Source organism: Myodes glareolus, chromosome 5 (genome assembly GCF_982192425.1).
Source record: "Myodes glareolus chromosome 5, mMyoGla1.1, whole genome shotgun sequence".
Taxonomy (NCBI): domain Eukaryota; kingdom Metazoa; phylum Chordata; class Mammalia; order Rodentia; family Cricetidae; genus Myodes; species Myodes glareolus.
Genome location: NC_142030.1, coordinates 116,512,795 through 116,656,973, shown reverse-complemented (window position 1 = coordinate 116,656,973; position 144,179 = coordinate 116,512,795). Strand labels below are relative to the sequence as shown.

The 144,179-nt window shown below is 36.8% G+C and overlaps 1 long non-coding RNA gene across 1 annotated transcript; it reads right to left on the bottom strand.

Moving 5' to 3' along the window:
- Positions 1–67,826: 67,826 nt before the first annotated feature.
- LOC146895017 (uncharacterized) lies at positions 67,827–126,659 on the bottom strand. Its single transcript, XR_015001177.2, has 3 exons — positions 126,538–126,659; positions 70,555–70,693; positions 67,827–69,390 (listed from the first exon to the last, which is right to left on the bottom strand). It is a non-coding gene; the product is annotated as an uncharacterized LOC146895017 (long non-coding RNA).
- Between the last annotated feature and the right edge of the window lie 17,520 nt (positions 126,660–144,179).

Sequence of the window (144,179 nt, the reverse complement as noted above, 5' to 3'; positions counted from 1 at the left end):
TACAATTATTGGGTACTTCTTGATTGATGATTGACATGGGAGGGCCCAGTTTACTGTGGGAAGTATCAAGCCTGCTCTGGTAGTCCTGAATTCTATAAGAATGCAGACTGAACAAGTTGTGAGAACAAATACAGTAAACAACAATACACTGTGACTTCTCCATCAGTTCCTGCTTTGAGATCCTGCCATTACTTCCTTTAGTGGTGGACTGTTATTGGAATGTGTAAGCTGAGATTAAATCTATCTTCTCAAGTTGCTTTTGGTGATGGTGCTTTACCACATCTAAGGACCAAAACTAAGGCAGTATAAAACACCATTGTGATAGTAGAATATTTGGTATTTTTGTTCATTGTATCTGATATCCTAGTTTTCTGTGATAAAGACAATAGTTCCTCATACATGTTAACAGTAGATCAGCTGAAAATATCTTCATTGTTTTACTAATGGTCTATTCTCTCTACAGTTCTTTATTATGTTCTTTCTAAAATGTTTTCTTATACCAGTTTCTCACACAGTCCAGTCTTCCTTTGAGTTCACTACGTCCTCAAGGATGACCTTGAACGTACTCTTCTCTTTCACCTCCTATGTGATGGGAGAATAACCATGCATCACGTTGCCCAGGATATTTGGCACTCAGGGCAGAAGCCCAAGGTTTATGCAATCTTCCTGGTAAGCTACATCCTCCAACCTGACCCTGAATTCTCAATTTTGTAGAATTTGTATAGTTAACATTGTGAATGAAATAGCTTGATTCAGCATAAACACACTCTATTAGTTGTCAGGGGGCAATGAGTAGGAGTTATGGCTTGGGATACTGAATCAGTTTCACATTGGTTTTGTTTATGGTGTTGGAGACACAGTGGTATTTCTTGGTTTGGGAGCTTCTTCACAAGAGACTTGTTGCTTTTATGATATAGCCTTTAACATTTGTGTGCTTTCTGCTGTTTTATTTATTTATTTATTAAAAATTTCCAACTCCTCCCAATTTTCTCACAATTCCCCTACTCCCCATCCCGCTCCCTCTCCAGTCCTAAAAGCAGTCAGGCTTCCCTGCCCTGTGGGAAGTCCAAGGTCCTCCCCACTCTATCCAGGTCTAGGAAGGTGAGCATCCAAACAGACTAGGCTTCAACAAAGCCAGCCCATGCAGTAGAATCAAAACCCAGTGTCATTGTCCTTGGCTTCTCAGTCAGCCCTTACTGTCAGCCACATTCAGAGAGTCCAGTTTGATCAGAAGCTCCATCAGTGCCAGTCCAGCTGGCCTTGGTGAGTTCCCATTAGATCAGCCCCACCATCTCAGTGGGTGGACACACCCCTCGAGGTTCTGACTTCCTTTCTCATGTTCTCCCTCGTTCTGCTCTTCATTTGGACCTTGGGAGCTCAGTCCAGTGCTCCGATGTGGGTCTCTGTCTCTATCTCCATCCATCGCCAGATGAAGGTTCTATGGTGGTATTCAAGATATTCATCAGTGTGGCTATGGGATAAGGGCAGTTCAGGTACTTCTCCTTTGCTGCCCAATGAACAAGCTGGGGACATCTCATTGGACACCTGGTAACCCCTCTAGATCCAAGTCTCTTGCCAACCCTAAAATATCTCCTTTAATTAAGATATCTACTTCTCTGCTCCCATATCCACCCTTCCTCAATCTCAATCATCCCATTCCCTCAAGCTCTCCCCAGTTCTCCCAATCTCCTTTCTCTCTCCCTTCTCCTCTTACTCCCACTCCACCCCCACCCCTGGAAACAAGCTAGGTACCCCTCAATATAAGAATGGACAAAGAAGGTATGACACATATACTCTTTAGAGTTTTACTCAGCAGTAAAAAACAATGACATCTTGAATTTTGCATGCAAATGGATGGAAATAGAAAACACTTTACTGAGTGAGATAACCCAGACTCAAAAAGATGAATATGGTATGTACTCATTTCTAAGTGGATTCTAGCCATAAATAAAGGACATCGAGCCTATAATTCGTGATCCTAGAGAAGCTAAATAAGAAGGTGAACCCAATGAAAAACATAGAGTTATCCTCCAGGATATTGGAAGTAAACAAGATTGCCAGGCAAAAGTTGTTTCTTTTTTTATAATGGCGCAAGCAATTTGAAAACCCCATCTCATCCAAACTGAAGTACATATGGAGTATTTGAAAATGTGGTTAAATATGAATTTGTTATGACTACTTATCTGATGCAATACCTTATCAATGCATTGAGCAGAGGTATGTATTTACACTTAGACGATCATCCTCTTCCTTAAGATCTTTTTGCCGAAAATGGTTAGCCTCTTGTATAAAAAAAGAGAAAACATTATAGTATATATACAGTATGTAATTCAGTACATAGAGAAAACATTCCATCAATTTTAAACATCTAGCTTTGTAGAATCATTTTACTTTCGTACATGTACACACATATCAGCCTCGAAATTCTAAGACAGTACTTTTCCATTAATTTGAATAAAAGTTTAAGAAAGCATTTGATAATTGTTTACAATATTTTTCTTTACAGGCTATATTTTATTTGATTGAAAAATCTTAGTAATTTTATTCTTTATTTGGTATTGAGTAATATATACAATATATATAAACAATTCTTTTCTAAAATAATTTTGTGGCAAAGAGAATATTAACAGCAATCTCAGACTATTACGTTTCTCTTGGTTACTTTCATTCTATTTTTTTAATTCTTTGATAACTTTTTGCATGTATATAATTAATTCAAGTTATTTTTCTCTCTACAACATCATTCTCTGCTGAAAACCTTTTTTCTTAAAATTCTCTCTTCTATTTTTCACATATTTTATGTACATGACATGTTTGCTTTAATTAGAGTGGATTGCATGAGCACAGGTAATAGATTATTCACTGGAGAATGGATATTTATCAATGACTACACTGCTGCATAAAAACTGACATCTTCTACCCCAGGCCATGCACATAGTCCCAGAGGAAAACGTGGAGCCTTATAAGCCATTCCCCATATATGCTTAAATGAGAAGGGAGTCAAACTTTTGTTCATGTTGTTATCTAACTATCATTGTAGTGAGATCATAAATGCAATGGCCTTATCAAATCACAAAGGTCATTCTTTACATCACTCTTCTTTATCCTCTTGCTTTTACGTTCATTCTGTTCTCTCTTCCACAATACTTCATGAGCTCCTTAGGAAGTGGTGTAGATACTATGCTTAAGGATGAATATTCTTCCATCACTTATCCTCAGAATTTTAACGACTTTCTGTCTCTAAATTAATCAAATCCCACAACTAGAAGTTTCTGTAATAGACATTTGACAAGTGGTAAGAAAGAGAGTAATATTCTTTCCAAAGGAAAAATACACAATTTGGTTATCCAATACCAAATGCACATCCCTAAATATGTACAGAAAATTAACAATGTGCAGTCACAGCAGATTGTATTTAGGGATGTGTGTGTGTGTGTGTGTGTGTGTGTGTGTGTGTCCCCATCTCCCTTCTCTCTCCCTTCTCCTCTTACTCCCACCCCACCCCTACCCCTGGACACAAGCTAGGTGCCCCTCAATATAAGAATGGACAAAGAAGGTATGACAATATACACTTTAGAACATATATGTAAATAATAATTAATTGAAGAAGAGACCATGAGTTGAATAAAAGTGTAAAGCAGTTTAAAAGTTTAGAAACTTTCCTGTATTGTTGAGGATAAGGCGTCCTTGGTCTACAATTCATGGAGATATTCCAAATTTAACATTGGGAATTTCATTTTAAAACCTGTGACTTATTTTCATCTTATTTTATTAATCTGATATATGTGTTAATTAGAATTTAAAAAATTAGTAAGCACTGTATTTCCATGTGTCTGGCTATTTTTAACAATTCAGGTTGGGAAAATTTTTAACCAAGATTTATTGATAGAATATAAGAGGTTGAAATGGTAAGTACTTCAATACATATTGAACTCAGAGTCATATACTATATTTTCTCAAGAACTTTCATGAGATTAATGTAAAGTTATTATAAAAATAGAAACCAAAGTTCTGGATGTAAAACACAGAAACACTGCAGCTGAGAAAAGGACAGCCATGTTATTTTGATTCTTATTGAATATGGGGTGTTGAAGTTAACCTGTGTGAGGCTTCTTCAAACTCTCCAGCAGACTTTCCTAAGATGATGACAAGTGATGTTTCTGATGAAGTGAATATAATTGAGATCTCAAGAGTGGTTTAATATTGTTATAGGACATATGAAGATACATGGTTGAAATTTAATATGCAAAACGTTTTATTAAAATGAATCATACAAATTTGTTTATATATGTAGAAGAGGAAACATACATGAGTGCATACATAAACACACAAATAACTTCACTTCTTCAAAAGATTAATCTAAATTTAACTTTCAGTAACTAAACTTTAAGCATTGTGTAGAGAAATCTTTTAGCAGCTACATAGCTTTCAAAGGTAAAGTTCAGTTTTGCAAGTATGTTAAATTTTTCTTTGTGTGGACAGTTATAATTAAAATATGGAGAAGCAGGAATTCAATATAATTGAGAAAGTATTATTGAACATGAAAATGTGTTTGAATACCTAAGATATGCTCATTGCAGAAATTGAGAAAATACTTCTATGGCCTATAATTTGATGTGAGGGTATTTTTAATATGTTGTACTAAAAACTTTAAATTTATTTTTGATACATTCTATATTTGAAACATATGCAGTAATATCACTGTATTCAGAATTAAATTTTATATTTTCTGAAGTGTGTTATTTATTTTGGCATTATTTTTCATGACTGTATTTTTTATAAGTTTGATATTACATACAATGAAATGTAACCATATTTGTAAATGGAGATTGCTCTTTCATTTTCTGGTCACTCATACAGAAATTAGTTACAACAATGTTTGACTGATGGCTCACATGTTTTTTTTCTAGCTAGCTCTTATATCTTAAATTAATCCATTTCTATTACTCTATGTAACATCATGAAACCACTAATGTTCTGACATCTATCTCTTTCAGCAGCTACATGGCATCTACATGATTCTGCCTTTTTTTTCCCCATGTTCAGTTTAGTTTTCCCCAGCTGCCTATATTCTGCCCTGCTATAGATCAAAGCAGTTTCTTTATTAACCAAAGATAATTAAACATATTTCTTGCATACAGAGGGGAATTCCACATGAATATTTATCCTCGTGACCTTTACTCATCTCCTGCTCTTCCCATTGACCTTGATTTTTTTTAAAGCAAGTCATCCTCCTACTTTGATGATTTTCTTTTCTGAAGAGTGGTAGTGGGACTGTGTCTTGTGTAGGTACTCAAAGTTTCTGTATGGCCATACCTGCAATAACCATGTCATATGCAAAACACCGTACTTCATGGCAATTCTCCTTGTACTCTGTCTCTTAAAGTCTTTTCACCCTTTCTTCTATTTTCTTCGTGACTCAACCCTGATGATATATATGTCTGTTTAAGGACTGTAGACTCAGTAGTCACATTTTTCAGCTGACTGTTAAGTTATGAGTCCCTTTTTATGAGTGTCATGAACTGGAAGGAGATTTTTCTGAATAATACCGAGAGTTAAAGCAATATATTCATAGATATAAACATATTTATTTATACAACTTTTTAAGTATTTATCCATTTATCAAAATATTAGGAACAAAATTACTCATTGTTTTAGCAACCTTACTAGCCAATGATTTCTTCTCAGATTTACCTTGATATGTACTATTTTAGATATAGAAGAAAAATAATATACGATGGTCTGGGCTATATGTTTCAGTGTGGTTAGTCTCTGATACAATCAAATGCTTTTTGTTGCTATAGTAACTATAGGCATAGCTTTTCTCAAAGGCCAGTATTATAGAATGAATAGTCTATAGCTATTAATGGATATAAAATGGATTAATTTTCTTCCTCAACAGCCTCTAGAGCAACTTCTGACACTGTTATTACATGCCCAAATGTTGGAAGCTTTCCTAAACATTGATTCCTGTTTGAGTTTTCTATTACTCGTATATGAAATATATGTTGTCTTCAGGTACAGATTCTATTATTTAGTTTTAGTGGGAAACAAGAAGCAGTGTCAACAATATTATTTTTAAGAAATTATCTTCATTTTAAATAAATAGACAATTTATGAATTTTAGAACTACTCAATTCATAAGTATTATCTTGTTCTCTAATTAAATGAAAAAGAAAAATGCTTTTTAACACAAACTCATTATTACTTGCATCTTTCCTGCTACCCTAATATTTCAGTGCATTACGCTATATAATTAATGGATAAATTCACAAATAAGAAAAAAAATTGTTGTGAAGAAGGTAGAATATGAAGAAACTGTGATGACTCCTATGTGTACAATGTGGTTCATGGGATTTTTTCTCATTTCATGACAATAAAAAAATCTGGCAGCACAGTAACTTTTGCTCAGACAAATGACTTACGTTGCAGCCCACCGAAGTATGGCTTTGCCAAACTCCAGTCACATATGCTGTTTAAATCCTCGATATTTTTGATGATATGAGGGTTTTGAGAATGACTACTTTTATTGTAAACATTATGTTTTAATATTGCAGGTTTTGAATAAGAACTGGATATAAAGATCCTTTTTATTTATTTAATGGGAAATATCAAAACTAATGCAATGAGTGACCCTCCATTCAACTGAAGTCCTGAAAGAAACAGTTGACAATGGGACTTCAAATAATCATAAGATCACATCAGGAAAATGAATTTCCTATTCAACCTTCTCTTACACCAGATTTTCAAAAAAACATGCAAACCTTTTAAGACTCCAATGTTATTTTGTTAAAGGCATAACAAAAGTGAAAAAGTATAAAAGCTGTATATATTTCTTTTCTTTTTATAAATGATAATATTCAGGTTTAAAAAGAAAAAAAGGATACTAGCAACTTCTTACAATGATAGTCTGAGTGTGCCTATACAAGTCCACACTTAATAAGAGAGAAATAAATCAATGGTCTACTTCTAAAGATTCACAATCGATGATGTGAGTCTGAATACCCAGATACTCAACCATGTTGGGTAAGCAACTAATCTTTTAGGATGGTCACATTTAAGACACAATTTAAAATTTGTCATCTGTATTTATAAGTAGTGGTTATTTTTAAGTGGTAAAATATACAACTGAAGAAAATGGAATGCTTAATTTGTAAGAAATATATTTTTTCTATAAAAAATTTCCTCTTCTATCAACATAATAAAATCAGGAAATTCCCTCTCTCTTCTTAATTGACCAATGAATACAGAAACCTAAATAGATCAATCAATACAGAAACCACACAAAACTTATACAAGAAATTTAGAAAAGAATACTTGGAATACCAATTAGGCATTATTTGAAGAAACTTAAGAGACCCATGGATATGTATAAACATCTGATTATAATGTAAGAGTCTCTCAAAATTCATGGAATTGCCAGATATATTACAAAAAATCTTTTAATTTGATAGTTGATGATCAAAAATCCTCAAATTTTATACAAGGAACTGGTCGTCAAATAAATAGCTAAAAATGCAATGTTGTCCCTTTCTGAAGTATCTTTTCTTGCCACATACTGAGAAAGGACTTTGTCTTTCCTGTGATAAGTAATATTTTATTGGACAATTTTAATATAATATTACCAAGAAAGAAAAATACATATATTTTATGTCTCCAACATTATTTATTTTTTCATTAGCAGGGCAAGTGTTAAAAATGACAACACCTGCACAGGGTATTTTCTTTTTAAGAAAGAAAACAATTTTAGGTTTATAAGAGAACAAAAAGATGTTATCAGTTCTACCACTTGTGAGCATACTGTATCTGAATATCTCCATACTTCTTCTACTCTTTAATTTGGGTGCAGAGAACTTTCACTCACTTGACATCAGATCCCTTTTACCTTAATGTGGTTCCTCTCAACTTATACAGCCTTGATCCAGACATTTATAAATTATCTTGGTGTAGAGCCTTCTTTAAAGTAGTCAGAATGTAGCAACACAAGAATAATTGAAATTTTTTTTGTAATTTTATTAAATTATAAAAGTTTCCATTTCCGCCCCTCCTCCCACCATCCTCCCACTCCCCCCACTCCCTCTCCTCCTCCCTCTCCATCCCTAAGAGCAGTCAGGGTTTCCTGCCCAGTAGGAAGTTCAAGTTTCTCTCCCCTCCCTCCAGATCCAGGAAGGTAAGTGTCCAGACAGACTGGATCCGCAAAATCCAGTATATGCAGAGGAAACAAGTCCCAGTGCCATTGTCAATGGCTTTTCAGAAAGACTCCGGCCAGTCACATTCAGAGAATCTGGCCACATTCAGAGAATCTGGTTGGATTGCATCCTCGTTCAATCCCAGTCCAACTGGCCTTGGTAAACTCTCATTAGATCCGTCCCATTGTATCAGTGGGTGATCACAACCCTCGCAGTCCTTATTTCCTTTTTCATTTTCTTCCTCCTTCTGCTCCTCATTTGGACATTGGGAGGCTCAGTCCGGTGCTCCAATGTGGGTCTCCATCTGTATCTTCATCCATCGTGGGATGAAGGTTCTCTCTGATCTTGCCTTTTTTGCTCATGTTCTCTTTCCTTCTGCTTCTCGTTTGGACCTAGGGAGTTAAGTTCAGTGTTACGATGTGGGTCTCTGTCTCTATCTCCATCCATCGCCAGATGAAGGTTCTATAGTGATAAGCAAAATATTCATCAGTATGATTATGGGCCTAGGCCGTTTCAGGCACCCTCTCTTCTGTCCAGAGAACAACCTGGGGATATCCTTGGACTTGTGATCCCATTTATAATCAAGTCTCCTGTAAACCCTAAGATGACTCCCTTAGTTGAAATATATTCTTCCCTGATCTCATATCCATCCTTCCTCCCTCCCACCATCCCAGTCCACCTAGCTTTCCCCATTCCTCCCCTACTCCCTTCTCTCTAACCCTCTCCCCTTCCAACAACCATTCCACCCACCCATGCACCTGAGGTTACCTGGGACTCTTGTCTCTTTCCAATCTCCAGGCAGATAGCTACATGATTTTCATCAGGTTCACCTTCTTATTTAGATTCTCTGGGATCACGAATAATAGGCTCAAAGACCTTTAATTATGGCTAGAATCCACTTATGAGTGAATACATACCATATTCCTCTTTTTGGGTCTGGCTTACCTCACTCAGTAAAGCATTTCTATTTCCATCCATTTGCATGCAAAATTCAAGATGTCATTGTTTTTTACCGCTGAGTAAAACTCTAATGTGTATATGTTCCACACCTTTATTAACCATTCTTTTATTGAGGGGCACCTAGGTTGTTTCCAGGTTCTGGCTATTACAAATAGTGCTGCTATTAACATAGTTGAACAAATGCTTTTGTGGTATGATAGGGCATCTCTTGGGTATATTCCCAAGAGTGGAATTTCTGTGTCCTGAGGGAGGTTGACTCCCAGTTTCCTGAGAAATCGCCACACTGATTTCCACAGTGGCTGCACAAGTTTGCATTCCCACCAACAATGGATGAGTGTTCCCCTCACCCCACATCCTCTCCAGCATAGGCTATCATTGGTGTTTTTGACTTTAGCTATTCTGACAGGTGTAAGATGATATCTCAAAGTTGTTTTGATTTGCATTTCCCTGATCGCTAAGGAGGTTGAGCATGACTTTAAGTGCCTTTTGGCCATTCGGAGTTCATCTGTTGTGAATTCTCTGTTCAGTTCAGTGCCCCATTTTTAAATTGGGTTAATTAGAGTTTTAGTGTCTAGTTTCTTGAGTTCTTTGTATATTTTGGAGATCAGACCTTTGTCTAATGAAGGATTTGTGAAGATCTTCTCCTAGTCGGAAGGTAGCCTTTTGGTCTTACTGACAGTGTCCTTTGCTTTACAGAAGCTTCTCAGTTTCAGGAGGTCCCATTTATTCATTGCTTCTCTTATTGTCTGAGCTCCTGGGGTTCTGCTTAGGAACTGGTCTCCTGTGCCTATATCTTGTAGACTACTTCCCACTTTCTCTTCTATCAGGTTCAAAGTGGTCAGATTAATGTTGATGTCTTTAATCCATTTGGACCTGAGTTTTGTGCATGGTGATAGATATGGATCTATTTTCATTCTTCTACAGGTTGACATCCAGTTATGCCAGCACCATTTGTTAAATATGCTTTCCTTCTTCCATTGTATGCCTTTAGCTCCCTTGTCAAATATCAGGTGTTCATACGTTTGTGGGTTAATACCCGGGTCTTCTATTTGATTCCATAGGTTGACTTCTCTGTTGTTATGCCAATACCAAGCTGTTTTCAATACTGTTGCTCTGTAATAGAGTTTGAAGTCAGGGATGGTAATGCCTCCTGACGTTCCTTTATTGTATAAGATTGTTTTGGCTATCCTGGGTTTTTTGTTTTTCCATATAAACTTGATTATTGTTCTCTCAAGGTCTGTGAAGAAGTTTGATGGAATTTTGATGGGAATTGCATTGAATCTATAGATTGCTTTTGGTAGAATTGCCATTTTTACTATGTTGATTCTCCCAATCCAAGAACAGGGGAGGTCTTTCCATCTTCTGGTATCTTCCTCAATTTCTTTCTTCAAGGACTTAAAGTTCTTGTCAAATAGGTCATTCACTTCCTTGGTTAGAGTTACCCCAAGATATTTTATGCTATTTGTGGCTATCATGAAAGGTGATGTTTCTCTGATTTCCCTCTCTGCTTCTTTATCCTTTGTGTATATGTGGGCAATCGATTTTTTTGGAGTTGATCTTGTATCCTGCCACATTATTAAAGGTGTTTATCAATTGTAGAAGTTCTTTGGTATAGTTTTTGGGGTCACTTATGTACACTATCATATCGTCTGCAAATAACGAAAGTTTAACTTCATCCTTTCCAATTTGAATCCCCTTGATCCCCTTATGTTTTCTTACTGCTATTACTGGGACTTCAAGCACTATGTTGAAGAGGTATGGAGAGAGTGGACAGCCTTGTCGTGTTCCTGATTTTAGTCGAATGTCTTTGAGTTTCTCTCCGTTCAATTTGATGTTAGCTGTTGGCTTACTATATATTGCTTTTGTTATATTTAGGTATGATCCTCGTATACCCAATCTCTAACACCTTTATCATAAAGGGGTGTTGAATTTTGTCAAATGTTTTTTCAGCATCCAATGAAATGATCATATGGTTGTTTTCTTTCAGTTTATTTATATGATGGATTACATTGATAGATTTGCGTATGTTGAACCAGCCCTGCATCTCTGGGATGAAGCCCACTTGATCATAATGGATAATTTTTCTAATGTATTCTTGGATTTGGTTTGCCAGTATTTTATTGAGTATTTTGGCGTCAATGTTCATGAGTGAGATTGGTCTGTAATTCTCTTTCTTGGTTGTGTCTTTGTGTGGTTTTGGTATCAGGGTAACTGTAGCTTCATAAAAAGAGTTTGGCAATGATTCTTCTGATTCTATATTGTGAAATACATTAAGGAGTATAGGTATTAGCTCTTCCTGGAAGTTCTGGTAGAATTCTGCATTGAATCCATCTGGTCCTGGGCTTTTTTTTTGTGGGTAGGTTTTTGATAACAGCTTCTAATTCTTCGTGACTAACAGGTCTATTTAGATTGTTCACTTGCTCTTGATGTAACTTTGGTAAATGGTATTTACCTAAAAACCAATCCATTTCTTGTACATTTTCCAACTTTGTGGCATCTAAACTCTCGTAGTAAGATCTAATGATTCTCTGAATTTCCACTGTGTCTGTTGTTATGTCCCCCCCCTTTTTTTTTTGATCTTATTAATTTGAGTGTTCTCTCTCTGCCGTTTGATTTGTTTGGCTAGGGGTTTGTCAATCTTGTTGATTTTCTCCAAGAACCAATTTTTTGTTTCGTTGATTTTTTGGATTGTTTTCTGTGTTTCTATTTTGTTGATTTCAGCCCTCAGTTTGATTATTTCCAATCTTCTACTCCTCCTGGGAGAGTCTGCTTCTTTTTTTTTCCAGAACTTTTAGGTGTGCTGTTAAGTCTCCAATATATGCTTTCTCCGTTTTCTTTAATTGGGCACTTAGCGCTTTGAACTTTCCTCTTAGAACTGCTTTCATTGTGTCCCATAGGTTTGAGTATGTTGTGTCTTTATTTTCATTAAATTCAAGGAAGACTTTAATTTCTTTCTTTATTTCTTCCTTGACCCAAGGATGATTCAGTAGTTGACTGTTCAACTTCCATGCTTTTGTTGGCTTTCTGGAATTCAAATTGTTATTGAATTCTAACTTTATTCCGTGGTGATCCGACAAGACACAGGTGATTACTAATATTTTTTGTATCTGTGTAAGTTTGATTTGTTACCGAGTATGTGGTCAATTTTCGAGAAGGTTCCAGGAGCTGCAGAGAAGAAGGTATATTCTTTCCTTTTTGGGTAGAATGTTCTATAGATATCTGTTAAGTCCATTTGATTCATTACCTCTAGCAATTCTCTTATTTCTCTGTTGAGTTTCTGTTTGATTGATCTGTTCATTGGTGAGAGAGGTTTGTTGAAGTCTCCTACTATTAGTGTGTGTGGTTTGATGACTGCCTTGAGTTCTAAAAGTTTTTCTTTTACATAAGTAGGTGCTTTTATATCAGGGGCGTAGATATTCAGAATTGAAACTTTCTCCTGATTAATTGTTCCTGTTATGTGTATGAAATATCCATCTCCATCTCTTCTGATTGATTTTAGTTTGAAGTCGATTTTGTTAGATATTAGAATGGCCACACAAGCTTGTTTCTTAGGTCCGTTTGCTTGGAAAACATTTTCCCAACCCTTTACTCTGAGTAGATGTCTATCTTTCTGGTTGAGGTGTGTTTCTTGTAGACAGCAGAATGTTGGATCCTGTTTTCGTATCCAGTCTCTAAGTCTGTGCCTTTTTATAGGTGAGTTGAGTCCATTAATATTAAGTGATATTAATGACCAGTGGTTGTTGATTCCATTTATTATTTGTGTGTGTGTGTGTGTGTGTGTGTGTGTGTAGTAGAGTTTGTGTGATTCTCTTCTTTGAGTTGTGGTTGTGAAGGGTCGCTGGATGTCTGGGTTATTGTAGGCAGTGATGGCAATGTTAGCTTCAGTTTCTTAATGGCTAGCCCTTACATTCTAAACTACTCTATCTGCATTAAGCTGTGTATCACCATGTGGCTGGGGCTTACCAGGTAATGTTTCATCCAGCAAATTTCTACAGTGGGGCTACATGGCTTTTCTGACTGGGATTTTGATGGGCATTGAATATGTAGATCATTTTTGGTAAGATTTTCATTATACTATGTTAATTTTACCAAGAGCCTAGAAGATCTTTCCATTTTTTAGTGTCTTTTTTAATTTCTTTTTTCAAATACTTAAAGTTCTTGTCTTACAGGTCTTCCATTTGTTTGGTTAGAGTTACTCCATGATATTTTGTGTAATTTGTAGCTATTGTGAAGGGTGATATTTCTGCTTTTTTCTCAGCCCATTGGTTATCTGTATCAAGGAGGGATACTATTTTTTTTAAGTTTATCTTGTATCCTGTTGATTTACTGAAGGTGTTTATGAACTCTAGAAGTTGTTTTTTAGAATTTTTGGAGTCACTTATATAAACTGTCATGTCTTGAGCTAATAGTAAGAGTTTGACTTCTTTTCTGATTTGTATTCCCTTGATTTACTTTTGTTTTCTTATTTATTAAACTAGAACATCAAGTACTATATTGAATATATATAGAAAGTGAAACCAATAGAAACAAAGTCAAGAGATTTTTTTTTCCAGGAAATAAATCTAATTCCTAATGAAGGATTTGTCTGCATGTTCTCATTATGTTTCTAGGATATTTTTGAGCCAATGATCTTTTAATATCACCATGGTTTTATGGCATCCACATTTTGTCCCTGACACTATTGTCTTTTGTTTCTATGTAAGTGAGACCCTTTAAACTAGCACATTGTTCTGCAAGTCCAAGAAGCATCATCAAAGAAGTTTCATCTGAATGTGAATTCTGTTTATCAGATCATAATTCTCATTCTTTCACTTAGGCCATGATAGCGTAGGTTGTTTTTGTTAGTGAAGACTGTTTGTTCTTTTTCTGATCTCACAGCCCTAAATAATCACACAGAAACTATATCAATAACAAGAATACTTGGCTGACAGATTAGGCCAATAAAATTAACCCCTTTTTATTAATCTATCTTCTCATGAAGATGTGGCCTACCAGGTAATGTTCCACCATTTCTTTCTCATTCAAGAGCTAAATGGTATCTTTCTTACTGTGACTACCTTTTTTCTTTGTCTCTGTTCTGACTTCCTGCTCAGATTTACTCTGCTAAGCAATTAGCTGAAAGAATATGATTTTTTTTAACCAATGGTATTAAAACATATTCTCAGTATACAGAGAAAAATTCCATTTCACTTCTGAGTGATTTTGTTTAATTTTTGCCCTTGATAATATTTGTAAATTAAGCCCAAAGATATCAGAACCTATTTATCTGCTTTTCTAATTATGAGAAATATCTGTATTTACCAACTGAATGTCATTACTATTTTTGACCAATGTTTTATTAAAGAAATACTAAATTGATCCTACTTTAATATAATTTCACTTATTTATTTACTGGAGGGTTGATACAAATAAAGATCAATGTATAAATTTTAAGAATTTTTTTTCTTTTAACATGTGAAACCAGGAATCAAACTCACATCATACAACTGGGCAGCAAATACATCTACTTATGAAACCAACATGTCAAATCCTTAATTAAATGATTAATGAAAACATAGGGAATAGAACACTTTAATCCAAGTTGTTTTGTTAAATATTGTTATATACCAGTAGGTAATTGAATCAGTGGGCATAGTGTTCATTTGTTGATTTACACTGATGGTATTTCTCTGCTTCCAAATGTTGTTTTACAATTTCCTTCTCTTTCATTTTTTCAATGTGTCTTTGATATTTTAATATGTTTTAGTCTTTGATATTTTAATTATTCCTCACAGAAAATAATATAATATGTTTTGTTCGTGTTTTTACACTTACTTAGCATACTCCATGTCTACCCAGGCTCCATTTCCATCCAACTTTATATTCTTTCTCTCTCTTTCTCTCTTTCTATTGACACACACATGCATACACACAGAAACACATAAACACACAAACAGACAGATACTCGTAAAAATGAAAATAAAAATAAACAACAGAGCAATGAGGCAAAAAAATGCAAAAACGAAGAAAAGAAAAAATAAAAACCCATCAATGGCTCAAGTTTGTTTTGTGTTGGCCATATACTTCTCTATACTGACTTGCCTTAAAGCATGATTAATACTTGACTCTGACACACCATTAAAAAAAATTTCCCTCCACCTGTGGCTACCAATTACAAATGACTTTTTATTTAGGAATAGAACCACATATCCACATCTCCCTCTCAGCCATAAAATACTTTCTGACCTATAACTGTGCAGATCTTTGATTTCTACTTGAGTCTCTGTGAGCTCAGTGTGCATCAATACTGTTGTGTGTATGTGTAAAGTACTGTATCCTTGTGCATATCCACAACAACTTGTTCTTAATATTTTTCTGCCTCTTCTGTTTATATCACTGAGCCTTGAGGTGAGGGGATTGACAGATATCTATACAGATATCAAATATTTTGAAAATTATATTGAAAAGATAACAATTTGTGTGAGTATATGTGCCTCTGGTGCATGTCTGCACATTCATGTGTGCAGGTGAATGTGGGCATTGTATATGTGTGTGTATGTATTCACGTGTTTGTGTGCTTGTGAGTATGGTTCATGTGTGTGTGTGTGTGTATCCATGTGCGTTTATGCTTGTATGTAAAGTGTATGTGTGTGTATGTATTCATATGTGTGTGAAGGTTGGATTTGGAGAAAAGATTTCTTGCTGAATTGGAATTCAGATATTCTGCTATTGGCAGACCTCAGTCCCTCATAGTTCTGCCTGTCTCCACCTCTCCAGTATAGAAATTGCTGTCTTGTTCTGCCATACTCAGTCAGAACCAAACTCTGTTCTCATACTTGTAAAATAAATAGTTTACTGGATAATGGTCTCCACAACCCATAAAAGAACAGTAATAAGCAGATACTGTTTTCATACATTTAGTCATCTGACGTAAGGCAACAATGTAAGAAAGTTAATCTCAATTATTTATGACACCAAGATATTATATACTATTTGTGGTTATTGTGAAAGATGTTGTTGCTCTTTTTTCCTTTTCAGATTCTTCACGATTTTTATATAGGAGGGCTACTGATTTTTTTGAGTTGATCTTAAATCTGGCCACATTATTGAAGATATTTATCAGGTGTAGGAGTTCCTTGGTAGAATTTGTGTGTGTGTGTGTGTGTGTGTGTGTGTGTGTGTGTGTACTATTATATCATCTGCAAATAATAAAAGTTTGATTTCTTCCTTTCCAATTTGCATCCCCTTGATCTCCTTTTGTTGTCTTATTGCTATAGCAAGAACTTCAAGATCTATGTGGAAGAGATGGGGAGAAAATGGCCAGCCTTGTTTTTTCTGATTTAGTGGAATCACTTTAAGTTTCTTTCCAAATGATTTGATGTTGCCTGTTTTCTTGTTTGTATTATATTTAGATATGTTTTTTTTTAATCCCTGACCCCTCCAAGACCTTTGTCATTGATCAGTGTTTGAAATGATCATATTTTTTTCTTTCAGTTTATTTATATTATGGATTACATTAATATATTTTTGTATGTTGAAACATACCTGCATTTCTGGAATTAAGTTGACTTGATCATAGTGGATGATTTTTTTTGATATGTTCTTGGATTCAGTTTGCCAGTATATTTTATTGAATATTTTGCATCCATGTTCACGAGTGAGACAGGTCTATAATTCTCTTTCTTGGTTGAGTCTTTGTGTGATTTTCATATTAGGGTAACTGTAGCCTCATAAAAAGAGTTTGTAATGTTCCTTCTATTTTATTTAGGAGGAACACTTTCAAGAGTTTAGGTATTAGCTTCTCTTGGATGTTCTGGTATAATTATGCACTAAAACCACTGAGCCCTGGGCTTTTTTTGGTTGGGAGGTTTTTGATGATAGATTCTATTACTTTGAATTTTATAGTTTTATTTAAATCGCTTGACTGTCCTTGATTTAATGCTCGTACATGGTACCTATCTAGAAAATTATCCATTTCCATTATATTTTGCAATTTTGTAGAGTACACATTTTAGTAGCATGACCTAATGATTCTCAGAATTTCTTCAGTATTTGTTGTTATGTCCCCCACTTTATTTCTGATTTTCTTAATTTGCATGTTTTCTCTCTGCCTTTGGATTAGTTTGGATAAGGTTTTGTCTATCTTGTTGATTTTCTCAAAGAACCAGCTCTTTGTTTCATTGATTCTTTGTATTTTTTTATTTTGTTTATTTCAGCACTCAATTTGATTATTTTCTATCTTCTACTCCTCTTGCATGAGTGCACTTCTTTTTATTCGAGAGTTTTCAGGTGTGCTGGTAATTCACTAATGTGAACTTTCTCCATTTTCTCTATATGGGCACTTAGTGCTATGAACTTTCATTTTAGCACTGATTTTTATTGTGTTCCACAGGTTTTGTTATTTTGTGCCTTCATTTCCACTGTGTTCTAGGACATCTTTAATTTCTTTCTTTCTTTTTTCCTTGACATAAGCGTGGTTCAGTATTTCATTGTACGATTTCCTTGAGTTTGTAGGCTTTCTTTGAGTAGTATTGTTGTAAATTCTGACTTTAATCCATGGTGATCTGATAAGGCAAAGGGGGTTAGTAAAAACCTTTTTTTGTATCTTTTTTGTTACTAAGTGTGTTATCAATTTTAGAGAAGGTTACCTAAGGTGCTGAGAAGAAGGTATATTCTTTCCTGTTCTGTTGTAATGTTCTATAGATGTCTGCTAAGCCCATTTGATTCATGACATCTGTTAGTTCTCTTTTTTCTCTGTTAACTTTCTGTCTGGTTGATCATTGACAAAAGTGGATAATTGAAGTCTACTACTATTAGTGTGTGGATTTTTATGTGCAATATAAGTTTTGGTAATGTTTCTTTTACATATGTGGGTGCTCTTTTACAAGGGAAAGAGATGTTTACAATTAAGACTATATCTTGAAGAATTGTTTCTGTTATGAATATAAATTTACTTTTTCTATATCTTCTGATTGATTTTAGTTTAAAATCTATTTTGTTAGATATTAAGATAATTAAACCCACTTGTTTCTTAGGTCCATTTGAATGGAATACCATTTCCTGACCCTTTACTTTTAGGTAGTATTTGTCTTTGAGTTTGAGGTGTATTTCTTATATAAAACAAAAGGATGGATCCTGCTTTCAGATCCATTCCTTTAGCATGCATCTTTTAATAGGTGAATTGAGTTCATTGATATCAAAAGAGACTAATGATCAGTGGTTGTTAATTACAGTTATTTTTCATTTGGAGTATTTGTGTGTTTCCCTTCTTTGGATTTTATTGCCAGGGGGGTTATCTGTTGCCTTTGTTTTTGTGCATGAAGTTAGCTTCCTTGGATTAGGGATTTTCTTCTAGTATTTTTTATAGGGCTGGGCTTGTGGACACATATTTTTTAAATCTGTTTTTTTTTTTTTCGTAGAATACCTTGCGTTCTCCATCAATGGAGATTGAAAGCTTTCCTGGGTGTAGTAGTCTCGGTTTGCATCCATTTTCTCTTAGTGTCTGCAGCATACCTGCCTAGGACCTTCTGAATTTCATGGTTTCCATTGAGAAGTCAGGTGTAATTCTGATAGGTCTGTCTTTGTATGTTACTTGTACATTTTCCTTTGTAGCTTTATATATTGTTTTTCATTCTCTATGTTTTGTGTTTTAATTATTATTTGATAATTGGACTTTTTTTTGACCCAGTCTAGTTGGTGCTCTGTAAGCTTCTTGTACCTACATAGGGATCTTCTTCTTTAGTTTGGGGAAGTTTTCTTCTATCTATGATTTTGATGACTATATTTACTTTGTCTTTGAGCTGGAGTTCTTCTCCTTCTTCTACCCCTACTATTCTTAGGTTTGGTCTTTTCATAGATGTTTTGTGTTAAGAGTTTGTTAAGTTTAATGTTTTCTTTGACCAATGGTCTATTTCTTCTATAGTATCTTCACCCCCTAAGATTATTTTGTAGTGAGGGGCTGTGGGCAGGCCTGCTTTTCATCCTGCCTGGCTCCCGCACAGCTAGCTTAGCCCCAGAAATAATAACACACAAGTTATATTCATTTAAACACTGCCTGGCCCATTATCTCTAGAGAGTTTGTTACTGACTAACTCTCATATCTTGATATTAACCCATTTCTAATAATCTCGTGGTAGCACCACGAGGTAATGGCTTACCGGAAAAGATTCAGCATGTCTGACCTGGTGGCTGGCTCCATGGTGTCTGGCTCATAGCCCTCTTCCCAGCATTTTGTTCTGTTTACTCCGCCTACCTAATTTTCTGTCCTATCAAGGGGCCAAGGCAGTCTCTTTATTGACCAATGAAAATAACACAATAGACAGATAACCCTCCTCCATCATTATTTATTCTAAGCCTTTTATTCTGTTTGTTATAGTTTCCTCTGTTTTCTGTTTGTTTACACAGATTTTCCATATCCAGAATTTCTTTGTTTTCTGTTTTCTTTATTACCTCTATTTTAATCTTCAAGTCTTGAACTGTTTGATTGTTTTTTGTTGTTGTTTTTTCTTTTTTGGTTTTCTTGATGGATTTACTAATTTTTTCCATTTGTTTATCTTTTCCTTCATTTCTATAAGGGATGTTATTATTTTCTATTTAAATGTCTCCATCATTTTTACAAACTTATGGTTAAAGTCATTTTTTTTTCTGTTTCTTTTGGGTTAGGATGGTCAAGTTTCCATGCTGTATGACCACTGGGTTCTGGTTTTAACGTGTTTCTTTTTAGGTTGTTGAATAAACGCTTTCATTGGCACCTACCCATCTCTTCCTTCAAATGAGTCTGGCAATGTTTTTGCACCTTTGTCTAATTCTTGCAGTGGCTGTCTGAGTGTTTTGGAATTTATCTTGGTCTGCCCTCTACTGCCAATGTCTGTGTCTCATGAAGACACGGAGGTCCCTCTAAGCCTTTTGATCTTTCAGGGTTCGCTTTCTTAATCTTCTCTCTTGGTCTCAACATGGTTGTAGCGAGCTCTTGGCTCCTCAGTACTTTAGCAAGCTCTTGATCCCCTCAGTATTGTACCAAGCTTGTAGTCCCCTCAGTAATGTTGCAAGCTCTTAAGTCACCTCAGAATTTGAACAAGCGGTGTTCCAGTGTTCCAATGTGATTTCTCTAAAGTCCAATCCCTATTGAAGCTAGATAAGTTTCAGAGATCCACTGAGGTTTGCAAAGAATAGGCAAATTTGGGGGCAGGGTGTTGCTAGTAGCTCAGAGGATCAGTAGGATAGGTTTGTGTTTTGGGGTAGCCTACCTACAGGAAAGTCTCCTGCTGGCTGGCTAGAAAAACTTAGGGAGTTGGGTGGTTAGGCTTTTTCACACTCTGGACGTCTTAGAGAATGGTATGCCCCAATGTGTGGTTGTTTTCTCACCTCTTAAGTCCCCTCAGGATTGGAGCAAGCTGTGTTTCAGAGATCTCCTCAGGTTGCAGAATGATAAACAAGTTTGGGTGCAAGGTGGGGCTTGAAGCTTGGAAAGTCAGGTGAATTGCTTTGGGCTTTGGGAATCCTACCTGTATAGAAAGGTCTCCTTCTTGCTGGCTAGAAAAGCCGACGGAGTTGGGGAAGGGACTGGGCTTTTGTCCCACTGTAGAGGTCTTAGAGTGTGGGTGTCCCACTGTGAAGTTGTTAATTCACCTCTTAAATACCCTTAGTATAGGAGCGAGCTGTGTAGGAGCTCTACCATGTTTCAGAATTCTAATGAGGATTCAGGAGGATAGATGAGTTTGGGGGCCATGGTGAGGCTCTTAAGTCCCCTCAGTATTCTTGAATGGATAATTTAATTAAAAAGTTTCTCTTCCCCTCTTTCCTCCCAACCCTTCATTATATACTTTTCCCTCTTTCACACTGATAGATTTACTTTTCATCAATTGTTATTTCACTCATCTCTGTATTTTACATTATATAGATATATGTATATATATATATATGTATATATATATATATCCCAAATTTAGTCTTTTGAGTTTATATGACATTGTTTGCATATAGTTTCTGTGTATGAAAGCTTTGTACTAGACAATCAATCATTATTCTCCTCTCCTGGGAAGACTACCTCTCTTGCTCCTAACTTTTCTCAGTTGTCCATAGGTCTTTGTATACAATTGAGATCTCTTGGACTTTTCCCTATCCAGTTTGATATGTTCACTAGCATTGTGATTGTTCAGCTCACATTTGTGTATTCATGTTACTGAGATTTTACAGGAATATCTTCTCATGTTACTAGAGACACAATCTCACAGTAAACTCCATTATCCCTTGACTATTCTAATCTTTCTTAACACTCATCTGTAGTGTTTCCCAAGCCATCCATACAGAAATATTTCAGAAATGCATACATTGAGACTGTACTACACAACTCTGCACTTACATTGGTTATGGCTCTTTGTAAAGTACTAAGTCTGTTGCAAAGAAAAGTTTCCTTTCTTGATCATTGACTAAAATTATACTTATAAGAAAAATGGTTACATATTATTTTGGAAGATTATGCTTGTTTAATAAATTGACTATTCTGGATTCTACTCCAATACCTTGAATTCATAAACACTATTAATTTAGGTAGCTTTCCAGGACCAGGAACAATATACCTCTTCTTGAGTGTGTCATAAGCAGATTTATAGATGCAAGGAAAACATGGCAGTACTCATCAGCAGGTTATTGTGCCATATTGTCTCTTGATGTGGTTCATAATCATCATAGCTCGGTAGGACTGCTGATTCTATTTCTCCATGTGAAGCCTCAGTGGTCCTGTCTGGTACCATGAAAGTTAGTCTTCAAGGAGTGGGCATTCATGGCAGTTCAAGGTCTGCTCAAGAAATTGATTTTAATGTTCATAATGTCTTCAGCAATAAAGATTTGGTTATTCCCAAAATTGGATATGTTAAAAAAATCACTGCAGTCTCCAATAAGTCCCTCATGTTATTATTTCGGATATATTCTTCATGAAACCAATATTGCCAGGCTAGTCATTAATAATACAGTAATAAAACTAAGTCAATTTATCAATAGTGATATTACTAGAGATACACTTTCAGGATTAGTTGAAAGAGAATTTGATCTTTGAAGGCAGAAAACTGCTAAGTGTCCATGGACTATATATCTCCTGAATGAAGATAATTCATTCTGCCCATCTCAGTCTAGCTATTGATATATTGGCTACATATTCTGGTGCTAAGGTTATTGTTTTTAAGATAATTTGATACATATGTCTTTGTTTATGTGTTACACACTTTAAATCGGAAACTATTAAGTCTAATGTTTCCCTTCATACTTTAATTAACATGACACTTTAGATATTTAGAGAAGGCACAGACTCATAGATAAGTCAGGCTTTTTCCTTCAAAAAAGTAAGTAACACCCAATTTCAATCCAGAATGATAGGAATGGTTGAGAGAAATTATGAGTCTAAGATTGCCATAAGTAAGATGGCATAAATTTTGAGGTGATGATGTGGGACTCCCCTGTGTATTCTGTGATAATACAGGAACTGATATGGACATATATCAGAGTTATAGGGGAACAGAGGTAGTTGGGGAAAACTAAGCAGAATGTGGGGATAAAGAAGGACAGTGTCAGAGAGAAGCCATGAAGGGCAATAAACAGCAGGAAAGAGTTTAGAAAGAGCTCTGCCCACATTCCCAAATATTGTCTATAAATATTTCTTTACATTCAAAGGAGAATATGCTTTAGAGATTTTCATGGGTATGGATCTTGATATATTGATGATAATTTAATGTCTATTTTGTTATATACTGTATATGTATATTTCTGCTCTTGATTAAGATATTTTGTTTATATAGCTCATTTAAAAATGTAATGTATAATTAAGAAATACAGGTTAATAAACAGTCATCTATAGTAGTTAAGCTAGTAGTCATGTTAGTTAGGTTTTCTAGATATACAGATATATTCCAGTTACATGGGTATTCTTCAAATCTTTCAGAGATCTTCAGAATATGGCATTTAGAATGTTTTAAGGACATATGACTTTTCATGACAGTGAGACACATCTTCTCCTGGGAGCACCAATTACTTCAAGAGGAAGATGGGCATCAAAAAGGCTCCGTATAGTAGTTGTAGATGGTTAGTAATTTGGGCAAGAAATTGTTCTTGCCTGAACTGCCTGATGAAGAGGACATGCAGGACCCACAGAAAAATGACTGTTGAACTTGCCTAAGGGTGGGACTATACTTCAGGGTTCCTGTTTCATGAAACAGTCTGCTAATCATTCTGCAGGACACAGAAAAAAAATGATACTGAAAACTACCAATGTAGGTAGAATGATCTTTGACATTTCCTACTTCATGAGAAAGTCTGCTGGATATTATGGGTCTGTAGGCTGAAGATGGATGATGGCCCAACAGTACAGAATAATTTTGTGTGACTGTGCAGGCAACAAGATGTCTCTGTCAGTTCTAGAGTTTTGAAAGTTGCTTGAAATAAGCTTATTGTTTACTTAGGCAATATTATATATTTTTGTCTTCTTTGATATAGTTGAAGAAGTTACAGTTATAGTTTTTCTTAGTTATTCTAAAAAATAAAATATATATAAATATTGTAACTGTAATTCTTGCTTGATAATTGTTTTGTTATATGCAATTTAGTATGTTAAATTAAAACCTTTCTTTATATTGTAACAGAAAAGTAGAAGTGATGTGGGATTCCCCTCTGTATGATGTGAATACCATTGGTTAACAAAGGAACTACTTCAGGCCTTTTGCAGAATTATAGGGGAACAGAACTAGGTTGAGATAACTAAACAAAATGCTGGGAAAAATAAGGGTCGAGTTAGAGAGTTGCCATGGAGCCACTGCCAAAGACAGATGCTGGGAATTTTACACAATAAGTTACTGCCACATGGCAATACACAGATTAATGTAAATGGGTTAAATTAAGATACAAGAGTTACCCAATAGGAAGTTAGAGCTAATGGGTCAATCAGTGATTTAAATAATATGATGTCTGTGTGATTATTTTGGGGCTAAGCCACTGGGAACCAACAAGCAGTCTCCTCATATTACAAGTTGAATAGTTCAAAGAATTTTGGAGATCAAGAGGTCTCCTGATGATTTCCACTGAGATATAAAACTTTTAGAAGTTTCATTATTAAATATTCAAATTGGATTGTCCAGCATGGATATGAAAGGGTAAATAATAACTAATAATGTTCGTTATTTTCTCCTTGTCTTGACAAAATACCTTGCCGTAGAACAATGATCTGTACCCTGTCAATTGTAGTTTAATAAAATGCTGGTTGGTCAGTAGCCAGGCAGGAATTATAGAAGTGACAAGGCAGGAAGTAGAGGTGGGACAATGAGAACAGGAGAATTCTGGGAAGAGGTAAAACTTAGTCTATAGTTGTCACCAAGATACAAAGGACACAAGATGTGACTGCCTCACCAAAAATGGTACCAAGCTACATGGCTGATACAGACAAGAATAATGGGTTCATGTAAGATGTAATAATTAATTAATAAGAAGTGTGAGGTACTAGGCCAACCAATTTATGATCAATTTAGATCTTTGTGTATTTATTTGGGACTAAACAGCTGTAGGAACTGGTGGGACAGAAACATCAGTCAACAATACCTGAGTAAACTGACTATAAGAAAAGATAATTTTTTACTTATATTTTATGAGGGCACGGTCAATTTATCATTTTAGAAAATATTTGAGAGAGTTAGTGGTGACAGAATACTTTAGCTGCATGTATAAATAGCAGAGAAAAAGAGGAAGCAGAGAACATTATGTTGCCCCCCCCACAATTTTTCACTGTGAAATTCAACTGGTTATGTAAACTCATGAGATGATGGCACCTAAATTTATAAGTCTTTTCTCCTCCCTGAAAACCTCTCTGTAATTTCTCTTCACCCAACCAGGTATACCTCCCCTGTGATTCAAACTTTATCACAGAGATTAGTGAAACCAATGAAAACCAAAATATAGCAATAGCAAGTTCATAAAGAAACATGACAGAGATGATTTAAGTTGTCTGTTTGTCATCCATTGTTGGTGATAAAAGGAGTGTGTGGAATTTTAAAATATAAAAATTTAAGTTATTAAAGTCAGGTGTTTGCTATGAAAGTTAACAGGTGTAACAGGTGTCATTTACATGTATATTTAATAATAGACTAAGATAATACTGGAAATAATGTTAAGGATGTAGAGTTCCCCTAATAAATGTCTTTCTTCTATTAATTTCCAACCCAAAGGGACAAAGATTTTATTTGATGTTTGCAAAGTGGTATTAAGTTCTCTTCTTAAATTACTTTGCAGAACAATAAGATCTTGTAGTTATAAAATTAATATCAATTTGTTATAATAAATTAGTACTCAAAAGAAAAAAAGCCCTCTTTGAACACTAAACAGTTAAATAATTCACACAAACACACACACATATATATATATATATATATGTGTGTGTGTGTATGTGTATATATATATATTACTCCTTGTTTCTGAGAGACAGTTTCACTCTATTGTACTGCTTGGCCTTGAATTCAAGAGTCCCCTATTTCTTGAATGTCATAATTACAGGAGTGGGTCAATAAAGCTTACTTGTCACACTACATCATCATCACCACCATTATCATGATCATCAAACCTGAATAAATAATACAAAATCCAGAAAACGATTTTGCATTTTTAGGATATGTGATTTCAATTAAATTTTTCTGAAATTTTGTGATACAGGAATTTGATCAATTAATCTCATAGGTTTTGCATTTTCTATTTATTTTAAAGCTGGGAAAGGAGAAATACAAAGAATTGGCAAATATTTTAGCAGCATCTCCCAAGCATCTCTCATCTGTTAAAGAAAAATTTGCCTCAGACATAGTAAAAGGTATTTCAGAATGAGAAAGATAGTTAGGATATTGTCCCTACATTACCATTTTACTTCTTCAGATTCAAAAACACTGGAACATACTTCTTTCCAATGGTTATGAAAGCAGGGCTTTATCAAATAGCCAGGGGCAGAACGTTGAAACTAGGGAAAGTAGCCTTGAGTGAAAAACCTTCTGCTAACAAGTTCACTTCCCTCAGGAGCAGTACTTTTAATTCATTTGTAGAATTGTAATTCCCTTGTAACAAAAAGTTCTGGTATAAAAAGATTTGATCTCAGTTCTTTATAGAATAGAATAAATATAAATCAATGCAACACTTCTCAAAGTACTTGTACTTTTAGCATCCAGTGATAAAGTGAAATAAAATACTGTCTGTAACTATTAACGGTTTTGATAGAATCATTTTTGCAGATGAAGAGATATTTTACACAAGTTGCCTTTAATATATGAAATGACGCCACACAGAAGAAATGTGACTTCTGCCATTGTGTTCTCAATACAACCCTTCAAGTGCCCACGAATAACATGTAAATTTTACCCTAATCATCAGAAAAAATCCATCTTTTATGAGAGGTGGCTCAGAGGCTAAGAGCGCTTCTCCAGAAGAGGTTAAGAAGTTTCACCAGAGGACCAAAGTTTGAGTCCTGTCTGGCACTCAAATAGCTAAGCGTTCAACAAATCGCTATCAAAAATAGGAAAATAAAATTCAACATACCTTTGTATTTAATATTATGTAATAAGAGATAATATAAAAGCCTGGGTTGTAGATGGTCTGGATCAATTGGGCCATAAATTTGTAAATAGAGTTCTATATATAGATATATCATAGTGGTGGTGCTGACTGTTATAATGCAGCTCCAAATAAAGAAGTTTCTTCCAAAGAGTTGTTGAGTTGATGTCACTAGTTGAAAAATGTACCTGGTAGTGATCACAGAGTGATGGATCTCTGAGTAAAAAACACTATCTATGTAAGCCTGATGACCCACTTTAGTTATACTTTTTACCTATTACTAAAAGACAATTGTGACAACAGTGTGCTTCAAATATCCCAATGTACCTATCTCAATGTAAGAAACAGAGGCAAGAAAATCACCCAGAATCTCAAGGTTCAGCTCACCTCAAGAATGTTTGGAAGGTGCAGAAATAAGGCAGATCTCAACAGGTTGGAAGCAAGAGCAGAATCCTGCAAGTTGTCCTGTAATATCTCCACAAGTTTTACGTAGTACACAATTATCAGCCAAATCCCTTGCTAAGTGAGTAAACAAATAAGTTAATATTCATGTATTTAACTGTTCATGTACTATATCACATACCCCTACATATATACATATATATTGTACAAATTTAAATAAATAAAATTATAAAAATTGAAACATGGTTCTTTCAGAAAATGCAAGTTCTGAGTACAGGAATCACAAGAAATCCATCTCAACTCCAGCTCCAGAACATGTGCTTCCCTATCCTGGCCTTGGTAGGCATTGACACAAATATGAGAATACCAACAAATATGCATGCACACATACTCCTAGTTAAAAGTAAATAATTAACTAAGTAAATAAATAAATGTCACTGTTAAGTGAAAGTAAGAATTGTTTGCTGATACCTATTGCATTACATTTAAGGTCAGAGAAATATTAAAAGAGAAAGTGGATGAGTGAAAAATTTGTAATTAATATTTAGCAATTTAACATTTCTTAATATAAAAACCAAAAATAATAAATTATATTAATAGTTACCTTTTAAAATTGTTAACTTTAACTTCCTTGAAGATACACAAATTGTTTTCTAAAAGCAGCCAGCCATTGAAACAGGACATTACTTCTTTACTGAATGTCTCAAGTACATATTTTCAAAAAAAAAGACAAAACAGTGTACTTAGTTAAAAGAAAGCTACAGAAGAAAAAAAACAAAAAGAAAGAATTGTTAAAACAGTTCTATATCTGTTTATTTTATATCTGTTTGTGTATGCCTGCATGTATTTAGTGCATCGTGTGTCACAGCACTAGGTCCTCTGGAACTGGGGTAATATATGACTGTGAGTCTCTATAGAGTTGCTAGGAACCTCTAGAAGAGGAATAGTCCCCTTACCCACTGAGTCAACTATTTTTCCAGTCACAAATTTATAGAGATTTAAAGTCAATATACATTTTAACAATTAGAAATACTCCAGATAGGATAAGGCAGTTTCCAAGCAAACTTGTATCCCTAATTAAATTTTGGTAGCTGCATTTATTCTGTCTTCTCTGTCAAAGACTCTATTTATGACTATATTTCCTTTATTCATATCAAACATCGATCCACATCCAGAATAAATATTAAGAAGGATATTCATATAAAAACTGAATACAATGTATATATAGTATAGAGCATGCACATGTGCAAACATGCCCTATATACATTCCATCAGAAAAAAAACTGTCAGGAGGTACACAGGCTGAAACAAGGCAGTTTTAGTGTCCTTTTCTTTCCTTTTGCTAGCATGTATGTGACCTACATTTAGTGGCAAAGAAATTCAACTTTCTATATAAAGAATATAATTTACAAGAAATCCCATAAAACTAGAAAATACTGAAAAAAGAAAAACAAACACAAATAAATTCATTAACAACTTTTAAGTAATTTATCGAAAGATTATCTATTTCATGAAACTTATAAAGGATCTCTTCCACAACATTGACATTTTTCTGTGCACAATAAACAATGAGAAAACTAAACGTTAGTTTTACTTACCTTTAATTTCCCTGTAAGTGATGAATTTTGTCATCGAAATAAACAGTACATTTTTAGAGGAATCAACAATGTACTTCAAAAAACAGGAAAATAAATATCAGTGATGGAATATCTATTAAAATTTAATAGATGTTGACATTGATGTCATAAAAAAGGATGACAAAGACAGAAAAAAAGAAAGAATAATGGGAAGCAAAGAAATTCTATGTAAAGTAAGTTACAAAGTAAAGATGTTTTAATGTCAAGCTTGTATCTCAGAGTTTTCTGATTCATTTTAGAAAAAATTGATAATGAACTAATATGCAATAAATTTATTTGTGTATAGTTCATGTAACATATAAATTATAAATGATATATATATGTACATTTAAAAAAGAATAAGATTTGTTCAATATTTGTATTTTGTGAATTTTTTTTTGGTCTTGAGATAGTATCAATAAGTTACTAGTAACTTGAAGTATTTATGTTTTAAAATGAATAAATGATCTGGGATGTACTTTTGTATATGTGCTGGTTTTATTCGCTGATAAATAAAGCAGTTTCATACAATGGCTTATCAAAATAAAGACAGATGGTAAATCTGAACAGAGATATAAAGAGAGAGTAGCCAGAGTCAAAGAGATGTGATATATCTGCAAAAGGAGGAAGATGCTGCAGGAACCTTACCAGTGGGCCACACACTCATGATAATACATAGATTAACATAAATGGGTTAATTAAGGATGTGATAGTTAATAGAAAGCCTGAATTAATAAGCCAAACAATGTTGTAATTAACATAGTTTTCTGCCTGATTATTTAGGACTGGGTAGCTGCGAAATGAATGAGCAATCTCTGGTTACAATTGAATGAATTCAAAAATATTTTTAATCAGTACACAAGATACCTTTTGAAGGTGAAAGTCATAAAACAATCCCACACCAGTTTGGAATTATGATTAATAAAAGGGTTTTTTTTTTAAGGGAAAAACTTACAGATTACAATCCTAGACAACAGCCCTATTCACGACCAGGAAAAGAGTCTATTAGCCAGAAGCAGAGCCTGAAGCAAGAGAGCGAGTGCATGGCCTCTGCAGCTTTTAAAAGCAAAAGAACCATGCCCAAGTGGGCTGTTACCTTAAAGGCTATTGGCTGAAGTGGCGGAAGGAGCTCCCGCAGCACCTCCCCCTTTTAAGTAAAAGAGTTCTAAATCCCAATACGAAATAATAGGAACAGATATTAAGTATAAGATTATAGCAACAATCACCATAAACAATATTAAGAAGGGAACATATGCTAAAGGTTTTAATAAACATTCTGTCCTAAGGAGTCTAAGTCTTGTATAGGAAATATTTTGGCTAGATCATAGGATGGTAACTAAGACTATCTAATCTTCTACCCTATAAGGCCTGAGAAGAGATATTACTTGAGCAGGCAGGAAGTACAATCAAGTAGCTTCCAAAGTAAGCAATATATGAGAGACAATTAGCTTCCTGAGCAATCACCAAAAGTTTCATTTTGCAAAGCTGAAGCAACCAACTTTGACTATGGCCTAGAGTAATTGACAGACCATTTTCAGAGGCAGAATATTTTTCAAAACCATCTTATTCTGTCTTGGCAAGATTTGACAGTTCTGCTTACCCATTTACAGATATCACATAACTTGTCAGTGTTTGAGGCTTTGCCAGTTCCTTGTACAAAGACCAGTTTTGCCAAAAAGAAAAGAAGCTCCAAGTGGAGTGTCTTGGTTCTCAACATTCTTTTGGGGATAGATTGGTGTTGTCAGAAGCAGCCATGTCTCAGGTAAACAAACCCTAAGTTATCTAAAGGCCATGCTCCAAAGAACCTTGAAGTGGTTGAAGATTAACTATCTAGACAGAATATAATCTTTATGTACCTAAAGAACCTAATTGATCTAACTGTATGTACAGCAAGCATGAACAACTATTAACATATAATAATTAATACCTGTATAACTTAAAGACTAAAACTTCATGTCAGAATATTAAAGAACCTGTAAACAAATACGCTGTACAATAAATGAGGACAATGGCCTCAAACTCTAAACAACATATAAGTATCTATCTAAATAGGAGTAATATATAATGCAATATATACATATATCCTAAAATTTGCATCAATATACAAAATGTACAAAACAGAAATAATAACATACACATATACAACCTGACAAAACAACTTTGTATAGATGTACAAATAAACAAAATTAATAGATATAATTTTAATGTGTATCAATATACAAAATGTAAATTATCTATGAATAATAGCTCACAAGTATTCACTCTATTACCTACCATTTCTATTCCCCCTCTTTTTTAAACAAACATAGCTTTCACCTCCAACCTCTATCTAATACAATTAATAATCAACAACCCTAAATAGTGTTCCCCACCCTATGGACAAACTCTTTGAGAATAGGGGCATCATCTTGTAGAATTGCTTCCAGCTGTCATGGGGGTGATGTTTTCTTACAAAATTAAAGTGATGGTTAAGTTTCAGAATTACTGCCTAGTAAAGTTGCAAAAAAATTCCAAGCAGCCAATAGATTTTTTTTAAAGTTCTTATTTGGAGTTCTGGCCAGAATGTAACGAGAAGGTGAACCATTTAAGCAGCTGGTACCCAAGACAAGCAGTCTTATAGTAGCGCTGTCTGCACATGATGTCATCTCTACTAGGTGGAGTTGTTGCTGTGGGGCCTCATCTTCTTCCTGGAAACTTCAAAGATTACTGCAGGAAAACGACCTGTATGAAAATCTATGTTCATCATAAAAACCTTAAACATCATTCATAAATACATACATTCAATGAAGAATATGATATAGGCAAAAAAGGCATGGAGAAAGTAAAAAAAAAAATTTCCTAAAGTCTTTCTTTTGTCCCATACCAGATGGCTCCTGATATGAGACAGAAACTCTGAATGTTCCTTTAAATAGCATGCTTGGATTTAGAGAAGTGCATGCATCTGTGTGTGTGTGTGTGTGTGTGTGTGTGTGTGTGTATCTGTCTCTCTCTCTCTCTGTGTGTGTGTGTGTGTGTGTGTGTGTGTGTGTGTGTGTAAATCTAAGTATAACCCATACCTGGATTCATAAACCATATTATGTTTTTAGATGCTCCTTAGTGGGTAGTTATTTTTTCTTCTGTCAGCATTCAAACATCCAAGATCTCTTCAATTTTTGATGATGTGTAATTTTCCTTCAAAGATAAGAGCAGAACCCTGCCCTAATCTTTAAGAGCTTTGTTTGCTACCTGTATGATTGTCACCATTGTGGATGTGGTATCATTTCTCTTTCTCAAGAGGTTTCTCCTTTTCAAAGTGAACCTTTATTAATTTTGATGGTATCCATAATTTTTTTCTTCTTCTGTGAAAACAAGAGCCAAACCCCTTCCCCAACATAGTACATCTCCTGGTTTCCATTGTGAGGTCAACACATCCATGAAATATACTGGTTGATTCAATTCAGAAGTTTTTCTTTTCCATTATCCAACGCCTCTCTGCCATTTTTCCTTTCTCATTAGTGTTAAGAAAATTCAAGGTTAATAAAGCATTATGCAATCTATGTCTGGGAGCATTTTCCATCCCAACCCTTTCTGTTTGTTCAGCATATCTTTTATAGTATGATATGACCTTTCTGTACCTGCCTGACCTGTAGGATTATTTGGTATACCTGTAATGTGGTTTATATTATAATAAGCAAAAAGGTGTCTTATTTTGATAGATACATATGCTCATATGCTGGATCATTGTCTTTATTTGTGCAGGTAATCACATGATGGCCAAAACATCCAATAAATGTGTGAATACCAAATCAGCATTTTCTGATCTCAGTGTGGTTGCCCATTGAAAACTTGAATACGTTGTAGAGGACCCATATGTTGAATTACCTTGTTGACAGCTCTTAGATCTGTCACCATTCTCCATTTACCAGATTTCTTTTTTACAAAAAACACAGGAGAATTCCAAGGGCTGGCTTATTCTTCAATATGGTGAGTATCTAGTTGCTCTTGTACCAGCTGTTCCAAAGCCTGTAATTTATCTTCAGCTAGAGGCCACTGCTTGATCCATATTGACTTCTCGGTTAACCATTTTAAAGGTAGGGCTGTTGGTACCACTAAAGTTTTGCTAGTCACTGTATGTTCTTGTACAGTCTGAATGGCTGGTGACCTTTTTTTCCATAATACCTCCTTATATCCTTCCCAGAATTATGAGTTCCTGGGTCTGCAGGAATAGTAATCTGGGTATTCCATTGCTATAGCAAGTCACGACCCATAAATTTATTGCAATATTGACTATATATGGCCTTAGTCTTCCTATTTGCCCTTTAGGTTTTATGCATTCAACCCAATACGTCTTCATCATAAGGAGCATAGACCTGTGGATCCGCATATGCTCTTATGCCAAGTATTTGATCTTGGGACACCTCCACACATTTTGCTCATCCTTGCTGTTCCATATGTTTGAATTCTTCTTAATTCTTAATCCTTGCTTAATTTCTTTTAGATCATTCATTTCTATTGGTGTCTATAGGTGTCCATCTACCTTCTTTGGGTCCCTTAGAGCCTTTAGAAGTTGACGCTTTGACAGAGTAAATTGCAGAGTATGTCGCTAAAACCCTAGGTAAACCAGTTCTGACAGCCAGTGGTGACACTGTATCCTGTCCTTGGACATTCTTACCCTGTTCACCAGCTCCAATAATTTCCTCAATCATTTCAAATACTTTTATCATATTCTCTCATAAAGCCTGAATCTCCTGACCTGCATATATTCTTAGTGATTTCACTAAGGTATCAATGTTTTAATCCCCATTCTGCACCTTTGATTCCAAGGTTATAATGTTTCCCTTCAAATATAACATGTCCTCCTTGAAGTTTTCTTGGATATCATGTAGCTTGCCATCCTGGAAGTTACCTTATCAAAATTTTGTGATAACTTCTGAATGTCAAATTAAGTAGTATGAACCCTTTCAGATAACTTCCTAGTACCCTTTGCTATGGAGTCAATTTTGCCTATCATAGTATCCACTTGTTTAGATAACCTCTGATTTTCAGTAATTTTAATCCTTTCAACTAGCCATTCATTATTAGTTCATAAAGATTATATCATTCCTAGCAATAGTGAATAGCAATAGTGCCATATTCATCTTTAATGAAAGAATATGGAGAAAAAAACTGAAACATAGTAACCAGTAAATTGAGGTATCCCCATAGTCATATAAACCTTGCATGATATAATCCTTTGTATTAGTAAAGAAAGCAGTAAACGTTGCAAAGAAAATGAAAACTGCCATATTACCTATTGTCAAGCAGGTGGCACTGTTGCTGAGTCACGACTAGAACCAATGCAATGGTGATAGAAACAGGGTCCTGTTTCAGTGTTTGTCTTAGTAATTGTTAAAGTCTAGGAGATATGTGTTGCTCAACAAACTAAATGTAATTAAATCAATTCCATACACAGAACCAGAAACCCAGATTTCAGGGGTAAAGAACAGCAAACCAAAAGCTGCATATGCCTTCACATGACAAAGACTTGCCCCAAGGGGTTGCAGCATCGGCAACTGCTTGCACTCTGACTCACACAGCTTAAGCACTGCGCTGCAAGGGGGATTTAAAAACAGCTCAGAAAAGAGCAATCCAGGTGAGCAGAGACAGTCTGGGCTGATGGAGCCTGGGAGGCATGGAGTTTAAATCCACATGGGGAGGCAAACCATATGGTGCATAGGGACATGAAGCCAATCTGAGGCATGTAAAGAGAGAATATAAAGAATTGCAGCAAAAAAAGCCACTGTGCGATATTTTATATTGAACTGCTGGTTCTGTGCACAGGCCATGGCTGAGGGAGAGCTATTGCCAAGTCAAGATAGTGGCAGGCAGCTGAGAGGGGGTGCTCTAAAACCAAACTTTAGGTGCCAGATGAAGGCGAAAGTCACAAAACAATTCCACACAAGTTTGAAATTTTGATTAATAAAAGGGTTATTTATTTAAAGGTAAAGCTTACAGATCACTATCCTGGACAACAGCATGACCAGGAAAGGAGTCTTATGGAAGTGGAACCATAAGCGGAGCCATAAGCAAGAGAGAAAGCACATGGCTCCCGCTGCTTTTTAAAGCAAAAGAGACCACACCCAAATGGGCTGGTATCTTAAAGGCTATTGACTGAAGGAGCAGAAGGAGCTCCTGCAGCAAACTTTAATAGAAAATATAAACTACAATATATATTGTATCATTTAACATGCTTAAATAAATATGTCTACATTACATATGCATAAATATTACAATACAAAATTTGACGGGAAGCTGTTGTTTGATTTTATACAACTGATAACTCAATTGCTCAAAAATGTAAAAAGGAGTTCTTCAGAATCATGATCACACGACATATTCTATTAGTAAAATGAAGTAAACAACAGATACAGGTATAGATACAGATACAGATAAACCAATAAAATAATCCTGCACCTATGGCTCAGGAAATGTTGCAGAAAATGGAACAACAAAGACTGTGAAAATCAAAGGATGAAAGAGTTTTCTATGAGACTGAATTTCCAAGTAATGTCTGGAACCCATAAACATTCACCAACATGAAGACTTAAACATGAGCTGAACATGTATACTACTAAGATCCATATCAAAGTAGATGAGGAAAGACCACATGTCAAACCCAGACAAAGAGAAACAAGCATCTAAAGAATATTTAATAGGACATATCACCTTCACCAGAAAAGAATACCCAAGCTTTTTTCTTATTTCAAAGGTACACTCCAAACACATATACAAGAACATTATACAGACTAAGGGGGAATGTTGCTATTAATACAAACATATATGTAACATAGAGATAGACAACAGAATGCTCTGATGAAGATACACATACATGTAACCTACAAACTGAGGAAAGAATTCTGTGATGAACACAAACATATATGTAGCATTATACAAACTGAGTAAAGGAATTCCTTGATTAATTATAATCTCTAAAATAAAAGAAATACATTTTATACATTTTAAAACCAAGTAACTATAATAAATTTACAAAATTATTTGAATTTTTAAAAATTTGAGTAGTGTATTTCTGCTTCCCAGGGAGATATATATGTTTCTCTTACGGTTCTGCTCATTACCTAGATTCTCTGGGGTTGTGAATTATGGGCTTTGTATTCTTCGCTTTACAGTTAGTATCAACTTATGGGTGAGTACATGCTGCTCATCTTTCTTGGTTTGGGTTACCTCACTCAGAATGGCTTTTCAAGTTTCATCCATTTGCATACAAATTTCAAGATGTTATTATTTTTTACCACTGCTTAGTACTACATTATGTAAATGTACCACCTATTATTTATTCAGTTTTTGGTTGAAGGGAATCCAGGCTGTTAACAGTTTCTGAGTCTGAAGAGTGGATAGGGGTGGTGTACTGGGGTAATAGAGCATCAGGATGGGGGAGTGGGAAAAGAAATTTATATGTAAAATGAGAAAAGAGAAGATTTTTAAATAAAAAATCAAAAAAACAAGCTGAATTTGATTCCTGCTAGATTATGGACAATCAGTTTTTTCCTAAAAATGTAACAGAGTATATCAACCATACTCTATTGCAGACCCTATCCATGAAATAGCTTATCTGACAGTTTGTTTGCTTTGGAGGTGTATGGGATGTGTGTGTGTGTGTGTGTGTGTGTGTGTGTGTGTGTGTGTGTGTGTGTGTGCACGTGCATGTGTGTGAATGCTTTTTGTTTTGTTTTATGTATATTTTTAATTTCCTTGTTTTGTTTATTGTCTACTTAGATACTTATTTTTGTCATTTTTTTCTACTTTGGTTTGTTTTGATTTTTTTTTGAGGGAAAGAAAGAAAGAAAGGAAGGAAGAAGGAAAGAAAGAAAGAACATGGAGTTGGGTGAGTAGGAAAGTAGGGAGGAACTTGGAAAGAGAAAAGAAAGATATTGGCATAAGAACAGAGCAGCTGACATATGGAATCGAATAGAAGACCCAGATATTAACCCACAAACCTGTGAACATCTGATTTTCAACAAAGGAGCTAAAACTATACAATGAAAGAAGGAAAGCATCTGCAACAAATGGTACTGGAATAACTGGATGTGAAACTGTAGAAGAATGAAAGTAGATCCATATCTATCACTATGCACAAAACTCAAGTCCAAATGGATTAAAGACCTCAACATTAATCTGACACATTGAACCTGAGAGAAGAGAAAGTGGGAAGTAATTTACAAGAAATGGGCACAGGAGACCACTTCCTAGTTAGAACCACAGTAGCACAGACAATAAGAGAATCAATGAATAAATGGGACCTCCTAAAACTGAGAAGCTTCTGTAAAGCAAAGGACACTATCAGTAAGACAAAAAGGCTACCTACTGACTGGGAGAAACACTTCACTAACCCCTGATCAGACAAAGGTCGGATCTCCAAAATATACAAAAAACCCAAGAAAATAGACACTAAAATTCTAATTAATACAATTAAAAATGGGGTACTGAACTGAACAGAGAATTCTCAACAGAAGAACTTCAAATGGCCAAAAGACACTTAAGGTCATTTTCAACCTCCTTAGCAATCAGGGAAATGCAAATCAAAACAACTTTGAGATACCATTTTACACCGGTCAGATTAGCTAAACTCAAAAACACCAATGATAGCCTATGCTGGAGAAGATGTGGAGTGAAGGAACAGTCATCCATTTTTGGTGGGAATGTAAACTTGTGCAGCCACTGTGGAAATCAGTGTGGCGATTTCTCAGGAAACTGGGAGTCAACCTTCCTCAGGACCCAGTAATTCCACTCTTGGGAATATACCCAAGAGATGCCCTATCATACCATAAAAGCATTTGTTCAACTATGTTCATAGTTGCACTATTTGTAATAGCCAGACCCTGGAAACAACCTAGGTGCCCCTCAATAGAAGAATGGTTAAAGAAGGTGTGGAACATATACACATTAGAGTTTTACTGAGAGGAAAAAAAACAATGACATCTTGAATTTTGCATGCAAATGAATGGAAATAGAAAACGCTTTACTGAGTGAGGTAACCCAGACCCAAAAAGAGGAATATGGTATGTCCTCACTCATAAGTGGATTCTAGCCATAATTAAGGGTCTTTGTGCCATTATTCGTGATCCTAGAGAAGCTAAATAAGAAGGTGAACCTGAGGAAAATCATGTACTTTTCCTCCTGGATATTGGAAGTAGGCAAGAGTGCCAGGCAACATTTTATGTACGGGGGTGGGAGTGGATGGAAGGGAAGAAGGTTAGAGAGAAGAGAGAGGGAGAGGTTTGGGGATGACTTGGGGAATGGGATAGGGGGGAGGGAGGAAGGATGGCTATGGGAGCAGGGAAGTATTTATCTCAACTAAGGGAGCTATTTTAGGGTTTGCAAGAGACTTGATTCTGGAGGGGTTCCCAAGCCCAAGGAGAGGTCCCCAGATTGCTCCCTGGGCAGCAGAGGAGGTGGTGCCTGAACTGGCCTTGGCCATACTGGCCATACTGATGAATATTTTGCATATCATCATAGAACCTTCATCTGACGATGGATGGAGATAGAGACAGAGACACATATTGGAACACTAGACTTAACTCACTAGGTCCAAATGAGAAGCAGAAGGAGGGAGAACGTGAGCAAGGAAGGCAAGACCAGAGGGAACCTTCATTGGACGATGGATGTAGATAGAGATGGAGACCCACATTGGAGCACTGGACTGAGCCCCCAAGGTCCAAATGAGGAGCAGAAGGAGGGAGAACATGAAAAAGGATGTCAGGACCGCGAGGAGTGCATTCACCCACTGATATATGGGGACTGATCTAATGAGAGCTCACCAAGGCCTGCTGGACTGGGACTGAAGGAGCATGTGATCAAACTGGATTCTCTGAATGTGGCTGACACGGGGGCTGACTGAGAAGCCATTGATAATGGCACTGGGACTTGTTTCTTCTGCATGTACTGTCTTTTGGGGATCCTATTCTGTTTGGATGCTCACTTTCCTAGACCTGGAGGGAGAGGGAGGAACTTGGACTTCCCACAGGGCAGGAAACCCTGACTGCTCTTAGGACTGGAGAGGGAGTGGGGGAAGTGGGAGGGTATTGGGAAGAGGGGAGGAAGTGGAAATTTTTATAAATAACTAAATAAATAAATGAAAAAAAGAAAACATATCTTTTTTATTAAATCCTCCACTGTACCTGTGAATAGTATTGGATATTATTATGAAAGGACAAGTTGTCACAGGAAAACAAGTTTTAATTATAAACTTTCAGTCATAAAAGGTAAAGTGTTCTGTAGCTTTAACTCATTTCATTTTTTTAATTAGCGTATGTTATTTACACATATGTCAATGACTAAGGTGGCAATATCATATAAACTCTAGTAATTAAATTATGCCATAGGTCTTGCCTTTTTGATAGCATTATGGTGATATTAATAAATGTGTGAAGCTTTAAAACTCACTGGAGTGAAATTTCCAGAGGTCTGAGTTCCATGTTGTATCTTATATCTGATGATTACACATGAAGAATTTGAACTTCCCACAGGGCAGGAAAACCTGACTGCTCTTAGGACTGGAGAGGGAGGAGGAGAGGGAGTGGGGAGAGTGGGAGGGTATTGGGAGGAAGGGAGGAAGTGCAAATTTTTATAAATTAATAATAATAAAGAAATAAAAAGGACATATAGTTATTTTTCTGAGTGTGTTTGATTCTGGTGAAAATGGCACATGCCATTTTCCAGGCATAAAAGACTTAGAAGTGTTATATGATTCTTGATCTTTAATGGAGCTTGTGAATAAAAAAAATCTTACTTAAATTCTTAACCACAGGCATGTTGAAGATTATTAAACATATGTATATTCTTTGACCTTAAAATAACTTTAGTTTAAAGCTATTATTAGCTGGAATTTGTAGGGCAATAATGATAACACTACATTTAACTAAAATTTCTAGCCTTGTCTCTACAGACAGGGTTTCTAGACTAGGAGCATTTGACTAAACTGGAATGTCAGAATATTTTAATTACTAAAATACTAAAACCAACTTGCTTACAATTTAGAAGTATTGATTCAGAAGTTTTATCTGAATCTAACCTTGTTTTTTTTTCCCTATGGATTCATGGAGAACCACCCTGACATCTCACATTGATTGTGGAAAGGAAAAGATCTCTTACATTTTCCTCTTGTCATTAAATTGATTTTTTCTGTTGTTCCTAATGCTGATTCCTTCACTGACTTCAGAAACAACATTTTCAGACTTCCTTCATGGACTGAGAATCATGTCTCTAGAAAGATTGTAAGTTTTTGATACAAGAACAGAGATCATCAATCTTGTGGACTGAGCAACTCTGCATTATTGCCCACTTACCCTCAGGAAAAGATACTGACTGTGGGACTAATCCACCTTGTAAGGCCCTAACCTCAAGGACTGACTTACAAATGGGTTCTAAACCTCTAGTTGTGATTCACCTATTAATGTTTTAATATAAACTGATTAAATAAATTAAACACATTGGCTCTGTTTCTCTGGAGGAACCTGACTAATTCAAGACCTTTGATTCTGAAAAAGCGAAAAAGAAAACAACAAGGTATGTCACACTCAGTAAGACATTGCTCTTGGAGTAGTCTATGTTCTTTCACCAATAACAATAATAATAAACACAGTTATCTAAAGTGTGAAAAAATACAAAAGTTGTAAAAAAATGCTAAGTTGTATCGCATAACCAACTTTCCCATGAAGATGCACCATGCACATGTCTTCTCACCACAGAAATAAAATTATGAGAAATCTCACCTCAGAGAACTGCACTAAAGTTCAATTTGCTGAACCAATAAGTTTTTATTGTTATTACAAACAGGAGTACAGGTGAATGGTTACTTACAGGGGCAGAAAAGAGAAAAAACCAGCTTCATCACTAATAAAAACACTCCAGCACACACGGAACCTCATGAAAGCAGCATCCTTGGAGCTCTCCAAAACTGTGATCCATCTTAGGGTGGTGAAGAATCTCTTCTGGTAGAAGACTTGTCAGCATCCCCTTCCCCATAAGTGAAGGGCTGTTGAAAATGTGTATGTTTTTCCTTCCAAAGAAATGTGAAATTTTCTGCCTACTTCTAGATGGAGTGTTTAGGTTCAGAAAAAAAAAATGCTTTACAGCAAAAACAAATTTACTCTTTTCCATTCTTCTGAACTTTTCCTCTATAAGTTAGGCCTATTGTATTAGTTGTGTTATCTACAAAACTTTTGGAAAGTGTAGTACAACTTACTGATCACAGCCCCTGAGAGGCTGAGACGAGAAGAAATTCAAAAAGTCACCTTGAGCTACACATTGAATACTTATCTCAAGATCCAAAACAGAACAACCGATCTCAAAACAGAAACAAAGTTTTTTTTTAATAAAAATTCCTCCCAAATGCCTATCAGATATATACAACATTGCCACCGAAATTGTCAACTGAAAATTTAAATCTAAATATTGTGAAAAGAGTTGTACTAAGGGGCCATTTTAGAACATAGAAACATCACAGCTTAACCAGCGTCAGTATAAGTGTGCTCATGGCATCCTTATCTAATTCCTTGTCCTCAAAGTCAAGGCAATCTTGAAGCATTTTTTTGCAGTCACTTGTTATAATGTGACTTACAGAGTAAAATAACCAATGGGGATATATATTAACATTTGGCATAAAAGAGGTCTAAAAGTGTGGGTAAGGCAAAGCACCACTATATTCAAGCTCAGTCTTTGGGTATTAATAATGCAAACTTGCTTCTTAGTAAACTGTCTCACTATCCTGAGAATCCCATTATAGATTCTGAGAATCCCATTATAGAGTTACAAAATAAAAATGCATGGCGTTTTCCTTTTAGTTAAGGAAATTCTAATTTACTTAATTTAAACATTTGACCATGTATAGGGAATCTTTCATAGTCATTCTTGGTTGAATGTGCATGGTCACAGGTTAGAAATGCCTGACTAATGCTTTAAAAATAATGACACGAATGTATCTTCAGTATTTTTCTCTTGAAAAGTAAAGCAAAATACTAAAATTGACTTTTTAAATTTTATTTAAACATTATTTTTTTTCATTTATTTACATACCAACTACAGTAGCAGCTCCCTCCTCCTATTTACGCACTCCTCATCCACTTCACCTCTGTCTCCATTAGAAAGAGGCAGGCCTCCCACAGACATGGGCAAAGCATAACTCATTAAGCTGAGGCAGGACCAAGTTCCCACTCCTGCCCCCACCTTCATCAAGGCTGGGCAAGGTAATCTACCAGGACACAGGTTCCCAAAACCCATCTAAGTGCCAGGGGCAGGCTCTGATCACAATACTGGAGCCTTACAAACAGACTAAGCTATACAACTGTCACACACGTGCAGAGGGCCTAGGCTGGTCCCATGAAGACTCCCTAACTGTTAGCCCAGAGTCCATGAGCTCCCAGTATCTCAGGTTAGCTGTCTGTGTGGGTTCTGCCTTCATGGCATTGATCAATCTGACTTCTACAATTCATCCTCCATTTCTTGCTCAAGACTCATGGAACTTGGTCTGGTGCTTGCCTGTGCATCTCTGAATCTGTTTCCATCAGTTACTGAGTAAAAGGTCCTTAAAGGAGTAAGTCACAAAAAAATCCCACACCAGTTTGATATTATGATTAATAAAATAATTATTTATTTAAAGGGAAAAACTTAGAGATAGCTGTCCTAGGCAACAGCCTTCTGCACAACCATGAAAAGTGTCTGGAAGCCCCAAGAGGATTCTGAAGCAAAAGAGAGAGAAAGCACGGCTACACTGCTTTTTCAAGCCAAATAGACCATGCCCATGTGGTCTGGTATCTAAAGTCTATTGACTGAAGGAGTGGAAGGTCCTCTGATGATAATTAGGATAGTCGCCTATCTGATTACAGTAGATGGCCATCTCAGGTACTCCCTCCTCTATTACTCTAGGAGTCTTATCTGGGTCATCCTTGTGGAATCCTGGTTGTTTCCCTGAAGCCAGGTTTTTTCCCTAGCCCTGAAATTCAACTGAGCAAAGAAAACTATTTGAGATATCTAGTGTTCCCTCTATTGTATATTCTCCCTTATTCACTTAAGAGTAAGTAAGCTCTGACTCCTACGTCTTATCAAAATGATAGTTTTGGCAAATATATGTATTATATCTATATTAAGTTTCCTTTCTTAAAGAGAAAAGTAAATGATATTTAACTATGAATCTACATACATTTACATAGTATTCTAGTTTTTCATAGTAAGCAATAGATGTGTTCTTTCTGGGTTAGAAAACATGCAAAAATGAATATTTAATACTTGTTGTTCTGACAACTAAATTCTCAGGTCCATCTTCATTATGACTTAATTGTTCATAAGGTCTAATATGACACAGTAAGTATTTTCAAGCAAGGGCATGGGACTTGAAGGGTAAAAGACTCCATATACTGAGATAATGTGCTGAACTAGACAGTTTCTAATCATTTCCACTGCCACTCTCTGGATACTTCAAGCTATTATCTCTCAATGGGAACACTCTGAGATTATAGGTAATCCTATCATTTTAGATTTGATATTTTAAGCATTGGAGATTCCTTGGGTTGGATGTGGTAAATAGCAAATCCAAGTGCAAGTGTTTTGTTTACAGAAAATAAAAGATAGATTACATATTATTCACTGATCTAAACAAACATACAGTGAGTTAAATCACTCATTTTTTTCCTACTAAAATATCCCATGCTATTTTACTCTAAATCTAACTGAAATCACTTTATATTAATTAGTTGAGTAATCATTCCTTTAAATCCATCTACCTCCCCCAAATATTCTCTCTCTCTCTCTCTCTCTCTCTCTCTCTCTCTCTCTCTCTCTCTCTCTCTTTCTCTCTCTCACACTCTCTCTCTCTCCCCGTGTGTGTGTGTGTGTGTGTGTGTGTGTGTGTGCGCGTGCGTGTGTGTGTATGCATGTGTGTACTACATGCAGAGGAACAATTGCAGGAATGATTTCTCACCTTATACTTTGTGGGCTTGGGAACTGAAATCAGACTGTAAGAATTGGGGTAAGGCTCATTGATCTACTGAGCTTTCTTGGCCAAGTTAAATAATCTTATATTAGAAACTGTTTAAATATTATAAAATATACTCAACACCAGTCTTACCATCTACATATTCAAAAAACCAACTAAGAATAATGGCCATGTCAACATGGGCCACACTGCTTTATCTAAACCAGGTGCTTAAGAAAGTATTAAGGAATAAAAGTATTCATTTTTTTTTCAAAGTTTATTAAATTATGAATGATTTCATTTCCGCTCCTCCTCCCAACACCCTCCTAACTCCCCCCTCCCCCTCCTCCTCCCTCTTCATCCCTAAGAGCAGTCAGGGCTTCCAGCCCTGTGGGAAGTTCAAGTTCCTCCCCACTCCTTCCAGGTCCCTGAAGGTGAGTATCCGAACAGACTGGATCCCAAAAATCCAGTATCTGCAGAGGAAACAAGTCCCAGTGTCATTGTCAGTGGCTTTTCAGAAAGGCTACGGACCAGCCACATTCAGAGATCCGGCCACATTCAGAAAATCTGGTTGGATCACATGCTCGTTCAGTCCCAGTCCAACTGGCCTTGGTGAACTCTCATTAGATCAGTCCCCTTGGATCAGTGGGTGATCGCACCCCTCGCGGTCCTGAGTTTTTTTCATGTTCTTCATTCTTCTGCCCCTAATTTGGACGATGGGGGGCTCAGTCCGGTGCTCCAATGTGGGTCTTCATCTGTATCGCCATACTTCGTCAGATGAAGGATCTATGGTGATAAGCAAAATCTTCATCAGTATGGTTATGGGCCAAGGCAGGTTCAGGCACCCTCTCCTCTGTCTAGAGAACAGTCTGGGGATCTCTCCTTGGACCTGGGATCCCATTTATAATCAAGTCTCCTGTAAACCATAAAATGACTCCCTTAGTTGAGATATATTCTTCCCTGATCTCATATCCATCCTTCCTCCCTCCCACCATCCCAGTCCACCTAGCTTTCCCCATTCCTCCCCTACTCCCTTCTTTCTAACCCTCTCCCCTTCTAACATCCCTCCTACCCCCCCCCCATGCACCCGAGGTTACCTGGGACTCTTGTCTATTTCCAATCTCCAGGCAGATAGCTACATGATTTTCAACAGGTTCACCTTCTTATTTAGCTTCTCTAGGATCACGAATAATAGGCTCAAAGACCTTTAATTATGGTTAGAATCCACATATGAGTGAATACATACCATATTCCTCTTTTTGGGTCTGGCTTACCTCACTCAGTAAGGCGTTTTCTATTTCCATCCATTTGCATGCAAAATTCAAGATGTCATTGTTTTTTACCGCTGAGTAGAACTCTAATGTGTATATGTTCCACACCTTTATTAACCATTCTTCTATTGAGGGGCACCTAGGTTGTTTCCAGGTTCTGGCTATTACAAATAGTGCTGCTATGAACATAGTTGAACAAATGCTTTTGTGGTATGATAGGGCATCTCTTGGGTATATTCCCAAGCGTGGAATTGCTGGGTCCTGAGGGAGGTTGACTCCCAGTTTCCTGAGAAATCGCCACACTGATTTCCACAGTGGCTGCACAAGTTTGCATTCCCACCAACAATGGATGAGTGTTCCCCTCATTCCACATCCTCCCCAGCATAGGCTATCATTGGTGTTTTTGAGTTTGGCTATTCTGACAGGTGTAAGATGATAGCTCAAAGTTGTTTTGATTTGCATTTCCCTGATCGCTAAGGAGGTTGAGCATGACCTTAAGTGCCTTTTGGCCATTCGGAGTTCATCTGTTGTGAATTCTCTGTTCAGTTCAGTACCCCATTTTTTAATAGGGTTAATTAGAATTTTAGTGTCTAGTTTCTTGAGTTCTTTGTATATTTTGGAGATCAGACCTTTGTCTGATGAGGGATTTATGAAGATCTTCTCCCAGTCGGAAGGTAGCCTTTTGGTCTTACTGACCGTGTCCTTTGCTTTACAGAAGCTTCTCAGTTTCAGGAAGTCCCATTTATTTATTGCTTCTCTTATTGTCTGAGCTCCTGGGGTTCTGCTTAGGAACTGGTCTCCTGTGCCTATATCTTGTAGACTACTTCCCACTTTCTCTTCTATCAGGTTCAAAGTGGTCAGATTAATGTTGATGTCTTTAATCCATTTGGACCTGAGTTTTGTACATGGTGATAGATATGGATCTATTTTCATTCTTCTACAGGTTGACATCCAGTTATGCCAGCACCATTTGTTAAAGATGCTTTCCTTCTTCCATTGTATGCCTTTAGCTCCCTTGTCAAATATCAGGTGTTCATACGTTTGTGGGTTAATACCCGGGTCTTCTATTCGATTCCATAGGTCGACTTTTCTTTTGTTATGCCAATACCAAGCTGTTTTTGTTATACTTCTCGACCAATTCCTTAAGGGAGTTATTCATATCCTGTTTAAGGGACTCTATTGCTTTCATAATTGCACTTTTTTCTACTTCATCTGGGTTAGAGTGTTCAAATCCTTCTGTTGTAGGGTCGTTGGGATCTGGTGTTTTCATGTTGTTTTTCAGATTGTTGGAGGAGGTCTTGCCTTGGCGTCTGCCCATCTCTTCATTCAAATGCTCTCTATTGGAACTTCTGGTAGTGGGTCAGGTTCCCTTGTTGGGCAGGGAGTTCACTGATAGAATGCCTACCTTTCCTCAGGCAGGCTATTGAAGCACAGGCACTCCCTCTTTCTGGGATGCGCCTACAGAACAGGCCCAGTGTGCAAGGCAGCTGAGCTGGGGAAATTTTATGACCCCAGTGGGAGGGGAGAAATATAGAAATTTGTACCTGGATGGAAGCTGGGATGGCAGGCGGGAGAGCTTAGCAGGGTGGAACCAGCAGTACAGGCTGGCCTGGGAGTCTATGGGGTTGGGGAAAGTCTGAGCTCCTCCTCACCAGGCCCCTGCTGCTGGCCTGAAGCAAACTCACCCCTCCGATGGCCCACTGGCTGGAGGCTGGGATGGCTGGCAGGGAAGCAAGCAGGGTGGAACCAGCAGTGCAGGCTGGCCTGGGAGCCTATGGGGTCGGGGAAAGTCCGAGCTCCTCTTCGCAGGGCCCCTGCCACAAGCCCAAAGCAAACTCACCCCTCCGATGGTCCTCTGGATGGAAGCTGGGATGGCTGGCGGAGGCGCTAGCAAATAAAAGTGAGTTACTTAATTTATTGTTCAACTGTAAAAGAGAAATAGAAATTTTTAAGATTTAAAAGCAAGTAATAGAATTTGAACAAATAATGTTAAATAAAATCAACATGAAACAGACATGTTTTGCTTAAATATATCCTTCCCATAACTCGCATTGCTGACCCACAGTACCACAGTGTACTTCAATCCCTTTGATAACATATTGTTCTCTTACGGTCCTTTCTTCACTGTAGAAAATAATTTATCTTGAATAGGCTTGATAGAATCACTTGGTGTGTTTTCTTTTGGCACAAAAGTTCAGCATAGTACTTTTCCAAATTTCTATGTTTCTGTGTACTTTCAATATTCTGCACTTGCTGGTGTTTTTTCTCAGATGAGTTGCTCAGAATTACATCAACACTGTCACATACTTTCAGTGCATTAAGGTTGCATTCCAATTACTACTCTATTCTACATTTTATTTAGTTATTCCAAAGCTTAAACAATTGAATGTGTGAAATAAGATCAATGTATATGTGAACTTCTTGTTTTCAGATTAATTTTACAAAGTATACTGTAGAATTTTCTTAGAAAATTGTTGCAATTTATGATGTCAAGATTAAGAAGAAAATAAATAAATATTATATTTTATATAAATTTATGAGCATAACATCACAAATATTCTTTTTATTGTTTAAAAAGTACATACTAACAGTTGAAGGATTGTGGTGGGATAAAAATTTATTAAATGACTCAAAAATAGATTTGTTTTTGAATACTAGACATATGTAAGCATTTATTCTTCCTAAGTGTAACCTACACGAACAGCCTCTAGAGGACAGCCTACCCAAAAAGGTCATATCCCATACCACCTGCACATAATCTGAGTAATATCTCCATTAATTGTTTAACTGTCAAGGAAGATGCCATATCATATCAAATGAGGCACGACAGGGCAATGTGCTCCCCAAAACCTCAACATGTCCCCAGTTATGTAGCTTCATGGAACATCAAACATTTAGAAAATGTGTTTTTAAATAACCTATAACCATGCATTGGCAGGATTATGTGTTACCATAATTGACATTTTAGTTGACATTAAAAACTAACTATGTAGATTACCCTTGAAATCTCAGGATAGAGTCATAATAGTTATCTAAAGAGGCATAATATTGAATGTACCCCACTATTGGCAATAATAGACTACACAAAATAAGATAAATTAAATGTACTAATGTATCTGGGTTTTAAAAAACCCTCACCCTATCTGCACTACTTAACCAAATATGAATTTACTGGAATTCTGTATAAATTACAAGATCATGAGATAATGGACACTATTATTTTGTACTTCTCTTAAATATTATGCTACTAAATATTTTAACAATGATTTATAAAGAGTTCATGATTTAGTGTTTCCTTGATGATCTGCAATCTAATTGACACACAGGAGAAGTAATCTATGGAAAAAGTTTCCTCATGACTTAGGACACTCTGCAGTTAGTTCTGAGCTGTGCAATTTTATAACCACTTAGAAAAATAAATAACTTACTCACGCCACCTGCAGTGGGAAAAAATCCTCTTAATAAACTACAGCTTGATCTTTGCTCCAGATGATTAGCACTGATAGGAAAATGTTATTATATTTTTCAATGATTATGAAAGCAAGGCTCGATAAACAATTCTCTCAAAAGAAATGAATGAATGAACACACTGTGTCCAAGATTTTATCCCTAATAGAGTTGCTTTCCTTACAGTTTTCTGATGTGCTCTACAATGCTGGCAAAGTTAATATTACTTCTTCTCAGCATGATCCATTTGCTCTCTTACATCTTAGTCATTTTAATTGAGGTAAAACGACAAATTATTTTCCAGTGTGTCCTTTACTAACATACTGTTTCCCTAGCCAATCCGAACACCATTATTTTTGTATCTGCAGCAATCCATTATTATCACTTGGCTAAACAAACACAGCTGGGGAGTAATGAATGAGATTCTTACATTTTTAGATAAATTTAACTTTAATGTTGCTCTACAGCTCATTCTCTGAGATAGAGAAGAGCCACAAAATAACTCTACTTTTCAATCCAGCATCACAAAGACTTATTACACTGAGGCAGTTTAGGAAATTCATAAATGATCATTAGCTTTTATTTTTAAATGCAAATATATATACTAGAGAGAAAGATAAATATAAACACGAGTCATTTCACCTTTTTCTCTTAATGAGTTTTAATTTTGATTAAAATATATATACTTCATTTACCCTATTCATTTTCCACACTCTAACAACTCCCAATCTCTCAAGTCCATGGCCTATGCTTCATAAACTATTGATGTTTCATATTTCTTTTTTAAAGAGGATAAATTATTTACTAAATCTAAGATGGCAGCTCATCTGCAGGACAGGAGAAACAGTTGGTATAAAATGGAATAAAAAGAAGGGGTCATGACTTCTAACAATCATAACAGAAAATAATTATTTCCTAAGTCTAATACACTTGAACAAAAATTCTCTGTTTAAATATAAATGAAAAAAGTAGTTCTGGGTATCAATAAAGGATAATAGATATAACATAAAATGACCTCCTGAAAAAAATGTGCTGCTTCTGGGAGCCAAAGGAAATTTGGCCAGAGGTGAGAAAACGAAGCTAGAACACATGGGAGCACACAAAAGAAATGAGGATCTGGTCGTTCCTGAAATCATAGTACAGGGTGTTGATCAAATTTGCTCAAAGAGGGTAAAATGCACAGTATACTGAAGATATCATACTTATGAAGGTAACAGTGAAATAAATGCTGCTGCTGAAGAAAGAGACATATTCTTCAGTGGTGTAGCCACTGATAAGGTTCCCATACTCTTGTGAACAAACCCTGGAGTATGCTCCTGTATAAAACAGACTCAAATTTTTGAAAAAAAAAATGAAGTTGGGAAGAGGAAATAAATCAAACTGAGGTGTAGAGAAGGTGATGGTGATAAAAATGATAGACAAACTTTCATTAGGTACATGTATGAAATGTAATAATGATCTGAACAGAGAATTCACAGCAGATGAACTCCGAATGGCCAAAAGACACTTAAGGTCATGCTCAACCTCCTTAGCGATCAGGGAAATGCAAATCAAAACAACTATGAGATACCATTTTACACCGGTCAGATTAGCTAAACTCAAAAACACCAATGATAGCCTATGCTGGAGAGGATGTGGAGTGAAGGGAACACTCATTCATTGTTGGTGGGAATTCAAACTTGTGCGGCCACTGTGGAAATCAGTGTGGCAGTTTCTCAGGAAACTAGGAGTCAACCTTCCTCAGGACCCAGCAATTCCACTCTTGGGAATATACCCAAGAGATGCCCTATCATACCACAAAAGCATTTGTTTAACTATGTTCATAGCAGCACTATTTGTAATAGCCAGAACCTGGAAACAACCTAGGTGCCCCTCAATAGAAGAATGGTTAAAGAAGGTGTGGAACATATACACATTAGAGTTTTACTCAGCGGTAAAAAAAAAAAAAAAAATGACATCTTGAATTTTGCATGCAAATGGATGGAAATAGAAAACGCTTTACTGAGTGAGGTAACCCAGACCCAAAAAGAGGAATATGGTATGTCCTCACTCATAAGTGGATTCTAGCCATAATTAAGGGTCTTTGTGCCATTATTCGTGATCCTAGAGAAGCTAAATAAGAAGGTGAACCTGAGGAAAATCATGTACTTTTCCTCCTGGATATTGGAAGTAGGCAAGAGTGCCAGGCAACATTTTATGTACGGGGGCGGGAGTGGATGGAAGGGGAGAGGGTTAGAGAGAAAGGAGTAAGGGAGGATTGGGGAAAGCTTGGGGGATTGGGATGGGGGGGAGGAGGAAAGATGGATATGGGAGCAGGAAAGTATATATCTCAACTAAGGGAGTCATTTTAGGGTTTGCAAGAGACTTGTTTCTGGAGGGGTTCCCAGGTCCATGGAGATATCCCCAGACTGTTCCCTGGACAGCAGAGGAGAGGGTGCCTGAACTGGCCTTGGCCCATAACCATACTGATGAATATTTTGCATATCATCATAGAACCTGCATCTGGCGATGGATGGAGATAGATACAGAGACACATATTGGAACACTGGACTTAACTCTCTAGGTCCAAATGAGAAGCAGAACGAGGGAGAACGTGAGCAAGGAAGGCAGAATCAGAGGGAACCTTCACCCGATGATGAATGGAGATTGAGACAGAGACCCACATTGGAGCACTGGACTGAGCCCCCAGGGTCCAAATGAGGAGGAGAAACAGGGAGAACATGAACAAGAAAGGCAGGACTGTGAGGATTGCATTCACCCACTGATACAAGAGGATTGATCAAATGAGAGCTCACCAAGGCCAGCTGGACTGGGACTGAATGAGCAAGTGTTCAAACCGGATTCTCTGAATGTGACCGGATTTTCTGAATGTGGTGGCACGGGGACTATCTGAGAAGCCATTGATAATGGCACTGGGACTTGTTTCCTCTGCATGTTCTGGATTTTTGGGATCCTAGTCAATTTGGACGCTCACCTTCCTAGACCTGGAGGGAGGGGGGAGGAACTTGAACTTCCCACAGGGCAGGAAACCCTGACTGCTCTTAGGGCTGGCGAGGGAGGAGGAAAGGGAGTGAGGGGAATGGGAGGGTATTGGGAGGAGGGGTGGAAGTGGAAACTTTTATAAATTAATAAAAAATAAAAAAAGAATCATGAAAACTAAGAAGCTATGACCTGCTCTTGCCTGCTATGAAAGCATGCAGACCTGCATTGAATCTCCAGAATCCACACAAGAAAGCTGACAGTGCTTGTAATCCCAGAGCTGGGCAGGAGCAGGCAGGCAAGCGCTGGGTCTTGCTGGCCCACCAGCTTCACTTACTTGGTGAGATCTTGGCTGCTGAGAGACCAGGTCTTAAAAAGCAATGCGCATGGCACCTGAGGAAAACATTAGAAGTTGACCTCTGGCTTGGCGTCCATTAATGAACACACACACACACACACACACACACACACACACACACACTCACACACACACACACACACACGTCATGAAGTTTAAGATCTGCGTACTATTGCAGAGGCAACAGAATCTTGAGTTCCAGCCTGGGATATTCAGTAAGATTTTCACTCAAAATAAAACAATATAGTTATAAAATCTCAAAAAGGAAGACACAATGTTTCCCTAGAAGCAGTTCTGCGAGAAGAGCAAAGAGGCATTTTAACTGTGTACCTTCATGGTCATACATCTCTCTAGAAGCTTACACACAAATAATATGGCCACTTTTTCTCTGCTCACATTCATCTCACCCCGGTCAACGCTGGCACAAAGCTCACCTCTTGGACTGAGCTGGTGCTCACCTGACACATACTTTCTCCCTTCTCCATATTTTTCTCTGTGTTTTATACTGGGTATACATTCTGATTCTCTTATGAAGGGACCTTAATGACATCTCATGCTGTCCCATGTCATGGTATAACCATCCTGTATAACACTACTAAATACTAAATTATATTCTATGCCAAGAGTTTGGAAACTATGAAAGCCAAACAAATCCTGGTCCACTGCCTGGTTTTGGATGGCCTGCAAGCTAAGAATAATGCTTACATTTTTAAATGATTGGAAAGAATCAGAAGACAAGTAACATTTATGGCATGCTTCAATAATATAAAATTCACATTTTATTGACCCTCCTCATTGTCCAATAAAGTTTAAAAAAAAAAGAAATCCATTATGATGTTTAAGTAGTATATTAGTAATTCTCTTTATGTAACTCCCACCACCCCACCTTCATCCCCTCCTCAGAAAGGGTAAGGCTTCCTATGGTAGTCAACAAAGCCCAGCAAATCACTTTGAAGCAGGATCAAAACCCTCCATCCTAAATCTAGGCTGAGAAAAGTGACCATAAGAAAAGAATGTTCTCAAAGATGCCAGTTGAAGCAATGGGGATAAATCCTGGTCCCACTGCCAGTAGTCACACAGACTGCCAAAATCTCACAACTCTGTGCCATATTTAGTGGGCCTAGTTTGGTCTTATGCAGGTAACCTTCATATCAGAGTCAGTGAACTTTCACTAGATAAGGTCAGCTGTTTCTATGGGTATCACAACCAAGGTCCTTTGGTCATTTTATGTGTATATATATCATCTTACATACATACATATATATATGTATATATACATAATATGTGTATGTGTGTGTATTCATATATACATATAAAAGTATGTTAATACAGTCTGCTTAGTTTTGTAAACTATTACTGTTACAAGTATCATATATATATGTGTACATATGTGTGTGTGTGTGTGTGTGTGTGTGTGTGTGAACAACAATTAAGTGTTTTTACAATTAATTCATTCTAACATTTACAATTGACGTGGTAGCCAGGCTTAGTGGACTATGCCTATAATCCCTGAAATTTGGAGGCTAAGGTCGGAGAATTCTGAGTTTGGTACCAGCCTCGGGTACAATGATAAACATAATAAAAAATGACCAATCAAGGAAGCAAACAGTGAATTTATATCTATATCTATTTATCTATCCACAAATCTAATACATATTGTGTATATAAAAATTTGTACTAGTGTGTGTATGTGTTTTCTGTTGTCTAGTTAGGGAATATACATTGACCAAACAAAAGAAATTTCATATTAAAATAACGGAATTGTTAGCTATTTCTGGATTTAATTTTTCATTGCTAATAATGCTTATGTAAATATGTATCACTCAATAAATGGTGGTGTGGAATTATATTATTTACAATTCATATTACAAAATATTTTAATGCTAACATTCAAACCATATTTCTATGGTTATAGTTTGATATTTTATTCATTGTAGACTTTGAATACCAAAAGAAAAAAATCTAAATTTATATGTTTACCTTTACTTACCCTGTGTTATGTGTTCAGGTTTGTGGGAACACAAATGAAAATGTTCTTGTGGAAGTGAGAGAGCAAACTTTGGTTGTAAGTTCTCTCTTTCTACCATGGAGATTCTTTTGATTAAACTCTAGTTAAGATTTCCAGCAAGCACTTCTTGCTATCCACTGACCCATCTCATGAAACTCAAAGAGAAAATTTTACAGTTATGTCTTGACAATACTAGAAATAAGATGCAGGTGTCAGGAATTTTATCGTTTGTTTAAATTTAATGTTATTTCATCCCACAGAGTTCCAGTCTGTAAGTTCCATCACTGCAAGTTTACATGTTCAGTTAACACTTGCATCTGGGAACCTGATAATTTGCATGTACCCAAAGCTCAGGCTTCCATTCACAATCTCTTTGCACAAAAAAAAAAAAATCTGCAGTAACCAGATCAGAAGCATTTTTATAATTGCACACAAACTCAGGCAAACATCATGCCATCTCACTTGTCCGTTTGCAGTTTTCAGACTGTTGTCTATTAAGTAAAAACACATGAAAGAATCCCACCAAGGAAACTACTCTGGGGGTGCCCCAAAAAATTACAGAACAGCTTTGCCCGACTTTCAATAATTTCTGAGCTATCTTCATTTGTTGTCTTTAAACTTTTGTTTCCTATTTTCTGTAGCTTTGCAAGTACAAATTTTTCCTTGCATGTATTCCAGGAAAATTAGGTTCACAAACAGGCAAGTAACAAATACAGTGAAGCAGTTCTGTTTGGCTATTTGTTTTGTTTTATTATATATGCCTGGATCATTTGGGCAGAAACCCTAACTTTGGCAAGCTCCAACACCTAGGTTTGGATATACCTTCCAATACAATATTTAAGCTAATTATAAACAAATGAATAATGAAAAACAGCAGAGAAAAGTGTTTAAACCAATTAGGCATTTAGGAAGAGCAGATATAGAGGCCCAGTGAATCTAAATTTGTCACCTAAGTAGAGTCATAAGTTTTACATTTAGGTGAAGGAGAATTGAACAAAAAGAATTAGTAATAAATATAATAATGAAAACCTGGTCAAATTATACTGAGTAGTAAATCATTATCTCTATTTTTATACTGCAAATTTGTCTGAAAAAGTCCTTATTGCTTGAGATGACAAAATTTTCTCAAATAATGGTTTCTCCTTACTCCAGGGTGCAGCCTTGTCTTCATGAGCAGATGCACTTCTTTATGTGTGAGCTACTCAACAGGCTTTAATGTTCCTGAAATCCAAGCTGACCATAGTTTTAATACAATGACTAAAATCTTTTAGGTCACATTAAAAGGTTGTAGAATATTGTAAAATGCTAACACTAAGATACCACAGGTCACATTTTGTGCCTCTCCTCTTGGAAAGGCATGGGGTATGTTCATTATGTATCCATGGATAATTGCCATGCTTACATGAAGTAGAAGTAAATAAGTAAATAAAAGTGAAAAGAAAGAACCACAGTCAGAAATGCTGCAAGAATTTCAGCCAGCTGCCATTTACTTCATGGTCTCACATGAGTAGTTGATGTTTTCACCAAAACAGAGTGCGATGTCCCTAGGACAGAATAAACAAAATCCACTCAACACTGTCATCTTCACCTTTCAAAGTTTGTAATTCTATTTTACAAATTTTCACTAATCTCTTAACATATTATATCTGTATTGCTGTGTTAGTCAATTTTAGTTGTCAACACATGTGAGGAAACTTTCTTGGTTGGATCATTTGAAATGGAATAACCATCTTAATTCTAGTTCAAATCTTCTGGTGGCAACTTATAAAGGATTTGGGAAAAGTATCTTTTTGATTTCTTTTTGCTTGTCCACATTCTCACTGGCAATTTTCCCTATTTAGAGCTATTCCCTTGCTGGTTTGAGAAAATTTCTTAGGGATTCATTTGTGGACTGAAAACTCACAACTCTCTTGGATCTCCCTGGGATTTCAGTGCCAGATTGGGGGGGGGGATTGCGGCATCTAGTATCTGGTATTGAGCAACTATATGATTCTTAGCATTTCTATAAGGAGACTGTAACTGTTGGATTACAAGAACCATAGCCTCTCTGTCACTCTAATAAATAATAAAACATAAATACATGGACATATATATATATTATATATATGTATGTGTGATTATATAATAGTAAATCATATATTTTATGTATATATCTGCACATTGTCTAAATCTGTATCTGCATTTTATCAGTTGTGTTCCTTTAAGAGTAATACAAAAGCCAAACATAATGAAGGAATATAATGCTATATTTTGAGAACAGTTTTCTCTCAACAATATACATTGTGCTGATATGGCCCACCCACATTTTTACTGCAGTAGAGAGCTTAAGTCATTTGCATAGTTGAAGCTTGTAGGATTCTAGATATGTGCTCGGTATCTTCAAACACAGCAGAGGTGGAATGGGAAACAGAATTGAAAGGCTGTGTGCTATAATGAATTTAAATAAAAGCCAAGCTTGGAGAAATCATAGTGCTGTGAAAATGTTTCTCTGAAATTTAAATTAATATAATATATTTTGTTGAATGCATTTAGTACAAAACATGATGACTTGGTGTAAGAGGTTCTTCTGTCTGTGTGTTGCCTTCATCTGTTGAATAAAGAAACTGCCTTGGCTTTTTGATATGGCAGCACTTATATGGGCGGAGTTTACAGAATTGAATGCTGGGAAGAAGGGCAGAGGGAGAGCTGCCATAGAGCTGCCAGGTCAGACATGCTGACTTTTTCTCAGTAAGCCTTGGCATTGTGGTGACATACAGATTATCATAAATGGGTTAAATCAAGATGTGAGAGTTAGATAATAAGAGGCTAGAGATAATGGGCCAAACAGTAATTTAGTTAATACAATTTCTGTGTGCTTATTTCGGGTGTAAGCTAACCGGGTGGCTCGAACCATAAACAGGCCCTCTCTCTTTCAACAAGGGGACACCTACTGCTCAACACCATCTGCACTTCCATATCTATTGACACATTGGATGACATCTCCAGCTTCTGTGGAGACATCTGGACATTCCAGGGAGTAATTGATCAGTCATTACAGGACTGAGGGGAGAAAAGTCCTCTGCAATTCTCAAGGGACTTTTTTATGAGTGAGGAGAAAAGGAAACCTAGTTAAGCCACCACAGGTTGTAGCATATTTGTCACAGCCTTTGAAAATATTCATTATACCAGAAAGCAAATTAATTTAGTTAAATTTGTAGTTCAATATGCTTTATACTATCCCTAGTAGTATTAGTTTTATAACATGAATTAACAGGGAACAATTTAAACTTTGTTTTATTATTATTATTGGGTGTCAGTTAATTGAATAATGAATGGGAGCACAAATATTTTTGCAAAATAATGCTCTTCAGAATCAAAGTTCACAGATTATACATTGTTAAGAAAATTTAAACATTTTCTTTGATGTAGGGACAGCTATTTGTGGCAAAAAGACAACTAATTCTGCCAAAGTCAGTCTGAGGTGTTACCTGAGGTGTCAGGTGTCACATAGTACTCAGAGATTTTGATCAGTGATCAATGACCAGAAAGTCCATGTGATGACCTGGAATATGAGAATTTTGCTAACTGGAGAATCTATTAACACTCCATTTAGATTGGATGAATAAAAATATATCCAATGTAAACAAACATATTTTACCTCATTGATTCAACAATGGCTCATATAATTTGGCCAACTGTTCTAGGAAATAAAATTACTTGATGTTATCTATAAGAACACAAAATATTTCTGAGATGGTAACTTAATTGCCTTTCAATTATAAGAGTCAGATATTATTCAGGGCTTATTACACTGAGAGGTAAGTTTGATTCCCAATGCACTATGATAGCAGTGATATTTGTTTTCACACTAAAGTTCTTTCAGGGAACTTAAGTGAATATATAAAGAAATACAAGAACTCATAACTGTGCCCTGAATCTTTTAGCAAGAACTATTACTGGTACTGCCTTAGTGGCTCAGCAACAAGGTACTTGCTTAACATGTAAAATTACCTGGTTTGTTCATAGAGCAAAGAGTCTTTAAAAATGTTATTATTAATCAGCACACTTTCATAATAAACTGAAAATGTGACTGAGCATATGTGAGAATAAGAGCTGATACTCCCTTCAGGGTGGCCTTCCTATGTAATACTTATGTAATCTGTCTCAGCTATGGACCTATTCAGTCAACACTGTGCATCCTCAAACAACCTTCTAAGGACTGCTTTTCCTCAATCTTCACAATTTGCCCCAGTCTTTTCCCCATTCCTCTAATTCCATTTATCACTGTTCCCTAGGTTTAAAAGATACTCCAATTACTCAGACATCTTATCTATTGTCAGAGAAACCATTTTAATTAATGGAATAAAACAATTTCAAGAATTGAAACTGTGCTTTAAAGATTTTAATTCATATTTTAAATGAGCCTTATGAAGAGTCAATGAAAGAATCCATTTTTATTCCTTCTTTCCTTCCTTCCTTCCTTCCTTCCTTTATTGCTTTCTTTTTGGGGGTGTTTCATATGATTCTGCATTTTGAGAAAAGGTCTCATGTATCCCACACTGAATGTAAGCAGATATGAAGCCAAGAATAGTCTTTAACTATAAATCTTCCTTCCATTTCTTAAGTGCTAGAATGGTAGGCAAATACTTTACCAGTTGAATTATTGCATGTCCCCAATAATTTTTGAAGGAAAGATTTAGGATATATAATGGGAAAAACCACCATGATATAAAGCTTACTTTGAAGGACATTTCTACTTTTTCTATATTAATAACTTAGGCAAATATTTTTATAGAGAATACTTTCCATTTAAGTGTCTTTTAAGTATTATTATTATCATGTGTGTATGAGAGAAGAAAGATAGAGGCATAGAAACAGAGAGACAGAGAGACAGAAATATGGAATGACACAGAGAGACAGATGACATATCCCTTAGTAATCATGTGTAGTCACTCAATAGAAAGTTAACTGCTATTGGATATCATTTTTAATTTACGACTTTAAAACTCCTGGATAAAAAAAAAATCTAAGGAAGTCAGATTTCCAAGGCAAGTGCCTTTCACAGTGAGCCTTGTCCTCAACACTCCAGTTGATATTGTCAACTTGTACTCTATAAGGTAATGAATGTACTTTTTTCAATGAAACTGGCTTGTAGTCGGTATAAATAAAACCTAGTATAATAGTAATTCAGGACAATAGGTCCATTTGAGAAATTTTGTGGTTTTAATGAGAGTGAGTGGTAAAAGGATTATGTAGAAACAAAGTAACACAAAACATATTTAAAGAGAATAATGTAGTGAACAAAGAGAATGCTTCCAGCTTTAGAAAACATACTATTTTGCTTATGATCTGAGCTGGATAACCAACATTTACAGGAAGATGCTCACAATTTCCTATAATGCCAACTTCAAGGAGATATGACACCATTACCATTCCTTACATTTACACACTGGTGCACCTACAGGCATATATGCAAATGAACAAAAAATAAATCTTTCAAAAAAGAAAGCAAATAATCTGATCATAAAGTTCATGTAACCTTTTGTGTACTACTCTTTAATATTGAACTACTATCATAGAATGTGTGTGCATTGGGAGACATAATGTAACAATAAATTTCCTTTGCATTTTTATGTTTCATTTCAGAACAAACAATAAGATAACCTTCAAAAAGCGAAGGAAAAAGAAGTGAGATCCTCTGGAAGATATCACAGTACCAACAATCTAACAAAAGTTTTTCATTTCACCAAAGTTGTTTGCAGAAGTCTGATAGTCAGTGATAGATTAGTTTAGGCTCAGACAAACTGCACATGAAAAGATTCAATCAAGATGAGAAAAACTGAGAGAGAAGCTGAGCCACATCTCTCCCTTACATACTGGAAATTAAATTATTCTCAACTGTATCTCAGAAGAATCTCTTAAAGAAGTAGAATGTCTCTCTTTTTAAATCAATTACCACTATGGAAGGTTGTTCAGGCCAACTATTTTGATGAGGTTCCAAATAATCATGTTTCATTTTTAAATGAAAACAATTATAGGAGACCATAACTAAATTAGACTCTGTAACACTTTGTTTTGTATGATAAATCAACTTTTATGCTAGTTATATGAAAAAATGTTACATAACATACTAATTGCTTGTTTCAATATAATTTATATTCAAGAATATTTATTTTTAATATGTATATACTACTTAGTGTCATTCCAATTTTTAGAATACCTTTGGAAAATTAAGAAATATAGTAATAGTCTAGAAAGAACAGAAAACAAAACATATATAATAAGGTAATATAATAGCTAAAGTGAGAGCATTAAGAGCTATGTCACTATTGTTACTAAAAGGAAAATCATGGCTGATATTAGAAATCAACCCAAATATTCAGAACTAGTAAAATCAGCAACTTCTTAATACCTAACTACACTCTAAACATATTTTTATATACACAGATAGGTATAGCCCTTGTTAAGCAATGTGGGTAGAATTAAGCTATGGTTTTGACAGCTGAATCCAGCCCATTATTTAGCATTCTGAGATTCCAGCCTCATGGCAGAGGTTCTGGCTCTAGCCATGTTTATTGTGACAATTCTGTATGATTTCAAGGTCCCTGCAACCACCAGAAAGCATGCAGTCAGCTTTTTATCAACACTATTTAAGTGCTTCATGGCAGGATCTCTTAAAAGAGCTGCAGAGTTTTGCAGCTAAAGTTAAGTCAGGGAGCCTCTTTTAAATGAGAGCCCTTGCCTCTAGCCAGCAGAACCCATCCGAGAAACTGACGCTATCAATAAACCATGCTTTACTCTATCATTTTCTGTCTAAAAATAGTTCCCAAGCCTCCAGGCTTTTTGTGGATGCAGTTGTCTATGTGGGTGTAGCCCCGAAATCTAATGTGTCGGAGGAAAATATTAGAAGATAATATAGTTGAACAAATACTTTTGTAGTATGATAGGGCATCTCTTGGGTATATTCCCAAGAGTGGAATTGCTGGGTCCTGAGGAGGTTGACTCCCAGTTTCCTGAGAAACCGCCACACTGATTTCCACAGTGGCTGCACAAGTTTGCATTCCCACCAACAATGGATGAGTGTCCCCTCATTCCACATCCTCCCCAGCATAGGCTATCATTGGTGCTTTTGAGTTTAGCTATTCTGACAGGTGTAAGATGGTATCTCAAAGTGGTTTTGATTTGCATTTCCCTGATCGCTAAGGAGGTTGAGCATGACCTTAAGTGTCTTCTGGCCATTCGAAGTTCATTTGTTGTGAATTCTCTGTTCAGATCAGTACCCCATTTTTTAATTGGGTTAATTAGAGTTTTAGTGTCTAGTTTCTTGAGTTCTTTGTATATTCTGGAGATCAGACCTTTGTCTGATGAGGGGTTGGTGAAGATCTTCTCCCAGTCAGAAAGCAGCCTTTTTGTCTTACTGACAGTGTCCTTTGCTTTACAGAAGCTTCTCAGTTTCAGCAGGTCCCATTTATTCATTGTTTCTCTTATTGTCTGTGCTACTGGGGTCCTACTTAGGAAGTTGCCTTCTGTGCCTATTATCTTGTAGACTACTTCCCACTTTCTCTTCTATCAGGTTCAAAGTGGACAGATTGATGTTGATGTCGTTGCTGCACTATCTGTAATAGCCAGAACCTGGAAACAACCTAAGTGCCCCTCAATAAAAGAATGGTTAAGGAAGGTGTGGAACATATATACATTAGAGTTTTACTCAGCGGTAGAGAACAACGACATCTTGAATTTTGCATGCAAATGGATGGAAATTGAAAACGCTCTACTGAGTGAGGTAACCCAGACCCATAAAGAAGAATATGGTATGTACTCACTCATAAGTGGATTCTAGCCATAGTTAAAGGTCTTTGGGTCTATAATTAGTGATCCTAGAGAAGATAGATAAGAAGGTGAACCTGAAGAAAATTTATATTGTTATCCTCCTGGATAATAGAACTAGGCAAGATTGCCAAGCAAAGTCGGGTGCATGGGAGGTGGGGGGAGTGGAAGTTAGGGAAGATGGTTAGGGTGAGGGGAGAGGGCGACAATTGGGGATGGCTTGGGGGAATGGGAGGGGGGAGGGAGGAAGGATGGTTATGGGAGCAGGGAAGTTTATATCCCAACTAAGAGAGCCATTCTAGGGTTTGCAAGAGACTTGATTCTTGAGGGGTTCCCAGTAAAAATTAAATAAAATAAATAAATAAATAAAAATAAAAATAAAAATAAAGAAAAAAGAAAAAGAAAACGCTTTACTGAGTCAGGTAAGCCAGACCCAAAAAGAGGAATAAGGTATGTATTCACTCATAAGTGGATTCTAGCCATAATTAAAGGTCTTTGAGCCTATTTTTCGCGATCCTAGAGAAGCTAAATAAGAAGGTGAACCTGAAGAAAATCCAGGTAGTTTTCCTCCTGAAGATTGGAAATAGACAAGAGTTCCAGGTAACCAAGGGTGCATGGGGTGTTGGGAGGGTAGTTGGAAGGGTAGGAGGTTAGAGAGAAGGGAGCAGGGGAGGAATGGGAAATGCTCGGGGGACTGGGAGGGGGGGAGGGAGGAAGGATAGATATGGGTTCAGGGAAGAATATATCTCAACTATGGATGTCAGTTTAGGGTTTACTAGAGACTTGATTGTAAATGGGATCCCAGGCCCAAGGAGAGATCCCCAGATTGTTCTCTGGACAGAGGAGAGGGTGCCTGAATTGGCCTTGGCCCATAACCATACTGGTGACTATTTTGCTTATCACCATAGATCCTTCATCTGGCAATAGATGGAGATAGAGATGGGGTCCCACGTTGGAACACTGGACTTAACTCCCTAGGTCCAACCGAGAAGCAGCAGGAAGAAGAATGTGAGCAGGGAGGGCAAGATCAGAGGGAACCTTCATCCGGCGATGGATGGCGATGCAGATGGAGACCCACATTGGAGCACCGGACTGAGCCCCCCAAGGTCCAAAGGAGGAGCAGAAGGAGGAAGAACATGAAAAAGCAAATCAGAACGGCAAGGGGAGCGATCACCCACTGATACAAGGCGACTGATCTAATGAGAGTTCACCAAGGCCAGTTGACTGGGACTGAAGGAGCGCTTGATCCAACCAGATTCTCTGGAGGAGGATGGATTCTCTGAATGTGGCTGGCCCGAAGTCTTTCTAAAAAGCCATTGACAATGACTCTGGGACTTGTTTCCTCTGCATATTCTGGATTTTTGGGGATCCAGTCTGATTAGATACTCACCTTCCTGGTCCTGGAGGGAGCGGGGAGAAACTTGAACTACCCACAGGGCAGGAAGCCCTGACTGCTCTTAGGGATGGAGAGGGAAGAGGAGAGGGAGTGGGGGGAATGGGAGGGTGTTGGGAGGAGGGGCGAAAATGGAAACTTTTATATTTTAATTAAAAAAAAAGAAAAAAAAAGAAGAAAAATAAATAAATATTTATAAAAAAAGATAATGTAGTTGACAGACACCAGTCATTCAGGCTGTACAAGAAAACAAAACAATTGATAAACCTTCAGAGGTACCAAGAGTTCTACCTTTAAAATGTTAACTGAGAAGCCAATATGGGTTAAGCAGTGTCCCCTAGCTGAAGAAAAGTTTCAGGCTTTAAAACAGATGGTACAAGAGCAACTAGATGCTCGACATATAGAGGAATCTACTAGCCCTTGAAATTCTCCTGTATTTGTTGTTAAAAAGAAATCTCAATGGCTGAAGAGATGGCTCAGAGGAAAAGATCACAGGCTGTTCTTTCTGAGGTTTTGAGTTCAATTCCCAGCATCCACATGATGGTTCACAGTCATCTGTAATGAGACCTGGTGCTCTCTCCTGGCCTGAAGGCATACATGGAGGCAGCATGTTGTATACATAATAAATAAATAAAATCTTTAAAAAAATCTCGAAAATGGAGAATGATGACAGATCTAAGAGCTATCAACAAGGTTAATCAACCTATGGGCACTAAACAATCTGGAATTCCTCTACCTTCTTTGCTACCAAAGGGATGGCCTCTCATAGTTATTAATTTAAAAGACTGTTTCTCCACTATACCTTTACAAGAAAAGAATAAAGAAAAGCTTGCCTTCATAGTGCCGACTTTTAATAAGTCTATCAGAAGATATCAATGGACCATCCTCCCACAGGGAATGCTCAAGAGCCTGACCCTGTGCCAGTACTTCCTCAGCCAGCCATTGGAAATAATTCATAGGCAATTTCCCAAGTCTATAATCTATCATTATGTGAGTGACAAATATAGATCCTTTAGAAAGGATGTTTGAAGAAGTAAAGAAAGTCTTGCCTAAATGGGGAGTACAAATTGCTCCTGAAAAAAACTTAAAATTGGAGATTCTGTTAATAACCTGGGTTACAGAATATGTTTACAGAAAATTGGAACACAAAAGGCACAAATTTAGAGAGACAGGTTGTGGACTTTTAATGATTTTCAAAGATTATTAGGAGACATTTCCAGTCTATGTCTGGCTGTTGGGATAGCACCTGATCTAATAATTCATTGAAACAAAACCTTATATGGCGATACAGACATGAATAATACTCAAGAATTAACAGCTGAAGCAGAAAAGGAATTGACGATTGTTGAGGAAAAATTACAGGAGGCAAATGTGGATAGGGTAAATCCAAATCTTAATTGTATTCTAGTCATATTGCCTTCCAGAATTTCTCCTACAGGAATTTTAATGCAGAGGGATGTTATTATCTTAGAATGGATCTTTTTATCACATAAACCAAGTAAAAAATTAAAAAAACATATGTTGGAAAATGTCTCTGAATTTATTCTAAAAGGTTAATTGAGACTTCATCAACTACCATGTATAAACACAGCAGGGATTACAGTGCCATTTATTGATGATGAAATAAAAAGTTATGGGAAGACAATGAACCTTGGCAAAGGGCTTATGCTTTTTTGGGAGAAATTAATAGCCATTATCCCAAAAGTGATAGACCTAATGTCATAAAGAGAACTTCTTGAATTATTCCCCAAATTGTATGTGATGCACCAATAACTGGAGCCCATACATTTTATACTGATGCAAATAAATCAGGGAAGGCAGGTTACAAATCAGAAGAATTAAGTAAGTTGGAACAAAGCCCTTATATTTCTGTCCAGAAGGCAGAATCATATACTATTCTTATGGTACTCAGGAATTATAAAGAACCTCTCAAATTAGTTACTGATTTGCAATATGTAGAAAGAGTTATCTTTCATATTGAAACTTCAGAATTTATACCAGATGATACAGAATTGACTTCATTATTATTCCAGGTGCAAGAAATAATCAGTAATAGGCTTTTTCCTATGTACATAACATACATTCGATTCCATATGGGTCTGCCAGGTGCTCTAGCACAAGGTAAACAGAAAGTGATCAATTATTGATTGGAAATGTGTTGCAGGCCCCCTGAATTTCATTAAAATAAAACATCATGTCAATATCAAAGGTTTAAAGAAAGAGTTTTCTATTACATGGCAACAAGCTAAGGAGATTATAAAGATATGTCCTACTTGTTCTTTCTCTAATCAAACACCATGGCCTACAGGAAGTAACCCAAAAGGTACTCAAAAAAATGAAATCTGGAAGATGGATGTGTTCCACTTTATGGAATTTGACAAATTAACATATGTACACCATACCATAGACATTCAGGTTTTCAATGGGCAACTGCCTTGAGCTCTAGCATTTACACACACACACACACACACACGCACACACACAAATATTAATATATCCAGCTGGTTTTGGAGTTGAACAATGGCTCTGTACTTCTCTAAATCCAAGCATGTTTTTAAAAGGAACATTAAGAGTTTCTGTCTCATATCAGGAGTCATCTGGTATGAGACAGAAGAAAGACTTTAAGAAAAAATTTCCTTTTTTCATGCCTTTTTTGGTCTTTTATATCATATTTTTATTGAATGTATGTTTATATAAATAATGTGTAAGTTTTTCATGATGAACAATAATTTTTCATACAGATTCATTTCCTACAGTAATCTTTGAAGTTTCCAGGAAGAAGATGGGGTCCCACAGCAAAACTATACCTAGTTGAGATGACATTTTGATGCAGACAGTGTTACTATAAGACTGCACATATTTTGTTGTACCAGCTGTTGAAATGGTGCACCTTTTCATGACATTCTGGCCACAACTCCAAAGTAGAACTTTGGAAGAAAAAAAAAACTATCTATAGACTGCTTGGAAAATTTTGCAACTATACTAGACAGTAATTTTAACTCTTAAACATCACTTTAATTTTGCAGGATCTCATTAAGAGAACATCATCCCCATGACAGCAGGAAGCAATTCTAGAAGACGCCCCCACTCCCAAAAAATTGCCCATAAGTTTAGGAACATTGTTTAGGGGTTGTTGATTATACTTGCATTAGATAAAGGATTGGGGTGAAAACTATATTTGTTTAAAAAGGAGGGGATAGGAATAGTAGGTAATAGAGTGAATAATTATGAGCTATAATTCACGGGCAATTTTCATTGGTATGGTTTTTGTATAATGAAACGAGTTCAAATTATATTTCTTATATTTGTTTACATTACTTGTACACCTAGGAAATGTTATTCTATCAGATTGTATATATGTATGTTCTTATCGCTGTTTAGGACATTTTGTATATTGATAAAAATTTGAGGATATATTTTCATATTACATTATATATTTCATCTACCTCTGATCAGGATACTTACAGATTGTTTACATTTTATGATTATTGTCTTCATTTGTTGCACATTTGTTTACATATTATTGAATATTCTGACATGAAGTTTTAGTCTTTAAGTTATACATATATTAAATATTATAGGTCAATAGTTGCTCATATTTATTGTACATACAGTCAGATCAATTTGGTTCTTTAGATACATAGAGATTGTATTCTGTCTAGATAGGTTATCTTCAACCACTTCAAGATTCTGTGGAACATGGCCTTTAAATAACTTAGAGTTCTGTTGACATGAGACATGGGTGCTTCTGACAGCACAAATTTATTCCCGAGAGAATGTTAAGCACCAAAGACACTCCACTTGGAACTTGTTTTCTTTTTGGAAAAACTGGCCTTTTTGCAAGGAATGGACAATGCCTCAAACACTGACAAGTTACATGATATCCAGATATGGATAAGCAGGACTGTCAAAACTTGCCAAGACATGATAAGATGGTTTTAAAAAATTTCTTGACTCTGAAAGTGGTCTGTCAATTACCCTAGACCATAGCCAAAGTTGGTTCTTTCAACATTGTAAAATTAGAATTTGGGTGATTGCTCAGGTAGCTAATTGTCTCTTTCATACATTGCTTGCTTTGAAAGCTACTTGATTGTACTTCCTGCCTGATCAAGTAATATTATCTCCCTTCTTAGGCCTTTGATAGGGTTGAAGATTAGATAGTCATAGTTACCTTCCTTTTATGATCTAGCCAAGCCATTTCCAAAACAAGACTTAGACTCCATAGGATAGAATGTTTATTAAAATATTAAGCATATGTTCCTTGCTTAATATTGTTTATGGTGATTGTAATTCTAATCTTATACTTGATATCTGTTCCTAGTGTATACTGTTTTGTACTGGGTGTGAAACTCTCTTACTTAAACAAAAGGGGGAGGTGCTGTGGGAGCTCCTTCTGTTCCTTCAGGCAACATCCTTTAAGACACCAGCCTCTTGGGCATGGTCTCTTTGCTTTGTAAAGGAGCATTAGCCCTACTCTTGCTCTCTTGCTTCTGGCTCTGCTTCTGGCTGCTAGACTTTGTTCCTGTTCACTCAGAGAGCTGTAGTCTAGGACAGCGATCTGTAAATTTTTCTCATAAATAAATTACCCTCTTATTAATTATAATTCCAGACTGTTGTGGGATTGTTTACTGACTTATGCCTTCACAGATCTAACATATCTACAGAACATTTCAACAAAACACAAAAGAATAATCTTTCTTCTCATTACCTTAAGGTACTTTACCAAAAATAGATCATATATTGGTTGCAAAGCAAGTCTCAACAGATACAAGAAAATTGAAACAATGCCATTTATTTTATCAAATGAATACCAAAGAAAAAAATGGATTGCAACAATAATAGTAACAATAGAACACCTACAAACTTGTGGAAACTGATTAACTTTCTTATCAATTATCACTAGATCAAGCATAAATAAAAAAGTAAACAATTTCTAGAATGAAATGAAAATTAATGCACAACATACCCAAACATATGAGACACTGTGAAATCAGTGCTAACAGGAAAATTTATAATACTTACTGCCTATATGAAACAATTTGGATCTTATACTAGCAACTTAATAGTAAAATTGAAAGCACTAAAACAAAAAGAAGTAGGCACTTCCAAGAGGAGTAGACAACAGTAAATTAAACAAAATGAGGACTGAAATTGATAAAATAGAAACAAAGAGAATGATACAGTGAATCAATAAAACAAAAAGTTGTCTCTTCTAGAAGATCAGCAATGCAGTCAAACCCTTATTAAGACTAAGTAAAAAGTAAAGAGAAAATATACAAATTAACAAATTCAGTAATGAAAAGGAACATAATATCAGACACACAGGGCAATCCAAAGAATCTTTAGGTCATACCTTATAAAGAAGTATTCAACAAAATTGAAACATCTAGAAGAAAAGTATAATTTTCAATATGTAATACTTTCCAAAGTTAATCTAAAATCACATAAATAATTTGAATAGACACATAACCCTAAGGAAATATAAACATATAAGTAGTTATTAAAAGTATCCCAATCAGACAAACAAAGCCAAGGGTAAGACAACTTTAGTGCATTTTTCTAGTAGATTTTCAAAGAAGAGTTAATGATAATACTCCTCTAATTAGTCCATGAAATAGAAACAGGAGGACCATTTCTAAATTCATTTTATGTGGCCACATTTACCCTAATACCCAAATTACAGCATGATTCAACAGAAATAAATACCGAACAAATCCCCCTATGAACATTGATGCAAAAATACTCAACAAAATACTTTCAAATAAAATTCACGAGAATATCTGTAGAATGAGGAAGGGCTGGCTTGTTTGAGTTTCTATCTAACCCAATACCCCACTGCTGGCAAGCCCCAAAGAAAATCACACAGAGATCTCCATAAGTTATAAAACTGGCCCATTTGCTAAGGCTTCTTATTAGCTCTTATGACTTATATTAACCCATTAATCTGATTTATTTTAGCCATATGGCTCAGTACCTTTTTCAGCTGGCAGGTCATATCCTGCTTCCTCAGCAGTCTGTGCAGGACTGGGAGGAATCAGTTTCCTCCTTTCTAGAATTCTCTTGTTCTCATTGCATCACCTCTACTTCCTGTCTGGTTTTCCTGCCTATACTTCATGCATGGCCAGTCAGTGTTTACTTAAAACATGATCGACAGAATGTAGACAATTCTCCTGCACCACTTTCCCCTCTTCTTTTTTTTTAAACATAGGAAAATACCTATAGTCCATTTTTTGGAAATGTGGGCATAGTATTCCAGGCTACTTCCAGCTGGTTGGGGGCACTGATAATCTTATGGGGACCTAAAGAAACTGTAGAATTATCATCAAGTCCAGACTGAAGTATCCTGTGAGTCTTGATCATCTCAGGCAGCAGTCTTCAAGCTGTTCTGAATGAAGAACTCAGACATCTGGGCCATATATTCCTGCCGGAGATTTTTTCTTTTTACTCTGAATAAATCCAGAGCCCCTCGTTTTCTGTGGAAACAAAAGCAAAGTCTCTTCTCCAAAGTAACATATCTTTTGACTTTATTTTTGAAGTCAAGGAATTTTCAAAACACCTATCTTGAATTAATTCTGCAGCATTTATAAGCAAATATATTTTCACAGCTGTTGCTTCTTACTTAGCATTCAAACAATTTAAAGAGAGCATAATAGCATACAGTATCAAGATTCTCTGTGGATTCTCCATCTTTATGTGGCTTTATTTTAACCTCTATTTCTTTTGCTTTTACTTTTTGAGACAGGTTTTCTGTATATCTTTGTCCTGGAATAAGTCTGTAGACCAGGCTGTCCTTGAACTCACAGAGATCCGTCTGTTTCTGCCTCCCAGACAAATTCTACTGGTGTGTGCCACCACACAACTGGCTTCTTTCCTTCCTTCTTTCTTTCTTTCTTTCTTTCTTTCTTTCTTTCTTTCTTTCTTTCTTTCTTTCTTTCTTTCTTTTCTTTCAACTCTGAGAACTTGAACTGTTAGCCTATATATATTTTTAACACACTGCAAAATATTTAGAGGTTTTCTTCCTGTTTGAATCTTTCTTTACTGTATATCTCTCTTTTTCTGACCACATAAGCCTTTAATTCACTAAGCAATCATGACTGAGGTACCGGCCAGAGCCATGTTTATTGTTACAACTCTATGGTGTTTCAAGATCCATGCCAGCAAGCAAACTGCAACAGTGTGTCCATAAACAACACTCTAAAGATCTTATGGCATTTCAAGGTCCTTGCTAAGATGCAAGCTGCAACAGTGTGTCCATAGCTCCATAGTCAGGACCACCTGTTTGAGAGAGTCAGAGGTTTTCCTGGCCAGATGGCCTGGATGGCCAGCATTTTAAAACTGCACAGCATTTTCCTGTTATTACTAAAAACCAAAATGTTTTACTCTAGTATTTCCCCAGCTTTCTCAGGCTTTCTGTGGATGCAGTTATCCACATGGGCACCATTCTGTAACATTATGGACCTGCTTGTTTGGGTTTCTGTCTCACCCAATACCTCACCGCAAGCAAGCCCCAAAGAAAATTACACAGAAATCTCCATAAGTTATAAAACTGATTGGCCCACTTGCTTAGGCTTTTTATTAGCTCTTATGACTCATATTAACCCATTATTCTGATCTATTTTAGCCATATGGCTCAGTACCTTTTTCAGCTGGCAGGTCACATCCCGCTTCCTCGGTGGTCTGTGCAGGACTGGGAAGAATCAGCTTCCTTCTTCCCAGAATTCTCCTGTTCTCTTTGCATCACCTCTACTTCCTGTCTGGTTTTCCTGCCTATACTTCCTGCATGGCCAATGAGTGTTTATTTAAAACATGATTGACAGAATATAAATAATTCTCCTGCACCAAAAAGATTATTGACCCTGCTCAAATAGGCTTCATACTAGAAATGTATACATGGTTCATCATACTGCAATCAGTCAATGTACTCTTCCATATAAGCAGAGTGAAATACAAAATGAAGCACACAACCAAAAAGAAAAAAATCATAGAACTAGGGAAGGCTCCAGAAGGGCTCCAGGAAACAGAATGTCTTTTTTCAGGTGTGCTGGTTGGTACTGGATGGGAATGCGAACATATGACATCAAATTGTGGGTGGTAGGGTGGAGTGAGTGAGTATAGGGAGGTATATGAAACCAGGGATTTGTGGGGTTTGTTGGGAAGAAACTGCAGTGTATATTTTCTGGATTATTTGTCAACTCTAGAAAGAACTCTAAGTTATGAAGGATAAGGAGCTTGAACTGGTCATCTTCTTTTATCAGGAAAGGCTTCCAGTGTTGAAACTGCAATGTGAGGATCTAGGAAAACCTAATTAGCCTCACAGATTCCATCCTGAGTAGGAGCCTCTTAAGTCATCTGGTGACTGGGGGGTCAAACCTATTTTCAGAATAAAAGAATGAAATTTGCTGCAGCAGTGAAATTTGAGTAAATACCCTGGATGTAGCCAATTAGAGGACAGGACAATAAACTTTATGAAGGTTCAGATGTTTCTGGCCTATCAGTAGTTCATGGGTTCCTTTAGATATCCTGTCAGCAGTGGTTTCATGACTATAGTTTAACCAATAATTCAAAAAATTACCTTACTCCATACCCACGTCCCAATCCTGAAATGTCAAGACATGTAACCTGCTGCTTGTATTTTTTTTTTTTTTTTGCTTTGAAACTTTCCCACTACTGAGATCATGGCCTTACTCCCTTCATCTGCTGCATCAATATGTAATAGTACTGCATTCTAGGCTCAAGACTGCCAAACAAAAAAACCCTTGTGTATTTACTTTTGAAATCAGCTCCATGGTCTCACTGGGGGTTCTGCGACAAGGGCATAACATTTGCTGCATTATTCAGGAAATCATACAATTCCATGGACCTGCAGACCCAGACCACTCGATCTCAACTAGCTCATAAATGTATGTGTCTGCTCTGTTCATCTGCACTCACTTTCTTTTCTTCTGCTTTTTGTGGGGCAACTGAATAGCTGATTGTGATCAGTAGCAGTTAGGGTGGACTTGCTGGGCATCCATGATTGTGGGAGTCTGAGATACATTTCAGACCCCAGCAGTGAGGACCTAGAGTCTCAGTTACGGAGGATGTTTGGGCACACTGAAATGAGTTGGTCATTCCCATGGCATGGTGACAAACTATCTTTCTATTTGTAACTCTTCCTCCAGTTTCATTATTCCTTTGCCCTTGGCCTCCTGCGACTTCTGTGTTTGTCTATGTTTGTGTTTCTGAGTGTGATAAATTTTATAGTACACATGACTTCCTCTCATTTGTACTTACTCTTAGCTCACTACCTGTATGTAAAAAGACATGCTCATGATATTTCAGCTTGAATTCTATAGGACAGATGACTCCTTCTTTGTACTTACTCTTAACTCACTATTTAAATATAAAAACACAAGCTCATAATTTTTCAGTTCTTTTAGAAATGTCTAAACTTATCACCCTTTTCAGATTGGAATGAGCACCTCATAATGTTGATTGGCCCTCTGTGAGAAACTTTTTCCTGTCCCACAAAAAAGTAATAGAGGAAATTGTCTTCAGACACTGAATAGGGAACCCAAACAAAGTATCCTACATAGTTGTCTGAAGAAACTTGATGAAGGACTCCCTTCCTGGATTGAATCCTTCTTTCCTCAGCTGGTTAAGTTCCTGGAGGCAGCAGAGGAGAGGCATCCAATGTTTACCTTACATCTATGTACCCCAGATCAAAATGTCTCACATCAACAAATTGGGTGCAGTCAAGCAATTCATAGATCTTCTGTTTAGGATTGGCAGACGAGGAACAGGAAGGTGGGGAAAAGGAGTTTCTGCCTAGATTCATTCAACCCCCAAACCAGAGATCCTCCAAGGAGTCAACATGGAGGATGAAATCTTTCTCCCTCCGCCCTGCAGTCCCTGGTTTGTCAATCCCATAGCTGGTTTTGTCAGCAGACCAGCCTTCTATTCCCCATCCTATGGCCATCCTGCAGCAGGGCCTGCCTCCAGACCATCAGGTCCCTATCCCTAGTGGGGGTATCCTGCTGTTGGCCCTGCCACCAGCCCAGACAGCCACTTCCCCATGGGATTACAACATGGTTGAAGGTAGGGGTAGTTTCCTGATCTATCCTCAGACTCTATTGGTCGGTCTCAAGGCAGCAGCAAAATGGCTGGCAAATTTAAGTAAGGTTTATAATATAAGACAGAGAATTGATAAAAGCCAAGCAGTCTTTCTAAAGTGCCTCCAGGAGACCTTCGGGAGGTATACATCATATGATCCTGAGTTCCAAAAAAGTACTTCTGCATCAACCCTGTCTTTCATTAACCAGTCAAGTCCAGGCATGAAGAGAAAGTTGCAGAGGCTAGAATGCCTCAGAGAGAAGAGTACTAGGAATAAGCTATGGTGTCTGAGAAAGAGTTTAATGGAAGGAATTTTGTAGAAGTAAAGGAAATTAAAAGGATCAGTGCAAGAATCACCTTCCTAGTGTGATACTGGCCATTACTGTGGAAACAGAAGAGTGTCAGAGGTGACTGTGACACCTGGCTGCTGGAGAGGAGGACAAAAATCTTAGAGGTACCAAAGAAATTATTTGATTGGGAAATAATCAATGTGAGTAATAAAATGAAGAAAGGCACTATGCTAAAGAAGACCTCCAAAATAAAAGTAGAACTGTTCAGTGGTAGTGCATACCTTTAATCCCAACATGTGGGTGACAGAGACAGAAGGATCTCTGTGAGTTCAAGAATGAGGCCAGAATGATCTAAAAGAGCTAGTTCCAGGAGAGGCTTCAAAGCTACAGGAAAACCATGTCTCAAAACACAACAAACAAAACAAAAAAAGGCAGCTAGATGCAATAGCCAGCAGAATATTAATAGTGAGGCAAAGGAACTAAGTACTCAGTGCTACTGAAGGCTGATAGACGCATGACAAATAAAGTCTTGGGTTTAGGGTGCCACTGGAATTAAAGCTTATTCATAGATTACCCAATGAGCAGTGGACTTGAGAACAGGACAGGTAACACCCTCATTGCTGGTAATTCCAGAATGCCCATACTCCTTGTGGGACTGTGATTCACTGACCAAAATGAAAGTCCAGATATATTTCTCTAATAGAGGAGCTAAATTGCTTAATGAAAAAGGGAAAATCATTCATGTGCTGGTGACCAGTTATTTGACTGAAGGCTGTATCAGGTAGCCACTGGGCCTGACCCCTAGCTGGACAGATGGCTTCAGGAGTTCTCATCAGCATGATCTGAAACAGAAGAAATGGGTCTAGCAACATATTGCCCCCTGTCTATGTGTAAGCCAAACCAGTGGTAAACCCAGTAAAAGTCTACAAGTACCACATTCCCCTAAAGGCCAAGAAAGGTATCACACCACACATTGGGAAAATACAGCACTTAGGAGTCCTCAGCCCTATGCATTCAGCCTGGAATAAACCCCTGATGCTCATAAAGAAAACTCATACCAATGGCTTCAAACTGGTCCAGAACTTGTAGGTGGTCAACAAGAGTTGACCCCATAGTGTCTAACCTGTATGACTCTTCAGCTCATTGTCCCCAGAATGACAATATTATAGTGTCCTGGACCTAAAATATGCCTCTGTTTTAAGACAATTGGTTTGAACCCTGTCAGTAGTATTTTAATAAAACATTAACTGGCCAGTAGCAAGGCAGTAAGTAGAGGCAAGACAACCAGGCAGGTAGTAGAAGCAGGTCAATAAGAACGGGAGAATTCTTGGAAGAAATAGGTCCTAGTCTGCAGTCCTGTCCAGCCACAAAGCAACCAAGATGTAACTGCCTTGGCAAAAAAGGTACCAAGCCACAAGGCTAACATAGACAAGAATAATAGGTTAATATAAGTTATAAGAGTTAATGAGACATCTGAGCTACTAGGTCAATCAGATTATAATTAATGTAGACCCTTGTGTAATTTCTTTGGGACTTAGCAACTGCAAGAACCAGGCAAGACAAAACACCTCAGACAACAGAATTGTGCCCATGTGGACAACTGCATCCACAGAAAGCCCGAGAGAGCTTGGGAAGTAATTCTAAACAAAAGGAATAGATTTAAACATGACTTATTGACAGCATCATTTTCTAAGCTGGGCCCTGCTTGCTCAAGGCACGCATTCTCATTTAAGAGAGGCTTTCTGACTCAGCTTTAGCTGCTAAAACTTTGCAGCCCTTTTAAAAGGCTCTATCTGCACAACCTTGCAGATTTTTTAAGTTGTCCTGCCACAAAGCACTTAAGGTGTTGATGAAAAGTTCACCACGTGCTTTTAGGTAGTGGTAAGGACCTTGAAACACCATAGAGTTGTGGCAATAATCATGGCTCTGGCTGGTACCTCTGTCATGAGGCTGGAATCTCAAAAAACTAAGAAATTCGCTGGATCCAGCTGTCAAAGCCATGAATTTCATCCTAGACATATTGCTAAGCAAATTAAAAACTCATGTGGTCAGAAAGAAAGAGAGATATACAGTAAAGAGAGATTCAAAGACAAAGAAAACCTCTAAATGGTTTACATTGTGTTAAAAATATATGCAAGCTTAGAGAGTAAAGAAGAGTTTAGAATACTTAAAATAAAAAAGAAGGAGAGTAGTTGCGTGTGGTGGTACATACTATTATTTCAAAAACTTGGAGACAGATGTTGGCAGACCTCTGTGAATTCAAGTTGTGGTGGCACACACCTTTAATTCCAATACTTGGGAGGCAGGGCCAGATGGATCTCTGTATGTTCAAGGACATCCTGGTCTACAGAGTGAGTTCCAGAACAAAGATATGAATAAACTCTGTCTCAAAAAGCCAAAAATTAAAATAAAAGAATTAGAGTTTAAAATAAAACCACATAAAGATGGAAAACACAGATAGTCTGGATACTGTATATTATTATGTTGTCTTTGAATTGCTTGATAACTGAGGAAGGAGCAAAAGCTGCTAACAGACATTTGAATATAAATGCTGATGGAATAATAAAACAAAAATTTTGTAAATGCATTGACTTTAAAATTGAAGTCATAAAGCATGTTACTTTGGAGAAGAGGTATTGTCTTTTTTCAACAGGAAGTGAGAGGCTGTGGATTCACTCTGAGTTAAGAAAAATCAGGTTTCATCAGGGAAGAACACCTGAGAAATCTCCTGTAGAAACCGATGACCCAGATGTCTGAGTTCATCTTCAATGAAGTTCTGCATGAGGACCTGCATGAGTACTGGGTACAGAACCCCGATATCACTCTGTTGTTATATGTTGATGACCAACTGATTGCAGCCACAGACTGAGACATGCTTGACTAGGAGTAAGCAGCTACTGTGAACTCTGGGGGACCTAGGGAACAATGCCTCAGCCAAGAAGCCCACATTTGAAAGCAGGAGATAGCATAGCTGGGATTCAACTTGAAGGAATGACACTGGAGGCTCTGGGACATACAAAAGGAGACAGTACTTATGATCACAATGCCTAACACCTACTACTACAATGCAGGTGAGAGCATTCTTAAACTCTGTGAGTTTCTGTCCCCTGTGGATCCCAGGCTTTGTAGAACTGGCCATGCCCTTATATGAGGCTTTCGTCTGGACCAAGGACCATTAGTTGGCCTTTAATGAACTCAAAAGTCTGCTCTCAGCACCAGGACTTGGTTTGCCAGATGTAACCAAATCTTTTCACTATTATGTAGATGAAAACAAAGGTATAGCCATGGGAGTTCTATCCCAAACACTTTGCCCCTGGTGATGGCCAATAGCCTACCAGGCAAAGAAGCTGGAACCTATGGCAGCTGGATGTCTACCCTGTCCCAACATAATAGCAGCCATGGCACACATGGTCAAGGATGTTGACCAGTTGATCTCAGCACAAAGTCTCACCTTAACCACAACACATACACTTGAGGAGCTTCTCAAGCACCCCCAGGAATGGTGGGTAAGAAATGCCAGAATGACTCATTATCAGCCTCTGTTGCTTAACACCACCAAAATAACTTTCCAGGTGCCCTCAGCTCTGAATCTGGCTACTCTACTGCCCGATCCTGACCTCAAAGTGCCACTGCTTGACTCAGGAATAACAGCCAAGACACACAGCATGAAGCCAGACTTGTGGAATACTCCATTGCCCAACTTCATACAGGACAATGGAAGGTATGTAAGGGTGGCAATCATTATTGCAGAGGAGACAATATGGGCAGAGTTCATGTCAACTTGAATTTCCACCCAAAACACAGTGCTGCTATCTCTAACTAAAGCATTTGACCAAGGCAAGAGAAGAAGGTCAATGTCTACACCAATGGTCATTATGCATTTGCCATGGCTCATCTGCATGGGACAATATACAAAGAAAGGGTACTGTTAACTTTAGAAGGAAAAATCATAAAACACAAAAATGAGATCCTGGCCCTCTTTAAAGACCTATGGTTATCCAAGAAACTGTCTGTCATCCATTGCCCATGGCACCAGAGAGGAGATGGACTTATTCCCAGGGGTGACAAGCTGACAGACAAAACCACCAGTCAGGTGGCATTCTAGACTAATGTAGTACTGGTGGACCTATGTCACCTAATATACCTGAGAATCCTGGGTATACTAAGGAAGATCTTGCCAAGATCAAGACCCTCCCTATGACAAGATGTCTAGACAGGTGAGAGAGAGCTGCAGACAGTAAAATCATCCTGCCTGAATATTTGGAAAAGAGACTGCTCAACAAGATCCATCAATCCTCTCATATGGAAACTTGGAGAATTCAGAACTTGGTTAGGCAATTGAGAATAAAAATCAAAGATGCCTTTAATCCCAGCACTTGGGAGGCAGAGGTGGGCAGATCTTTGTGAGTTCAAGGCCAGCATGGTCTACAAGAGCTAGTTCCAGGACAGGCACCAAAGCTACAGAGAAACCCTGTCTCGAAAATCCAAAAAAAAAAAAAATCAAAGATGTGCAATAAAAAAATTAAAGATATTGTCACTAACTGTAGAGTCTGTCAGCTCACCAATGCTGTTGCTAACCCTAAAAACCCATGGTCTCAACTTAGGGGGAAGAATACTGGGGAATACTGGGGAATAGACTTCACTGAAATAAAACCTGGAAAGTGTGGTTATAAGTATTTGTAGATACTTTTTCATGGGAGTAGATGTGTTTCCCATCTAATACAAAACATCTCAGAGGGCAGTGAAGAAATTCTATGAAGATATCTTACCAGAATGGATCTCCAACCATAATAGGGTCAGACAATGGGCTGGATTTTGTGTTCCAGGGGTCTAAGTTTAGCCAGTATCCTCCGGGGTGATTAGAAGTGGCATTTTGCATAAGAACCCCAGAGTTCTGAGCAGGTAGAAAGGATGAACAGAATACTAAAAGACACCTTAACAAAATCAACTGGTACCCCACAGCCAGTAAGCCCCCCAAAAAGTCACACAGAGGACTCCATAAGTTATAAAATTGATTGGCCCATTAGCTCAATCTTCTTATTTGCTCTTGGAGCTTATATTAACCCATTATTCTTATTTGTGTTAGCCACATGGCTCCATAACTTTCATAGCAGGGCAGGTTACATCTTGCTTCTTGGTGGTCTGGGCAGGAATGAGGAGGGAGCTTCCTGCTTCCCAGAATACTCCTGTTCTCATCACCCCACCTCTACTTCCTGTCTGGTTGACCCACCTATACTTCCTGCCTGGCCAATCAGTGTTTATTTAAAATATGATTGACAGAATACAGACTATTCTCCTACACCAGTTGACCCCATTTGAAATCATGTTTGGTACCACATCTTTCCATCATTCCTAAACTCTAGGTGTATTTGCTGGCAGAACTGGATGACCAAGACTTCCTTATTGCTATTTGAGAGCTCCAATAGGCTCACAAGGAAGTTTGTCCTGAGCTCATGGCCATCAATGAATCCAGTGTTCCTTCTAAATCCACAGATTTTGACAAGGGGACTGGGTCTACATTAAGAGACATTGCCTGGGATCACTGAAACTAAGATGGAAAGTACAATATGTAGCCCTGCTAGTCATGGCCCCAGCCATCAAGGTTGATGGTATATCCACCTGGGTCCACTATACCCTTGTAAGACCTGCTGATCCCTTCATACTCAAGGAAGACTATCAAGGTGAGGTATGAAACGCATCAAGGAATACATACAACCCCCTCAAAATCCAAGCATGACACAGTCAGTAATATCACTACTGTTGATGGCTGTATCTTAAACTGCCTTAACTGCAGAAAATTCATGTTCTCCCTGAAATCTGACAGGGCAGATTATCCACGCAGCTATAGAAATACTGACATCAACTAGTCACACTAGCCCTGAGGGTTTGACTTTGGATAACTCCAAATAACTTAAGATGACACCTTCATCCAAAAACTCTGATTTTATGTGTATCTGAGACATTTAACCTCAAAGAAATACTGAAAGCAATGCAGTGGAACTGAGTTGTAATTCTGTGCTAGGTTGTCCTGTGTCTCTATTGGACACATATGATATCCCCTCCCATAAACCTCCCACTACATCACACTCAAGCAGCCTGAGGGCTGAATGTCATATGCAGAAACAATAAGTAGAATGGAGAGTTTGAGGGTCACTATAACCTAGTCTGCCTACAATTTACCCAGGAGGGAAAGCAAGTGAATTCTTGGGGAAAAGGACTCATGTGACGATTATGTTTGCATGGGGCTCACTGGAGACTCTGGACCCAAGTGCCGTCTTTACAGTCCAGTTAGTGCATTGGAACCCCTCAGACAGCAATGGGCCCAAACCAGGTGATCAATCCCCCTAGGCCCCCAACCTCAGCTCCTATGTTTGTGCAAATTTTAGGAATCTGGACGGATTGGTCAAAACCAAGGAGATGGACCTTCTCCTGATACTTCTTGACAAGCTGATCCTAATTTTAAACACCACCAGACCAGACCTCAGTGTTTCATGTTGACTGTGCTATGATGCTGTTACCCCCTATTAGGAAGGAATTGCTCACACAGGAACCTTCTCTCAGGTCTCAGATTCTATCCAGTGCCACTGGAAATCTAAGGCACAACTGACACTACAGCAGATCTTAGGCCACCTCTATCTATATAGGAAAGATCTCCCTGGTCCCCAGGTACAGTTCTGCTGCAATCAGACCCAGATGCTTCCATGCCCCCAGGGTTACACATGATTCCACAAAATGACACGTGGTGGACCTGCTCCACAGGACTGATGCCTTGCTCCTGAAAGTTGGTCCTAAACAAGACCAAGGGCTTTAGTGCAATAGTACAGTTGGTCTCACGATTAATTTGTCACCCTGAGAAAGACCTATACAGAAATTGGAAGAGGGCTCCTCTGAGATTAAAAGGAAACTAGTGACAGTGCTAACCTTGAGCATACTTTTGGCAGCTAGCTAGTAGGGGTAGGGGCACGAGCTATATCTCTGATGCCTCAGCATCAACAATATGCCCACATGTGTGAAAGTCATCAATTTACGTATCAAAAAGATAGAAAATTCTATTTCTCCCACCTCCAGGAACCCTTAACATCCTTAGAAGAAGTTGTGATGAAGAATAGAGGGTTCTTAGATTTCATCTTTCTCCAACAGGGAGAACTATGTGCAGCACTAGGTGAAAAATTATATTTGTATGTTAACCATTCAGGGATGGTCAGAGAGTCCAAGGCTAAAATTAGAGAAGAATTGAACAAATATAAAAGATTGCAAAATCAATCAAGCATGATTTGAATATAGGATTCACTCATCATCCTCACTTACCATCTTGGTCTCTACAATGCTGGGTCTGTTTCTTATACTGGTCATGTTATTTACTTTTGGGCCTTGAATTTTAAACAAGTGAGTACAGTTTATAAAAGACTGGGAGTCATTCAATAGATGGTAATACAGTCCCAATATCAGGCCTTCCAAGGAGAGATCAGGGAGACTATTGAACTTAACAGTGTTCCATGACTAGAAGTCTTAGGGCCTGGCACAGGAGGAAATGTGAGGACCCAGGAAAACTTTAGCATTACAGACATCATCCTAACTAGGGACCTCCATCTTAAGCCATTTGACGTCCGGGGATTGAGTTCAGTTCCAGAAAAACAAAAACAGTACAAAACAAAACAAAATAAAAAACAGAAAATGTGCTGCACTAGTTAAATTTTAACAAATACCCTGGGTAAGGCCAATTAGAAGACAGGGCAATAAATTTTAATGAGGTCCAGATGTTCCTGTAGACAGCCTGTCAGCAGTCTGTGGGTTCTTGCAGGTACCGTCACCAGTGGTGACCAGCAATTTGAAAACTTACCTCATCCAATACTCCCTGTTCCAATTCTGAAACGCCAAGGCATGTAACCTTTTGCCTTCATTTTTTTTCCTTTAAACACTCACCCTCCCCTGAGATTGAAGCCTTATGCCCCTTAATCTGCTGTGTTAGTGTGTTGGAGATCTGTAGTCTGAGCTCAGGCTGGCCAAACAAATATTCTTGTCTATTTACATTGGAAACTGGCTCCATTGCCTCATTGGGGATTCTATCACACAGGTGTAACAGGGATACCAAAACAGTTACAAAAGCTTAATTCCTCAACATACCTTCCTGAAAGATGCATTTTGAAAATGGATATTCAGAACTTGTGAGAATGGGCATCCAGTGACTAATCAAACTTGAGGTCCAAGCTTTGAGTGGGAGACCATGCCCAACAATGCCTGAATGGCTCAGAACCAGAAGATGGAAGGCCTTGATATGTAGAGTATAACTAAATAGAACTGGCAAAAAACAAAACATAACAAGAAACTCTCCAATATATGATTTCTTATGATATTCATGATATTCTCTATACGCATACATTGGGACCTTGTCCAGTTGTCATCAGAGAGGTTTCTTCCTACAGCATATGGGAGACGATACAAACCAAACACTAGGTGAAGAGTGGGGAACTTCACAGAAGAAGGGAAGGAAGGATGGAAGGAGCCAGAAGGATTAAGAACACCAGGAGAACATGCCCACATAATCTACTGAGCAAGGATCATAGAGACTCACGGAGACCGAAGCAAAAGTTTCAGAGTCTTCATGGTTCTTTTCTAAGTTCTCGGCATAACTGTCATATTATTCAGTTTGAGATTTTTGTTGGACTACTAGAAGTAGTGGTGGGAACTGTCTCTGACTCTTTTGCCAGCCCTTGGAACTCTTTTCCTTCTACTGGTGTTTCCAACTCAATCTTAATATGAAAGTTTCTGCTTAGTCTTATTGTTTCATATTATGCCATTTTTGATTGATATACATGGGAGACCTGCTGTGTTTACTGATACCTGAGTAAATACTTTTAAGAATAGTTGAGACTATGGGAATTTTTTATAATTTAATGTCTTTGTATGTGAAGATGTTGTATTTTTTCTGAATTTTTGCTGAGCTAGCCTTTTCCTGGATTCAGATGATTGTATTTATTCTCCCTTCAAGAGGAGATTATTATGTTAGCAATAACACCAGTTTTAAGTGCTTCTATTGTGCCAGGTTCAAACCACTCATTTTATGTATTTAATCTACATTTTAAATTTAGCAATGTCAGAATCATGATGCTACATTTAAAAGCCAAGTCTGTTATAGCTATATTATTATTCACACATTGGAGAAAAAATTAATAAGAAATGAATGCTCATTTACTGTGTCCTTAATTGTGTCTCAAACATGTATAGGTATAGAATTGGTAGTCACAAAATAATGATAATAATGATGATAGAAGAATAAAGGAATAAGTTTGCTGATTTAATGTCTTTATCTGTGTCATGACAACTGTTGCAATATGAAAGCTACATGAAATACATGTTTTTATAATTGATCCTAGGAGAAATATATACAAAGAGAAAACCCAATCAAAATAAGTCTTTTAGCCTGAAGAGGTTAGAAGCCAGCACATACTCCAAAATGGGAATGGGAGGCAATTTTTAGGAAACTGTAGTAGTTAATTTTCTCCTCTTGGGTCATGTTTTGAGAGTACATGAATCACAGAGTCGAAGGTATTATACAAGAAGTGATAGCTGTATCCCACTGGCTTTTTTATTCAGACTGGACCCAGTACCATTGGGATGGAACTTTCAGTGAGTCTTACTATTGTTTATTTCTCTCCATATGTCAATACCTGCTACAGTTATACGTGATACATTCTTTAACCTAATGTAATTGATTGTACAAATTAACCACCAAAATGAAATTTGAAATGAAATTCTAGAATCATTTAGGGCAGAATCTAAGTTCTTGGCTTTATCCAATAATTAGGACAATCATGTAAATAAAAACAAAAAAGAAAAAACAATATGGAGAGGAAATACCATTTGCTTTCTTCTTGTTTTATTTTTATGGAATAAAACTATATATAAATTTTGATGTACAAACATTTTGAACAACAGACATTAATAACATTCTTAAGGAAATCCCAGAAAAGCTCAAAATACAAAATGGATAATAGATATGTTTGAGTTAGATGAGATATATCAGCTACCTTGGGAGTCAGCTAAAATAGTAAAGAACATTTGATGCAATGGAATCTAAAAGTAAATTTTGGAAAGAAAGTAATCAGTTGAAGATGGAAGTCACAAAATAATCCCACACCAGTTCTGAATTGTGAATAATAAAAGGCTTACTTATTTAAGGGAGAACTTACAGATCACTGTCCTAGATAACAGTCCTCTGCACAAACAGGAACAGAGTCTACCAGTCAGAAACAGGAGCCGGAAGAAAGAGGGAGAGCACATTACAGCTGCTTTTTAGAGTATCAGGGACCACACCTAAGTGGGCTAGTATCTTAAAGGCTATTGACTGAAGGGGCAGAATGTTCTCCCACAACACTTCCACCTTTTGTTTAAACAAGAGAGTTTTAAATCTAATACAAAACTATACACACCAGAAACAGAATTACAAGCAGAATGAACAATATTAAGCAAGAAATGTATGCAAAATCTTTTATTAAATATTATATCCTAAGGAGTCTAAGTCCTGTATAGGAAATGGCTTGTCTAGATCATAAGAGTACAATAACTATGACTATCTGATTTTATTACCCCATCGAAGGTCTGAGAAAGGAGATATTACTTGAGCAGACAGTAAGTACAACCAAGCAGCTTCCAAAGGAAGTAGTATATTACAGAGAAAATTATCTACTTGAGAAATCACCCAAAAGTCTCATTTTGCAATATTGAAGCAACAAACTTTGGCAAACACCTAGCTAACTGACAGACCATTTTCAGGGGCAGGAAATTTTTCAGAACTGTTTTACCCCATCTTGGCAAGATTTGACAGACTTTTTCCATGTGTCTTGTTTATCTATTTTCAGATTCCATGTACTTTGTCAGTGGTTGAGGAATGGGCAGTTCCTTGCCCAATAGCCAGTTTTGCCAAAAAGGAAACAAACTCCGAGTTGAGTGTCTTTGGTGCTCAACATTCTCTCGGGAATAGATTGGTGCTGTCATAAGCAGTCATGTCTCATGTCAATAGAACCCTAGGTTATTTAAATGCCATGTTCCACAGATCCTTGAAGTGATTGAAGATAACTTATCTAGACATAATATAATCTCTATGTATCTAAACAGCCTAATTGATCTGACTGTATGTATAACAAACGTGAACAACAATTGTCCTGTAATATTTAATACCTGTATAACTTAAAGACTAAAACTCCAGGTCAGAATATTAAATAATGTGTAAACAAATGTGCAACAACTGAGGACAATGACCTTCAAATGTAAATAATCTATAAGTATCTTGGGCACCAGATGAATATGGAAGCCACAAAATAATCCTGTACCAGTTCAGAATTAAAAATAGTAAAAGACTTTAATGAAAGGGAAAACTTACAGATCACTAACCTAGATAACAGTTCTCTGTATTAACAGGAAGAGTGTCTAGCAGATAGAAGCAGGAGAGAGAAGAAAGAGAGAGAACACATACTTTACAGCTGCTTTTTACAATATCAGAGACCACACCCAAGCTGACTGCTATCTTAAAGGCTATTGGCTGAAGAAGCAGAATATGCTCCCACAGCAATCAGTATTGCTTCATTTTTTAGGTAAATATGCAGAACAAAAACATAGAAAATAGTTATTAATTAGTAGGATGGCCTTAAGGGTTTAGTCATTTGTACTCCTTGGGCAAAAAATTCTTACCATGAATGGGAATTTTCTATTTTGCCTGGTACAAGAGATATATTTGTAAACACTTCTTGATGCATACTGAATTGAATAGACTTCTACATTTTGCCTAGACTGTATTTTTTTGTCCTGTAAAAGAATAGTTGTTGGGAAAACAACCAAGAAATGAAAACAAAGCACACCAATTTAGTTTTAACCCGAATTCAACTCTGATTCTCAGTTAGAGTAACATATTTGTTACGCTACATTTTCCCCAGAGTTAAGTGTCATTTTGTTTAATTATGAACTGAATTTATCCTTGTTATATCCTAGCTTTTCAACAAAAGAACTGGTTATTATAGGAATTCTACATTTGCTACTGTTTAAAATTTGTCTTCCTAGTTTATTCATGTTCATTGTATCACGTATTCACAAAACACAGGAACTGAAGAAATTTCAAAGTTGAGAAGTAGTCCTTAGTTTATAAAACCAGTGATTGTCCTGAAAGCCAGAATATTATAGTTTGTGTGTGTGTGTGTGCATAAGTATATATGTACCCAACAACAATTATTGGATAAATAAGTCATGAGTTTAAAAATGAGAACCAAGAGGTCCATGGAAAGTTTCAGAAGGAAAAATAGAAGTAGAAAATAATATGACTGTATTATATTCTCAGATTCGAAGAATTATAAAGTATGAAAAAAGAAATAATGGTCATAAAGCATGAAATACTACATTATAACTGCACTAGTGTGAGAATTTTTGTCTGAACCATAGACTGATGAGAAGTCTGAAACTAAAACACTGGTCTCTAGATTTTCTACTGTGAATTTTGTATTTCATCCAAATGACCGTTTTAAGCACCAGTTTTAAATGCATATGAATTACTTCAGTACAATACAATTTTTTCTGTCTTCATTTACCATTTATGTCAATAACGTGTTGTATAATATTATTTTAAGGTGTGTTAGTCTTGTTTATGCTCTGGAAAATTTGTTTAATGATGCAAAGATGTGTCTGATTGTGTAAAATTCACCTGCAGTTAGGAGGTTGTAAGCAATTAGCTGATAAGAAGTTGTAGGGAGGAGCCAGGTGGAGAAGTGTTGTATGAGATCACTTGTTTGTTCCCAGCTGTTCAGTCATGAAGAAATCACTCAGAAATTATATTATTTGAAATACTGTTTGACCATTAGCATAAGCATATTTCTGGTTAATCCTTATATCCTAAACTAACCCATCCTCACTAATCTGTATATCACCATGTTGCTGTGGCTTGCTGGCAAAGTTTCAGCATGTCTGTTTTGGTGGTGGCTCAATGGCTTCTTCCCGACTCCACCTTAATTTTCCCAGCATTCAGTTTAGTCTTACCTGCCTAGCTCTGTTCTGACCTGCTCTGCTACAGGCTCAAAGCAGTTTCTTTATCAACCAATGGTATTCACAGCATCACAGAAGGGTTTTGAAGGAGGGGTAAGGGGAAGCAAAAAGTTCAAGGAGAAGAGCTGCTGCGCTGCTTGTTTTTAGCCTCTCTTGGGAGAAGAATTCTACCTCAACCTTTGAATCTTGAGTTCTTTAGAGAGACCGATAATTAGATAGGTTCCCTTAATAACTTTGAAAGAGGCAGTGCCTGAGAGAACAGAATATCCTCAGGATGTAGCTCTTGTGGCCTAACTTCTGTTAGTAGTGAAATTGCAGTTGCTGAATAGGATAGCCACAGCTTAAGAAGCAGCAATTTGAAAAAAAAGGACAACAATACTGATTTTCAAAAATACTTTAGAATTAGAGAAATCATAGTACAGAATATGTCCTTTTTCAAATATACATTCAATTTTATTAGGAAGAATAATGGCTTGCAAATTCATTTACTTAGAAGACAATGTACATATTGTCATTTAACAAGCATCTATAACTAAAATCACTAATTTAGGTAAAATTAATTTTTAAAAACTGAAATTTAGAACAATCATCAAGAAGAAATATGTAGGGCTAGAGAGACAGCCTAACAGTTAAGAACGTATCTTGCTCTTGCAGAAAATTCTAGGACCTCTCCCAGCTTGTCTCACCACTTCCTATACCCCACCTCTACGAAATCTGAGAGCCTCTTCTGGGTGTTGGGATTAAAGTGAACAAGACCTTCACACAAACATACAGAAACATACAAAATTAAAAATAATAAAGGAAAGTTTACAAGTTTGATTAATTTAATAAAAGATTTGACAATATGCCCAGGCAGAGAGAGTTTTTCTACATTTGGCAAAGAGTGAAATGAATAAGCACATCCTGAGTAAAGGAAAGAAGTTTATAACTTGAAGGCTAGCCATAAATGTGGATGCTGTGTATAATATTTGGCTTGTAGTATGAATCTCCTAAAGGTCAGAAAGTTAACAGAATCATATCGCAAACTGATACATGATGTTCATGCTATTTTTCACAGTTTGTTTCTTAGAAAGCTGAACTAAGTGTTTCATATAGTTTCAATGAGTTACTTTGTGCTGAGTTTTCTGACATTTGTCTTATTTTTTCTGTATATTTTTCCAAAGTACCATGCTCATCTGCTCAGTTCCTACTTTACAATTTGAAATTCTTTATTGGAGTACTTTCATCCAGCTGTGCATTTACATAGTTAACTTTAGAGAAGCCTGACTTGAAAATAAACAGCAGCAATTGCCTGCTTCCTGTCTTCTGCACAATCCTTTTAAAATTGTTTGACAATCTCAAGCATGTACATAATGTGTCTTGATCATACCCTCACTCCTTCCAATGACCCCTGTGTCCTCAAACGCTATTTTCTCCCAAATTTGTAACCTCTTTAATCAATAAACTTGTGGCAAGACAATAAATGCATTTAGTACTGTCCATATATACTTGGGTTTGGGGTCATTTGCTGATGATAAAACCACCTACCAATAACTACCAACTCCTAAAGGAAAGTGACACATCTTCCCTTAATTTTTGTATGCTTTTGTGTACTTTGAATCATGTCAAATGATTCAGGGGTATTAAAGATTAAAAAAATATTAAAACCTACATTTCAGTTTTATGTGTGTATGAAAACCCCATACGGGTGCTACATTGGACAAAAATCTAACTTATAAGAAAAAAAATAAAGGGAATGGGAACTTCTCGTTCTCGAAAAAAATAATCTGTGCAACATTAAAGGAAAACTCAAGATACTTTACTTTCTTATTTCCAGTATGCATGTATTCAAGTTTACCTTAAGTTAATATTTGAATTTGATGTTAGACTATATTTTGCTCAAGATTCAGATCTTTTTGGTTGTTGCTTTTCCATACTTAATATTTTCAAATCCTTTTCTAATAATTCCTCAGCTACCCTAGTATAACATTGTTTATACCATTCTATCTATATTTTTTCTTAAATTTTGGCCCATTCCCACAGTGAGAGGTCCACATTAAGAACCTTGGGACATGGTTTCCATGGTGGTAAGATTTCTCTGTTCCTGAATATATATTTGCTACATACAGCTTTAGAATATATGCCTTCAGTTTAAGTTAATTTAATATTTTCTCATTTAACAGAAAATCAAAGACAATCAGTACTAGGGATTAATATTTGCGAAATAAATTTTTTTTTCTATTGGCCTTGAGACCTTTCTAAGTCATTTAATCTGAGAGCTCTGGAGTATTTGGCTGAGGTCTTATGTCTGATATATTTTTGTTGTTGTTGCAAAGTAATGTGCAACAGAGAAGAAAGTTAATGAAAGCAAAACATGAATTTTCGGAATAGACTCAGACAATCCTGAGACAGAGTTAAGTAACCTTCCAATAGTAATGATGTTAATTTTTTTTAAAGTAACTAAGAAAAGTAGCTAAGGTTGTCTATTTTCGCACAAAATTCACTCTCCTACCATCAGTTATAGGCAATGTGAGTGTAAGGCAGTTGGTCATATTGCATTCACAGTCAGGAAACAGAAATACCTGAAGTTTTACTCAACTCTGAAATCTCAAAACTTATCCTCAGTTGCCCATTTTATACAGTTATGCTCCCCCTCAAATCCTGCCCTCATCTTAGAATAAAATGCTACTGTACATGAATCTAAGCTGCCAGGTATTCATATTATAACCATTTGTTTCTGTAACTTATATGTTAAGGGTAACAGTAGCTCTCTGGAATCCTGGTGCAAGATTCCTTGATGCCCCCATTATTTAATTTTAAAGGTCTGGAAAGTTAGTGCCACATGGGAAGTGATTCCAAATACTTTTGCTAACTTGGGACACAGCTTGAGCCTCTTTGGTTTACAGATGTATAGGTTTTTGTGTGTGAATCTGAAAAAAGACTTTCCTGCATGGTGCCTTCCATCAGGAATCACTCTGGCATAAAGACTACTTAGGTAATCTTTATCCAGCTGCCTTCAGTTTGTGGTATCTTGATGTCAGAGCACCTGTTATTGTCTTCTTCTAACTAGGATGTTTCTTCTATCTTGTGTTAATTAACCCAGTAATTACAACCCTGCATGCCCATCTGGGAACAAATATTCAAATACAAGAACCAATGAAGGATATTCTATAATTAAATGACAACTCTATCAGGGTGGTGGTAGACTGAAGCTAAGATAGCCTTTTAATATTTTGGATATTTCTGTAAATTGGTCAATTAGGTTTTACATATTTTTGTTTGGAAATACAGTGTTATGGGGGGTCAGTGTTCTTAAATTCTTAGCTTTGCTTTTATATTTATGTCATTGCTTTTTGATACACTAGTGAATTCCACATAGTCATTCAGGCACAGATGCTAGGCAATCGACCATACATGAAATGTTATTGCCAAGAACTTAGTAATTAATCATAAATAAAACCATTATCCCTGCTGATCAGTTTAACAACCTATAAAAAGGGGAAAAATTAGCACTTAAAGTTTAGACCTACTTCTGGGAAGAATTGTAGAATATAGCATGAATCCTTGCTGGTTTTTTTGGAAATAGACATATAATTATTGCACTGTTTAAATCAATACAGGAAAAAATGGGTTCCAGGGCGAGCATTTTTCAAAAGTCATCTATTATACTTACCTTAGCATAATTCTTGACATTATTCCATACCTTAATATGTGTGCCCTGGACAATGCAAGTTTTTTTAAACATCTTTTGTAGTATTTATCAGGATTCAGTACATAATTGAAGCATAGTAGATAATATCTAAATATTCGAATTGATGTATAATGGTAGCTATAAACATCAGACATTGACAACAGATGAGTCACACACTTTAGAGAAGATACTATGCAAAGGCTATAGTTTGTGAATAGATTCAGCAGTAATTTGAAATTGGGAATTGTACATATTTGACACTAGCTCTAATACATAAATTCCAAAAATAATTTTTAACATACCTACAGGTAGACAAAATAAATTAACTTATTTCTAAAATTAATTATAAAAGATATATATTTATGTTTAATGTAACTTTGGTATTTTATACTAATGTGTCACTTCATTGAGAACAGAACAATAGAGTTCCAGATTATTCCTGTTTGACCAATGTGCAAGATAATATCTGTAAAAATGTTTCTGGATCTCTGTTTCTGTTAATACACTTTTATGTATTTCCCAGTCCACCAAAATTACAATTATAACTGAAAGGAAATATTTGATTGCTGTATTAATTTGATTTTTCACAAAGGGTAGCTGTCTGTATTTTAACTTATTTCTCTTACTTGTGTAGTGAATAGAGGAAAATTATGATCCTGGTGTCTTGCCAAAGACAACTTTCCTTTTATAAGGCTCATAGGTTTTAAAATGGCTTCAAAGTAATATTAAAAATAAGGCTAGATTTTCAGAATCAGGTGGACGTAAGCAAATTGTCTTATTAAGAAAGTGTAGTCATCAAAATAATTCATCTATTTCTATGGGCTCCATCCTTAATAATTTTTACCTCTTAGGAAATACATATATATTCTCACAAATAACCCTAAGCATAATCAATTTCAGTAATACAGACTAGATGAGACTCCATACTAATGCATAAAAGTGGTTAGAAAAGAAGAATAGGCTCCAAAGCTACAGAGAAACCCAGTCTTTAAAAACAAACCAAGAAAGGAAAAAAGAAAAATAAAAAAGAAAAAGAACAGGAGAATGGTGATCATATTCTGTTTTTATAGAATCTTAAAACACTCTCATGATTTTAAAGCATGGTGAAAATAACATAAGCAATGTCAATGTTCATGTCAATGTTTGCCCTTTCAGTAAGTAAATTACAATTTCAATGGAAAATTACAATTTTCTTTAATATTTAATACAAAAAAATTGGAAGATACAAATATAAATTAACCAGAAATATTAATTGATATGCTTAAACTGTAGATTAATTTACAATTATATATTGAAATAGTATGTAAATGTTATAAACATATAATATGCTATATGGAACTTTCTTGCCTTTTAGCCAGGGGAAAATTCTTTAAGTGGGAAAGCAGAGCTATTACAAAACATTCTTCCTGAGCAGTTTTTAAAAACCTAGAGCACACACTTAATTTTACTACGTGAAAAGCAAGACATAATGGGATGAATCTAACATATATAAAGGAAGCTGCTATTAAAAAGGAGACTCTAGGCCATAGACAAATGTATGCTATCCATCTGACTGAAAAGGCCAGGAAACAGAAGAAGAAATGACAGAAAAATTATACCTAGTGAAAATGTTTAAAATAAAAATAGACTTTTTCTAATAGTTTTTCTGTTAAGAGATACTTAATTTATGTAATATTTAATGTATCTATACATAAAAACTTACATGTTTGTAATACATGTGTGCATTTTGAAATACAGAAGAAAGCATAGTTTTTGATAAGTTCTAAAAAGCATGTAAAATATAGACATCATCCATATGAGGTAAGATAAGTATAATCTGATTATTTTTAATAATTAAAACTAATGGATTAGATGCACCCATGATTATATTTTCATGGTGAAGTAAATAATAGTATGTGTAAATATTTTCTTCCATATACCTGGTACAGATGAGAGGTTGGCAAACAAAGCACATCAAGCAAATGTGCTGTCTTCCAGGTGTAATGATCATAGAAAAAAGTGTTCTCTCTGATTCATTGTGGCTATAATCAAGCAGGTCCCTGTCACAATAAATTGTTCTATACTGCCTTGTGGCATTTCCATGACTTTTGTTCCACTTAATACTGTCTCAAGTAAGTGCATGAAGTATTTTGTTTTATTCATCTATGAGAAGATGAAATTTTCTGTAAGCATTCAAGAGTTTATAAAAATATCAAGAATGAAATTAACCTAAATTAAAAAAAATCTCATAGCTCATTCCTGGTTCCAAATGATATGTAGGAATGCATGTGACACAGAAACCCTAAGACTGCACAAGTGCAGACTGTACATAATCACCACTATGACTGCACATGAAATACTCTAGGATAAAATAGTTTTCAAGTTTTTTTTTTATTCTTATATTTCTTTATTTTGTTTTGTGACCCAATAAATATATTTTTTTTAATTTTTTTTATTTATTTTTTTTTAGTAAATTTTATTAAATTATAAAAGTTTCCATTTCCACCCCCCCTCCCAACATCCTCCCACTCCCCCTACTCCCCCTCCTCCTCCCTCTTCGTCCCCCAGGGCAGTCAGGGTTTCCTGCCCTGTGGGACGTTCCAGTTCCTTCCCCCTCCCTCCAGGTCCAGGAAGGTGAGTGTCCAAACAGACTGGATCCCCAAAATCCATTATATGTAGAGGAAACAGGTCCCAGTGTCATAGTCAATGGCTTTTCAGAAAGACTTCGGGTCAGCCACAGTCAGAGAATCCGGCCAAATTCGGAGAGTCTGGTTGGATCACGTCCTCTTTCAGTCCCAGTCCAACTGGCCTTGGTAAACTCTCATCAGATCCGTTCCCTTGTATCAGTGGGTGATAGCATCCCTCGCAGTACTGATTTCGTTTTTCATGTTCTTCCTCCTTCTGCTCCTCATTTGGACCTCGGGGGGCTCAGTCCCGTGCTGCAATGTGGGTCTCCTACTGTATCGCCGTCCTTCGTCAGATGCAGGATCTATGGTGATAAGCAAAATATACATCAGTATGGACATGGGCCACGGCCGATTCAGGCACCCACTCCTCTGTCCAGAGAGCAATCTGGGGGATCTCTCCTTGGACATGGGATCCCATATATAATCAAGTCTCCTGTAAACCCTAAAATGGGTCCCTTAGTTGAAATATAATCTTCCCTGATCCCTTGTTCATCCTTCCTCCCTCCCCCCCATCCCAGGCCACCAAGCTTTCCCCTTTCTTCCTCTACTCCCTTCTCTCTAACCTTCTCCCTTCCATCGACCCTCCCTCCCCCCCATGCACCCGAGGTTACCTGGGACTCTTGTCTATTTCCTACCTCCTGGTGGATAGCTAAATAATCTTCATCAGGTTCATCTTCTTATTTAGTTTCTCTAGGATCACAAATAATAGGCTCAAAGACCTTTAATTATGGTTAGAATCCACTTATGAGTGAATACATACCGTGTTCCTCTTTTTGGGTCTGGCTTACCTCACTCAGTAAAGCGTTTTCTATTTCCATCCATTTGCATGCAAAATTCAAGATGTCATTGTTTTTTATCGCTGAGTAAAACTCTAATGTGTATATGTTCCACACCTTTTTTAACCATTCTTCTATTGAGGGGCACCTAGGCTGTTTCCAGGTTCTGGCTATTACAAATAGTGCTGCTATGAACATAGTAGAACAAATGCTTTTGTAGTATGATCGGGAATCTTTAGGGTATATTCCCAAGAGTGGAATTGCTGGGTCCTGAGGGAGGTTGACTCCCAGTTTCCTGAGAAACCGCCACACTGATTTCCACAGTGGCTGCACGAGTTTGCATTCCCACCAACAATGGATGAGTGTTCCCCTCACCCCACATCCTCTCCAGCATAGGATATCATTGGTGTTTTTGACTTTAGCTATTCTGACAGGTGTAAGATGGTATCTCAAAGTGGTTTTGATTTGCATTTCCCTGATCGCTAAGGAGGTTGAGCATGACCTTAAGTGTCTTCTGGCCATTCGAAGTTCATCTGTTGTGAATTCTCTGTTAAGTTCAGTACCCCATTTTTTAATTGGGTTAATTAGAGTTTTAGTGCCTAGTTTCTTGAGTTCTTTGTATATTTTGGAGATCAGACCTTTGTCTGATGAGGGGTTGGTGAAGATCTTCTCCCAGTCAGAAGGCAGCCTTTTTGTCCTACTGACAGTGTCCTTTGCTTTACAGAAGCTTCCCAGTTTCAGTAGATCCCATTTATTCATTGTTTCTCTTATTGTCTGTGCTGCTGGGGTCCTGCTTAGGAAGAGGCCTCCTGTGCCTAAATCTTGTAGACTACTTCCCACTTTCTCTTCTATCAGGTTCAAAGTGGACAGATTAATGTTGATGTCTTTAATCCATTTGGACTTGATTTTTGTGCATGGTGATAGATATGGATCTACTTTCATTTTTTTACAGGTTGACATCCAGTTATGCCAGCACCATTTGTTAAAGATGCTTTCCTTCTTCCATTGTATACCTTTAGCTCCCTTGTCGAAAATTAGGTGTTCATAAGTTTGTGGGTTAATATCTGGGTCTTCTATTCGATTCCATAGGTCGACTTCTCTGTTCTTATGCCAATACCAAGCTGTTTTCAATACTGTAGCTCTATAATAGAGTTTGAAGTCAGGGATGGTAATGCCTCCAGAAGTTCTTTTATTATATAAGATTGTTTTGGCTATCCTGGGTTTTTTGTTTTGCCATATAAACTTGATTATTGTTCTCTCAAGGTCTGTGAAGAAGTTTGATGGGATTTTGATGGGGATTGCATTGAATCTATAGATTGCTTTTGGTAGAATTGCCATTTTTACTATGTTGATTCTCCCAATCCAAGAGCAGGGGAGGTCTTTCCATTTTCTGGTATCATCCTCAATTTCTTTCTTCAAAGACTTAAAGTTTTTGTTAAATAGGTCTTTCACTTCCTTGGTTAGAGTGACCCCAAGATATTTTATGCTATTTGTGGCTATCATGAAAGGTGATGCTTCTCTGATTTCCCTCTCTGCTTCTTTATCCTTTGTGTATAGGAAGGCCACTGATTTTTTTGGAGTTGATCTTGTATCCTGCCACGTTACTAAAGGTGTTTATCAGCTGTAGGAGTTCTTTGGTAGAGTTTTTGGGGTCACTTATGTAAACTATCGTATCGTCAGCAAATAACGAAAGTTTAACTTCATCCTTTCCAATTCGAATCCCCTTGATCTCCTTATGTTGTCTTATTGCTATTGCTAGAACTTCAAGCACTATATTGAAGAGGTATGGAGAGAGTGGACAGCCTTGTCGCGTTCCTGATTTTAGTGGAAAGGCTTTGAGTTTCTCTCCATTCAGTTTGATGTTAGCTGTCGGCTTGCTGTATATTGCTTTTATTATATTTAGGTATGATCCTTGTATCCCCAGTCTCTCCAACACCTTTATCATAAATGGGTGTTGAATTTTGTCAAATGCTTTTTCAGCATCTAGTGAGATGATCATATGGTTTTTTTCTTTCAGTTTATTTATATGATGGATTACATTGATAGATTTGCGTATGTTGAACCAGCCCTGCATCTCTGGAATGAAGCCGACTTGATCATAATGGATAATTTTTCTAATGTGCTCTTGGATTCGGTTTGCCAGTATTTTATTGAGAATTTTCGCGTCGATGTTCACGAGTGAGATTGGCCTGTAATTCTCTTTCTTGGTTGTGTCTTTGTGTGGTTTTGGTATTAGGGTAACTGTAGCTTCATAAAAGGAGTTAGGCAATGACTCTTCTGTTTCTATATTGTGGAATACGTTAAGGAGTATAGGTATTAGCTTTTCCTGGAAGTTCTGGTAGAATTCTGCATTGAAACCATCTGGTCCTGGGCTTTTTTTGGTAGGGAGATTTTTGATAACAGCTTCTAATTCTTCGCGACTAACAGGTCTATTTAGATTGTTCACCTGTTCTTGGTTCAACTTTGGTATATGGTACTTATCTAAAAAAATGTCCATTTCTTTTACATTTTCCAACTTTGTGGCATATAAACTTTCATAGTAAGATCTAATGATTCTCTGAATTTCCTCTGTGTCTGTGGTTATGTCCCCCTTTTCATTTCTGATCTTATTAATTTGCATGTTCTCTCTCTGCCGTTTGATTAACTTGGCTAGGGGTTTGTCAATCTTGTTGATTTTCTCCAAGAACCAGCTTTTTGATTCATTGATTCTTTGGATTGTTTTCTCTGTTTCTATTTTGTTGATTTCAGCCCTCAGTTTGATTATTTCCAGTCTTCTAGACCTCCTGGGTGAATCAGCTTCTTTTTTTTCTAGATCTTTCAAGTGTGCTGTTAAGTCTCCAATGTGTGCTTTCTCCGCTTTCTTTAATTGGGCACTTAGTGCTATGAACTTTCCTCTTAGCACTGCTTTCATAGTGTCCCATAGGTTTGAGTATGTTGTGTCTTTGTTTTCATTAAATTCAAGGAAGAGTTTAATTTCTTTCTTTATTTCTTCCTTGACCCAGGGGTGATTTAGTAGTTGACTGTTCAGTTTCCATGAGTTTGTTGGCTTCCTGGGGGGAGCATTGTTGTTGAATTCTAATTTTAGTCCATGGTGATCTGACAAGACACAGGTAGTTACTAATATTTTTTTGTATCTGTGGAAATTTACTTTGTTACCGAGTATGTGGTCAATTTTCGAGAAGGTTCCATGAGCTGCAGAGAAAAAGGTATATTCTTTCCTATTTGGGTGGAGTGTTCTATAGATGTCTGTTAAGTCCATTTGATTCAATACCTCCAATAGGTCTCTCAATTCTCTGTTTGGTTTCTGTCTGATTGACCTGTCCATTGGTGAGAGAGGAGTGTTGAAGTCTCCTACTATTAGTGTGTGTGGTTTGATGACCGCCTTGAGTTCTAGAAGAGTTTCTTTTACATATGTGGGTGCCTTTATATTAGGAGCATAGATATTCAGGATTGAGACTTCCTCCTGATGAATTGTTCCAGTTATGAGTATGAAATGTCCATCTCCATTTCTTCTGATTGATTTTAGTTTGAAGTCGATTTTGTTAGATATTAGAATGGCCACGCCCGCTTGTTTCTTAGGTCCATTTGCTTGGAAAACCTTTTCCCAACCCTTTACTCTGAGTAGGTGTCTGTCTTTGTGGTTGAGGTGTGTTTCTTGTAAACAGCAGAATGTTGGATCCTGTTTTCGTATCCAATCTCTAAGTCTGTGCCTCTTTATAGGTGAATTGAGTCCATTGATATTAAGTGATATTAATGACCAGTGGTTGTTGACTCCGGTCATTTTTTTTTTTTGTTAGGTAGTAGAGTATATGTGTTTTTCTTCTTTAATTTGTGCTTGTGAATGGTCGCTAGATGTTCGAGTTATTGTAGGCCGTGTTGGGAATGTTGGATTCCTTCGGTAGTGATTTTCCTTCTAATATTCTCTGTAAGGCTGGATTAGTAGCTACGTATTGTTTAAATTTGTTTTTATCCTGGAATATTTTGTTTTCTCCGTTGATAGTGAACAGTAGCTTGGCAGGGTATATTAGTCAGGGTTTGCATCCATGGTCTCTTAGTTTCTGCAGTACCTCTATCCAGGATCTTCTGGCTTTCATGGTTTCCATAGAGAAATCCGGTGTAAGCCTGATAGGTTTACCTTTATAAGTTATTTGACCTTTTTCCTTTGCAGCTCTTAAAATTTTTTCTTTTATATTTATGTTTTGTGTTTTGATTATTATATGACGCGGGGATGTTTTTTTCTGATCCAATCTATTCGGTGTTCTGTATGCTTCTTGAACCTTCATAGGAATATCGTTCTTTAGGTTGGGAAAGTTTTCTTCTATAATTTTGTTGAATATATTTTCTGGGCCTTTGATCTGCAGTTCTTCTCCTTCTTCAATCCCTATTATTCTTAGATTTGGTTTTTTTATTGTGTCCCAGATTTCCTGAATGTTTTGTGAAGAGAATTTGTTGGATTTGCCGTTTTCTCTGACCAGAGCATTTATTTTCTCTATGGTATCTTCAGAATCTGAGATTCGTTCTTCTATCTCTTGTATTCTGTTGGTTATGCTTGATTCTATAGTCTCCGCTCGTTTACCTAGGTTTTCCATATCCAGCCGGTTCTCGTTTTGTGTTTTCTTCATTGCCTCCATTTCAGTTTTCAATTCTTGGACTGTTTCCTTTACTTGTTTGATTGTTTTTTCTTGGTTTCTCAGGGTATCACTCACGGATTTACTTATTTCTTCAAACTTTTTGTTATATTTCTCATCCATTTCTATACTCATTTCTTCAAACTTTTTGTTATACTTCTCGACCAGTTCCTTAAGGGAGTTATTCATATCCTGTTTAAGGGACTCTATTGCTTTCATAATGGCACTTTTTTCCACTTCATCTGGGTTAGAGTGTTCAAATCCTTCTGTTGTAGGGTCGTTGGGATCTGATATTTTCATGTTGTTTTTCAGATTGTTGGAGGAGGTCTTGCCTTGGCGTCTGCCCATCTCTTCGATCCAATGCTCTCTATTGGAGCTTCTGGTATCGGGTCAGGTTCCCTTGTTGGGCAGGGAGTTCACTGATAGAATGCCTACCTTTCCCCAGGCAGGATATTGAAGCACAGGCACTCCCTCTTTCCGGGATGCCCCTACAGAGCAGGCCCAGTGTGCAAGGCAGCTGAACTGGGGAAATTTTATGGCCTCAGTGGGAGGGGAGAAATATAGAAATTTGTACCTGGATGGAAGCTGGGATGGCAGGCGGGAGAGCCTAGCAGTGTGGACACAGCACTGCAGGCTGACCTGGGAGTCTATGGGGTCGGGGAAAGTCCTAGCTCCTCCTCGCTGGGCCCCTGCCGCGGGCCCGAATCAACTCACCACTCGGGAAGGCCCACTGGATGGAAGCTGGGATGGCTGGCGGGAAGCTAGCAGGGTGGGGCCAGCAGGGCAGGCTGACCTGGGAGTCTATGGGGTCGGGGAAAATCCTAGCTCCCCCTCGCCGGGGCCCCTGCCGTGGCCCGAATCAACTCACCACTCGGAAGGCCCTCTGGATGGAAGCTGGGATGGCTGGGGGGAAGCTAGCAGGGTGGAGCCAGCAGGGCAGGCTGACCTGGGAGTCTATGGGGTCGGGGAAAGTCCTAGCTTCCCCTCGCCGGGGCCCCTGCCGTGGCCCGAATCAACTCACCACTCGGGAAGGCCCTCTGGATGGAAGCTGGGATGGCTGGCGGGAAGCTAGCAGGGTGGAGACAGCAGGGCAGGCTGACCTGGGTGTCTATGGGGTCGAGGAAAGTCCTAGCTCCCCCTCGCCGGGGCCCCTGCCGTGGCCCGAATCAACTCACCACTCGGAAGGCCCTCTGGATGGAAGCAGGGATGGCTGGCGGGAAGCTAGCAGGGTGGAGCCAGCAGGGCAGGCTTACCTGGGAGTCTATGGGGTCGGGGAAAGTCCTAGCTCCCCCTCGCCGGGGCCCCTGCCGTGGCCCGAATCAACTCACCACTCGGGAAGGCCCTCTGGATGGAAGCTGGGATGGCTGGCGGGAAGCTAGCAGGGTGGAGCCAGCAGGGCAGGCTGACCTGGGAGTCTATGGGGTCGGGGAAAATCCTAGCTCCCCCTCGCCGGGGCCCCTGCCGTGGCCCGAATCAACTCACCACTCGGAAGGCCCTCTGGATGGAAGCTGGGATGGCTGGCGGGAAGCTAGCAGGGTGGAGCCAGCAGGGCAGGCTGACCTGGGAGTCTATGGGGTCGGGGAAAGTCCTAGCTTCCCCTCGCCGGGGCCCCTGCCGTGGCCCGAATCAACTCACCACTCGGAAGGCCCTCTGGATGGAAGCTGGGATGGCTGGCGGGAAGCTAGCAGGGTGGAGCCAGCAGGGCAGGCTGACCTGGGTGTCTATGGGGTCGGGGAAAGTCCTAGCTCCCCCTCGCCGGGGCCCCTGCCGTGGCCTGAATCAACTCACCACTGGGAAGGCCCTCTGGATGGAAGCAGGGATCAGTTTTCAAGTTTTATCAAAAGATAATTTGCATTATTTTCCCAGAAACAACTCTTAGTGAAATCTTAGCTTGATCAATTATTTTATTTTCTGGAAAAAAATCTTATATAATAATTTTCTTTTGATGAGGCAAGTATACTACTGGATGGAATAAAATGTTTTTATATTTTATTTTATACTAGAGATACATATATCTCTAGTATATGTAATAAATACATTAACAAAATATAATTTTATGTAACCTGGTTTTGTTTGTGTATACATCTATATCTGCTTGTTTTTATCTGTTCATCATGGCCAAAAGAACTTTAATTAACTTCTTAGTGTTCCCTGGATAAAAAGTTTTAAATGATGAACAGGAGAGTTACCTCAGTAAAATGATTGTCCCACTAACATCTGTACCTGTATTTATATAACCAGAACTCAGTAAATATCTGTGTAGCAGTGTATTGGACCGGCAAAAAATGCAGATCTCTGGTGTGTGAAGATGAGTCAGACTACTTCCAAGTTCAGTGATAGATTTGTGTCAGAAAGTAATGTGATGCGTGACTGAAAATCACACCCAACGTAAACCTCTAGCCTACCTGTATGGGCATGTGCATACCTGTGAAAATAAACACATATATTGAATATACACTCAACTTTTATAATAAAAATACCTGTCACACAGTTAAACACTGATCAATCATTAATTGACATAACTTGCTTCCATATATGTCCTTTTGAACTAATAGCACTGTTTACAATCTCTATATTGTCATCAATAATTTCATATCTTTTATAATGATCAAATATTTCCACTCAAACATCTTTAAACTTTTAGTTAGGCCAGCGTTTTTTTCCCAAAGGCTTATACTGTACTATCAGAAAGATTGCTTCCTCTTAGCATCATATCAAAATCAATTCCTTGCTTTCACAAGTAATGATTATTTCATTCTTTACACTTGTTTTTTAAATCTTTTACATCTTTGACAAGATGAACTTTTCCTAGCTTCCAGGGTCAGATCCTTTTGACTCACTTCACAAAAAATCGAACAGAAATAGAAGGAGATATCTACTTCATAAATGTGTGATACTGTGTAACATGAGGCCCGGCTGGCTTGTTGGGGTTTCTGTTCCCACACAAAAAAGGTACCCCACAACTGGCAAGTCCCAGAGAGAATCAACCACACAGAAATCTCTATAAGTTATAAAGCTGATTGGCCCATTATGTCAGGCTACTTATTAGCTCTTATAACTTATGTTACCCCATTATCCTTATCTACGGTAGCACATGGCTCAGTACCTTTCCCAGAGGGGCAGCTTACAACTTTCCTCTCCATTAGTCTGGGCAGAACTGCTGAGGGAGCTTCCTCTTTTCCCAGAATACTCCCAGTCTCTTTGCTCCACCCCTACTTCCTGTCTGGCTTTCCCGCCTATACTGCCTGCCTGGCCAATCAGCGTTTTATTAAAATATGATTGACAGAATACAGACAATTCTCCCACACCAATACTGATGTCAACAAATGTGAGCAGAGCCTTGTCTTATTAATAATTCAGAGAACAAGAAGAATCTGAGAAGCCTAGCAGTTAATGGGAAAGAAAATTCTTATATTTTTATGAATCCCAAATGTAGGCATCATTAGCATGCTAAACTTATGAAAGTCAAGACCTATAGATATAACAGGAAAATAACATAACTGCCTGAATTCAGAACAGTGTCTGTAGGCTAATTTTAAGGGTACCAAAGAAAGTCTTCCCAAATATTTTATATTTGTTTATATTACCAGAACAGTTGAGAATTCAGGGTAGCACTGTACATGAAAACAACACAGATGCTCTTAAAAAAATTTCAAGAAATTTTCAATAAAATTCAAATGTCAGTTAAATTTTCAAGACATGAAAAAAATGTTCCTATGCTGGCTTGAATTGAATGTTCAATCCACTTATGATTACTTTTAGAAGACTTACTCAAGTATTTGCTTGTTTTTGACTATTAAGTACTATAAAAACCTATCCTACCTTTTAGTTTCATGCATCCTCCCTATGGCTACCAAATTCCTTCTTCTTTCCTTTCTCTCATCTGTATTTCTCTCCCTCCACTCCGTTCTTTATGCCTTTCCTAGCTTCTTCCTTTCCCCTTTCTTTTTTCTCCATCCATTCCCTCACTCTTTCTATTTAAACCTGCATTAAACTCAATCTCTAATATTTTTTAAAATATTAAATTTGACACAAAATCAGTACCAAAAATCCAAACAGCGCAGTCAACAGTAAGCATTTTGGCTTTCTACAGAAAATACTGGATATTCTTGAGTGGTTCTATTCCAATGTCCTCCATACAGGACACTGATTAGTCGAGAGGACTCTTCACTATGTGCTGGCTTCAACTTTATTTTTATTATTTTCAGCGTTCAACCCAAGTTGAAGTGATAGAAGCTTCTACATAAATTTACCAATTAATTGTAACACCCCAATAAAATATCTTGGGTTTATTCAAGCCTATATTTTGTCATATCTATTGTAATTCTTTTGATCAGCATAAGTGGAAACAGTACATGATGCATGTTGGATTTGCAGTGGGAGAGGAGAAAGGCTATTTTAGAGATTCTGAACAGTATTGAAGCAAAATCGCTTTTCCCCACATAGACACCTATTCAGAACTCAGGATAACAATGGCATAGACATACTCTATTTGTCCTTATCAATGTGTTCATTTTATGATCTTATTGTATTGTTCGCTCAAGGAAAGCCTTAGAAAATTTTGCTGGACATAGTTTAAAGAGAGGAATGCCAATCACCCTTGCAGTTGTATAAACAGACAGATGTTTATCAAAATTCATAAAAATAACCTACTATTGATTTTTAGTTTAGAGTCCAGAGATAAAAAGGTATACATAGTAAAGTTCTAAATCTAGGCTGGAGGTCTATTTTAGTGCATTTATACATGTTTCTTTACAGAAGGACAAATATTGAATATTCTCCCTCCCATGAGGAAGCTAAAACCCTCCAGATGAATGTAGAGTAGAGATAATAAACATTTATGGAAAGTTTGGTTTGGTTAGTGCATTCAGAATGCATTTGAGATGTATGACAAATGTTAATATGTGTAATTAAAGCAAAACCAAAGAAATAAAAATGAAAAAAGAGAATGCATGGAAGAAAATACACTTGCTAATTTTGTGCCTAATTTAACCAAATAAACTTTTTCCATAAGATTTTGAGAATAAACAAGGGAGAGATGAGTGTCTGTGTCCCCAGTTTGAGGGCCCTACTCTAGATGGCTTCCATGACCACTGAAGTTTTCTCCAGATCCCACCCAGAGAGGTGAATGCCTGGGTCCTTAGACGGAGGGCTCTGCTCTCTAGGCCCTAGCCACTTGGGGCACATCCCACACCCCACCCACACAGTGAAGCAACAGAGACCTAAGAGTAGCCTTCCCACAAATCTAACCATCCCGCACAGCATCTGCTACCACCAGACACTTAGAATTGCCCCAAACTTGAGAGGTTAATGTCTAGGTACCTAGAAGGAAGGCCCCACCTTCTAGGTCCTAGACCCCGGTGGCACATCCTATGTCACACCTGAACCCAGTGAAGCCCCAGATACATGAGCCCAGTCTTCAAATATCCCCAGTCATCCCCCATGGCATCCGAGACCATTGAAATATTGGTTCTGAACTAACTTGGGAAATGAGTGTCTGTCTGTGTCCATGACTGGAGGACTCTATTCCTTAGGTCTTAGACACAGAGGCACATCTTGCCACCTAAACCCACTCTGAAAAGACCCAGGGTCCTTCAAGCTGCCTTCCCACACCCACAGCTATCCCCCATGGCATCAGAAACCACTGTAGCCTTGGCCCTGCCTACACCTGGATCTACTTCAGAGTAATATCAGTGTCCACCAGAGGCCCAGACCCACCCACAACTGGAGGAAGAGTGACCATCTAAATCAGAAGCCCCACCTGCACCAATTAGAGGAAGAAGGACCTCTGAAGAACAGACCCCACCTGCACCCACTGAAAAAGGAGATGTACAGATGGCAGTGTAAGAACACATTTAGAAACATAAAGAGCTATATAGCACCAACAGAAATTAGCAAGACCAGCAAGACCAAATCATTCCAACAAACATAAAGCAAAAGAAAACCTTAAAATAACTTTATGAAGATAATAGAAGCCATTAAAGAGAAAATGAAAAATTCCCTTACAAAAGTGGAGGGAAAGAGAAACAAAATATTGGAAGAAAACAAGAAATCCCTTAAAAAAAGCAAACAAACAAATCAAGCCAACTGGTGGCTATGTCTGCCTTTAATCCCAACATTCAGGAGGCAAAGGCAGTCAGATCTCTGTGAGTTTGAGGGCAGTCTGGTCTATAAGAGCTAGTTCTAGGACAGGCTCCAAAGCTACAGAGAAAACCTGTCTTGAAAAATAAAATAAAAAAAAGCATACAAAAAATAAACACAGCAATCAAAGAGGTGAAAGAAATGGGGAAATGGCTCAAGAATTTAAAATTGAAAGAGAAGGAATAAAGAAAACACAAACTGAGGGTATTTTGGAAATGGAAAATCTGGGTGAATGATCAAGAATTACAGATGCAAGTTTAAACAACTGAATACAATAAATGGAAGATAGAATCTCACTTGTTGAAGATACAATAGAAGAAATAGATTCATGAGTCAAAGGAAATTTTAAATCCAACAAAATGTTAACACAAAATGTCCAGGTAATCTGGGAAAACATGAAAAGACAAAGTCTAAGAATAACAGTGTTAGAAGAAGGAGAAGTCCAATTCAAAGGCACAGGAAATACATTCAACAAAATCAAACAATAAAAATGTTCCAACTTAAGAAGGACAAGCCTATGAAGGTATGAAAAGTTTACAGAATAACAAACATTGGACCAAAAACAAGTCCTCTTAACACATAATAATCAGAAAGCTAAGAATACAGAATAAAGAAAGAATATTTTGAGCTATAAAAGTAAAAAAGGCCAAGTAACGTAGAACAGCAGACCTACCAGAATTATACCTGACTTCTCAATGGAAATACTGAAAGCCAGAAATCCTGGATAGATGTTCTGCAGACATTAAGGGACCATGGATATCTTCACAGACTGCTATACAAAGCAAAACATCCCATCACCACAGGTGGAGAAAACAAGATACTTCATGACAAAACCAGATCCACTAGTCAAGCCCTATAGAAAATACTAGAAAGAAAGTTCAAACCCAAAGAAGCTACTATGCCCATAAAATCATAAGCAATAGATAATCCCACAAAAGGAAAATGCACACACAGTATCACCAACAACACAAACACCAAAAATAACAGGTACTAGCAATCACTAGTCATTAATATGTCTTAATATCAATAGTCTCAATTCACCTATAGGAAGATTGGATATGAAAACAGGATCCATCCTTGTAGAAGAAACACACCTCATCTTTACAGACAAACATTACCTCAGAGTAAAGTGTGTTGGGAAAAAATTTCCAAACTAATGGACTTAAGAAACAAGTTAGTACAGCTATCCTAATTTCTAACAAAATTCAAACTAAGATTAATAAAAATAGATGAAGAAGAAAATTTCATATTAATCACTGGACAAATGCATCATGAAAAAGTTTCTATTCTAAACAACTATAAACCAAATACACAGGCTCCCACATTTGTAAAAGAAAGGTTACTAAAGCTTAACACACACATCAAATCCCACACACTATTGGTATGAGCTTTCAACACCCCACTCTTACAAATGGATAAGACTATCAGGCAGAATCTTAACAGAGAAATATAAAACAAACAAACAAATTAATTAATAAACAAGTCATGACTCAAATTTTTTAACAGATATCTACAGAATATTCCACCCAAACACAAAAGAATGTACCTTTTTCTCAACACCTCATGGAAATTTCTCTAAAACAGACAATATATTTGGTAAGAAATCAAAATTTAACAGATGAAAAAATGTTGGAATAACCCCCTGTTTCTTGTTGGATCACCATAGTTTAAAGTTAGAATTCAACAAAATTAATTGCAGGAAGCTTATAAACTCATAGAAATTCCTCTAAAATGAGGAATAAGACAAATCTGTCCAGTATCTTCATATTTTTAACATAATACTTGAAATTCTAGCTAGAGAAAAAAGACAGCAAAGAGTGATCAAGGGAATGCATTTGAAAAGGAAGAAGTCAAACTTTCACTATTTGCAGATGATATTTTAGTTTACATAAGCGACCTGAAAAATTCTACTGCAGAACGCCTATAGCTGATAACATCTTCAGTAATGTGACAGGATACAAGATTAACTAAAAATGAAAAATATGAGTAGCCCTTCTTTATACAGATAATAAACTACTACCTGAGAAAGAAATCAGAGAAACATCACCTTTCAAAACAACCGCAAGCAACATAAAATATCTTGGGTTAACTCACACCAAACAAGCAAAAGACCTATATGAGAAGAACTTTAAGTCTTTAAAATACGAAATTGAATAATATACTAGAAAATGGAAAATTCTCCCATGTTCTTGGATAGGAAAAATCCTCATTAAAAATGGTAATCTTGTCAAAAATAATCTACATGTTCAGTTCAATCCCCATAAAATCTCAGCACAAGTTTCACAGACCTTTAAAGAACAATACTCAACTTCATGTGGAGAAGCCAAACACAGGATTGTCGAAACAATCCTGTATAATAAAGGAATTCCTGGAGGCATCGCCATAACCATTACTCATAAAAGCCAGAACCTGGAAACAACCTAGATGAGAGTCAACTAAAGAATGGAAAAGAAAACGTGGTACATTTACACAATGGAGTGCTACTCATAAAGAAAAAAGTAAAACAACACAAACAAACAAAAATAATCACATCTTGAAATTTGTAGGAAAATAGAAGGAATAAAAAAAACTATCCTGAATGAGGTAATCCAGACCCAGAAAGACAAACATGATATATACTCACTCTTAAGTGTATAATAGACTTAAAACAAAGGATAAACATTCTACAGTCCACAACCCCAGCAAAAATAGGAAACAAGGAGAACCCTAAGAGAGACATAAATTGATCACCCTGCCCAAGATGGGGAAGTAGACAAGATCTCTTATGAAAATTGGCAGCGTGGTGGAAAGGCATAGGGTGGTAGGGAGTGGGAAGGAAAGAAGAAGAGCAGAGAGGAAGGATCAGGAAGGCCTAATAGAGTAAAGGACAGGGAAAGAAAGAAAGGAACGAGCAAAGGAGCCAAGACCATGATGGAGGCAACCACAGAAACTGCTGAGTTGAGCAAGTAGAAGCTCACTAACTCTGGACTGAAAGTTGGAGAACTTGTATAAGACCAAAATAGGATCTCCAAAATGTGGTGACAGTTGTGAGGCTTGGGCAGTTTGTAGGGTCACTAACAATGGAACCAGCATTTATCCCAAGTGAATAAAGTGGCTCTTTGGTCACCATTCCCTATAGAAGGATACTTTGCTCAGCCTAGATATGAGGAGAGGTCCTTGGTCCTTATTTAAGGAATATAACAGACCTTGTTGATTCCACATGGGAGGCCACACTCTCTCTGAGGAGTAGATGGGATGTTGTCAAGGGAGCTGGAGGATGGGAGGACAGAAAGGAGAGGGAAATGATATAGGTATGTAAAATAAGGTTTCTTTAAAAATAAATAAATAAAATGAAAAATGAACAGGATCTTCCAATTTGTGTTCTCTATTTATGAATTGCATATTATATACAGACTATTTCTGAAAATGAAATCTAAGCTGTAAATATGTGCACCACTAAGAGATTATCAAAGAAGACTGTAGCACCTTATAAGGAAATGTCAATATTTTATTTTTCACCTTGAAAATAGGTTCAAAAGTACAGAAAAAGACATCCAGAAACTCCAATTTTAGCTCAACATTTAAGCATTGGAAAGATTTTAGACTATAATTATCAACCAAGAAAGGAACGAGGGAAGACTTAAGCAAGAAAGGAAAGATGGAAGGGAAAAGACTATCTTGAAGTTTCTGGATATTTGTCACTGGAATTAGAATAATATAATTCTTTTGTTTGTTTTTCAAGACAAGGTTTCTCGGTAGCTTTGGTGCCTGTTCTGGAACTAGCCATTGTAGACCAGGCTTGCCTCGAACACACAGTGATTCACATGCCTCTGTCTCCCAAATTCTGGGATTAAAGAAGTGTGCCACCACCTCCCGATGGAATTATATAACTTCTTTTAACCAAAATGTCAAATCCTCACGTCCCATATTGCTGTATGGGTCTGAGGAAAAAGATGTTTTACAGTGTCAGGACATATGTCCTCAAAATAGTAGAGATGTGTTAAATCAGCATATATTATTAAAGAAATATTTCCTCTCTAACCTTGAAAATGTCATGAAACATAGAAATCACCTGCTATTAATGTTATCATTAAAAGCAACACAGAACATAATATCCATATGTTAAAGCTCCAAAGTTTGCACAAAAACAAAGGAGAATTGCTTATATTTATTAGTTTCAATATATATAATAAAATGAATAGATTTACATTTGGGCAGTCATTATGCTATATCAGGAATTTCTGAAAAAAGACCCTTGTATCCCTACCCTTTCCCAGATCTTTATCATAAAGGGGTGTTGAATTTTGTCAAATGATTATTCCTCAGCATCTAATGAAATGATCATATGTTTTTTTTCTTTCAATTTATTTATATGATGGATTCCCTTGACAGATTTTCATATGTTGAACCAGCCCTGCATCTCTGGGATGAAGCCTACTTGATCATAATGGATAATTTTTTGATGTATTCTTGGATTCAGTTTGCCCGTATTTTATTGAGAATTTTTGCGTCTATGTTCATGAGTGAAATTGATCTGTAGCTGACAATGAGGGCTGACCTAGAAGCCATTGATAAAAGCACTAGGACTTGTTTTGTGGCATGTTCTGTCTCTTGGGACTCCAGTCTATATGGATGCACAGCTTCCTAGGTCTGGATGTAGGGGGCAGGGCCTTGGACTTCCCACAGGGCAGGTTTCCCTGCTTTCTCTCAAAAAGGGAGGGTGAGGGAGGAGTGTGAGTGGGGGAGCAGGAGACAATTGGGAGGAGGGGAGGAAGTGTAAATTTTTGAATGGAAGAATAAAAAAAAAGACCCACTAGGAAAAAAACAGAATACTACAATTAAAATATACATAGATTAATAATTTTATAATTAATTTAATTACAAGGTGATTTATTGTTTCATTCCTCACCAAACTATAAAAGAAAACAGTAACATATCTACACAGGAGGCGTCTGTGCTGTGGAGTATTGGTATATTTATTATACACTTACAATATTCAGGATGTACTGTGGAGTTTGAAAATATTTTTCAACAACTGATCATGTGAAGAATAAAAGAATGAGGTAATTATACCTTCAAATCTATCACTGAAGTTGTAAGAAAGGAAAAAGAATGTATATTTGTTAATTGTGTTGGTACATAAAAGTGGGTCCTCTTGACTTTGACCAAATATTTGGTGGCCTACTGAAGTGGGTCTACTTCACCTCTACTGAAGGCCAAAGAATTTACATTTATCTTGCTCTTTCAAAGTTATTGATGGCAAGAAAGGTATCTAGACCTAGGACATGGTTACTTGGTGTCTTGGGTTTTGAGATGACCTCTAGGGGTGGATCTGTTCCACCTTGGGAAAAGTTCAGGAAATTGAAGCCTATTCCTGCTCCTACGACAATAGGACAGGAGGTGTTACTTAGTGAGTGACTGACTACAAGTGCTTGGTCTAAGGTTTGGTCATTATATTTCCTGACTAAACAACAGAGTACTTAACTAAATAATTTTTCCTCACAATCGTACATACCACCACCATCAACAGAAACTGAGTTTATTTACTGCTACTTGCATGTTCATGGGTATCATAAATAGTCTCTAAGAGACTATAACCATGATAAAACTGACTTTCCCTCTCCCTGAACCTGTCAACTGCCAATAGCTCCTCAAACAAGAGTAGCAACTCATGAGTGCCTTCCCTATCCAAGCTCGGATTTTGGTTGGTTTGATCATATGTAAGTCTTGTGGATGCAATCCCAACCACTATGAGTTCATATGAGCTAATGTGCTGTGATGGTCTGAAACAAGTATTCTACCATTCCATCTGGGTCTTAAATTTTCCTCTATTGTTTTTATGATGATTCATAAAGGGGATGGGTATAATAAAAATGCCCTGTTTTGAATTGATTATTCCACAGTGTCTTATTCTCTGCATAATTAAAAGTGATGGAGCTCTATATTAATTGAAGTCTACTTCAAAAAAAGTGAATTTTCCCCAATGAATGCCAAAAAACCCCCACTAATCTATAGATATGAAGGTAAGGACATAGGGGTCAGGTAATTATAATATTTGCTTAGTAGACCAATACTATCACCTATTCACTGCACCATTGACCTACCAGCTCTGGACTTTAGGTTCAGTACTAGCATCAAACATAGGTACCCTTTTGTTGAGCAGGCTTTAAAGTCAATCAGAAAACCGTTGGATAATCTCGTATGCATGTCAGTGTTGCAACAGTGGGTATATATCGACCATTATTGTAACTTGAATCATTAAAATTAGACAAGGTTATTGAGGAGCATCCTCATTTTTGCAGGGTAGACTATGAAAGTATTACAGTAAGAATGATGTTCCTAGGACATCATTAATGTAAATTATCAATATGCTGGGACCCTGATGTGCTGTGTCTCAGAAATAAAGTCTTACCATCATGTTCTGGTGAATAGCAAAACAAACAACAATTGCAAAAGTCTACAATACTTAGATTAGTCTATCCAAATTAAAAACTCAAAACCTACTATTAAAATATGGGAATTTTGGAATGTGACATAAACTTCTTTGTAAAAAATATAATAATCATTACTTAGAAAGCAAAATAAGATTTCATGAAATTTGTTGAAAGTAAATAAAAACCCTCTTTGGAATGAATCATTTTGAATAAATATCTTGCCACAGAGCCTGTGGTTCTCACATAAGCAAATTAATATCTCACAGTTACATAAGCTGTAAAATGATACCAGTATGTTAGAAAGGACCGACATGATGAGGGCTGTCTTCCTTGTGTACAGATGATTGTTTTCTTGTATTTATTCTTACAGTAAAGAGACATAGGAGAAGCTCTTTTTCTGACTCTCTCCCTTTACTACATATTTTATTAGCTATTTGAGAACTTAAGTGATAAATTTTAATAATATTTACTTTCCACTTCTCCATAATCCATGTTGTCTTTCCTATCCACCCAACTTTGTTTTCTCTTTTAAAAAAGAAATATCAAATACAGGTTGTGCTGCCTATACAGTTTTAGTCTTGTTACCCTCACAATAGGGTTGCACACCAGGACACTAAACACTTATTGTACGTTAATTTCATTCTGTCCCTTTATATCAGTACATTCTCTCTACTGATCTAATGAGAGCTCATCAATGTCATTTAAAATTCACTCAGCAATACATGGTTTCTTACTAATTTGCTAATTTACTAACCTCTGTGGATTTTTTCAAAAGAGACACATAAACTTGAAGATTCCACCCTAATATTCACAAGTGCAAAGAAACTGGTACATTTATTTTCTAGATTTGAGTTCTATGACTCAGAATGATTATTTCAACCTTTATTCATTTACCTGTGGATTTCATAGTGTTATTTTTTTTACATCTAAGTAATATCTCATTCTGTTTAGATGTATCAAAATTTTACCATCGTTCAGTAGTAGATGAACATCTAGCCTCTTTCCTTTTTCTATTTAGTGTGGATAGTGCAACAGTGAAGATGTATAAGCAGATATCTCTGACATGGTGTCTATAGGCCTTGTATATATCCAAGAATGGCACAGATGTTCAAGTAGTATATCCCGTTCTAACTTTGTAAGAAAACAAAGCTACCTTCTATAGTGGCTGCATCAGAGTTTTCTTCTATTAGCAGTGAATATGTGTTTTTGCTTCCTTATAATTACTCACATAAATAACTATTTTCACTTTTTGTTTTAGTCGTTTTGATTGGAGTAGGATAAATCTTGAATCCTAACTAGAATCTGTATATCTCTGAGAGATAGATATGGATCTTGTACTTTTGTCTTAAGAGCAATGGAATTCCATAGATGTGGGAAATTTTGATTAATTTGTTTAAAGCATTAATGTTTATAAAAATTTTATATATATTACAAATACTGAATAAGAGACACTATTGAGGTTGGTAATCAAGACCCCCCAATAACCTACCTCATTTGTTTGGTTCTTTAGTGATAATTATCACAAATATTTTAAAATTTGTTGTACTGTCATATTTAAAAGCCAATATTTCCCAAATGCTATTAAGTCACTCATATTTTTAAAATTGGAAAATATTCATGAAATTTTATATTGTTTTCATTAATAGCTGACATACTTAAAAACAAATTATTTGTCTGATTATTTTTTTGGCAAAAGAGAATTTCTCCAATTCATTATTTTAACTCAAGATAATTTCTTGAAATTACCTCTTGCCACATATGTGACTTAAACCTTCTTGAAGCAAAATTGCATAACCAAATAAAGAACATACACTTTGTCTTAGCTATTAATTTGACTTTATAATATGACATAACTTGATTATAGAAAAGAAGTATTAACACATTTCAAAATTCTATGTCAGTCCTTTCAGTGAATTTGCACTTATTAGTGAATAGCAGGTCCATGTAATCTGCATTGTTTATACCTTACATAAAGTATTAAGAAGTAAATTAATTTATTATGAATAGAATAACTTAGACATACTTGGTCGTCTAATGCAATCTTTCACAAATTCTGGTAAATTTAAATTGGACTTTTCTTAAAGAGGTATATTGTTAGGGAACTCTGTTCTAAATAGTGAGAAATCAGATTGGAGAAATGAAAAAAAAGTTAAAGTTTCTCTATCAACAGAGAAAACAAAATATTCCAGGATAAAAACAAATTTAAACAATACGTAGCTACAAATCCAGCCTTACAGAGAGTATTAGAAGGCAAATCACAACCCAAGGAATCCAACATTCCCAACACTGCCTACATTAATTCAGACATCTACCGACCCTTCACAAGCACAACTCAAAGAAGGAAAACACATACACTCTACTACCCAAAAAAATGACCGGAGTCATCGATCACTGGTCATTAATATCACTTAATATCAATGGACTCAACTCACCTATAAAAAGGTACAGACTTAGAGATTGGATACGAAAACAGGATCCAACATTCTGCTGTTTACAAGAAACACACCTCAACCACAAAGACAGACATCTACTCAGAGAAAAGGGGTGGGAAAAGGTTTTCCAAGCAAATGGACCTAAGAAACAAGCGGGTGTGTCCATTCTAATATCTATCAAAATTGACTTCAAACTAAAATCTATCAGAAGAGATAGAGATGGACATTTCATACTCATAACAGGAATAATTCATCAGGAGGAAGTCTCAATCCTGAATATCTATGCCCCTAATATAAAGGCACCCACTTATGTAAAAGAAACACTTCTAGAACTCAAGGCAGTCATCAAACCACACACACTAATAGTAGGAGACTTCAACACACCTCTCTCACCAATGGACAGATCAATCAGACAGAAACCCAAAAGAGAAATTAGAGAATTATTGGAGGTATTGAATCAAATGGAATTAACAGATATCTATAGAACATTTCACCCAAATAGGAAAGAATATACCTTCTTCCCTGCTGCCCATGGAACCTTCTAAAAAATTGACCACATACTTGGTAACAAAGCAAACTTCCACAGATACAAAAAAATATTAGTACCCACCTGTGTCTTGTCAGATCACCATGGATTAAAGTTGGAATTCAAAGACAATGCTACCCCCAGGAAGCCAACAAATCATGGAAGTTGACCTGTCAACTATTAAATCAACCCTGGGTCAAGGAAGAAATAAAGAAAGAAATTAAAGTCTTCCTTGAATTTAATGAAAATAAAGACAAAACATACTCAAACCTATGGGACACTATGAAAGCAGTACTAAGAGGAAAGTTCATAGCACTAAGTACCCAATTAAAGAAAACGGAGAAAGCACACATTGGAGAATTAACCGCACACTGGAAAGCTCGAGAAAAAAAAGAAGCTGATTCACCCAGGAAGAATAGAAGACTGGAAATAATCAAACGGAGGGCTGAAATCAACAAAATAGAAACACAGAAAACAATCGAAAGAATTAATGAAACAAAAAGCTGGTTCTTGGAGAAAGTCAACAAGATTGACAAAGCCCTATCCAAACTAATCAAACGGCAGAGAGAGAATATACAAATTAATAAGATCAGAAATGAAAAGGGGGACATAACCACAGACATAGAGGAAATTCAGAGAATCATTAGATCTTACTACAAAAGTTTATATGCCACAAAGTTGGAAAATGTAAAAGAAATGGACAATATTTAGATAAGTACCATATCTTATCTCAGATAAGTACATATACCAAAGTATGTATATGGAAAATGTAAAAGAAATGGACAATTTTTAGATAAGTACCATATCTTATCTTAGATAAGTACATATACCAAAGTTGAACCAAGACAAGGTGAACAATCTAAATAGACCTGTTAGTCGTGAAGAACTAGAAGCTGTTATCAAAAATCTCTCTACCAAAAAAAGCCCAGGACCAGATGGTTTCAATGCAGAATTCTACCAGAACTTCCAGGAAGAGCTAATACCTATACTCCTTAACGTATTCCACAATATAGAAACAGAAGAGTCATTGCCAAACTCCTTTTATGAAACTACAGTTACCCGGATACCATAACCACACAAGGACACAACCAAGAAAGAGAATTACAGGCCAATCTCACTCATGAACATCCACACAAAAATTCTCAATAAAATAGTGGCAAACCGAATCCAAGAACACATTAGAAAAATTATCCATTATGATCAAGTAGGCTTCATCCCAGAGATGCAGGGCTGGTTCAACATACACAAATCCATCAATGTAATCCATCATATAAATGAACTGAAAGAAAAAAACCATATGATCATTTCATTGGATGCTGAAAAAGCATTTGACAAAATTCAACACCAATTTTTGATAAAGGTGTTGGAGAGACTGGGGATACAAAGATCTTACCTAAATATAATAAAAGCAATATACAGCAAGCCGACAGCTAACATCAAATTGAATGGAGAGAAACTCAAAGCCTTTCCACTAAAATCAGGAACACAACAAGGCTGTCCACTCTCTCCATACCTCTTTAATATAGTGCTTAAAGTTCTAGCAATAGCAATAAGACAACATAAGGAGATCAAGGGGATTCGAATTGGAAAGGATGAAGTTAAACTTTCGTTATTTGCTGACGATATGATAGTGTACATAAGTGACCCCAAAAACTCTACCAAAGAACTCCTACAGCTGATAAACACCTTTAGTAATGTGGCAGGATACAAGATCAACTCCCAAAAAATCAATTGCCCTCCTATACACAAAGGATAAAGAAGCAGAGAGGGAAATCAGAGAAACATCACCTTTCACGATAGCCACAAATAGCATAAAATATCTTGGGGTAACTCTAACCAAAGAATGAAAGACCTATTTGACAAGAACTTTAAGTCTTTGAAGAAAGAAATTGAGGAAGATACCAGAAAATGGAAAGACCTCCCCTGATTTTGGATTGGGAGAATCAACATAGTAAAAATGGCAATTCTACCAAAAGCAATCTATAGATTCAATGCAATCCCCATCAAAATCCCATCAAACTTCTTCACAGACCTTGAGAGAAAGATAATCAAGTTTATATGGAAAAACAAAAAACCCAGGATAGCCAAAACAATCTTATACAATAAAGGAACTTCTGGAGGCATTACCATCCCTGACTTCAAACTCTATTACAGAGCTACAGTATTGAAATCAGCTTGGTATTGACATAAGAACAGAGAAGTCGACCTATGGAATTGAATAGAAGACCCGGATATTAACCCACAAACCTATGAACTCCTAATTTTCGACAAGGGAGCTAAAGGTATACAATGGAAGAAGAAAAGCATCTTTAACAAATGATGCTGGCATAACTGGATGTCAACCTGTAGAAGAATGAATGTAGATCCATATCTATCATCATGCACAAAACTCAAGTCCAAATGGAATCAAGACATCAACATTAATCTGTCTACTTTGAACCTGATAGAAGAGAAAGTGGGAAGTAGTCTACAATATAAAAGCACAGGAGGCCACTTCCTAAGTAGAACCCCTCAGTAGCACAGACAATAAGAGAAACAATGAATAAATGGGACCTTCTGAAACGGAGAAGCTTTTGTAAAGCAAAGGACACTGTCAGTAACACAAAAAGGTTACCTTCGGACTGGGAAAAGATCTTCACCAACCCCTCATCAGACAAAGTTTTGATATTTAAAATATACAAAGAACTCAATAAACTAGACACTAAAACTCTAATTAACCCAATTAAAAAATGGGGTACTGAACTGAACAGAGAATTCTCAACAGATGAACTTCGAATGGCCAGAAAACATTTAAAGACATGCTCAACCTCCTTAGCGATCAGGGAAATGCAAATCAAAACCACTTTGAGATACCATCTTACACCTGTCAGAATAGCTAAACTCAAAAACACCAATGATAGCCTATGCTGGAGAGGATGTGGAATGAGGGGAACACTCATCCATTGTTGGTGGGAATGCAATCTTGTACAGCCACTGTGGAAATCAGTGTGGCGGTTTCTCAGGAAACTGGGAGTCAACCTCCCTCAGGACCCAGCAATTACACTCTTGGGAATATACCCAAGAGATGCCCTATCATACTACAAATGTATTTGTTCAACTATGTTCATACCTGCATTATTTGTAATAGCCAGAACATGTAAACAACCTAGGTGTCCCTCAATAGAAGAATGGTTAAAAAAAGTGTGGAACATATACACATTAGAGTTTTACTCAGCGGTAAAAAACAATGACATCTTGAATTTTGCATGCAAATGGATGGGCATAGAAAACGTTTTACTGAGTGAGGTAACCCAGACCCAAAAAGAGGAATATGGTATGTACTCACTCATAAGTGGATTCTAGCCATAGTTAAAGGTCTTTAAGTCTATAATTTGTGATCCTAGAGAAGGTGAATAAGAAGGTTAACCTGAAGAAAATCATAGAGCTATCCTCATGGATATTAGAAGTAGGCAAGATTGCCAGGCAAACTTGGGTGCACGGGGGTGGAGGGTGGAAGCAAGGGGAGATGGTTAGGGAGAGGGGAGAGTGGAGGATTGGGGATGGCTTGGGGGAATGGGAGTGGTGGAGGGAGGAATGATGGTTATGGGAGCAGGGAAGTAAAGAGAAAAAGAAAAAAAAATAAAGTGGGAAAGGAATATGAAAATATACTATAGTAGCCTCTTCTACAAATATTAGAAGAAAAAAATAAATGGGATTCTTATGTATGGTTTACATTTACTCTGCATTGGAAAGTCCTCTCATTAAGAGAAAAGTATATGAAAGTATGGATGTTAATGAACAATTCTCATAACAAAGCAACTTAATGCCTTTTAACTTAAAAGTTTTCCTGTTATATAAATACATTTGTAATGTATGTAAGTGAATTTGATTCAGAGAATTTTAGAGATAGATTTTTACTGTTAAAGGCTCACTTTTCTAATTAAGCAGTGTGTCATAGTAACATTTTTACACAGTAGAGACGCAAAAGCCTGTTGCATACAATTTATGCATTTCAAGAGCATAACTCACATGCTTGCAAAATAAAACTTGAAGAAAATTTTTAGGCAAAAGAAATCATTATCACAAATAAGGCTAGAAGGTGTCTAAGGTATAGGGAAACTGTTTTTTTTCTGTTTTTAGTTAAAATCAGAAATATCAAAGCCACTTGACTTTTTTCAAATATCAAAAAACTGCCAGAACTACTATTTAGAAGACAAAAAGGAAATGCAGAGTATAAGGCAATAGCTCATTCAAAAGTAATGTCTGCTTGATATATACTATGCTGCAGAGTAGAAAAAAGTGTTTTAAAACCTGAGACTCTTTTAAAATTATAAATGTAATTCTTAAAATAACTGCTCCAGAAATACGATAGCAATCTGTGAATTAATGCACTTAGTATTCTCTGGCTTGTGAAAATAATCAATATTCATAACAACCACACTGGTAATCAGTTCATGCATTGATGAGTTTTTCCTTGTCTCATCATGTGGCATATAATGATAGATATTGAGATAAATCAAAAATAATGGCATGCAATCCTGAATTCACATACTTCAAAAGAAAATGTTTTGATATTGTGTATATGAAGTACAAGAAAGGAGAAGTAGACTTCTGTGTGCTTATAGATCTTCTAAAAGCATGAGGGACGGAATTTCAGCAGAGCACTGCCACAGTGAGAAATAGTCAGTGAGAAAAAAAGAGCTCCTCATGGGACTATCATAGATGCATATCAGAATTCTAACAACTCATTCATAGCAGTTGTGTTTCTAGCAGTTGATTCCTTCATTCAGTGCCTGTATACTAAAGTGGTATATCTATGGGAATGAATAGAATAGCAGAAGTAAACTACATATTAAAATAATATTATGATTACTGAGTCTTGCTAAGATTTTTCTTTGAGAGGTGACAATTGGAAAACCTGAAATAAATAAAGTACATAATGTGAGTTTATAAAATGACATTGAAATCTTTGGAAGAAGAGTTACTATTTCCATATATCAGTATGCTACTAATTGAAATTTCATTTACCAATAAACATGGTATAGATAATTATTGTCTAAAATCTGGTGATGCTACTAAAACATTTCATGATGGAAAGAGATGGGAGACAAGAATAGGAGATCTAGAGAAGTGTGGGAACTTTGCATTAGGAAATCAGAAGTTACCCTGAAAAAATATATTTTAGATAATGAAAGATTTCTTTAATGTACAACTGATCTTAAAATCAGCAAAAACAAGGATAATTTGAAATTCTGCACTCACTACCATCAAATTCATCCAATTACACTTTTAGATATGCTTTTTCTTTGGGAGAAGGTGAGGTATATGTAAAAGTCATTATAGAAATAAACAAAAATACCTGTTTTACTGCAAAGGTTTAGTTTGGGGTATTAAAAGAGAATTATAATAAAATATCAAAGCAAATAATAACTGATATAAGGCTGAGCTTTCAACCTCAGTAAGTAAAGAAAAAAATGGACCATTAATTACTAATTTTCTGATAGTGAGGTGAATTCAGAACGTAGCTCAATGAACTTGCATCATCTCAAGGAAGCTATGACTTTTCACTTTGTACTGTAATCACTGGAAAAATGCCAGAATTCAAATCTGTACAACAAACTACAATGTGAAAGATTCTGGTCTATACTCACTGTTCTTGAAATAATAAGAAATGTGAAATAAAATTATTTAGGGATTTATTTAATTTTTATAATAATTTAAATAAAATTTAAATATTTTAATAATCTAAATAAAATTATTTAGGGAATTTGAATCTGATTGCTTCAAATTCGTAGAAATGTTTACAATAATAAAAATCTGTTATTGTAAAAATCATTTAAATTTGGATTAATGCAATTCCACAGCAGGCAAAGTGGCTGCCACCATGTATGACACACAAGTTCACTACCTGGTACTCAAATGTTACAAAAAGAGAATTGACTCATACAAGTTGTGCTATGAAGTGCATGCAACTGACATGGTAGGACTCCATACCCTGTACAAATTAAATAAGCATAATAAAACCAATAATTTTAAAATGATTATTTGTGAACTCTAAGACAGTCTGGTGGACATACCCACTTTTGCGATAGTGGCATAAATATAGAAGTAACCATTCACTTACTGGCTGGACTTATAGTGTACACCACAAGATGAAACCCATAACTAGTACCACTATTTGAGCAAAGAACCTCTAATAGACAAACTATAAGACCCAGGGAGAACCTACTCCCATTATTCTGCTAAATGGACATTGTATTAAACTGAATGATTTGCCTATAGATTAATGAATCAGTCAACTCTCATCAAAGGACACAGATTCTTACAATGAATGGATCAAAGTATAAGAATATGAGACTTTAGATTCTTAGCCACAAATGGGTAATTTATATCACACCCACATGTGACAATAATTATTGCATATAATTGCTTCTCATCTCAAGCATTGCATAAGAATTATTTAATAATTTTGAGCTTTTTATTTTATTTTATTTTATTTAAAAAGAAAACAAACTATTTCATTTTACACACCAATCCCAGTGCCCACTCTCTCCCCTCCTTTAATTTCTTCTACCTTTCCCCTACCCCCATCCACTCCTCAGAGAGGGTGTGTCTAGGCTGAGCAAGGTATCCATCAAAAGAGAATGGACTCCCCCCAAAAAAAACAAGTATAAGCCATATGGATAAATTCTGGTGTCACTGCCTGTGGCTCTGCAGTCTGCTCCAGCCATGTGACTGTTACCCAAATTCTGTCTGGCTGGAGTTGGTGAGCTCTCGTTAGTTCAGGTTAACTAAGAAAAACATATACAGACCACCTGGAAGGGGAGAATAGACAAGATGACATGTCAAAGTTGGGAACACGGAAAGATTGTGAATTTGGGATGAGTTGGGGAAAGGGAATGAGTATGATCAAAACATAATGTACAAAATTCTCAAAAAAAATTAAAATAAGCATGTTTTAAATCAACACAGGAAGAATACTTTGATTAACATCTCAAAATGATATCCTGAGTATCTACCAGAGTATTCCAAATAAAGTAAAATATAAGTATAAATTGGTTGCTAATATATTTCTTGAAAAAAATGACCTTACCCAAGTTTCTTGAATTGCATCTTACAAACCTCAAATATACCTGTAGACTCTGAAAAGATCTAGTTGGGACATAAATATGCTTTCATCTTAGGGATTTCATCTGTTTTATTTCATGAGTTTATTTATTTTACAAGTCCAATGTTTCTTTTCTTTTTCACTGCTATATTTAAATCAGGAAAAAATTACATTGCTAAATTATTAAAAGCAAAAATTGGACTTCCTGAATAGGTATAGTAGTCCTCTCCTCTGGATATGCTAGCACTATGGAGGCAGAAGGAAGAGGACTGTTAATTTCAGATCAGTCTGGACTACATAGTAATATTCCACTTCAAAAATGGAATATATTACTATATATGTTTATAGTAATGTTTGTTTGTCACAATGGTCTGCAATTTGAACATATTTAATATACACTAATAAGCTATACAGTTCTTTTTATTGATTTCTATTGCGCTCTACATTTTTCTCTGCTCCCTTCCCTGTCACTCTTCTCTCCTTCAACCCTCTCCCAAGATCCCGATGCTCCAAATTTTCTAGAAGATCTTGTCTTTTTTCTACTTCCCATGTAGATTAGATCTATGTATGTCTCTCTTAGGGTCCTTGTTGTTGTCTAGATTTTCTGGTACTGTGATTTGTGGACTGGTTTTCTTTGCTTTATGTTTAAAAACCACTTATGAGTGAGTACATGTGATTATTGGCTTTCTGTATCTGGATTTCCTCAAAAAATTAGGAAACAACCTTCCTCAAGACTCAGTAATACCACTTTTGGGTATATATGCAAAAGATGCTCAATCATGCCACAAAGACATGTACACAACTATGTTCATAGACACATTGTTTGTCATATCCAGAAACTGTAAACAACCTAAATGCCCTTCAACAGAAGAATGGATAAGGAAAATGTGGTGCATTTACATAATGAAGTACTACACAGCAGAAAAAAATAACATCTTGAATTTTGCAGGCATATAGATGGAGCTAGAAAGCCTCATTTTGAATATAGTTAATTTTTTTCAGCAGAATGTGTAAATGAAAGAATATCTGCTTTTTCTTTGATTGTAAGTATTCGCAAACATTAAGAAGTTGCCCTACATAACAGATGCTAATGAATAGCATTCTGCTTACTACTGCATCCATGTTTCAAACCTACCTAAGAATATAAAGGGTGCAGTTATTGCCTTGGACTTTGAGAAATAATGACAGGGCTGATGTCACTGATTCCATTGTCTTCCGTGTTTTCTTTAGAAAGACCTTGCATCATGCAGCTTTTTTAGTGAGATATTCTCAGGTAAGCCCCAGCACTGAATTCATGTCCTTGTCAGGTTTCAAGTGCATTTCTTTAGCCCCCTGTTCTGATGCTCCAGGCCTTCAGGAACAGACGTGACAGTTGTGCCATCTCTTACTGTCAGTGGTTTTTCTCATGCTTCCTGCTCAGCAAACTAATGTTGTGACAAACACTGTGGTAGGGCTGGGTGCTGGCTAGGTGCCCAGACAATATATTCTTGTCACAGTTTTTAAGTAAGGCTTGAGGAGGACTCTAAATGCACTTTGAGGTAAATGACATTTATACTGGCATCAGTTCTGCAGTGGTATAAGGAATGCGAGAAATTGTTGCCACTTCCTCATCTTTTATCATAAATTGGAACATAAAATCTTGGTGGTTCTGAGTCAGTTTATAGGTCTTGAAAAGGGCTGTGGTACTGGTTTTATTCAGGTTTTAGTATCCTCTTCTCAGTGCTGAAACATGCAATGATGCCTGCGGAACACTAACAATGCTGTTCACTTACAGAAATTCAGATGAATCTTCTTATATTCAGGCATGTAAAAATGCCCATAAATGGTCACAAACATACAATAATAAGCTTCCATGATATTGAGCATAAAAGAAAGCAAGACATAACTTCAGAACAGCAAGAAGTTATTACCAAGATAAATTCATGTGAGAATTTAATATCAAAATCGAAATAAAAATTGCTTTAGTGTTCATATCAATCTATCTCTACTGTTTCAGGTCAATGTTGACCAAATTCATGCACACATGCACTTGGTTTTAAAATAGTTCATCATACTAAAACTTGGCATCAGTTCATTGGGCATTAAACTTTCAGATGTGATCAAAACAGAGACTATATGCAGAATCCAGGTAATACATCTTTTCTAAGATTTCCAAAGGAAATGGAGAAAATACTTTATGTAAAAGAATCTATGGAATGTGTAAGAATACCTGTTGGTGCTGTAGTTGAAGAAGATGTGGAAATGACAGGCGTTTGCAGCACTATATATGTATGTATGTTAATGTGCACATGCACACATATATGTGTACACAAGCATTGTAGAGGCACATTTAGATTATGAATTTTATTATAAAAAAGTTCAATTACACTCATTGACCAAGGAAAAGCTGTGTAAGGAAAAGCTGTGTAAGGCAAAGAGTAGTACCGGCTTATCATAAGTTTAGATCACTACTCCACGATTATACTAGAGCAAGTTTTAGTATTTCTATTTGCCTCAACAAATGATAAGGCAACTACTTCAAAACTTTGATTTTAATATTATATAATATGTTAATATATTAAAATCATGAAGATATTTGAATAATTAGAATAATAATAACCTTTTGATAGCCATAATCTTGCTAAAAATCACTTAAATATAACTTATAGCTACAAAAATAGGATATCAAAACAGGGAAGTAAAATGGTCGCTTGTTCTCATTTTTATAGCAGAACAAAACTCTGCTCACAATAAAGTAAAATTTGTTTTTAAGTAATTTAGATTAGTTTTTTTTTTTTAGTCTGAGAAAAGAATCTACGAAGACACACATATATTATTGTGGTTTTTTTTGTTGTTGTTGTTTTCATGACAATAGGTATAGCAGCAATTTAATCGCAGAACTAGAACAGTGAATAACAAAGCCTCAGTACATGTACTGCTGCTATAATTATAGTGGTTGGTACACTACTGTCTTTATTTGTCTGACATTATTATATTATTAGTACTGAAGAGGCTCCAATGTAACCCAAGAATTTGAAACAGAAGTATCATCATTTAACATTATCTTGTCAATAATATTGAGAAGTCAGTGCTTGCCACAGTACCTTATTTATCCTGCTCTGTTCCTAGCAAACAGGTGTTTGTTAGCATGTAACTTATTTTTCCACACTACTGCCCTTCAATCCACAAGGTGCAAATAAATTAAGTGTTGTAATTTAGATGCTTGTTTATTTTCCCTTTTCCAGTATGTAGCAGTTCATTTTATAGACTTGAGATTTTGTTTTGTATAAATGAGTATTGTGTTCTTCAAATGTTATATATAATAGAAACTTTTGGTTATAGGTTCCATCAGCATTGGAAAGCATTAATTAAATCAGGTCCTTCTATTGGAACTTGAAGAATATTTAAAAATCAATCAAAATTCATTCAGGAACATAGAAATATGTCTACTGTTTAAGTCGGTCTCCAGTTAGTCTTTAAAGATGTTTTTTTACTGACCTGAAAACTTTATTTTTTAAAATGTATATATTGAGGCTTGCTCTTGTCAGAAATATTAAAGGTATTTGGTTTTCTCTGAAGCTAATACCACAAATTGGCAAGAAAAGGGAATTATGAGGCTCATTTAGCAAGAAATAATTTTACCATCTTTGGAAAGATTAAGTCTAATTATGAATTCAATTCATAAAATCTCAAGTCACTGAAAGATATTTCAGCTTTAGACTCTGAGCATAACAATATGCTTGGTTCTAATTTAAAGTGACCAGAGACTCGAATGACATAGGAAGGACACTATGTGCTGCAATACTTCAGACACTACTTGGCTACTGTTCCACGTCCATTTGTCTTCCTTATTTCCTTGAAAACATTTAACTGTCATCAGAGTGAACAAAAGCTTCATGCCTAATTTTATGGCCAAAAGATTCTTTGTAATGTCTAACAAGTATAGTGTAAAGAGTTTTCAGAAACACTCAGTTTTCATAAATGACTCAGGCTCCAACAATGCTTTTTCTCTTTCACACACATACCATAAGCCATATCATCGTTTCTCCCGGTGGGCAGAGCAACCTCTGTGTGAAGAGTAAGATCCTACCAGATTCAAACAAAGCATATCCTAAAAGATGGTTCAGAGATCCTATATCTGGAGATTCCCAAAACCTGCTCCAGAGAAAGACCACCCAGGGAAATGAGGGAGGTCGTTATACTCTGCTTTCTTCCCCAGTTTTATTCTGAGTCATTTTGCATTTCTATTCTTAAATCCTTTACAACTGAAGTAGTTTGCTAGGATGAAGCCTGAATGTGGCTGCGTCTCAAATAAAGACAACATCTGTTCCAAGAGCAATCAAGACAAAACTGGAATTGAGGCACAAAGCAAAATGTCTCTCTGCATTCCATTTTCTTCTTTTATTTTTTATGTGTCAGTTTCTTCAAGATTTTAGAATTTAGCCTAAAAGTAAAATGGTCAGAGAAACAAAATCTTTCCACCTTAGAATTATTTCTCCTAGAATAAACATAAAAAAGAATTAAGATATCCCAGAAGATTATTATGTCATTAATTATGTGATTGCTGAGGAAAATGTGAATCCTGTGTTTTAGTAATTGAATGCTTTTCTATCTCCCATTTAAGTAGGGATGGTATTTAAACTTGATTGTTAACTTGATTGGACTAAGATAGGCCTAGAAAATAATTAAAACACATTTCTGAGTGTGTCTCTGGGGGCATTCCACAGATAATAACACCATGATGGCTCTGAAATAATCAGTGCATTAATCCATTGATGGAATCATAGCATATGCCATTGCAGTGAGTTAAAAGGTGGAAACTAGCTGGAAGAGATACTTCACTTAGTGTCCTCGTTGACTATCCCTTGTTCTGTCCTATTTTATCTTTCTCTGTTTCCTGGTGAATCATAATACTGACATGTTAGTTCTGCCATTCTTTCCCTTGTATTATACATTAGTCCTGAAAACAAAATAACTATGACCCCAAAAAAGATTTTCTCATTTTAAGTTGTTCTAGCGAATTTTTTGGTAACAGCAATGAGAGAAATACCTAGCATAATAGATGATCCACTCACCATAGCTTCCAAAACCCTTGAGATATTATTTTATTTTAGTATAGGTTTCAATGTTTTATGAGTTTGGGTGGCATAGCAATGATTTGAAAAGTGGGGACTTTAAATAAGTTGTTCCATAATGTCCCCTAACAATTCTGGTAGAGGAGGTCTTCCAGTAAAGAAGACACTCTGCTCTCCTGGGGCATGTGGTTTTTTTTTAGTAGTTGTTTCATGAAGGACACAAACAGCAGTGGCAGTTGCTGACAGCTTCATTTATAGGAGTGAGAGACATGACCAGTGTCTCATTGCTAGCATGTCTACATAGGTAATATAGGTAAATAAATATGTATGCCTTAATATTTTTGGGAAAACAATTTCCTTCCCAGAGAAAATCATTGCAGGAAGTGAAATTCTTGTTTATAGTCTTTTGCTTTTAATGATAATATAAAATTAGACAGATTAAAATAAATCAAAATTATTACTGTACCTATTACATGATAAATTAAAACACAGAAGACATGCTTGGTACTTGATTAAAAGCATTTCTATGCTTTGAGAAAACACATGATTTCTTTCTGTTTTGTAGTAAACTTCCTGTTTTTTCTACTTTTTGTCTGATATTCTCTAGTAAATCACACACAATGTCTTTCACCCTCTGCAGCTCTATGTGAGAGTGGTTTTGTTGTGTAGGGATGTAGCAATAGTTTGCAGACACAAGTAAAATGAATAATTAAGAAAGCACAAAAATTTGGCAGGAATGGGTGGAACTTGGAAAAAGCTGAGGAGCGACAAGTGATCAGTTATGACATTCTTAAAAAGTAAAGGATGAAAAGATCTAACCTGGTCAACTGTCTATGTAGCTTGAAATGTGGGATCAGAGTTCTGGAGTAAAATGGAGGAATGCAGGCGCTTCTCTGAGCTCTGTCCTCAAGTCTGATCTCCTGTAGGTTGCCCTTAAACCCTCATAAATGAAGTTGCTGATTTGTTAAGCAGACCCATATTTTCTACTCCAGGAAGAGAAAGAAATGTATTAGATGGCATTCATAATGTTCTTATTTTAGTATCTGGAACAAAGTGAAAGACCCCCACCTGGCTGTTTAGCTGCTGTAATGCCATTATAAGCAAGGCTTGAACCAAACACTGGGGGCTCATAACAAAGGCACAGATGTTATCGTCAAGTCTGTATAACAGGATGCCTGTGGTTTGACACCAAGAGTTTTGCCACTCGCATGAACAAGATTAAGGGGGAGGAATGGAAAGTCCCCAAACAGTCAGGCACCTAGCGGAACACTGACAGCTGTCTTAGACATGACCTCATGGCCTCATTAAAATTGACCTATGAGACCCCTGTAACTATGCATTTGCTTCTGTATGCTCCATTCTGCCTGCCCCTTCCCTATATAATCTGCCCAAAAACCCAGCCCGGCGTGCTCAGTTCTCCAGGTGACTGCAGCACCCATAGGCCCTTTGTGAGCAATAAAAAAAATGCCTCCTGCTTTTGCATCCAGTGGCTCGGACTCGGTTCTTGGGTGAGGGTCTCTATATGGTTAAGACCCTCAGGGTGGTCTTTCAAAAGCAAGTGTTTAATTAGCTCAAAAAATTCATATTTCAAAGCAAAAACCTCTAATTGTCAAACACTGGTCATTGGAGTTCGGTACTTCTTGTCCCGTAATGGAGTCAGAATCCCCAGACTTTCAGAGCTCCAGTTTCCTTACTGTTTCCATTCTAGCACTCCAGATCAAGAATGGGCAACATTTTAGGAAATAGTTTTGTTTAGGTGACTTGCAGGTGAGAAACACTTGCTTTTTCTTTCATTTATAAACAATCATAGTCCTTGGTGCTACCACAGACACTGTTATGACAGGGAGACCTCCTCGGCACTAGGATCACCGTTTTATCGCTGATTTTCTCATGGCTGCTGTCCAGTTCTCACAGCATGAAAATGGCATACTTCTGAAGTATGGATGGACCTTTATTCCTCAGTTATGCACGTGTTCTCGCGCTCGCGAGTGCACACACACACTCACCCCTGGCTGATGCTGGAGGCTTCCTGCTCCTTATCTTTAGCTAGAGCTCTGCTACTGAAAAACTTATCTCCCAATCACAATTTCCTTCCCAACTTGAACCTTGAACCAAAATAATTAGTGTATTCACCAGCTTCCTGGTTGAAGATGATAAGCAACAAATAGAAGAATTAATTTCTGAAGAAACAGCATGGAAAAACTGTAAATTATGCAGTAACAGCAACATGCTCATTTTGCCTGACTTCATGGCACTCTCCTAAGAGACACAATGTAGTGTTAATTTCAAATTCAAACATTAGTCTGATTTTAATAGTGTCTTGCTTTCCAGATAAAATTTACTCATCTGCTGCTATCTATGCATAGACCCAGATATAGAGTGTCTTTGCTGCACTGTAAAGAGAGAACACTGATTGTCTCTCAGGAATTTCTTACCTCAAAAAATATTACTTTCTAAATTATGACAGATCATATACAGTCAGCAATGGGAACACAAATACAGACAATGATGGGCAGTGAAAGGAATGGCAGCGGGTTGTTTATGAGAGCATGCTTGTTTTTCCTTAATTTTGCTTTGCCTTTTGATTTGTTTGTTAATTAGGAAAATTTAAATCAGTTTATATGTATAGAAACAGCAGGAGACAGAAAAAAATAGAAAAATCATAAGGCTCAGAGGCATAATTAAGCAGTGTGAAAAAGTCAAGAGAAGTAAACAAATTATTCATGGAATTAATTTTGAGTGGAAGGGTGCCGTCTTATGAATCTGTGTGAGAAGAATGAAGGGAAGACAACACTTGTTACCTCTAACAGCACAGTCTCGCATGGCTGAGAGTATGTGCACGCTTGATAGCTTTAACACATGTCAGGGAGTAAGGTCAGTGTTTTCCCCTTGCTCTAGCCATGAGTCATATTGAAGTACTCATTTTTTGACTAACTAAATATAACTACAGAATCAGTTTTAATTTCTGGTTTGGGGAAGAGAATAAACAACAACAAGAATGGTGCAGGGAATGTGACCAGAGTCCTTCCAGTGTCTTTTCCTGCCTTAGGAAATTGTTGCTAAAATTGTATAATGATGTATTCGATAACCACTAATTAAACATTTTGTCAGATGTAGAAATAATTTTTATGTGTATAGAGATGAAAACAAAATTTTTAAGGAAATCAGAATCCATTAGTCAAAGCTGCACTTAGAACAACAATAAATGCTCTTGTAATTAGAAAATCTGTTGCAGTCCTCTGAAACATAGATCAAGAAAGAGCAAAGAATTTCTTGGATTATGGAAAGTTACCTATAATTGATAGAACCTTTACACACAATCTTTTTCAACATCTTGATTATGGATTATGCAGAAACAGAGCAGAGCTATCAGGACATATAAGACTTGAATAAGTCAGTGTTTGATTTTCTTACTTCATCTTCTGCTATTATTGAAGTATCCAAAGACAACCAACATGTAAGGGCTCCAAAAGATGTTTATGTTTTTCAGGTTGTTAACTCAAATCACAGAGGAAATTGTTGCATTGCATTCTAATACCCTGCATTTAAAGGATAGATCACAAATTGAAACTGATAAACTTAGCCTGAGCCCCATTTCTGGGAATCTGTGTGAAAAGTTTCTTTGAAAATACTACAGCAGGCAATAGGATATGGCAAACGTGATTTTAAAGAAAAAGTTTTACAAAGTAGTACATTAGTATGTAATGTAAAGAACTCAACATTCAGAAAAGTACTCTGCTGAGACCTGATCTAATTTTTCAAAATAATTTTGGATAAGAGGCATTTTATGCTGGCAAAAGTTTAGTCTTGGACCATTTTATATATCTGCTGTCCAGAAAATATAGAATAAGAATGAAAGAATGGTTATGGTATGGTTTCCAAGAGGGACAGAAAGGGCTAAAAAGCTTAGAATTGTCTTTGAGAAGAATTTAATGTTAATAAATAGGTAAGTTTTTAAATTTCTTATAGATTTTTTATTAGAGAAAATATAAAAGAGCTGAATTAGAGAAATCAGTCAATGGGTATTTTGAAAAGACTATAAATCTCTGGTCACATAGTACATTCTAAATGTCAATTAGGTTTTAAATAGCAATCATAGAAATGAGAAGCTTTGATGAAGCCAAACATTGACGCTTCAGCTAATCAGTTTGTGTGTGCAGCGATTACTATCATATAAGCATACTGTATACACTTTATGTGTGTGATATTATTATTATTTTAAAAGTTTGAAATTAAAAGATTAGAAAATATTGTTATTAGATTTTTGTGACACTTTGTAGCAAATAATTTGCTTACTTCTTTGTTAGACTATCACGGAGATTAAAAGACATTAAGAACTCACAAACATGGTAGACTACACTAATGTAAAGAGATAATGTGACCTACTGCAATTTAAAGAGGACCTATTATTATTTCTTTTGCATTTCTTTTTCTTTCATGTATTACATTCTAAAGACAGTTTCTATTCCCTCTACTCTACACTGTCTACCTTCCCTCTTCCCCAGATCCACTCTTCAGTTTTCCTTCTGAAAAAGATCAGCCTCTTAAAGCTATCAACTGAACACAGCATAACAAGATACAATAAAACTAGGCATATCAAGACTGAACAAGACTACCTAGTAGGAGGAACAGGGTCCCAAGACAAGGAAAAAGAGTCAAGGACACCCCTCACTTCACTCCCACTGCAAGGAGTTCCATAGGAATACCAGCCTACAACGATAACATGCGCAAAGAGGACCTAGTGCAGAGCCATGCAGACACTGCAATTGCAGTTTCAGTTTCTGTGAGCCTCTATGAATCCTGCTGAGTCGACTCTGTATCCTGTGTTCTGTGGTTGCTTGACCTCCCCCCCCCAACTCTGGTTCATAAAATCCTTCCTTCCTGTCTTCTGTCAGGTTCACCCAGCTCTAACAAAGGTTTGTCTCTGGATCTGCTCCATCAACTGCTGAAGGAAGCCTCTCTAATGATGATTGGGCTAGGCTACTACGTCTATTAGGAGACATTCTATGGAAAATCTTAGAAAGTCTAAATCCAAACTCTAAACACAGATAACATTATTCGCTGTGTGATTAAATGTGGGACTCTTGAAATGGAGATATTTATATAAAGATTTTATATAATAAAATTCAAATTATCTGAGTCAAATTATGAGATTTCTGAAAAGTGGGTAGATTTTCCAACAGATAATAAGTAGATATGAGACAAGAGGAGGAAATCATAGCTTTACACTCTCTTTGTTTAAGGTATATGTTTGTCCTCAGTTATTTGGAAATGTTAAGAAACTGTTCTGATCTGAAAGCCTCAATATATAATGTGATATTGATAAAATTTTCACCTGAACATTGTTGGTTCCTTGTCAGAAACCTATTATGAAGAAATATAAAACAAAACATTTATAGTATTTTGTGTTTTCCCATTAAAAATAAGGAAATATGGATGTTACAACTATTACCAAAATCGTAGGATATATGGTGGTTGGATATTTAATGTAAATATTTATACTATGAATAATATGTTTCCTAAAACTATAAAACAAATGGCACAAGACATATGCGTAGAGGATATATAAATTAAATAAATAACATACCACACACATGCACACACACAAACATATGCTTTCAAATGCAAATCCCCTGATTTTCTGTTGATGTTTTACTGTTCTAGCTAGGAACTCAAGAACTACATTGAATAGATATACAGAGAGTGGACAACCTTGTCTGGTTCCTGATTTTAGTGGGATCACTGGGAGTTTCTCTCCATTTAGTTTGATGTTGGCTCTAGGCTTGCAGTATATTGTCTTTATTATATTTAGGTATGTTCTTTGCATCCCTGCTCTCCAAGACCTTTATCATGAACAGATAATGTGTTTTACTGAGTTTTTTTGGTTATCTAATGAGATGATCATGTGTTTTTTTATTTTTCACTTTGTGTATATGGTTTATTATGTTGACCGAATTTCATATGTTGAACCATCCCTACATCTGTGTGATAAAATCAACTTGGTAATAATGAATGATGATTCTGATGTGTTCTAGTATTAATTCAATTCACCTATATTTTATTTAGTATTTTTGCACCAATGTTCTTGATTGAGATTGGTCTGTAATTCTCTATCTTAGTAATGTCTTTCTGTCTTTTAGGTTCAGAATAATTGCAGCCTCATAGAAAGAGTTGGGCAATGTTCCTTCTGTTTCTATTGTATGGAATAATTTGAGGAATATTGGTACTTGTTCTTCTTTGAAAATCTTGCAAAATTCTGAGTTGAAACCATTTGGTCTTGGGCTTGTTTTTTTATGGTTGGGAAACTTTTAAAGACTTTCTATTTCTTCGGCTGTAATAGGACTGTTTAATTTGCATATCTGGTCTGATTTAATTTTGTTAAGTAATATTTATCCAGAAAGATGTCCATTTCCTTTAAGTTTTCCAATTTTATGGAGTACATATTTTCAAAATATGACCTGATGATTCTCTATATTTCCTCCTTGTCTGTTGTTATGTCCTCCTTTTCATTTCTGATTTTATTAATTTGAATATTTTCTCTTTGCTTTTGGTTAGTTTGGATATAGGTTTGTCTATTTTGCTGATTTTTCACAAAGAACCAACTCTTTGCCTAATTGCTTCTTTGTATTGTTTTCCTTGTTTCTATTTTGTTGTTTTCAGTTCTCTATTGGATTATTTCCTGCTTTCTAGTTCTCTTGGGTGATTTCATTTCTTTTTGTTCTAAAGATTTCAAATGTTATGTTAATTCACTAGTATGGGATTTTTTCCAGCTTCTATATATATAGGCATTTAATTCTGTTAACTTTCCTCTTAACATGTCTTTAATTTTGTCCCATATATTTGGGTACGCCAGTGGTTATTTGTAACATGAGGGCCGGTTTGTTGGGGTATCAGTCCAGCCCAGTACCTCACAGTCGGAAAATACCAAAGAAAATCAGAGTCTACATTAGGTTATAACCTGATTGGCCCATTAACTCAGGCTTCTTATTAGCAATTATGACACATATTACCCCATTATCCTTATCTACGTTAGCCACATGGCTCTGTACCTTTTCTAGCTGGGCAGCTCTCATGTTGCTTCTTCGGTGATCTGGGCAGGAATGGTGGAGGGAGCTTCCTGCTTCCCAGATTTCTCCTGTTCCCATTTCATCACCTCTACTTCCTGTCCTGTTTTTCCGCCTATATTTTCTGCCTGGCCAATCAGCATTTATTTAAAATATGATTGACAGATTACAGACAATTCTCCCGCACCATTTCCTCCTCTTTTTTTTAACAAAGGAAAATATCCATAGTCCATTTTTGTGGGAATGTGGGCATAGTTTTCCAGGCTACTTCCTGCTGATTGGGGGAGCTGATAATCTTATGGGGACCTAAAGAATATTTAGAGTTATAATCAAGTCCTGACTGGAGTATCCTGTGAGACCTGATCATTTCAGACAGCATCTTGAATCTGTTCTGGATGTAGAACTCAGACATCTGGGCCATCTGTTCCTACCAGAGATTTCTTAGGTGGTCTTCCTTGATCAAACTGGATTTTTCTTAGCTCAGAATGAATCCAGAGCCTCTCACTTCCTGTGGAAACAAAAGCAAAATCTCTTCTCCAAAGTAACATACCTTTTGACTTCAGTTTTGAAGCCAAGGTATTTTCAAAATACCTATCTTGGGTTAGCTCAGCAGCATTTATAAACAAAAGTCTTTTAGCAGCTGTTGCTTCTTCCTCAGCATGCAAACAATTTAAAGAGAGCATAATAGCATACAGTATCAAGATTCTCTGTATATTTTCCATCTTTACGTGGCTTTATTTTAACCTCTATTTCTTTTATTTTTACTTCTACTTTTTGAGACAGGTTCTCTATATATCTTTGTCCTGGAATAACTCTGTAGACTAGGCTGTCCTTGAACTCACAGTGATCTGTCTGTCTATGCCTCCCCAGTGCTGAGATTAAAGGCGTGTACTACGTGTACTACCACACCTTGAACTCACAGAGATCTGACTACCTCTGCCTCCTAGGGATTGGGATTAAAGGTGTGTACCACCACACCCAACTACTCTCTTTCTTTCTTTTTTACTTTTAAGAACTTTTAACCTTTAGCCTGAATATATTTTTAACACATTGTAAACCATTTAGAGGTTTTCGTCATCTTTGAATCTCTCTTTATTGTATATCTCTCTTTCTGACTACATGAGTCCTTTTGGAGAGGATTAAAGTTGTGACTTTGATGGTTGGATCCAGTCCAATTCTTAGAATTCCATCCTTATGGTGGAGGTACCAGCTGTAGCCATTTTTATTGCCACAACTCTGGCGTTTTAAGGTTCATGCCAGCAAGACAGCTGCAACATTCTGCTCACAGAACACACTCAGTCGGACTGCCTGCCTGAAAGAGTCAGAGTTTGCCCTGGCAGCATGGCCCAGAAAGTGCAGGTTTTTTCCTGCTATGGCTGAAAACCAAAAAGCATACATTCAGCTTTTTCTCAACACCATTTAAGTGTTTTGTGGCAGGACCTCTTAATGAGCTGCAGGGTTTTGAAGCTAAAGCTGAGTCAGGAAGTCTCTCTTAGAAGAGCCCTTACTTGCCTCTAGCAAGCAGAGCAGACCCGAAAAATTGTTGCTACCAAGAAAACATGCTTTATTCTATTCTTACCCAAGGTTCCTCAGGCTTTCTGTGGATTCAGTTATCCACGTCTGGGCGCCATTTGTAACATGGAGGGTCCTGTTTGTTGGGGTATCTGTCCTGCCCAGTACCCCACAACCAGCAAATCCCAAAGAAAATCACAGAGTCTACATTAGGTTATAAACTGATTGGCCCATTAGCTCAGGATTCTTATAAGGTATTATGACACATATTACCCCATTATCCTAATCTTATGGAGTCTTGTGTGTGATTTTCTTTGGGGCTTGCTGGTTGTGGGGTACCAGGTGGGACAGAAACCCCAACAAGCTGGCCCTCATGTTGTAGTTATTTTCATTGAATTTTAAGAAGTCTTTAATTTCTCACTTTATTTATTCCTTGACCCATTGATGATTCGGGTGGACATTGTTTAATTTTCATTTGTTTTTGGGCTTTCTTGGATTAGTATTGCTATTGACTTCAAGTTTTAAACCATTGTGATCTGATGAGATACATGGGGTCATTCCAATTATTTTTTTTTTTGTATTTTCTAGGGTTTGTTTTTCTAACAAGTATGTGGTGAATTTTTGAGAAGGTCCCATGAGGTGCTGAGAAGGTATATTCTCTTATGCTTGCATGGAATATTCTATAGATATCTGTTAAATCCATTTGAGTCATACCATCTATTAGTTCCCTTATTTCTTTGTTAATTTTTTTTGTCTGACCGACATGACCAGTGGTGACAGTGGAGTGTTCAAGTCTCCCACTATTAATGTATGGGGTTTAATGTCTGATTGAGATTTACCCTTGACGGATGTTGTCTGTGACTAATATGAAATGTCCTTCTTTGTCTCTTTTGACTGATTTTAGTTTAAAATCTGTTTTGTTAGATATTATGATAGCTAAACCCACTTGTATCTTAGGACCATTAGATAGGAATTTTGTTGCCAATCCTTTACTCTGAGATGATGTCTGTCTTTGCATTTAAGGTGTGTTTCTTGCATGCAGAAGAAGGATTAATTCTGTTTTTGTATACAATTTGTTAGCCTGTGTCTTTTCATAGGTGAGTTGAGTCCATTTATATTAAAGGATATTAATGACCAGTGGTTTTTATTTCCTGTTAATTCAGTTTTTATTGTTGGTGATGTTAATTTGTGCATTTATCCCTACTTTGGGACTAGCTGATATGAGAACATCAATTGTCTTTGCTTTTGTTGATGTAGCCAATTTCCTTGGGTTGCAGTTTTCCTTCTAGTATTTTGTGTAGGGTTGGGTTTGTGGCTAGGTATTTGTTAAATCTGGTTTTGTCATGGAATATGTTCTTTCATACTTCTATGGTGATTGAAAGTTTTTCTGGGTATAGTAGTCTGGGCTGTCATCCATGGTCTCTTAAAGTCTGCATAACACTTGACTGTGATTATCTGGCTTTCATTGTCTCCAATGAAAATTCATGTGTAATTTCAATACGTCTGCCTATGTTACTTAGCTTTTTCCTTTGCAGCTCTTAATATTCATTATTTACTCTGTATATTTAGTGTTTTGATTATTATGTGGCAAGGGTACTTTATTTTTTGATCCAGTCTGTTTAGTGTTCTGAAAGCTTCTTGTATCTTCATACGCATCGCTTTTTTTAGGTTTGGAAAGTTTTGTTCTATGATTTTGTTAAATATATTTTCTATGCTTTTGAGTTGAACCACTTCTCCTTCCTCTATACCTATTATTCTTAGATTTGGCCTTTTCATGGTGTCCCATATTTTCTGGATATTTTGGCTTGAGCTTTTGTTAGATTTAATGTGTTTTATTGACTGATGAGTCTATTTCCTCTATTGTATCTTCAGTGCTTGAGATTCTCTGTTCCTTCTACTGTATTCTGCTGTTTATGCTTGTGTTTGTGGTTCCTGATCATTTTCTCATGAGTTCTGTTTTTATAATTCTCTCAGTTTGTGTTTTCTTTATTGTCTCTATTTCAGTTTTCAAGTCTTGAAAAGTTTTTTTCATATGTTTGATTGATTTTTCTTGGTTTTTTTTAAGAAGGTGGTTATGTCTTCCAATGTTTTGATTGTGTTTTCCTCCATTTCTTTGAGGGAATTTCTTATTTTCTCTTTAAGAGTTTCAAACATTCTCCTGAAGTTATTTTTTAGGTCATTTTCTTCTGCTTCATCTACATTTGGTTGTTCAAGTCATGATGCTGAAGGGTCACTATATTGTACTGGTGTCATGCTGCTCTTGACAGCATGTTGCATGTTTTCTTACCTTTTCTATTCATGTTTTCCTCTAATAGGTGTTCTTGGGGTTGTGATTCTTTTGATTAATCTTTTAGGTGCCCAGACATGCAGAGGACCTGGCTCAGGCTTACCCCATCATAGGCCCCAGACTCACGCTCAGACCCACAGAGGTTTCTGGTTCCTGCCTATTCCTTTGATTTTCCAGACCAACGCCCAGACCAACAGAGGTCCTGGCTCAGACCTACTCCCGCTGAGAATTCAGACTCACACATTGACCTTCAGAGATCTCTGGTTCCTGCCTACTCCCTCAGAGGTCCGAGATTCACACCCAGACCTGCAGAGGTCCTGGCTCAATCCTAATTCCTTGGAGGTCCTAGACTCATACCCAGACCCACAGGGGTCCTCACTTAGGGCTATTCCCTTGAAGGTACCAAAATTCATGTCCAGACTTTCAAGGGTCTCTCACTTGCTCTCTCTCTCTGGCTCACTCATTCAGCAGTTGCTCCCCTGTATGTGTTTCTGTGAAGTTTGCTGTCTCAGGTCTGCTCTGACCTAGGTGGCAGGGTCAGTCCTGGTCCACAAATGTCCTGTATCTGCTCCCGCTTCTATGGAGCTTGCTTTTTCAGGCCAACTTTGGCTTAAGTAGTTGGTTCAGTCCCATTCCTGTTTAAGTGGAGTTTGTTGTCTCAAGTCTGCTCTGTCCCAGTCTGTTTTCTTGGGTTTGATTTCTCAGTATTTTATTAAGTGTTTATGCATCAATGATCATGAGGGAGAGTGATTTGTAATTTTCTTTCTTTACTGCATCTTTCTGTGATTTGAGTATCAGAGTATCTATAGCCTATTAAAATAAATTCCTTCTGATGGTATTGTATAGAAAAATTTTAGGAATAGTGGTATTATTTCTTCTTTGAAATGTTGACAGATTCTGTACTGAAACCACCTGGACCATGGAGTGAATTACGGACATACAAGCAAGAAAAGAGGGGAGGATAGTGCCCTGTCTTCAACAATACTTTAATTGAAATTATTGAGGATAGAGAGGATGCAGGAAGGAGAAGAAGAAGAAGGAGAGAGACAAAGAGAGAGAGAGAGAGAGAGAGAGAGAGAGAGAGAGAGAGAGAGATAGTAAAAATGCATGGAGATATGGAGATGGAGAAACATTCATACCATCTGTAGTCCATAAAGAAGAATTCTCTTGATGCATTATTCTAGAAACTGTCTGAGGGATTCATTAACTAAATAAAAGCTGGTTTTCAAAAGCAAAATAAGTATAACATTACACAGAGCTATTTTTATTTATTTTATTTATTTAATTTAAAATTTTAAATTATATTTAAAGCAATTTTTTCCATTTTATATACCAATCCCAGTTCTCACTTTCTCCTCTCCTCTTACTCCCCCATCCCACATGCATTCACTATTCAGAGAGGGTAAAAATTCCCATGGAGAGTAAACAAAATTTATCACATCAATTTAGGGTAGGACCAAGGCCCTCCCCGCTATATCTAGACTGGAGCAGTTATCTCTCCTAAGAGAATGGGCTACAAAAAGTCAGTTCAAGAACTAGTGATAAATTCTGGTCCAACTGCCATGTGGCCCAACAAACTGCCCCAGCCTTAAAACCACCAACCAAATTCAGAGGGCCTAGTTTGGTCGTATGCAGGACTTTAGTATTCTTAATCAATAAATGCTATGCTTAAAAATTTCTTTGCGTTTTTTCTGTTTTTTATTTTAATTGTTATTAATTACAAGAAATATACATTTAAAAAATTCCCCTTTCTATATAAAGATCCTAAGCTGAAATCAATAGTTTTTATTCCTGTATAATTCATAAAATAGTTTAACATTTCATATAAAATTTTCAGAGCATATATATATGAATTAATAATCATGTTGAAGTTTAGAAGTCATTTTTCTCATCAGAACTTCTAGATATTGCTTATTTGACTTTTAGTTATAAATATATTTTTTTCAGTGATGAGATCAGGGATGAGATGGCAAAACTATTACACTGTCATTTATATTTTTGCTTCATTATATTTCTATTGTGAGTTTCTGAGCAGCACCAGAAATGCATGGCTGTCTTGATCATAGAAAATCCTTTGGATGTTGTCAATATACAGCTGAATTATGAACACTCAATTTTGCTACAACATGAGGAGGAAACCTATATTCAGAATGAAAGTAAACATTTTTCAAAGTCTGAAGGTCTCATTGTGTGAGCCACCTCCATTGCTGCCTTCAAAGTTCAAAAACCACTTCCATTGCTTGCTTTACTTTGGTGCACCTTAATAGTCTTGCATTCAGTGACAGTACTGGACATAGATTTTTTAACTTGACACCAGTTAACACAGTAAGAGAAGAGAGAGTTTCAATTGTGAAAATATTTCCATAAGATGAGGTTATAGGAAAGCCTTTATGGTATTTTTTTTTCTTATTAGTGGTTGATGAGGGAAGGATAAGCTAATTGTGGGTGGTACCATCCCTATCCTGTGTGACTCAGGTCTTATAATAAAGCATGAAAAATGAGCTATAAGTATGAAGCCAGTAAATAGCACTCTGCCATGGGCTCCTTCTCAGCTTCCGCTTCTAGGTTCCTGCCCCATTAGAGTTACTGTCCTGACTTTGTTCAGTTATATAACAAGATGTACAAGTAAAAGAAAAATAAGCATTTTCCTTTTGAAGTTGGTTTTGGTCCTGGTGTTTTATCAGGGCAATAGCAATCAGAAGAGAGGAATAAACACATTTTACATATCACATATTCCAAAGCTCTTGTTTGAGCCATCGTGAATCATTTCTGGAGTCTCTCATTATCAGAGTTCCAGTGTTGAGATTTAGTGTTGATTGTAAAAATTCATGTCCATTTTTTGTTATCTTTGTTTCTAAAATAATTTTAAATGTAGTAAGGAATGAGTGAACAACTTAAACATTACGTTGTAAAATGTTCCATTAATATTTTCATCATTTTGTTTTTTTTGTTTTTTTTTAATTTTATTAAATTATAAAAGTTTCCATTTCTGCCCCTCCTCCCAACACCCTCCCACTCCCTCCCACTCCCTCTCCTCCTCCCTCTCCATCCCAAAGAGCAGTCAGGGTTTCCTGCCCTGTGGGAAGTTCAAGTTCCTCCCCCCTCCCTCCAGGTCCAGGAAGGTGAGTATCCAAACAGACTGGATAGCCAAAATCCAGTATATGCAGAGGAAGCAAGTCCCAATGTCATTGTCAATGGCTTTTCAGAAAGACTCCAGACCAGCCACATTCAGAGAATTCAGCCACATTCAGAGAATCTGGTTGGATCACGTGCTCATTCAGTCCCAGTCCAACTGGCCTTGGTGAACTCTCATTATATCAGTCCCCTTGTATCAGTGGGTGCTCGCATTCCTCGCAGTCCTGATTTCTTTTTTCATTTTCTTCATCCTTCTGCTCCTCATTTGGACCGCGGAGGGCTCAGTCAGGTGCTCCAATATGGGAGTCCGTCTGTATCGCCCTACAACGTCGGATGAAGGTTTCCTCTGCTCTTGCCTTCTTTGCTCACGTTCTCTTTCCTTCTGCCTATCGTTTGGACCTAGGGAGCTAGGTCCAGTGTTCCAACGTGGGTCTCTGCCTCCATCTCCATCAATCGCCAGATGAGGGTTCTATGGTGATATGCAATATATTCATCAGTATGGTCTTGAGCCAAGGCCGGTTCAGGCACCCTCTCCTCTGTCCAGAGAACAATCTGGAGATCTCTCCTTGGACCTGGGATCCCCTTTATACTCAAGTCTCTTGGAAACCCTAAAATGGCTCCCTTAGTTGAGGTATATACTTCCCTGATCCCATATCCATCCTTCCTCCCTCCCCCCATCCCAGTTTCCCCATCTTTCCCCATTCCACCCCTTCTCCCTTCTCTCTAACCATTTCCCCTTCCAACAGCCCCCCATGCCCCCCTGCACCCGAGGTTACGTGGCACTCTTGTCTATTTCCAATCTCCAGGATGATAGCTACATGATTTCCATCGGGTTCACCTTCTTATTTAGCATCGCTAGGATCATGAATAATAGGCTCAAAGACCTTTAATTATGGTTAAAATCCACATATGAGTGAATATATACCATATTCCTCTTTTTGGGTCTGGCTTACCTCACTCAGTAAAGCGTTTTCTATTTCCATCCATTTGCATGCAAAATTCAAGATGTCATTGTTTTTTATTGCTGAGTAAAACTCTAATGTGTATATGTTCCACACCTTTTTTAACCATTCTTCTATTGAGGGGACCTAGGCTGTTTCCAGGTTCTGGCTATTACAAATAGTGCTGCTATGAACATAGTTGAACAAATGCTTTTGTGGTATGTTAGGGCATCTCTTGGGTATATTCCCAAGAGTGTAATTGCTGGGTCCTGAGGGAGGTTGACTCCCAGTTTCCTGAGAAATCGCCACACTGATTTCCACAGTGGCTGCACAAGTTTGCATTCCCACCAACAATGGATGAGTGTTCCCCTCATTCCACATCCTCTCCAGCATAGGCTATTATTGGTGTTTTTGAGTTTGGCTATTCTGACAGGTGTAAGATGATATCTTAAAGTGGTTTTGATTTTCATTTCCCTGATCACTAAGGAGGTTGAGCATGACCTTAAGTGCTTTTTAGCCATTCGAAGTTCATCTGTTGTGAATTCTCTGTTCAGTTCAGTACCCCATTTTTTAATTGGGTTAATTAGAGTTTTAGTGTCTAGTTTCTTGAGTTCTTTGTATATTTTGGAAATCAGACCTTTGTCTGTTGAGGGGTTTGTGAAGATCCTCTCCCACTCAGAAGGTAGCCTTTTTGTCTTACGACAGGGTCCTTTGCTTTACAGAAGCTTCTCAGTTTCAGTAGGTCCCATTTATTTATTGTTTCTCTTATTGTCTGTGCTCCTGGGGTTCTGCTTAGGAAGTGGTCTCCTGTGCCTATATCTTGTAGACTACTTCCCCCTTTTCTTCTATCAGGTTCAAAGTAGACAGATTAATGTTGATGTCTTTAATCCATTTGGACCTGAGTTTTGTGCAGGGTGATAGATATGGATCTATTTTCATTCTTCTACAGGTTGACATCCAGTTATTCCAGCACCATTTGTTAAAGATGCTTTCCTTCTTCCAATGCTTAACTTTAGCTCCCTTGTCAAAAATCAGGTTTTCATAAGTTTGTGGGTTAATACCCGGGTCTTCTATTCAATTCCATAGGTTGACTTCTCTGTTGTTATGCCAATACCAAGCTGTTTTCAATACTGTTGCTCTGTAATAGAGTTTGAAGTCAGGGATGGTAATGCCTCCTGAAGTTCCTTTATTGTATAAGATTATTTTGGCTATCCTGGGTTTTTTGTTTTTCCATATAAACTTGATTATCTTTCTCTCAAGGTCTGTGAAGAAGTTTGATGCGATTTTGATGGGAATTGCACTGAATCTATAGATTGCTTTTGGTAGAACTGCCATTTTTACTATGTTGATTCTCCCAATCCAAGAGCAGGGAAGGTCTTTCCATTTTCTGGTATACTCCTCAATTTCTTTCTTCAAGGACTTAAACTTCTTGTCAAATAGATCTTTCACTTCCTTGGTTAGAGTTACCCCAAGATATTTTATGCTATTTGTGGCTATCATGAAAGGTGATGTTTCTCTGATTTCCCTCTCTGCTTCTTTATCCTTTGTGTATAGGAGGGCTACCGATTTTTTGGAGTTGATCTTGTATCCTGCCACATTACTAAAGGTGTTTATCAACTGTAGGAGTTCTTTGGTAGAGTTTTTGGGGTCGCTTATGTACACTATCATAACATCTGCAAATAACGAAAGTTTAACTTCCTCCTTTCCAATTCAAATTCCCTTGATCCCCTTATGTTATCTTATTGCTATTGATAGAACTTCAAGCACTATATTGAAGAGGTATGGTGAGAGTAGACAGCCTTGTCGTGTTCCTGATTTTAGTGGAAAGGCTTTGAGTTTCTCTCCATTCAATTTGATGTTAGCTGATGGCTTGCTGTAAATAGTTTTTATTATATTTAGGTATGATCCTTGTATCCCCAGTCTCCCCAACACCTTTATGATAAATGGGTGTTGAATTTTGTCAAATGCTTTCTCAGCATCCAATGAAATGATCATGTGGTTTTTTTCTTTCAGTTTATTTATGTGATGGATTACATTGATAGATTTGCATATGTTGAACCAGCCCTGCATCTCTGGGATGAAGCCCACTTGATCATAATGGATAATTTTTCTAATGTATCCTTGGATTCGGTTTGCCAGTATTTTATTGAGTATTTTTGCATCAATGTTCATGAGTGAGATTGGTCTGTAATTCTCTTTCTTGGTTGTGTCTTTGTGTGGATTTGGTATCAGGGTAACTGTAGCTTCATAAAAAAAGTTTGGCAATGATTCTTCTGTTTCTATATTGTGAAATACACTAAGGAGTATAGGTATTAGCTCTTCCTGGAAGTTCTGGTAGAATTCTGCATTGAAACCATCTGGTCCTGGGCTTTTTTCAGTAGGGAGATTTTTAATAACAGTTTCTAATTCTTCACGACTGACAGGTTTATTTATATTGTTCACCTGGTCTTGCTTCAACTTTGGTATATGGTACTTATTTAAAAAAAAAATGTCCATTTCTTTTACATTTTCCAACTTTGTGGCATATAAATTTTCTTTTTTTTTGGATTAGTGAGTTTTATTTATTAAATTATAAAAGTTTCCATTTATGCCCCTCTTCCCAACACCCTCCTACTCCCCGACTCCCTCTCCTCCTCCCTCTTCATCCCTAAGGGCAGTCAGGGTTTCCTGCCCTTTGGGAAGTTCAAGTTCCTCCCCTCTCCCTCCAGGTCCAGGAAGCTGAGTATTCAAACAGACTGGATCCCCAAAATCCAGTATAAGCAGAGGAAACAAGTCTCAGTGTCATTGTCAATGGCTTTTCAGAAGTACACCGGGCCAGCCACATTCAGAGAATCCGGCCACATTCAGAGAATCTGGTTGGATCACTTCCTCATTCAGTCACAGTCCAACTGGCATTGGTAAACTCTCATGAGATCTGTCCCCTTGTATCAGTGGGTGATAGCATCCCTCGCAGTCCTTATTTCCTTTTTCATTTTCTTCCTCCTTCTGTTCCTCATTTGGACCTTGGGGGGCTCAGTTCGGTGCTCCAATGTGGGTCTCCGTCTGTATTGCCATCCATCGCCAGATGAAGGATCTATGGTGATAAGCAAAATATTCATCAGTATGGTTATGGGCCAAGGCCGGTTCAGGCACCCTCTCCTCTGTCCAGAGAACAATCTGGGGATCTCACCTTGGACCTGGGATCCCATATATAATCAAGTCTCCTATAAACCCTTAAATGACTCCCTTAGTTGAAATATATTCTTCCCTGATCCCATATTCATCCTTCTTCCATCACCCCCATCCCGGTCAACCTAGCCTTCCCCATTCCTCCCCTACTCCCTTCTCTCTAACCCTCTCCCCTTCCAACAATTCTCTCACCCCCCCCATGCACCCGAGGTTACCTGGGACTCTTGACTATTTCCTACCTTCTGGCGGATAGCTAAATAATCTTCATCAGGTTCATCTTCTTTTTAGCTTCTCTAGGATCACGAATAGGCTCAAAGACCTCTAACTATGGTTAGAATCCACTTATGAGTGAAT